Source organism: Artibeus jamaicensis, unplaced genomic scaffold (assembly GCF_021234435.1).
Source record: "Artibeus jamaicensis isolate MK-2021 breed Jamaican fruit bat unplaced genomic scaffold, CSHL_Jam_final scaffold_916, whole genome shotgun sequence".
In the NCBI taxonomy this organism is placed as follows: Eukaryota; Metazoa; Chordata; class Mammalia; order Chiroptera; family Phyllostomidae; genus Artibeus; species Artibeus jamaicensis.
This window is the reverse complement of record NW_026522059.1, coordinates 10,766,498-10,909,974: the sequence shown is the minus strand read 5'-3', so window position 1 is coordinate 10,909,974 and position 143,477 is coordinate 10,766,498. Positions and strand designations below refer to the sequence as shown.

The 143,477-nt window shown below is 46.4% G+C and overlaps 2 protein-coding genes across 2 annotated transcripts; both read right to left on the bottom strand.

Annotated features, from left to right (window-relative positions):
- Positions 1-55,749: 55,749 nt before the first annotated feature.
- KLHL38 (kelch like family member 38) lies at positions 55,750-63,805 on the bottom strand. Its single transcript, XM_037166410.2, has 4 exons — positions 63,581-63,805; positions 61,595-63,187; positions 57,633-57,738; positions 55,750-56,756 (listed from the first exon to the last, which is right to left on the bottom strand). Exons 2-4 carry the CDS (start codon positions 62,945-62,947, stop codon positions 56,467-56,469), a joined length of 1,749 nt encoding a protein of 582 aa, XP_037022305.2. The 5' UTR covers positions 62,948-63,187; positions 63,581-63,805; the 3' UTR covers positions 55,750-56,466.
- A 19,505-nt stretch (positions 63,806-83,310) lies between these two features.
- Positions 83,311-128,707, bottom strand: ANXA13 (annexin A13). Its single transcript, XM_037166718.2, has 12 exons — positions 128,665-128,707; positions 127,388-127,510; positions 109,246-109,321; positions 101,776-101,870; positions 99,753-99,923; positions 97,127-97,160; positions 96,943-97,022; positions 94,962-95,030; positions 94,451-94,552; positions 89,972-90,047; positions 86,424-86,536; positions 83,311-83,876 (listed from the first exon to the last, which is right to left on the bottom strand). The coding sequence occupies exons 1-12, from the start codon at positions 128,677-128,679 to the stop codon at positions 83,757-83,759; spliced, it is 1,074 nt and encodes a 357-aa protein (XP_037022613.2). The 5' UTR covers positions 128,680-128,707; the 3' UTR covers positions 83,311-83,756.
- Positions 128,708-143,477: the final 14,770 nt, after the last annotated feature.

The following is a 143,477-nucleotide window of genomic DNA, read 5'->3' as shown; positions in this document are numbered from 1 at the left end:
AGACCCAGGCTTAGAAAACTAGCTGGAACAAGGGAGGCAAGGTGGCTGCCAGGACTGAGGCTAGAGTCGTGTCTGAGGAGCAGACTAGTGAGGACCTGCTGACATCCCCCCACCCAGAGGACATCGCCACTGCTGCCTTCACTGTCCCTGGCTATTGGACATTGCTGCCCTGCTGCTGGCCTCGCGGGAATGTCCTTTCCATTGGCCCTAGTTCTCAGCATCACCAGCTTCTGATTGAAAGTTCACGGGACCCTCTGATTGGCTGTGAGTTGGCTGCGAGAGAAGGTGAGTGTCTGGCCTGTTAGACTTTTGTACCGGAGGTGGGCTCTGCATTACCCCAGCACTTGTGGCGGGGGAAATTCTCTAGACCAGGAAGATTTAGTGTCGGGTAGAAAAAAAATTTTTTTACTGTCTTGATAGGTGGGAAACCAGGTCTCCAAACTGAATACATTATGGTTGTTTGATAGCTTCTGAGAAAATGCCCAGTTCTCTGAACCTTTTGAGTCAGTGAAAGCCTTACTGTATTATTTTCCATCTACTCCCCACTCTCCAAATGTCAGGTGTCAAAACTATCAAAAGGTTACTATGTTCTGACAGGTCATTATGTACTCAAGAGGCCTATTAATTTCTTATCTATCCCCCACCTTTTATTTTAAAAGCAAATACTGCCAGAATACAGTGCCTTTTTAGATGTAAGCAGCGTTGAATGCCTTAAAAAACAATAAAAATAAAGTATGCAGAAAAACACGAGGGCTTCAGCCTCTGATCTTGCCATGGGAGTGTGATTGGGGAGCTTCTTTGTTGCTGTCAACCTTGCAAGGACTGGCCTGATGGCCGTACCCACCTCCCACCCTTTGTACTAAAGAGGAGTACATGGAGAAACAGGTGGCTTTTTTCTCAGCTGATGTCCCCAGGACGTTTCATGAGTGAACTCCCTCAACACAACCTCCAGGGAAAGCTGGTGCTCCTGGAAATAGAGATGTGGCTACGGCTGAGAGGCTTCATCCTGAGTGGATGAAGGTCCACCGTTGGTTAGATGGGTGTAAAGATGCACCCTCTCTCCTCTGCCCTTGGGCGCAGGGATGATTAACCTGCATAATTATTTAGAACCACTAAGGAGATGCCAACCTTCCTCATTTAAGTCAGGTTTGTTAGACTGTAGAGGAAGGCCATTCCAGAGAACAAGGCCATCTGTCTTCACCTTGCATATTCCAGCTGGAGGGTTCTCAGAGAAAGTGCAGTTCCACCTGGAACCATTTTACAGAAATAGGGGCCTCGAGAGGTCAAGAGCCTGCTCAAGGTTACATAGCTTAAAAGTGGCAGGGTCGAGGCAACACTTTGGTTCTCCATCTTTAAATCAGGGGTGATAGACATAGTAAAATATTCACCTGGGAATCACAAGCTTGTTCTGACATCAAATAAGAAAATATACGTGGGAGCACTATTATACAAATACCAGGTAAATTTAGCAGAGTGCTTAATCTCTGTGTGCTTCAATCTTATCACCTGTGAAATGGGAATAATATTATCAGTCTCCTGTCATCAAGTTGTGTGAGGATTAAGTTAAAACATGTAGAGATGCCTTGAGATGAAAATTGGCTCATTATGTTTGTTTATTGAATCTAACTCCCAAAGGAAACTTCAATTAGGTCCTGCTACTTGACTGATAAATTAAAAAGTTAATCAAGTGAGTAACTTACTCTTCTCTACATTTTCTTCTTGGAAATTTGTCCAAAAGCTAAGGTCCAGGAAGAGTAGGGACAGCTGTCTTGGACACTGAGGAACTTGGCTGTCATCTTTCTGAGGGTGTGGCGTCACTGTCCTGCAGGTGAACGCATTTTAAATCCTGGCTTTGTCAGTTGCTGGCTGGGTGCCCACAGAATGACCCCTCCCTTTCTTTGGGCATCCATTTCCTTAACTGTAGTTCTAGATGTTTCTGTAGAAGGTGCAGACATTGGCCCTGAATTCATTGATTTCCTAGAAGAAGGCAGTGTAAGTCAAGTCTGTGGATTCTTGAGCCAGAGTCCTAGGTTCAAGTGCAGTCTTCTGTGACTGGGCAAATTATTTAACCACTCTAAGCCTCAGTTTTCTGATCTGTAAAACGAGGACAATAACAGTGCTTCCTTCGAGAGTTGTTGTAAGGATTAAATTAGATAATATATGTCAGCCACTCAGCACAGAGTCTGGCACCCTGTAAGCTCCTACTGAAGTACTGGCTATAGATAACTGGAAGATGTTTTCTTCTAAAGCTAACCTCCCAGCATTGGCTTCTTTCCTCCTTGTTCTTAGTCTTTTCCTTTGAAGCCAGGTACACACGTTTGGCTAATGGAGAGTTCTGGTTGATTGAAGTCTGGTTAGTAAAAGTTGGCTCCTTACCTGTTTTGTGGTTTGTGTATGTTTATGACAGAGTTTGCAAGGAGCATGCTGGACGTCAGATGGCTCGTGTCTTGAGCAAGTTCATTCGGAGGGAAGAAATGGATGTGGATTCCCACACAGTGGCCACCACTCCGAATCCCTCATGGCAAGCTGGCCTCTGGGAGATTTGTGTTAGGCAACATCATACCAGAAAGAGAAGCAACTTCTTCAGAAAAAAAGTTATCTAGTATCATGTCTTGTCTGGGTGCATCAGGGAATATATTTTTCTTGGAGGTAAATAAAAAAGAAGCAACCACCCCGTTTACACAAAAGTAATAAGGAGTAATAAAATCTCCTGTGAACAGCCTCTTCTTGGTAATCTAGTCAGGGGAGGAACGATATTAGATGCATCTCATAAAAGCACAAAGAATGCGTGGAACTGGTTGTGGACTTACGACACATTTATGAGGCTGAATATTTGCTTTTTAAGAGCCTTCTTCCCATGGATTTGCAAGGAGAGGCAGCTCAGAGAATGTTTCTGCGTGGCCTCCCAGAAAGAGATGTAGGGGTGGGGAGGAGGCAGAGGGGTTACTCATCTGGTCATGGAGGAGCAGAGCAGGTGAACTTTCTCAGGAGTCTCAGCCCCGTTGCCCAGGAAGTCAGACGAAGGGCCTTGGTGTTAGGTCAGCATCTGGGCAAACGGTCTCTCTGGGAGAGAGGTCTTAGAAGGGTACTAGGCCATGGAGTCCCTGGTACGTTGGTGATGGAACCACTTGTCTTTTGTGGCTGTCAGTTTTCCTTCCTCAGCCCCTGGTCCACTCTGTAATCTCCCTGTCCCTTTCACCTTGTTGTCTGGTGACCTTTGCCCTTGCTGCTCATACAGTCCCTCTCTCAGGCCTACTTTCTCTTTCCCTTCCCATCCTCCCATTCACTGAGTCTATCACGCTGTCTCAGATCAACCAATTAGAGTACCTAACTGCCACTAATGCCCTGCTTGGAGCACCAACTCTGAGCTCCTCGCTTAGGTCCTTTACCACGGTGCGCTAAAACCTGTAGCCCCATTTTTCAGAGAACTGAAGCTCAGCTTGGTTGCTTGACTTGTCCAGAGATACGCTAGTTAGCGGCAGAGCCAGACTTGAATCTCAGGCTCAACGCTCTCTCTTCGAGATCTGAGCTCCTTCTGCAACCCCAGTGGTCTTCCAACTCTGTGTTGTTGTGGGACTCTTCTTACAACAGTCATATAAAAGACTGATGCCTGGTGAGCCATCCCGTGGGGAGCAGAGACGGGAGCTCTTGTCATGTGTCGCCAGCCTTTCATTCTGAGTTAACTGGTAGGTAGAATTTATGTATTAATTAGTTCAGTGGGATCGAGTCTGTTTTTTGTTTGTTTTTTTGAGCACATACCTTCTTGTATAAATGAGTCCCTGGCAACTAACTTCCCCTCTGTGGGTTTAGAAAGTGGGGATAATTAGGTTTAGAGGAGATAATGATGTGAATGTCTGATACCCGGGAGGCACTCTGTAACTTGCAGTAGTTACTCTGACTTCACACTTGATTTTATTCAAAATTCCAAGATGACAAGGATGAATTTCTCGTTTAATGAATGACCTAAGAGGGTGTCACTTTCTTCAAAGGCACCAGAATCCAGAAGGGTCTTATGGGCGTTCCAGCCCCGCACAGCAGAGAAGGCTCCAACCGCCTGGAAACTGTAAAGGGTGCTGGTAGGTGTCTAAGTCCGGAACAGACGCCCCCGGCGGCTCTTGTGATTCAGACATGCTGCTGGCAGGGGATTTTGAAATGGGACTTTACATTAGCAAAGCAGCTTCCCAGGTGCTTGGGTAACTTTGTAAAATTCTCTGCTTTAGTTGCGTTGTATGGCAACTCAGTGGGGCTCGGATTCTGACACCAGCCTGGACAGTGGATGACAAGGGAATATTTAATTATTTCCCCTAAATTTCTTTCTCAATGGCTGCACTCCCTGGAGGTAGCATTCCTGCTTCAGTTACATTTCAAGGAGTGTCTTTCACCTGGAACAGAGCCAAGAGCTGGGCTGGGGAGGTAGGGTGGGTTTCCCAGGGAAAAGCTGTTCTGGGTGTGGGGCTGGGGAGAGAGGAATAACTTCAGGCTCTTGCAGCTGCCACTCCAAGAAGGCTGTTCTTTTTCTCTCAGATCCTCTCTTCCTCCCACTGCCTTGAGTATCCCTGTGGATGTTCTGTAAGGGCCATGGAGGTCTCCAGTTACCTGCAGAGTATTTGCTAGAGCTCCCAACAGATACAAAAGGGAAAGAGATATTGAGTTGCCAGGAAGGGCCTCCAGTTACCCAGGGTGTTTTTCATGCAAAATAAGTGACTTGGGGAAATTGCATTTTCCTTTGGGCTGGGCTAGGGCAGGTGAGGCCAGGACATGTGGTCATCGATGGCGGGAGGTTCTCAGGGGTCCTGATCATTGACTTAGAGGCAGAGCATTTGCGTACTGATTTAGGAGACACTCAAGGGCTCTGAGAAGTTGTGACTTGCCCTGACAGGTATTTCTTGAGAATATTAGTCAAAGCACTTGGCTGCAAGCAAAAGAAACTTAAATTAGTTTAAAGAAAAATAAAACAGCGGAGGGAATTAGAAGCCCGGGGGCGGCTCTCTGGCTGTGGGCGTGGCCGGAGGTCTCCCAGGCCTCTGTCTGTTTCTCTGCACTTCACCGCCTTGCTCACCTTGGCACTGGCCATGACCCTAGGCAGGCTTGACTCAGTGGTGACCTCCCAGCTTATACTGTTCATAAGTCTGGTGATCCTAGAAATGAGGGAGACCATTATTCCCAGAATTCCAGCCCAGGAATGACAGGATTGACCTGGCTTGGGTGACATGACCATTTCCCAAAGCAATTGCTCTGTCCAGGAGAATCCAGATTGGCACCACCCAAAGCTGAGAGGATGAGGTTTGCCTGACTTGGACTGCACAGAAGGGTGGAGGATCCTTCAGGGATGCTGTGCAGACAAGAGGACTTCTCTCCACCATGAACACAGCATCACATCATGGTAGATCTGGGGGCCAAAACACCCACTCTCTGAGACTGTAGCCCCGTTGGGGGTGTGGCATGTGTCCCTGCCTTTTCTTTATGGCAATAGAATTTTTGCCATGATCACCTGTGGTAGGCCAAATAATGTCCCCCCAAAATGTCCACAACATAATTTCTAGAAGCTGTGAATTATGTTATGTTACATGACAAGGGGGAATTAAGGTTATGGATTAAATTAAAGATTCTAATCAGAAAGCCTTAAACTAAGGAGATTAGCCTGGATAGTCCAGGCAGGTCTAATGTAATCCTATGAGTCTTTAAATGGGGAAGAAGGTGGCAGAAGAGTCAGACCAGGGAGATGGCATTGGGAGCAAGTCTCACCTGGCCAGTGCTGACTTTGAAGATGGAAAGGACTCATGACTTCGGGAACGTGGGTGGGCTCTAGGAGCTGGAAAAGGCAGGACATGGATTCTCTCCTAGACCCAGCAGAAGAGAACCCGATCCTGCCAACATGTTGATGTTAGCCCAATGAGACCCATTTTATACATTAGAACTGTAAGGTAATAAATTAGTGATGTGCTAAATCATTAAGTTTGTGGTAATTTGTTTCAGCAGCAATAGGAAACTAATACATTACCCAGAATAAAAGGGACATTGTTCAGCCTTCTTGGCATCTAAGTGTGGCTGTGAGTTGTGGGTGTAGCTGGAGCACTTGTGTGGAGGCTCCTGGGAATCTCACGCAGCTGGCAGCACCTCACCCTGACCCCTTCTTCCTTCACCTCTCTTCCATCCTCCTGGCTGGCTGTGGATGCCAACTGGACTTTGAGGATGAAGCCACACCCTGCAGAAATGTAGGCATGAGCTGGAAGGAGCAGAGCCACAGTCCGGCCATGGGATTTCTGCTTCTACACTTTGACTTGAGTGAGAAACAAATTCATTATCTTGTTCAAGACATTGTTACACATTTTCAGAGCTCACAGCTAGAACCAATCCTAACTATTGGAGAAAGACGAGGCATTAACCTCGACCTTCAGGAGGTCCAAAGGACCCAGATTCCACACGGTGAGAGCATCCCAAGGGTGTCCCAGCAAGGATGCAGAGCTTCCGCCTGATCCCAAGTCTCCCCACCAAGCATCTTTTCCATCAGGTGCTGCAGCCTGGGCTTCACAGTCCTTACCTCCTCCTTGTCTCTTGCTTTAGCTGTTGGCATCTCTTTTTAGGCAGTAACCCTAACCAACCCTGATTCAGCTGTATGCTCTGGCTCTCTGAACCCTGCACCGTCTTGATGAGCACCCATGATCGTGTCTGGCCTCATGGAACTCACCCCTGCCCTGGCCGGCCTCCCTCTACCCCCACCCAGATAAAGGTAAATAAGAATGCAGAAGTTAATTAGCATTGAAGACCTTGTCTCTGGGTCTCTGAGTGTGACTTCAGAGAAAATCATAATTAAAAATAATTAGCATTTATTGAGCACTTACCCGGGGACAGAAAATTGATTATGTGCTTTATATTTTAACATCATTTTAATCCTCAGGACAATACTAGGTAGTAGGTACCAGTGTTATCTTATTTCACAGGGAAAGGAACTGAAGCTGTGCTAATGGAGAAATAATTTGAGGTCACTCATCTGCTAAGTGGCAGAAGCAGTGTGTAACCCAGGCAGTCTCATCTCAGTGCCTGTGCTGTGATACAGGGGTGCATGGCCTCCCAAGCCCAGCTACGGTCATCTCCCAATAGCACTCACACCAAAAAATGTTGAGAAGACCATGATGGTGGCTCAGGACACCACGCAGGGCCGTGGGGATGGTGCCCTGCACAGCTCAGGGGGTATCATTCATAGTGTCGTCAGTGTAACCCTGGAGTTGCACAGCGGACAATTTGCATGAATATATGTGGCCATCAGAGGCACCGGGGCTTGCCAAGCCGATAATGGGAAGTCACATGGAAATGCCAGGAACTCTGTTGGGGAGCTATTTAAAAACTTTGCCTGGGAGTTGGTGTTGAAGATCAGGAATCAGGAGAACAAGCCAAGGTAATGGGAGACAGGAATTCAGAGACTTTCGCTGGGGCCATGTGAGCAATTCTGCTGGATGGTTTCCTTCACGCCCAGACCTGCACTAGATGACTCTTCAAAAAAATAAGCGGGGGGAGGAGTTAGTTTTGTTGTATCACACAAATAATGCATGCTCACTGACGGGCGTTTGGGAAGTTTAGAAAAGTTTAAACAAGAAAATAGTGGTCACCCACTGTCCACAACCCAAAGGAAACCACTGCTAATATTTTATTGTATTTTCTTCAGACTCTCCTCCCTCTGTTTCTGGATGGATGATATATAGAGAAATAGGTAGATAGATATAGATAGAGAGCTCTGTCTCTCTCTCTCTCTTCCTGTCTCTCTCTATACATATGAGTTCTGTCTGGAAGATATCCAGCCATGTAATATGAAAAATAGAGACATTTATTGAAGAAGATACAAGAAATTGTACAAGAAATATTGCAACAATGATGCCTCAGTCCCCTTCAAAGTAGGCACCTTGGGACCTCACACAGTTCTCCCAATTGCTATCATCTGCCCTGTTGTATTTTCCTGAACCTCATTGATAGTGTGAAATCTCTTCCCTTTCAAAGGTCATTTTAGTTTTGGGAAAAGCCAGCAGTCACAGGGCACCAAATCTGGGCTGTAGAGGGCCTGAGTCACTGGGGTGACTTGAAGTTTTGCAAAAAACTTAGCACGAGATACAATGCATGAGCGGGCACATTGTTGTGATGAAGCTGCTGATCACCAGTTCCCCATAGCTGTGGCTTTCTGAGTCATCTGAATAGTTTCTGCAGAGGAATGATCAAGATTTACACAAAACTTGATGCAGATCTGTTGTTCTACTTGCTCAGTCATTTTGAGTGCAATGGACACACAGTACACATGCTCACTCAACAACGTCTACCGACCACCCCCACTGACTAGTACAGTGAAGTCATCAGTGTTTATCCATGCACATTCCCGTCCACTCTCCTTGGCTGCCAGGTTACATCGATGTTGTGCAAGCTATTCTCATTACATTAACAATGGCTGGACTTTTTCCAGACAGACCTCATATGTATATGTCATTCCTCATTGGGCTAACGCCGCTGTATATATTGGCTGATAGTATTTGTATAATTTTTACTCAGTCATCTAGAAATGGTCAGAGGGATTGGGCTGACTCTTGCTTGTTCTGGAGCATCTTTAAGGCCCTACCTGACTGATAACACAAGCTACTGAGCAGTTTTTTCAAGAACTACTGGGCCATAGAATAAAGGGGCTGTTAGTAGGATTGAAGGGAATAAATGGGAGTGGTCCTTGGGACAAAGACTGCATCACATTCAAACCTGTGGGTCTGGAGTGTGGAGGGGCCACTGGAACACATGAGCCTGTTTGCACCCCAGGGAGCTTGGTGACCTTCCAAATGATGACCTGGCCCTCCTGAAAAGAGACCTTGGAGGTGACCTGGTCCAGCATCCTTCCTCCTCTTCATCACTCTCCTGCTCCACCCCAACAGCATGCATACTTTTCCTGGACGAGGAAACCAAGATCTAGGGAGGTCACTTGACCTACCTGAGGTCACAGAACGAGGCAGTGGCATACAGGATCCCGAACCTGGGGCTCCTGACTTTTTCCAAGGGTCCGGCATGTCCGAAAATGTGTGCTGGGGAAGACCATGTACTCCAGAATAAGAAGTGTTCCATGGGCAAAGGAGCACTTCAGTCCAAGGCTTCACACTGTAGTCCCCTCTGAGATTTGCGAGTACCTTAGCTCACTAAAGACTCTAAGAAGGCCTGCAGCAAAGAAATCTATTGAACTTGGTTCAGTCCATTGCTTTTTGAACTTGTGTGGACGAGAAACTCTTTTCTCATTGATCATTTACTCATGTCTTGAGGAACATATTTAAGGAGAGAGGGGCTGTTTCACTCCCCACTCAGGTAAGAAAGGCTACCTGAGGACACAGGAAATGTCACCTGGAGTCAGAGCCCCAGGCCTTCCAGCCCTGGAAAGGGCAGTCTGATAGGGCCATCAGTAAAAGTATTGCAGGAGTGCGTGGCTGCACTCCCATGAGGCTGGACTGAGTGACTTTAAACTTTTGAAAAGTTCAAATAGTTTACCCTAAGTGAGTTCCATGGGAACAAGTTCCCGTGTGTCTTATCTTTTTCCTCAGTGCCTAGAACAACGCCTTGTATGTAGAACACAGCCTAGTATATAGTAGGTACTCAGTAAAGACTTGCTTGAATAAATGGAATTACATTTCTGATTACTTTTGAAGGTTGCAGAATTCCAAAGTCACTTCCTTGGAGTGACATTAAACCTTTGACTTTCCCCATCAAGGCTGGGACTTAGAACTCATGGCTCAGATTCAACAGATGTTTATTGACTTCTTAAAGTATGCGAACCCTTTACTTACGTGGGAGCATGCTAGACATGTTCCCATATGAGTAATCTCTTATTTAACATTTTCAGTGACGCTGAAAGGTACTGTAATCTCAATTTTCCAGGCGAGGAGGCTGAGGCTCGGAGGTGTTAGATGACTTCACCAAGATGACGTTAACCAGAGCTGAGATTTATGAGCCCGTGGCCAGAGCTCGGTGTTGTTTATTAATGGAATGATCAAAGCAGACTTGAGGTGAGTCAGGAAGAAGCAGGTTTCAGAGGAAGACTCCTCCAGCTTATAAAAGAAGGCATTTCCTCTTCCGAAAAGTTGTCTGCAGCAAGGCCTGGTCATTGTGGCTGTCCTGGGTGCTGAGTGGGCACCCAAGGCCACCTGTCATGTGTCTCTGTGGAAAATAATTCTGCCTAAGGCAGAGTAACTGTGAGACTTGAGAAACATGAATAGTTCCCAGCTGATAGAACAGCTGAAGCACTGAGCCTCCCCAGCCTTGGTTACAGCAACACAGTGCCCTACACAACACACCAGCGTGCCTTCCGTCGCCCTGTGCACGCAGCAGGTTGATATTCCTTTTCCCACCCAGGTCTTTGAATGCCCAGACATTGATCTTATCAGCACCAGAGCAACTTTTTCAGTTTTAAGAAATAAAGGAAGACAACCATTGTAACACCTGGTTGCCCTCTGAAAAAAGTGTCTGTTCAGAGAGCATAGAGTGGCTAATTAAGCTGGGTTCAAGAGAAAACATGTGGTTAGACTCGAGGATTGGTGGATGGAAGATTATGTCTCAGTGGATTCCCAGGATGTCAGGGCTGGGCTGGGCTTTGGAGATCATTTGTTCCTCACCTAACGGGGAAGAAACTGAGGCTCTGAGGTTGCCCAAGATCACGTAGATAGGGACAGGTAAAGGTAGACTTCAAATTCAAGTCTCTTGGTTATTGGTGTGGTGTTCTTTGTTCCCTGCTATCTTGAAAACAGCCTTCATTCCACCATTCATGCTATGTGACCTTATACTAGTATCTGACCTCTCTGTTCTTCGCTCACCTGTAAAATGCAGGCAAAACCACAGTTACCTACCTCATGGAATTATGGGAAGGAATGAATGAGATTTTGCGGATAAAGTGCTTTCCCAAGTGCCTGGCACATGTAACTCCTTGGTAAAGTAGAGATTTCAAAAATTCTTAAGTGATACAGCCATTATCCTCCTATAGTTTAGAACAACTTAATCTCTCTCATTGGGGGAGAGATTAGGAGAAGGAAGGGGCGTCTCTGCCTGCCTGCCCCTGATGCCTTGGGAGGTGGCAAAGACACATCGATGATGTTTATCAGGGCCTTTCCTGCACGTTAGTTTCCATGCTGTGCCAGACATACGGTGTCCTCGTAAAACACTGGATTTTTCTTGCCACTAAGAAAACTCACTGGATAAAGCCACTTACATTCAGTTAACCGTAATAGTGTTTTACCCTTTTCAGAATACTTAATGCATTATCAGGTAACCTTGCCAAGTGCATAGGAGACAGAAGTTGGACCTTGGAGCTGTCTTCCTGGGGCCCCTACAGTCAAAGGAGAGGAGATGGTTATGTGCTTGGCCCATATCCAGGCCCCAGCCTGCCCCTCCTCGATAAATGTGATAAATACGCCCTCACGTGGAGGCCTCCCTGTGGGGGAATCTGCTTCTCTGGTGATCAGTGAAGCTGAGCACTTTTTCGTATACCTGGTACCCATTTGCATGCCTTCCTTGGAGAAAGATCTATTTGGGTACTACAGTTCCTGTGTTCTCCAGGAGAAGCCTGCTTATGGATCACATTAAGTAGTGTTAATTAGATGGACTTGAATGAAGTGGATAAGCAACTCAAAAGAGTCCCTGCCTCACATTTGTAGATTGAAGATAATGCTGCAGGCCAGTGAGAGGGAATAGTATGTGACCAGCTGAGCTGTGACACCTCCTCCAATGAGTAAAGATGACGATGCCCTAGTTGACTCTGACGCCAGGTTGGACCCCGGATTTGGAGTGATCCAAAATATCAGCTGAAATAGGGACAAACCTCTGCTGTTGGTGACATACCTCACCCAATGTGTGTCTTGTGCTTCGAGGTATTTAACTAGTGATAGCATGCGGTCGTCAGCATTTTCAAACACATGCAGAACAGGAAATACAGTAACGACATCCCATGTGCCTACCACTCAGCTTCAACAGTTATCAGCATTTTGTCAAAACAAGACCTAAAAACTATTTTTTTTGTTGTTAACACCTCCAATTTTTTCTCTATTTGTCTGTTTTACAGTGTACGTGAAATTTACAGTATATAGGAGTATACAAATACACAATACATCAAATTACATAAATCAAAGGTGGGCATGTGAAGACCTGCCTCGGTCTCTTGTCTCGCCCTCCCTCATCCCCCTTTGCTCTCTCTCTGCCAGATCCTGGTGCCCGTTTACACAGCAGACTCTTATACAATGCACACACTGACTCACCTTTCCCCCTGCCCAGGGCCTTTGCACATTCTTTCTCTGCTTCCCATCTCAGCTCCAGTTCTACTCTCTTAGGAAGTCCTGCCCTTCCTTCCAGTCTAGGTCTGGTTTCCTGAAAGGGATCCATTCTCATGCAATTTAATTCTTTTCCTTCATTGCACTTGTCTCCATCTGTAATGTGTAACTATAAGCTCCTTTGACGGGAACTCATGTCTGTCTCTTTCTGTAGACTGAAATCTGCAATAAGGCTACCTGCCTAGTGTCTGATGCAGTGCCCAGCACTTAGTAGGCATTCAACAGGCTGTGGACTAAACGAAGGCTGTATTCTAGTGCAAGGTTAAAACAGCACAAGGGCGGGAGGTGAGCCCTGGAACTGAGTGGTAGATGAGTCATCATTGCATGAAAAGTTTGACCGTGAAAGAGATAAGAAACAACACAAGGCAACAAGGGTTCACAGACAGTGCGTGGTTAGTTGCCAAACAAGCACAATGGATGTCAAATGCATCAAGTTCAAAAAGAGAGCAGTCTCCGTGGGGTGGGGTGAAGTGGGTTGGGCTTGCTTCAGATGGTATTATCTTTTGAAATATAAAAGCCACATGTGAACTAACACATACTGACAGCCTGGAAGCTGAATTCCTTGTTTGTGATACTGAAAGTGTAATTTAATTTTGGTTTACAAGAGTCTCCAATTCGACCCTGAAGTCATAACAATAATGTCATCTTCCCGGATCATTCCAGCGTTGAACGAATCTGCCCTTTTCTCAGGCTCTGCATCCTGACGGCCTTGAAGATGGAGCTGTGGTTTATTAGCAACAAACTCTTTCCTTAGGTCTTGCAACAGTCCATCCCTGTTTGAATTTTGTCTGGGTTCTCACTTGATGTTTTGCATGGTTTTCTAATAAAGGGACTTGTTTTTATATGATTTGGTAAATAGAGGACTCTTGCTTTTAATTTAGAAGACTATAGACTAATTTTTGAAGCTCAGTTTGACATTCACATGACTGGAGCTTGTTTTTGCCCAAGAGAAGCTCTGTTTGCATCTGTTTTAGTTTCAACACACATTTGCTAATTTATTTTGCTGATTTCTTGTCTCCTGCTTTTAGAATGTGAGCTGCATGAGAGCAAGAGCCTTGCCTGTCCTGTCCTCACTGTAACCTCAGTTCCTAGGACCTGGCCTGGCACAGAGCAGGCACTTGGTAAACGTCTGCTGAGTGAATGCCTCCAGGGTAGAGCCCTTCAGGAGAGTGGACTTTGTGGTTGAGTTTGAAAACACACAGGCCAAAAGGCTCTGTACTGTTATTTCAGAATTGCTCAAGCTTGTGAGTAGCCTGAGGGGACAGGCCACTTTTTTCCCATCCCCTTATATCTTGTGACATTGCCTGGTACCATATATTTGTTACAGTAGATTGCTGAGAGGATATCAACTCACTGGCGCCAAAGAGAATTCTGGGTAGTTGGTGGAGCATGATAGTGGAGATAGTGGGGCAGGTGGTAGAAGATGGGCTTTAAAATGAGTGGACTTTGAGTGAAGTCCCAGCCTCCCTTCTCTCTTACTGCACAATGTTGAGTGAATCACTGGATTTCTCAGCCTCAGTTTACTCATCTGTATAATGGGGATATTAATAGCAGTCTTCCTTGTCCCCTGACCATTTTGAGGCACTCTGTCTGGGAAGGGCTCTATAAACAGTGAAATGCCTAGAGATCTGAGTCGTGGTGGCCTGTGGCCAAGACAATTCGAAATTCTGGAGATTCCCATAGGGCTGTTGGCAGTACCCTTGGCCTTTAGAACATTGGCTCAGAAGCTGGACCTGCTGGGTCCAGATTTCCAGGTCTTTTCCTCCAGAAGTTCCTGGTGTCATCACCAGTTTTTTCCTCCTGCTCTCTCCCCCGTGGCTTCTCCCCCGCCTGCCCCCCCACCTGCTGCCTCCCTCTGTGCTGGCTCACCCAGCTGTCTGGGTTGCCAGATGAAATGTAACTTGATAGCATGAGTTATCTAGGGTTACAGTCCAAACCCATCTCTGCATTTCGTCAGGGGAGGACGGAAAACAGGGACCAGGGCACAAGAGGCCACGGAGGACATTCTAGCCATGCTCTGCCTTCCCCTTCATGAAACGTGGCTTATAGTTTCCTGAAGAAAGTTCCCCAACCGGGGCCAGCCCTTTAGGTGGAGTAAGGAAGGAGCCTCCTATGGGATGTGATTGAGGAGGGTTGGAAGACCCCGCCCCAATCTCTCATACTGGCCTGAGATCCTGCCATTACCTTAGCTTTTTGTTTCTGAGCCAGCACACTCCCATCGAAGATCATAACCTGAGCGCTGGTCAGAGTCCTCGCAGACACCGCAGGCGCGGAGCACACAAGGGGCAGCCGCTGACGAAGGAGTCTCAGGGCTGAGGGGCGGGGGTGGGGCTGGGGACGCCTAGATGGGGAGCCGGCACAGGCCGCGGAGTTGCTTCCGCAGTGAGCTGTCACCAAGCTGTGCAGAGTGTGCTTGGCCTTTAAAATGTTAAGGCTCAAGGAACCAGTTAATTCACTAATTAGTACGACTAAAGTTAATGGGAGCTTGGTTCCGTTGGCTTAAACTTAAAGGCGTTCTCTATTTTGTCTAAATTAAAAGAGTGCTGTTGACTTTTCAGATTTTCAGGGTAACTGTGCAGTCCATGTACGAGGCACTTCCGCCATGATTCAGGAGCCCCAGACAGAAAGTGCCCAACTCCCCGGCAGATGCTCGAAACCCCGTTCCAGGTGAGGCTTCCGTTCACTGCACACAGCTGACCGAAAGGTGATCGGGTTTTCAGCTCTCCTGGAAATATCTGAATTATAGATTAAGCATCCTGACCGCAAAGATCTAAGGTGTTCCATATCAAAATATACACTGTTTCTCTAGAAAGACACACTGTGTCCCATACGCTACACTGAAAGAGTGTAATAATTAATCAAGCCCGTGGGCTCTGGAACCAGCCTGTCTGGGTGCAGATCGGTTGCCAATCGGTATAGTTCCTGCCACGTGGGGCTGTTGTGAGAATAAAGGGGTTAGTATTCGTGCATCAGTTGAGCAGTGCCAGGCAGGACGTTGGTGCATAGCAAGTGGGGTTGTTACATTGTTGTGTTATTATTATGATTTCCCATCTTGTCTGAATGTGACTATGACCCTTTGGGCAGACGCTTCTCTCACTCTGTACTCACCTTGAGACCAAGCTCAGCACTTGACTGGATCCCTCCTTCAAATCAAATTGAACTCCAAAAGTTTTGGTGATAAATGCACTTTTCAGAAGACTTCTTAGGGAAATCTGGATGATAAAATTGCATACCACATAGCAAAACTTTAAAAAAAAGATTTTATTTATTTATCTTTAGAGGTGAAGAGTAAGAGAGAGGGAGAGAAATATCAATGTATGGTTGCCTCTCCTGCGTCTCCTGCTGGAAGCTGGCCTGCAACCCAGGCATGTGCCCTGACTGGGAATCAAACCGTGATCCTTTGGTTCACAGGGCCACACTCAAGTCACTGAGCTACACCAGCCAGGGCTACCTAGCAAAATTTTAACCAAAAAATTCCCCTTTTAAGCATCTCCGTTCTTTCCCCAAAGTTCATTTTTTCAACATAAGCATCCTACCCCAATATTCTCCCACCCCTTTTGGTAGTTTCTCCTGCTATCCAAAGACATCTTCTTTGAGGCTCATCCTCCTTGGAAGACAGGAAAACTAGAGGACAAACCATCTTTCTCTTATCACCTTTAGAATGTTGATGAACAGAAAGTGCTGTTTCTTAATTTATGTCAAAGAATGTGACTGCTCCGTTCCCACAGTTCCTGGAAGACCCCGGCCTACAGGACTCATTTAGGTTATGTCCTGTGGCCAGGGGTGTCTTAGAGCTGATTCGCACTAGTTCACAACTGCCAATTGTGCACCTCTCTTCCCAGTTCCACTTTCAGTGATGTCGTATTGGTAACTTGAAATAGGCTGTGGTGGGAATATTTACACCACGGGAATGGGCAAGTGCAACAAACCAGGGCTTCTTTCTGAAAGTGGGTTGTAGAACATTTTCCAGCACACCACTGCTGCCAGCCACTGGTACCACACCTCTCTCTGGCTCTCCTGCACGACCTCAGGGGTGCCCTTGCTTGGCGTCATTTCTCCTAAATTCCTGCTATTCTGCAACTGAGTCTAGGTGGCTAAGGAGAATTGTTCTCCATTCTGTGAGCTCTACCCCTGGCCAGCTGTCTTCCTTCCTTCTCCTTCTTGGCCCTATCACTATTTGGTTTACCTGGAATCTGAGTTCTTCTTTCCTAGTTAATGAACCTAGATCACACCTTGGGCTGGTTCAGGTTCATTCTCTTTATGTATTTATTTTTTAGTCTAAACTCCCAGCATGCCACCTGGCAGAGGTCTCATTAATGCTGACACAGAGTGTGCAGGACTTGGTCACAGGAATGGGCTGGTCGATGCTGGTGGCCACTATGTGACTGGAGGAGTGAGACTCTGTGGCCATGGTTTCTGCGTCAGCTCTCACTGCAGGCCCAAGTCAGTGGTTGCCCACTGTGGCTGCACATTCAAATCACCTGAGGAGTGAACCCCCTCCCCGCCCCCCCCAGTGCCCAAGCATCACCCAAACCAATTAAATGAGTTGGACCTGGGTATTATCTTGCCTCTTTAAAAAAATGATTTTATTTAATTATTTTTAGAGAAGGGAAAGGGAGGGAAGGAAAGGGGAGAAACATCCATGTGAGAGAAAACAGCAATTGGGTGCCTTTTATACACATCTGAACCGCAGACCAAACTTGCGACCCAGGCGTGTACCCTGGCCAGGAATGGAACCTGCAACTTTTTGCTTTGTGGGATGATGCTGACTCACTGAGCTGCACTAGTCAGGGCTCATCTTCCCTCTGAAGCTGTAGCTGAGGTTGACTTGCATTCCCTTCCCTCCACCTGTGGAGGGCCCAGGATCTTCCCTGGTGACTGGTGATTTTCCATTTCTGTTCATGGCAATGCCACTTCTCTTCCAAAGCCCTGCCTCTGGTGTACCGGTTGGTTTAGGAATCCTCTTACCATCCCATGGGTGTCTCTCTGTCTCATGACTTCATCCCAATGTCAGTCTCTCAGGGAAGCCTTCCTTGCTTCTCTAGGCTAGGTCAGGTCTTCCTGATACACATATTTTTAAATCACTCTGAACTGTTCATAGCAGTGAAACCGGTTTGTTATTACATACTTAGTTCTGTTATTTGATTAATTAGATTGTATACTCTATGAGGGCAGAAATTTCATCTATTTTCTTCTGTCACTTAGACCAAGTGCTTAGACTCTCATGCTTGGCACGTAGTAGGTGCTCACCCGGTAACTGTTGACTGTTGAAGAGGTCCCTATGGGAAGGAAAATGACTAGGCCTCAGAAAGGGGCTGCAGCCAGGAAGGAGAAAACCAATCCAGATGTTTTAATCTAGTGTCTCTGGTTCCTTCTTCTTTCTCTGAAGACCAGCCTTCTGTGCTACCCAGTCTACTTAGTAGGTAAGAGAGGGTCATCATGAAGCTCCTTATTTTATATCACCTCCATTCAGGAGACCAGCTTAGACTTGAACTAGACTCTCTTAGTCCCAATTTCTACGTGAGAGAACATGATTGGCTCCAGTTGGCTCAGGTGCCCAGTACTGGTTCTGTCAAGACTGGTGAGGGGACAGGGTATGAGGTATGCCAGAAAGTGGTACACCCCCAAAGATATTTCCCATAGCCAATGCAGAGAATCACTGTTGAAAATGAAAGGTAACCTACAAATGGTAATAAATAACTGGGAAAAAGAGAGTGAAAAGACAGTTGGGCACAGGTAGCTGAGCCAAAGCAAGGAATCCCCACCAGTAAATAGGGAAATAGGTTGTTAGCTAGTCTCCCTGGATCAGATTTTTAGATCTAATCCCCAGGGCCTGGAAAGGATGGACATTCCCCAGACTGATTTCCTGGCTGCCTTTGGACCTCTCATGCCAATGGAGAAGAGAAATCAGATGGACTGGTGCCCAGTCTGCAGAGAGGAGCTGGCTGGCTCAGAAAGCGTTGGCATTATCCACATCTCATCTAACATCATGGAGTTGTTGACAATGAAGGAGGGTAGAAATTTCTGAAAGAGAGAATATGAGCCATAAGAGGCCTCAAGCTCTCAGGGTGAGTCCACTGTGGAGTAAGCATCCTAGGCAGTGAGCTTCCCTACCACACCATGGGCTCTGAGAGGGCAGGGCTCTGGTCCTGTTTGTGACTCTGTAAATGACAACTTAGCGAGTGACCCTCTGAGTTCATGGGACATAACAAAATATGACATAGTCTCCACCATCATGGACATAGTCAGTGGGAGAGACTAAAGCACAATACTGTCATCATAGGACAGTGTGGTTGGTGAATGCTCTCCACAGCATCAGGCCACAAGTGGGTACATCGATGGGGCACCAACCCATGAGTGTCAGAGCAGGCTTCCTGGAGGAGGTGATATCTAAGTTGGGGCACAATGAATAGGACTCAGACAGGTGAAAGAGGGTCATGGTGGGGGAGAGGAACAGGATTTCAGGCAGATGAATGGTACTTACAACAGCCTGCAGATGAGAAGAGCCTGATGTCATTCAGAAATGACAAGTTGTTCAAAAGTCTGGAGCCCTCACCAGCAAGCATGTCCTCCTGGGGTAGTAACATGCAGGTCGTTCTATTCTCTTATCATGTCATGGGTGGGACCTTGTGTTCCCCACAAATAGAAGCCATATTATAGGCTTTGACTTCAAAGAGAGGAGGGCGTGAGGGAGTCACGATATCTCAGTCAGCCTCTTTGGGCCGTGGTTGTGTCCTCTGTAAACTGGGACAAGAAATGCAACAGCAGTTTCCAATGGAATGGGTATCACCGCTTTTCTTGGGTTCCCGTGCAGTTCTGTGTCTGAGGCTGTACCACCAACATCCTTTGATTGAATTGCTCATTTGACCAGATCTGCTTTCCTGGGCTGCGCTCCATGTCCTACCCTGACACGTGCCTGGCCTGCTCAATCAGCATCCCTGGTGGTGATAACACTCCACCTCCTCCATCCCCACAACCTGCCCCACAGTACTTCTGATAGCTCTGAAAACCTAGGTGCACGGGAGCTTTATTTCTGTGGGTGTGGGGGATATTCCTGCCATGACACTGCTGTCCCCATGGATCACCAGGGCTGGTTGGCAGGCAGGTGTCCCTCCCTGTCCGACTGCTCTGTGCATGCCACCTTTCGAGCTGCAGACACACACACACACACAAAGCCAAGGTGTGAGAAGACAGCCTTCTTGGTGAGGGGAGGTGCGGTCTTCAGCCAAGGCTGCGTTTTCCACCAGATTTCGTTGCCTCCCTGGGTCCCAGTTTCTTTATCTCCTTATCAAACAGGGAGACCAGACAGATGTCCTTTGATTTGTTTTTCCACCTCCTGCCCAAGAGCTCAGGACAGGCTGGGCAGAGGCAGCCCAGATGTAAGAAGGGAGGTAATGGGTAGAATGAGCTGAGAGGGGCGCCATGTGCAGGCCAGGCTGGCAAATGCAAGCCACAGGGATCAGGATAAATGAAGGGAGTGGAGTGTGTCCTGGCTCCTCCTGGATGGGCATGAGCTCTCCAGTACCCCATGGTCTCCTTCACAGCCCACCGTGACTCCTGTGTTCCATCTGCTCTCTGTGGTTGGGGCTCTACAGTCAACTCTCCAGCTTTAATTTCCACCCCGATGCCCTTGACCATCCCTCTCTCATTTTCCCAATGACTTGACTCTGGGAACTTTTCCAATCCCTCTGAATCACAATGGCTGCCTACATTTGTTGAGTAACTTATATTTGTTGTGTCTGGTACTGGACTAAGATTTTCCGTACTTTATCTCACTGAGTTCTTGTGAAATACCCTGTGAAGTAGGTTCTGCCCACAGTTCTCCTCATCTCTACATGGCTGGTTGTTTCTATGATTCATGTATCAGCCCAGTCGTTTTTTCTTTTAATGTTTTACTACCCCTTACCCCCCTCACTTTCTGTTTTATTTTCTTTATGGCATTTGATGTGGAAATTATTCTACATATTTCTCTATTGCTTGTCTCTCCTCCCTTGGACATAAACTCCCCACGAGCATGACTGGGTTGTCCCTCCTGTCCTCCAGCACGAGAAGAGTACCTGGCATCTATTGCCGTGAGATGATATGAAAAGTAGGCATTGGGCTCTGCCCCCAGCTCCTGGTACAAAGCTCCTGCAGCCCCTGTAAATTCCTAAGTGATAAGAGCACTAGGAACATCTTTTGTTCTCATGAGGTGACTCTTGGTGGCCTCCCGTGTGAGGCTTGGTCACCAGAAAGACCAAGCTGTGATTAGGAGCTTGGAATTTTTCAGCTCCATCCCCCATCCTCCAGAGAGGGGACAGAGGCTGGAAATGGAATTAGTAAGCAACCTTGCCTTTGTGAGGAAGACTCGTAGAATGCCAACAGTACTGGGAGAATGACACCCCGACTCTGCAGGGCTACAAGCTCCCATGCCCTCTGACCTGACTCTGTGTGTTTCTTCATCTGGCTATTCATCCATAGCCTTTATCCTATGCTTCGTCCAAAGGCAACATAAGTTGTTGTTTCCCTGTGTTCCACGAGCTGTTCTAGCAAATAATCAGACCAGAGGGGGTGTCATGGGAGCCTCTCATTTGTGGCCAAGCCAGACTAAAGCTGTGGGTAACTTGGGACCTGCTACTTGCGATCGGTGTCCAAAGTGTGGGGGTGGGCAGCCTTGTGGGACTGAGCCCTCGGCTGTGGAATTTGATGCCAGCCCTCAGAATTGAGTTAAATTGTAGGACACACGGCTGATCCTCCGGATACCCTTCCTCCTGCTACATGACCGTCCTCATGGTGCTGTGACCTTGTCATGCCTGATTTCTCTTCCTGGGTGCCAGTGGGCTTGGGTACTTTCAGCTCTAGCACGTCCCCTCGTTGGTGCTGAGCCTATGTTTCTTAACACGGAACACGGTCTCCCAGAACTGTGCCTCTCAGCTCTCCCCGCCTCCCCTCCGTGGAAATATCCCCTGGCATGACTGGGCATTTTTTCCAGGGGCCTGGAAACGATGCAGGGGCTGACACACAGTTGTGTCCCCACAAACCTAACTCTCCAGCAGGCTTCAAGTTTGCCATCACTTTGGGTGTCCCCTCCTTAGATGTCGTGGTGCTGAGGACAAATAAGAGGACTGAGATTGGAGTCCCTAAAACATGTTCTGCAGGGAAGAAAAGGTAAGAGAATCCAGAGACCATTTCTCTGGGTCATTTTTAAATGAAAATGTAAAAATAAAAACATCTTGTGTTCCTAAGAACCATTTAAGGACATCAGAATCCCATATAGAACTGGGTAAGAAAGGCAACAGTGAAACATGGATTTCCACCCCAGTGCTGGCAAGAAACAAAGGAGAAGGGGTGTGTTTGGTTCTGTCGTGTCTCAGATTTTGTATTTACGGCATATAAATAAAGAAGGGATTGGAGAGATGGAAACCAGGAAAGAATTTAGGCTTCCAAAAGATACCAAAATGAGATTTATGAATTCGTGACTGTGGCCACCCCAGCCCCACTGGGTCCAGCGCTCTGACTTCAGAGGACTGACAAACAAAACTCAACATTTTTTGAGTGCCTCCCCTGCCGAGTTTTTTTTTTTTTAAATCTTATAACCCATAAGTCACTGTCCTCTGCAGAAGCCAGTCTTGATACATGGTTTAAAAAAGCCATTATCGAAATACACTTCTGTGTTTGAGATCCACCCCCACCTCCGCCCCTTTGAAACATGAAATCCCTTAAATAAAAGAAGATAAAATGCCAAGGATTCAGAAATAGAGCCTCCCACGCTACTCCCCCCTCCCCCTGATTTTCTGGCTAAGAGAAATTTCTCTTAAAAAATAAGTGTCAGGAGGCTATATTGCTTGAAACCAAAAGGAGCCACTCAGTCAGTTATCTTAACTGGAACCCTACCCTAGACGGACGGCGTCACTCGCTGGTTGATGCTGCAGGCACTTGGCTGGGGCAGAAGCTGTGAGCTACAGGCAGCCATGAAAGGGCTCTCCATAGCCACGGAAGGGAACAGAGTACATGCCAGGTGATTGGATAGATGCAGGAGGCACCCTAGGGAGACGTGATTTCCCAAAGAACTACTCTGAGCCTTTTGCCTGCTCATGGACATATTCTCTTCGAATGAGGAACAAGAAGAGCAGGAAGTTGTCTGTTCTTTCTATCTTGGAATGTGCCTGGGAGTGTGCGAAGCCACAGGATCAACTCGTGTGCTTTCCCAAAGTTTATTGGGGAAATTTATCTGCTTTTCGTGGTGTGTGTGTATGTATAATGTATTTATTCGTATGTGTATATATGAATAAATAAAACATAGAATAGAAGGCAAAATCACATGAACCTTTAAGGTGAAATACAACTTCACAGAAATAGTGTACTCGTGGGGGTGGGGGCGGCGGTGTTCAGGGCTCTGCCTCCCTCAGAGGCTGCCTCCTTCCATGGGTTTATGCTCCTCGGCTGTTCCAGGTCCTTAGCATGTTTCAGAAGCATTAAGGCAATGGACAGCGTTGGTGTCTCTGGGAAGAAGGAGAGCAATTAATCGGTGTGGGCCGGTGGGGAGAGAGGCGCCAGTGCCCAGCCAGTGCCCTGGCCAGGGACAGCATTTCCTAGAGGGAGGGAGGAGGCTCAGGCTATCCCAGGGTAAAGCCAGCAAATACTTAATCTTTTCTTTTTTTCGAAACAAACTGCCTTTGCTCTGACTTCCTGCTCTGCCACAACCTTTCATTATAATCTGGTTTTCCATGCTGTTTCCTGCAGTGAGAGCATCTGGCTTTCTTGGCAGTTATGTTTATCACTGTAGTGAATCAGTGCTTCTCTACTTGGGCCCATTCTGGCAGCTTCCCTACTGGGGACATGTGGTATTATGTGGAGACATTTCTGGTTGTCACAGCTGATGGTGGCATCTGGTGAGTGCAGGCCGGATGCTGCTGAAGCATCTCACATTGTCCCACCATACACAGCAAAGAATTATCTATCCCAAAATATTCATGGTGCTAACGTAGAGAAATCCTGCTGTAAATGACAAATTGATAGTTCTCCATTGGTCTCTTGCAAGTTTAAGTGGTTTGAATTTGCTGCCAAGAAACTAAGCCACCCTGAGTTATGATATACTGAATTTTTAGGATGGTAAGACACACTGGACCATAAGATGCACCTAGGTTTTAGAGGAGGAAAATAGGAAAACAAAATTTGAAGCAAAAAATGGGGTGAAATATTTAATAACATAAATAACATAGGCAGCCCCCCCCCCACAGTGAGCCAGGAAAGCTACATTTGGACTATAAATGCACCCCCTTTTCCTCCCAGATTTAGGGGGGTACATCTTATAGTCTGAAAAATACAGTAATCAAGTGTCTTCTTAGCCTGTCAGGCTGTAGACCAACACCTGGGCTTGGTCAAACTCACTGATTAGTGCTCTTTCTTCACTTAAAAATTCTTTCTCTCTGACTAGTGTGGCTCAGTTGGTTGGGCATCGTTGCTCGAAGCAAAAGGTCAGCAGTTGGATTCCTGGTCAGGGCACACACCTGGGTTGCAGGTTTGGTGTCTGGTCAGAGTGCATACAAGAGGTAACCGATCGATGTTTATCTTTCTGCCTCCCTTCTCTCTCTCTAAAAATAAATACAGAAAAAATTTTAAAAAGTTCTTTTGACTTTCTATTCTCATGAAAATATTTTTGTTTCACTTAAAAATTTTACTAAGTTGAATATGAATACATGTTGTAAAATTTTAGGTAACAAAAATTTGGTTAACCACTCTATCATACATTGGCATTCATACACAGATTTTTAAGAACATAAATAAGATTACATTCTGTGCTATGGTGATACTTGCATTCTTCACATACCATTATATCCATGGCAAAGAGATCTTTCTCATCCTTTAAAATTGTTGTACTTGATATGCCCTAGTACAGACACATTGTAGTTGATTTAACCACTTTTTATTGATGGGTATTTAGGTTGTTGACAAGTTTCTGCTGTAAACATCTCTGTGAACATTTTGTCTACATACCCTTGCGCAAGGAATCCTTGTCTATATATCCTTGTGGAGTTGCGGGTTGAAGGGTTTGCCTTTGAACTTTTTATAAACGCTTCCATTTGCCCTACCAAGAAGTTAAGCCAGTCTGTACTCCAACCTGCAGTGACTGAGGTGCCATTTTCCTTACATTCTCAACAACACAGGGTTTTCTCAGTCTTTAGAAATTTTGCCAATCTGATGAGGAAGAGATGGAAGCACCAGACTGCTGTTTCAGTGGTTAGTAGGGAGGTGTTTTCATGTGCCTCTTGTTTCAGAAGCATGTTCATGAGAAGGAATAGGACTCACTTGTTAGCTCAGACTTTCAGGGATCTATGCTCTGGGAAGATGAAAAACATCCTCTAGTTCCCTGGCTCCTGAGATAACCCAGCTCCAGCGAAGCAGAGGCTGGGAAAGGATTTCTCTTTTTATCTGGACCCTTGGGCTCTGCTTTGGCTTTGATCTGGCTGGAACAGGATGACGGATAGGGACAACCGAGTGGGGCGTCTTTTGGGTCCCAAACTCTGGACAAGCGAAAGTGACTTCCAACTCTCTGCCTTCTAGAACACCACTTCCCTACCCAAGGAAGAGCTCACACCTGCAATTTGGTTCTTTCTCCATTGTCTTGCATAATTGCCCTTTACTTCAGTTTTGCCTCTTATTGTATTTGTCTTGTGATTATAGTTAAGCCATTTACATTTGTGTCCTTCATCTTTATTAGAATCCCTTGGATTTATTCATCCTTGTATTTCAAGGCCAAGTGCCATGTCTTCTGGTACTTGTAGTTACTCCATAAATGTTAGTGGACAGTTTCTCTCTCCACCTATAACAGAAGGATCTTTGACTAGAAGTTCCCTGAGTCACTTTTTAAAAATCATACAGATCTTAAGAGACGGACAGCATTAGCTGTCTGAAAATATGTACCTAAATGAGTTTTACAAATACTCTCAAAGAGAAAATAGCTAAAAAATGGAGGTATATGTACATATATGCATATATTCATGTCTATGCATGTTGCCATGTAAACGTGTGTGCACGCACACCTGTATACACATAAATAGACAGACATATTTTTGGATACATACATTTCTACAATTTTTGGTTCTTTTATTTTTCTACTGTAGTAATACTACATATTCCTGACTTAAGATTTCAGATATTAGAGTAGGTATATGTAAAATCAAAAAGCTTTCTGCTCTCCTCTGACTCCACTACCCCGTTTCTGGAGGGGCACACTGCCCTCCCTTCTGATGTTAGTTTAAATGAATCAGTGTTCTGCTTACAACCATGAATCTGAATGCCATTGCATTTTCATTTTTTTTAAAATATATTTTATTGATTATGCCATTAGAGTTGTTCTATTTCCCCCCTTCATTCCCCTCCACCCTGCACACCCCCTCCTCCACCATTCCTCCCTTTTAGTTTATGACCACATGTCTCAAGTTCTTTAGATTCTTTTTTTTTATACAAAATTTTTTTAAATTTTTTTTATTTTTATTTTTTAAATTTATTTATTTTTTTGAATTGATTATGCTGTTACAGTTGTTCTATTCCCCCCTTCATTCCCCTCCACCCTGCCCCCCCAACCCCACCATTACCCCCCTTTAGTTTATGTCCATGTGTCTCAAGTCCTTTAGGTTCTATATTTCCCAAACTATTCTCGCCCCCCCCATCTATTTTCTATCTACTGTCTATGCTACTTGTTTTCTGTACCTTCTCCCCCCATCTCCTCCTCCCACTCCCCTGTTGCTAACCCTCCTTGAGATCTTCATTTCTATGTTTCCACTCCTGCTCTAGCTGTCCTTTTAGTTTGCTTTCGTTTTAGGTGTGGTTGTTAATAACTGTGAGTTTGTTGTCCTTTCACTGTTCATGTTTCTTTAACTTCTTTTTCTTCGATAAGTCCCTTTAACATTTCATATAATAAGGGCTTGGTGATGATGAACTCCTTGAATTTGGTCTTATCTGAGAAGCACCTTATCTGTCCTTCCGTTCTAAATGAAAGTTTTGCTGGGTAGAGCAATCTTGGTTGTAGGTCTTTAGATTTCATGACTTGGAATATTTCTTTCCAGCCTCTTCTTGCCTGTAAGGTCTCTTTTGAGAAATCTGCTGACAGCCTGATGGGGACTCCTTTGTAGGTGATTGTCCCCTTAGCTCCTGCTGCTTCCAGGATTCTTTCCTTCATTTTAATTTTGGCTAATGTAATTATGATATGCCTTGGTGTGTTTCTTCTTGAGTCCAACTTTTTTGGTACTCTCTGGGCTTCTTGGATTTCTTGGAAGTCTATTTCCTTTGCCAGATTGGGGAAATTTTCTTTTATTATTTGTTCAAATAGTTTTTCCACTGGTGGTTGTGACTTTCCCCCTTCTGGTACCCCTATAATTCGGATATTGGAGCATTTAAAGATGTCCTGGAGGTTCCTAAGACTCTCCTCATTTCTTTGAATTCTTGCTCCTTGACTCTTTTCTGTTTGTCCATTATTTGCTTTCTTCTGGTCCACTGCATTGATTTGAGTCCCAGTTTCCTTTTCATCTCTATGGGTTTCCTGTGGAATTCCATTCATTTCCCTTAATTTAGCCTTCATATGTTTCTCTAATTTGTGGCTATAATCCACCAGATCTATGAGGAAGGTGATGACCAGTGTTTTAAACTGTGTGTCTGAGAGTTTTGCTATTTCTTCGTCATTTAGATTTATCTCTGGGGCTTTGAGTTCTGCCTGCGACATTTTTGGTCTGTTCTGGCCCTTTAAGTGGGAAAAGCGGCGCCTTGGAGTCCCAGGTCGCTGGGTTGTGACGCTGTATGTGGGGGTGTGGTCAGAGCGGGGAAATGGCGCGCCGCCCCCTGGGCGGTCCAACCGCTCACTCCCTCACTCGCGCGCAACCAGGCAACCACAGTCAACTCGCTGCCACCGCCTCCCCACTGTGTCCTCTGTAGTCGCTCACCCGGTGGGCTGCTCGGTGGCTCACTAGGTCCAATCCTGGGTTTGGAACCCGCGCGACTGGATTCGCGCATCTGGATTCCGCGCCCGGTCCGACCGAGCCCTCCTTTGTAAGTCCTCACCCGATGCCGGTTTCGCCCCTTACCGATCGGGCTGAAGAATTTGTTGTTAGCGGACTTCCGAAAAGTTCAGTTTTCCGTGTTCTGGTTGTGTTTTCTGATGCTAATATTTAGTTGTCCCTAAACTTGGCTGTGTGAGGAGGCACGGCACATTCAGCTAAACCTCCATCTTGGCGGAAGTTCAAGTTCTTTAGATTCTATATTTCCCATACTATTCTTGCCCCCCATCTATTCTCTATCTACCATCTATGCTACTTATTTTCTGTACCTTCTCCCCCCTTCTCCTCCTCCCACTCCCCTGTTGCTAACCCTCCATGTGATCTTCATTTCTATGGTTCTGACCATGATCTAGCTGTCCTTTTAGTTTGCTTTCGTTTTAGGTGTGGTTGTTAATAACTGTGAGTTTGCTGTCCTTTCACTCTTCATCTTTTTTATCTTTTCCTTAGGTAAGTCCCTTTAACATTTCATATAATAAGGGCTTGGTGATGATGAACTCCTTGAACTTGACCTTATCTGAGAAGCACTTTATCTGCCCTTCCATTCTAAATGAAAGCTTTGCTGGATAGATCAATCTTGGATGTAGGTCTTTGGATTTCATGACTTGGAATACCTCTTTCCAGCCCCTTCTTGCCTGTAAGGTGTCTTTTGAGAAATCCGCTGACAGTCTGATGGGAACTCCTTTGTAGGTGACTGTCCCCTTATCTCTTGCTGCTTCTAGGATTCTCTCCTTCATTTTAATATTGGGTAATGTAATTATGATGTGCCTTGGTGTGTTCCTTCTTGGGTCCACCTTCTTTGGAACTCTCTGAGCTTCCTGGATTTCCTGGAAGTCTATTTCCTTTGCCAGGTTGGGGAAATTCTCCTTTATTATTTGTTCAAATAAGTTTTCCACTCGTGGCTGTTCCTCTTCCCCTTCTGGTACCCCTATAATTCGGATGTTGGACCGTTTAAAGATGTCCTGCAGGTTCCTAAGCCTCTCATCCTTTTTTTGAATTCTTGTTTCTTCATCCTTTTCTGTTTGGTCATTTTTTTCCCTCCTTCTGGTCCACTCCCTTGATTTGAGTCCCAGTTTCCTTTCCATTACTATTGGTTTCTTGTGCATTTCCTTTCATTTCAATTAGTTTAGCCTTCATATGTTCCTCTAATTTGTGACTAAAATCAGCCAGTTCTGTGAGGATCCTGATCACCAGTGTTTTGAACTGTGCATCTGAAAGTTTGGCTGTTTCTTCATTGCTTAGATTTATCGGCTCTGGAGCTCTGACTTGTTCTTGAGCCATTTTTGGTCTGTTTGTGCCTGTTAAGTATGAGGAGCAGAGCCTTAGGTGTTCATCAGGGTGGGGCCACCCAGGTCACTAGTTTGTGACAATGTATGCGGGGGCGGGGTCACAGAGGAACAATGGCGGTTCCCCCTACCGCTTCCCGCCCCTGGGGCCTGCGTGATCTGTCTCACTGCTCACTCCTTCACCAGTTTATTTGCACTCGAATGTATGACCATGGTCAGCCCTCAGCGGGCCCACTGCCTTGTGTCCTCAGTGGGTCCACCCGCTTCTCCACACCTGGGATTCACCCACAGCTGCTGGTGCACCTGGGTCACGCGCCCGGGTCAGTCTGGTGGATCTTTCCTGCCTGACCTCCCTCTGCTGTTGGCTCTGCCCCTCTTACCAGTTTGGCTGAAGGGTTCGTTGTTGTCAGACTTCCGTATAGTTCAATTTTCTGTGGCTTGGCTGCGTTTTTGTTGCTAAAACTTTGTTGTTTTTAAACTTGGTTGTGTGAGAAGGCAAGGTGCTTCCACCTACGCCTCCATCTTGGCGGAAGTCTCTCTTTGTTGTTCTGCACTTTCATTTTTTGATTGGTCAATTGGACGATACCTTTTGGCATCTTACCATGATAGCCGAGATTTTGCGCAGTTACATAACCTACTACAGCAGGTCCTCAAATAATGTTTTGTTCGATACCATTTCATTGTAACATTGATGAGATGCCTTGGGAACTTGGTTCCTGTTTGTATCATGCAGCCCGTGGTGAAGTTGGTTTTGTTGTGTGTCATTTTGCTTATAGTCTCAAAGCCTGTCAACAACCTTCCATGAGGACTCACTGTCCTTTTCTCTTTTCTTCCCTTCCTCATTTTTGTTTGTCCAGTCATTTCGCAGTGATCACTACCTTCACCACCTCCAGAAGCAGAAAGACAGCCTTCAGAAGCAAACCAGGCAAATTCCTGGTAGGCCAATTCAATAGGTGAAAATGTCCGTGGAGTCCCATTCCTCAAACCTGGGACACGCAAGAGGACTGACTGGTTTTTGTTTGACTTTTCTTTTCTCTTCTCTGGAAAATCATCTAATCCAAAATATCTTCTTCATCAGACTGTTGCCAACAAACCAAGTTCCAGCATTTAGGTATGCACGCTCTTGGCTTCATTAAAATAATTTCCCTTTATTAAAATATCATTAATTACTTGACCATCTGCCCAGCTCCCAGTGATGATGCCATGCTGCTTCTTCTAGGTAGGCTTTTTAAGATTTAAAAGCATTTTAAGAGAGGAGAATTTAAAATTTTAAAATATTTCTTAAAAAACTAACCAATAATCAAGGATCACATTGTAAAATGAGACAGATATTCAAGTTGGAAAACATAAAAATGAAATGGATAGATACATGAAGGTATAAGGTTTTAGAGCAATTATTTCTGAGTCACAAAACAGAGAGAATCTCAAAGTGCCGTGAGAGCGAGGTGGCATTTGTTGGGAGTGTTAAGAACCACCTCTCCTTTGGGGACACAGCTGGGCTATGAGCTAGAATCATACATGTAGCAAGGGAGTGCACAGGGAACTCTGACAGGGAGGGCCTGGGATCCAGCCCAGCTCTTCCACTATTCACTGTGTGATTTGGGGAAGGTTACTCAGTCTCTTTGTACCTCAGTTTCTTAGTGGGTTCTTGTGAATATTTAAAAGAAAGAATGAGTTTATCACAGCACTAACCACATAATGTGTCATTGTTTTTATGCATGTTGTTATTGTTCTCAGTACTCTTGAGGCAACTAACACCAATAGTCTGCTTCATGTACAATCCAGAGTAAGCTGAAGCAGACCCGAGGTTCAGGTGAACTTGGCTGTAAAATAGTTTAGTGACAAGGGTATTGAAATTACTTATGTGGGCTTTGTTCTACCATCTATTGTGTTCTTGCAGGAAGAAACGGAGATTAATAAAAAGGCTGCACTATTTATTGAGTAATGAGTAACTGTGTTTAGTTAGAAAATGTATTAATCAGTGTCAGGATGCACATACCTGTTTCTCTGTGTTAGATGTATAAGGCGCTGGAGCTATTCACAAACACACATGTAGCACTTCAGAGTTCAGACAGAGAGTCTAGATGGCATGAATGAGTCTTGATAAGTCATGGGTGATCATTTCAAACTTCTCAAGTGGTGGATGATCTCAACACATCTCACACATCCTCTTCATTAAATATGAATTATTTTGTATTATCCTTTGGGGACTAAGTGAGGAAATGGATGATGGGGTGAATCAATGAAATGGAGAACACAGGTTTTGAGGAGAAGACGACTTACGTGTTTGGTTTTATACACGCCGAGTCCAGGGTGGCCCAAGTGAAGCTGTCTGAAGGCTGGTGGATGCAGGTTCATTCACTGATTCAACAGATGTTTATTTATCACCAGTTATGTCCCATGGAGCTCACATTCCCAGGGAGCTCAGGTCAAGATCATAGGTGAGTGGAAGGGCTGGTGTTGGGGTTTGCGGTTCATCCATATGAGGGTGATAATTGGAGACTTGGGCACAGATTGGACAACCTGGAAGGGTGTAGACGAGAAGAGAAGAGAGCATTGGGCAGAACATGGGACACACAGGGCATAAGGAGGAAGAGACAGCAAAGGAGTATGAGAATGATCCGCCCTCTCCCCTCTGTGGCCTCCTCAGTCCGGAAAGCTGTGGCTGAGACCTGCTTGGAATGTGTTAAAGGAGAGGCACGAAAGGGTCCCTGGGTTTCCGGACAATAGCTGGTGTGGGACAAGCTCCTCCAAGTCGCCGTGGTCCTCTGATGAATTTCAGCAGCAGCCTGCTCCCACTCTCCTTCCTCCCTCCTTCATTTTTCCCCCACATTGTGCCTTGCAGAGATAGTCTCCTGTGTCTCCTGCAGCAGATGCTCTGCTCTGTAGCAGCACGTCCTCTATCACCAGTGAAAAATGCCCTGCTTCCTGCCTCTGGGATACCAGCCTCACAACATGGCAAGTAGCTGGGGAGGTCTGGACAGAAGATGGCAAAACTGGTGGAATGTGAAACTGTCTTCCTAACGTCCCATTTTGGATTTCCTCCTGGCGGCATTCATATCATTTTATCTCTCTCCATACCCCCACAGTACTTGTTGTACCAGCTCTGGAACTACTGGTATTTATTGCTGAGCCGAGGAGGCCCATTGCACAAGTCCTCCTGAAAGAGGACATTGTCCCGATCACTCTGGCATCTCTGCCCTGGGGAGCAGCAGGCTGAGGAGTAGGCCCAACTTTGCCTTCCTCTCTGCTACCATCTTAAAACTGGCAAGGAGTTTGGGGTTTGTGTTACTCAGGGTTCTCCAGAGAAACAGAACCAATAGGATCTGTGTGTGAAACACACACAGGTGCTTCACACACTGGTATGCACACACGTACTTCATATACTTTTTTTATTTTTTAAGGAATGGGCTCTGGCAATTATAAAAACTTGGTGAGTCAAAAACCTGCAGGGCGGGCCAGCAGGCTGGAGACCCAGGGAAGACGTGCAGTTTGAGTCCAAAAGCTGTCTTGATGGCAATTTCCTCTGGCTCAGGGGAGGTCAGTCTTTGTTTTATTCAAGCCTTCAACTGCTTCAGTGAGGCCCACCCACACAAAGAAGGGCAGTCCGCTTTACTCGGAGTCCCCAGAATCAGTGTTAATCTCATCCAGAAACACCCTCACAGAAACATTCAGAAGAGTGTTTGACCACATACCTGGGCGCCGTGGTGCAGCCAAGTGGACATAAAATTCACTGTCATGGGACTCACTGAATCCAACCCCCTCACTCGACAGATAGGGAAATGGGAGTCCAGGGAGGCTCAGTTGTGCAGCAGTTCAGTGTGGGGGTGCAGGGGGAGATGCGGGTCTTTGGGGTATCTCCCTATTGGGGCTGGCTTCAAATACGCGTATTCACATGTGTTTTATTTCCTTGAATTTTTCTGTGAATTGTGGTGGTCTGATGAAAATGTTCCTCCTACTTACTCATCCCTGGTTTGGGTGGGGGCGGGTATGTCTACCGCAGAGAAGGTCAAGTCCAGCCAAGTAAGATCTGTCTGTTCCTTTCTAAACTCACAAAGGGAAATGAAGAGCTAAGGACAATTATTTTGGGAGATCCATTCTTCAAGCCTATTTTACAAGAAAGAGACAGGTTTTTTTAAACTAAAAAAAGAAAAAAAGAATAAATGGGTCCCAGGTGTTTTCCACATTTTTGAAATTTGCCTGATAATTTCTGTGCCACTGACGTAGCTGCCTTGTCACCTCTGCTCTTGTTCCTGTCTCCTTACATTCAGAAGGCATCCGCGGTGGCCCTGCTTCTTTTCTTTGCTAATTGCCTGCCTGAAAATCCCTACCTATAATCCCCAGATCCCCAGCCCAGGGTGCATGACATTCTGTGGCTGTGTGACTACCAAGGCTTGGGCTCAATGAGGTTAGCTGATTGTTCTGGCCGAATGGATCAGCCAGCCCTTCAGCCATTTGGCCCTTATAGTTTATTGAGCCCGAGGCTCTGCAAGGTACTGTGGGGCCCTCACTGGGTCAGAAGGGATACTTGCTCCCAGAAACTCATAGTGCAATTAAGAAAACAGCTCATATGCAAGAGACTGTAATAACTCAAATGAGCTTGCTGGGAATGTGCTCTGGGGGCCTGTGTGTGTTAGAGTATGTGTGAGTATGAGTATGTGTGAGTATGTGTGTTTATATGTGTGTGATGGGGGAAATAAATTGGGAGAAGAGGGAACAGTAAGGGGATGGGGGGAGGGAAGTGATGCGGCTTCAGAACCTGGTTCAGGGGCTACGGGGCACTCAGGGTCCCGCCTGGCGGTGAGACAGGAGGATTCTATGTGGAGTGATATTCAGAGTCAGGCAGGCAGCACACTGGCCTCTCTGGGGGAGATTTCAAAGATACTAATGCTTGAGCCCTGCCTAAAGAGTCTCATTTAACTGGGCCAAGCTGCGGATAGGTGATAGATGAGTATCTTTTCAGACGCCTCCTTGTGATTCTAATGATGACCTGGACTGAGAACTGGACAAATGCATGCTTTTCCAGCCCCTCTTCCCCTGTCCTTCCTCCCCTGTCCCTCCTCCCCTGTTTTGAGTTCAAGCTGCAAATCTTTCAACAGACTGCCTGGTGCTGGGTCTCCTTGTTCTTTCTTTCGTGTGACTTGAGAGGTCAGATGACCACGTATATTCCTGCTAGGAGAGGCCACCACCTGTTGCTGTAAATCTGGGGTAGTTTCATCATCTCTTTGCCTCGTGTATTTTCAGTATCTTGTAACTACATCTGGACGGACGATTTGTGGTTTTCTGCTTTTGTGACAACTTGTGCGGTCACAAGGGCATGGGTACCATGGAGCTGATGGGAGCTTCGCCCTGAGAGTATAGGCTGGGTGAGTTTATTTACTCACCCATGCCCTTGGGTGCATGGGGAAACGATGGTGATGACCTTTGATTGTTATTGACCAGAGCAGGTTTTCACACGTCTCATCTTTCCATAAATTGTTGTTAGAGAAAGACTTCCAAATAAGTCACTCTTGTGAAGAGCAAGTGAATTCTAAGTGAACCACTTCAGGGACATTCCCCCTGCATGGGCGCGTTAGTGAGGTCTGAGGTTATGGTCAGAAATCTCCCCAAAGTAATTGGAAATATGCAAAACCCGGGAGGAAAGGGCTTTGTCGGATGTATGTTACAATGTATGAAGGCGGTGGTTCTCAATCTTGGCTGCACATTAGAAGCTTTTAGGGAGCTTAAAAGTCGAAATCAAAGAAAACAAGAAACCACCACTGCAGGCTACACCTCGGAACAATTGAATGAGAGACTCTGGGACATGAGACCCGACATCAGTATTTTTTTAAAGCGCCTCAGATGATTCCAATGTGCGGTTAAGGTTAAGTGAAAGGATAAAAGAGGCTTAATAAATAAGAAGGTGCCCCAATAAGTGGCAAGGAAGAAAGAAGAGTAAGAAGGCGAGGTTAAGGAGTAGTCATACAACAGCTTTGGAATGTAAAATGTCAGACCCAGCCAGTTCCAAGAAGTCAGCTCAGCCTGAAGAAACTGATGGCCAATCTCCAAACATCCCTGTGATCCCCAGTTCACGAGCCGTTTGCATCACGAGGCCCAGGGTACATGCGAGGGCTGAGAATGGGAGCGTCACCCCGCGTCCCCTGAGCCCCTTGGCCCAGGGAGGAAGGGAGAAGGGGCTTTCAGATCATTTTGATTCTGTATGTGTCTAGTCGTCCAAAAGGATAAGTGAGAAGAGGGTTAGGAAAGTGCTGGGGGTGGGGCGTGTGGGTCGCTCTTCAGTGGTCGGACGAGGGGGCCCTGCTCCTGCATTTGTGGTTCTTCAAGGGGAACCCACGTGGTGACACAGACAAGCCAGAGCCTACTCTCCGAGGTGTTCTGTGAACAGGTGTGGTCCAACCGGGCCGGATGTAGGTGCTTGGCTGGGAACACTTTTATAAACCCGTTTCATTTTGTGATAATCTCATACTTGCAGAAGGGTTACAATCATAGTACAAAGAACTAGATTCACTAGTGGTTAACTTGTGCCCACATTTGCTTTATCACCCCCTCCCTCTCTCTCCTTCTCTCTAGGTGTATACGTATTTTTTTGAACCACTGAAGTTCAGAAAACCCTGAACCTCTAAACACTTGAGTGTGTATTTCCTGTGGACAAGGTCATTCTCTCACTGAACTCCCAAACTGTGGAAATAAACGAAGACCCACCAAATGAGGAAAGCCACGGCTATATTCTGAGCTTGCTATAGCAAAGTAGCCGGCAACTACCACTTGACTCTGGCAGGGACTCAAAGTGAGGCAGAGGAGTGGGAAACCTTTACAGAGGAAGGAATGGAGGGCTTCGGTGTGCTCTGATTGGAGGCTGTTGACAGGAGGCAGCTGGAGGCGGGCTAACTAGAAGCGAGGGATCCATGTGAGTGGTTAGGGTTCTTGATGGACTTTTTCTGGTAGGTCCTAAGAAGGAAGCAGGGACAAAAATTAGGGAAGCTGTCAGTTAGTAATCAAGTCCTGGCTATTTGGGGGCCAATTTTTACAGAAGTTACTGTTTAACTTTCTGGATTGTCATTAAGACAGCAAGCTGGCTTCTGACAGGTCTGAGCGGCAGCAGGCAGGATACCTCGGCTGTTTATTGCAGATCGTAGGTTGTTCTTTTGGGTAGGTTGTGAGTCTAAGTTCTGTTTTTATATATAAACTGGCCATTGCCCATTCGTATATTCAGTCTCACAGTATAGTGATCAAATTTGGGTTAACTTTGGAGTAAAACACTGTTCTCTAACAAACATACTCTCCACATTCAAATTTTTCCAGTTGCCTCAATCATATCCTTTATGGCAATTCTCCCCCCTCCAACCTCCACTCCCAACCAGGTCCAAAATGAAATGGAGGATTATGCATTGCATTTAGAGGTCATGTCTCTTTAATGTCCTTTAATCTGCAATAGTTCCTCAGCCTTTTTTTTTCTTTCACAATTCTGACTTTTTGTTTGTAGCCACAGCCTCTCCAGGCCTCGCTTCTTGAATCTTGTTAGAAATATGTTGTCTTTCCCAGCTCAGCTTCCCTCTGCATTTTATATACATAGACACTGTTTTTTCCCCCCATTTCTTATCTTTCCTCTCTGCTTCCTCCTGACGCCAGTTTTCTGTCTCTGCAAAGATGCCAGAAACATTTTCCAGTCCCTGAGTGGAGAGGGTTAGGGCACAGTTTCTGCAGGATGGGGCACCATGGCAGCCGTTTGTCCTGGGACAGTTGAGATTGGCCCATGTTCTTTAAGAACATCAGGGACCCAGAGAAGGTTTTTTCTGGGGCCTGAGCAGCTTTGGGGAAGGCCTGTCCCTCTGAAAACATTCAGTCCTTAGGTGCTTCTGCCTGCTGTCAAAGAGCAATTTCTGGGTCTGTCAACAGCCTGGACTGTAGTTAAAATCTCTGTATCTTCATCCCTCTTAGTGCACCTGAGCAATGACAAGTTTTTATTTATAGGCGGGTGGACTAAAATAAGCTTGCTCTGTGCAGTGGTTTGGAGTCCAGCTGTCCAGCTTAAATCCTGTCCTTGCTCTCTAACCATGTGTCACTGGACAAACTGCTTAATCTCAGGTTCTTCAGCAGTGAAATGGGGCAATATTAGCTGTTTTATAGGCTCAGTGCAAGGATTAAATGTTATGATAAATAATGACATAATGCATAGTGGTTGGCAAATAATAAGCCCAATAATAAGCCCTCATTGACTATTAATCATTACATTGTTTAAGTGGAAATTCAACGCTTATTACTAAAACTCATTTTCGTGATCATTGTGAAAAGAGCGTGGGTTTTGGTGTCACCCACGTGTGGCTTTGAATCCTGGCTGCGCCCATCACAGCTGGATGATCGCTTCTCTGACCTCAAGGCCTCTTTTCTGTAGAATGGGTTGGATAATCTTGCTCTCTCTCTCATTTTTTTTTTTTTTTGCAAATGTATCTTGTCCAATATGGATGCTTCCTAAAGGCAATGACTACTTATTTTCTTCCTCTCTCCCCCTCCCCCTTCCTGGCTCCACACAAGATGGGTCTCACTTCTCAAACAGGGAAGAGAGCACCTCTACTTTGACCCACATCAGGGCAGTGATGGGACTCGGATTCCTTAGGATCGTCATTATTAGAGTTATTTAAAATTGAATATGCATCCATACAGATCTAAAAATCTCTCACCAGGACAGACTTGCTTTGCAGTTTTTTTCTAGGTTAGGCCAAGAAAAGCATGTGAACTAGGGAAAATTAGCGTTTAGTGGCTTGTCCATACTTCCCTTCCCCTTTGATGCCTGCAGTATTAGGTCCAGAGTCTTTTGCTTCCTGCTGGTCCATCAGGCTTCCCATCAGATTCCTCTCTTCCCCTAGGAAACCGCCTCTTCCAGGTCTTCCCCTTCTCATCACCGTGCTTGAATTGCCCACCCTCTGTGGCATCCTTCGGGGCCTATGGGGAAATGGGCAGGCTAAGCTTGTTGGCTCGTTGGAGCTAAGGGGTAGTGGGTAAGAGTTGATTAATATGTCTTCAGGGAATTTATTTTAAACAGAGGACTTCAATCTTGGAATGCTAGACATTTTAGAATGAAGAGAATTTCCAAAGTTTTTCTCCTCATTTTGCTGTTAAAGTGAAGCCCTAACAGTCTGCAGCAGGCCCTGAGTTAACCAGGTCTTCCAATTTCCAGTGCAGATTTCTTCCTGTGAAAACGCAGTCATTCTGGGAATCTGGGGTCCCAAGGGAGGCAAGCTGCGAAGATAGCTCTGGTCAGAAGGACTGATGCAGAGTCCCTTTCTCCATATGGGCCCTGGGCTGAGGGCTGTCATGTGCCCTGAGTGTCGGCCACCTTCCCAACTGTGCCAGTAATGGCTTGGGAAGATGAGTTTCAGATTTCCATTTTGTAAAATATAATTTTGGGGGTGGTTTTATTTCCCAGATTAAAAAAAAAACACCTTTTGTTAATTTGTCCAGGGAAGAATAAATAGATCCTGAGTTACAGGAAAAGGCAGTTTGTATTCCAAGTCCGGGCACATTCAATTACGTCCACATTAAGAATGTGCTCTCCTTAGTATTTGAGCTCTTCCCAAGAGACCCAAGCCAGCGCTGGGGACTGGCTGGGCCTCTAAGCCTGGAAAGATGGGGCTTTATACCCTCTAATTGAAAATTTACCTACTAGTTGCCCCGAGGGATTGTTTTTATGAGGTCCCTGTGAATGGCAAAACTGGACCATGAAAGATAATGATAAAATCATCACCTATTAGTGCTATGGAAGAATGAATCATCAGATTAGAGAGGGTCCAGAGAGAATGGAAATTGGGAAGGGTGTGTTCAGATGGAGGGGGTGGGTTGACCGAAGAAAGAGTGAAGAAAAAAGAGAGAGTGTTTTTCGAGCTTTCAGACACTTCCTGGGTAAGCCACTTCTGGGTGGGGAACAACTGAGGCACAGAAGGGCAACATGAAGACAGAGGGTAAAGTAAGGAGAGAGGTACTGCTAAAAACAGAGTCGGGAGAAGGTTGTTGAAATAAATTTCACCTACTCTCCAAGTTTGCTAGCCCTGTAAAATTGGAAAAGTCCTCTATGCCCTGGCTGGTGTGTCTCAGTGGGTTGAGCAATGACTGTGAACTATGAGGTCTCCAGTTTGATTCCCAGTCAGGGTGCATACCTGAGTTGCGGGCCAGATCCCCAAAGGCAACCAATTGATGTTTCTCTCCCTCTTTCTTCCTCCCATCCCCTCTCTCTAAAAAAATAAATAAAATCTTTTTTAAAAAGTCCTCTTTGAGCCCTATCAAATGCCTGCTTACAGAGTATTTGCCCCTTTGGACCGGCTGGGTGAAGAGGTGACTATTCTTCCAATTTAACTTACAGAGATGTTTTTCCATCTTTTTTTTTCTTGTTCCCAAATAAACCTTCAAACAGGAAAGAACACACAGACCTTGACCCGATTCATGTCTAACCTTGACCCGATTCATGTCTAACCAGAGCCGGACTGTGGGAGCCCAGTGTCTGTAAATCAGCTTTCTCATCGGAACTCCTTGAAGAAAACCTCCCCCAGGCAGCCACCTCTGCCAGGCCTCACGCACGCGGAGCAGCCCTTTAAAGGTCTGTCTGCAGATCATGGCCGTCCCCAGCTGGCCCGTCTGACGGAGAGAATCCTGTTGTCTGTGAGGGCGTCCAGGAGAATCCCCGAGGCAGCCGATGAGATGTGCCTGTTGGAGGAAAGAGATATATAACAAGGATTAAAACACATTTCACACTGTAGTTTAAAAAGGTCTCTAATCTTGAGATCTAGATACTTCAGGATGCTAAAATTAGGAAGATGGTTAAGTCTTCATGTTCATTTTAGAGGGAACTGCAGGTTAAAGAAGATTCAAGCACCCCCCCGCCCCCCTTCTCCCTCGCTGTTTTTTTTTTTTTAATTGACATGAGCTTTTCTTAACCTTAAGGTCCAACCAGATTTTAGGGTACGAATAGCTGACACTGGATTGTCAGGGCTTCATGTCAAGGACAGTTTGGGGACACAGGGTGCGGGTAAGTCCAAGTATATGTGTGTTTTGGTTCTCTAAGTTGTGCATCCAAATTGCAGTTTTGGTCTATGAAATCAGAATCACCTGGGATGCTTGCTCAGAATGTTTGGTTACAACATTCCCAGGCTCTCCTCAATCTGACTGGACCAGAAATTTGGGGGAAGGACGGTAGCCTAAAACCTTACATTTTATACAATTTCTCCATGTGATTTCTAACGCACACTAATGGTCACTTTAAGGAGACTTAGCTCCTAAAATTTCCAATACCTCTTTACCTCCAACCTAAATTTTAAATGCTAGAGAAAGACTGTGACTGGCTTCATGTTTTGACTCTCTGTTGCAAGTGACAAATTGGCTTAAAACTTGGTGACTTAAACAGTTTTATCTTATCTCACGATGTGTGCCTCAGGAACTGGGCCAGGGCTCAGCCGGGTAACTCATACAGCATCAGCTGGTGCTGCAGACATGGGGCTGAAGGACCCATGCGACTCTCAGGCTGTTCTTGGATGTGGGCTGGGTGCTCAGCCAGACCATCAGTGGGTAGTCCTCTGGTCCTCTCCATATCGGGGCCCCTTCCTGGTGCTGTGTGGCCTCCTCAGAGCATGGCAGCTGGGTTCTGAAAGCAAATGCTCAGAAGGTTCAGGTCGGAAGTTGCAAAGCTTCTTTTGATTTAGCCTCAGAAGTCAGACAACATCACTTCTGCGAATGCCGTTGGTCTAGAGAGTTACTAAAGACCAGCTCAGATTTAAGCACAGAAGAAATAAAATTCACCTCTTGATGTGAGGAGTGGCACATGCTTAGAGGGAAAAAGCAACCAGTGAGCTGCAGACTTCTCCTTGTGTCCTCACGCAGTGGGAGGGCCTAGGGAGCTCCCTGGGTCTCTTTGATAAGACTGTTCACTGAGAGCCCTCAGTACCTAATCACCTCCCAAAGGCCCACCCTCTAACGCCACCACATGGGAGTTAGGACTTCAACATATGGATTTAAAGGGGCTGGGTGGTGGCACAGACATTCAGACCATAACAGGATTATAATCCCTTTGTTCTGGGTTATTTTACTTGGCAAAATTAAAGGAGTCTTATTTCCACATTCCTCCCTTTTTAGACTTTTCTTCCAACCAAAGAGAACTCTTCTCCAACTTCTCCATGGTGGAGACTCCAATGATGCTGAATTTCTTGGGTAAAAACAAAGCAAAGGTCCTTTACTTAACCACTGACTAAGAATAGACTATGAAACAGGATAAGGGGCAGAGGACTTTTAACTTCAGAGCATGAATTCGGGATCATCAAATTAAACCCTGTAGCAGATATTTGTTGTTCTTTAGTTGTTCAGGATCCAGTTCTCCTTCTCTTGGTAATAACAATTTATTTACTTCTGGGTAATTACTTTTCCCATGCTAAGTGCTGTCTTGGTTGAATCAAGGTGCCTTGCCCTGCCCTTGCCAAGGCTAGACCTATGACCTAAGCTAGGGCTCTCTCACCCAAGGACCAAGGATGGACAGAATGTTGAACTGACTCATCCCAGTGATGGTGCCCTGCAGGACCCCCTGTCCCTTCCTGTTGTGTAAAGCTCCTGGGGTTCTCTGGTCTCTGCCCATTTCAAACTAGGTTTTTCAAACTTTATTTTAATTCTCTGAGCTACCTGGCATTCTTTCAGTACTTCTCTTTTAAATTAAAATTAGTCAAATTCTATTGCTTACAACCAAAGATGCTAAATGATGGAACTATATAGTAATAATGTAAAGAAATATTCCAAGAAATATAAATAAAAATATTTCTAGTTTATAAAATTAACAGAGATTTAAACAGTGATAACATTCATTGTATCAAGGATTTAGTGAGACAGACACCACATGAAATTTCACTGAGATTGTTAATTGATGTTTCCTTCCTGGAAATTATGTTTTGTAATATGTGTCCAGAGGATTTAAAAAGTTCACGTCTTTTGACCTAGCAGTTCTACTTCTAGGCATTTGTCCCAACAGAAGAACAGTTGAAGAAAGATTTATGTAGAAATTATCCATAGTAACAAGACTTATTCATAGTAACAAGCATTATTCATAAAAACGAGAAATTGGAAATTTATTTAAATATGGAATATATTAGGAGATCGGTCAGATAAATTACAGAGGTGGTGTCATGTCGTAGTTAAAAGCAGGGCTCTGAAGTAGGTCAGCCTGGCTTTATGTCCTAGTCTTTTTTTGACATTTTAAAAATATATTTTATTGATTATGCCATGACAGTTGTCCTATTTCCTCCCCTTTATTCCCCTCCACCCTGCACACCCCTCCCCCACCATTCCCCCCTTTAGTTTATGTCCATGTATCTCAAGTTCTTTATATTTTATATTTTCCATACTATTCTTGCCCTCCCCCCCTATTTTCTACCTACCATCTGTGCTACTTATTTTCTGTACCTTCTCCCCCCTTCTCCTCCTCCAACTCCCCTGTTGCTAACCCTCCATGTGATCTCCATTTCTATGGTTCCGCTCCTGATCTAGCTGTCCTCTTAGATTGCTTTTGTTTTAGGTGTGGTTATTAATAACTGTGAGTTTGCTGTCCTTTCACTGTTCATATTTTTTATCTTCTTTTTCTTTTTATGTCCTATTCTGCATCTAGTCAGCTATATAACCATGGACCAATTGCTCTGACTGTCATCAAAATATCAACAAAATGATCTTGTCCAATTGTGGGAGCCAGTCTTCCATGATGGCCCCCACTGGTACCTGCTTTCTGATATTCACCTGCTTGTATAGTTCCCTTCCACACTGGAGAGGCTGACCTAGGTAACCAGTAGAATATTGTGAAAATGATGGGATGTGACTTCTAAGTCTAGGTATAAACAGTACTTGGGCTTCCATATTGCTCTTTTTGGATTACCTGCTCTGGGGTTGCCATGTTGGTAGGGCACTCAAGTAGCCCTATGGGAATGTCCGTGTAATAGGGAACTGAGCAAGTATCTTGGGAGTGGATCCCTCAGCCTCAGTCAAACCTTCAGATAAAACACACTGAATAACTGCCTACACCTTGACCGTAACCTCATGAGTGACGATTAGCAGGAACCACTCACCTGAGCCACTCTCATATCTCTAACCCACAGAAACTGTGTGAAATAATGATCATTTGTTGTTGTTTCAGGCCACCGAGTTTTGGAGTAGTTTGTTATGCGACAGTAGAGAGCAGGGCATTTAACTTCTCCGCACTTCAGTTTATTCATTTGTTAAACTGGGACAATACTGCTTGCCTTAGATTTTGCATAGAGCAAGTAAAGCAGTTAAAGGTTCACAGGTCTACCATCCTTATATAAAATCCTTATATAAAATCTTAGAAGCGAGATGTGCTTTGGTTTTTCAAGTTTTCAGCTTTTATTAAAGTAATAAAATACAGTATATTCTGAAACATCCCATTGGGGTCTAATTCAGAAGCTCATTATTAAACGGTAATATTTCTTAATCAAAATGTATGAGTCTGCACCCCCAAGCAAGACTAATAAAGAGTAAAAATATTCTCATGTCAATTTTTGCTGTCAGGATTTGCTACCAAATGAATTGTTTGCAAATATGGTCATACCTCAGTGCTCATCAGCTGCAGAACTCATCAAACCCTATATTCATCACATTTTAACAAGAAAAAAAATGTTTTCGCACTCGCTGCTTTCTTGGGACTCATTGCATTTGATAGAACTTGTACAAATCACGATGCTGCCCAGCAGGAAAAAATGCTTCATTGTTGGGTACTCTTCAAGTTTCAGCACCAGTTCCAGAACGAATTGATGAATTAATGATGAGTATTGAGGTACCACTGTATACAAAAAGAAAAAAAAAACAAGCAAAAATCTTGATTTTAAGAGCTTTTTGGGTTTTTGGAATTGTAGTTGGAGATTGTGGATTTGCATGCTTTTTATCATTCCAGGTCTTTCCAAACGCTAACTCCCTATATTTTTTGCTTGGTCTCTGATTATCTTTTTCTATTTATTGAGATTGATGAGAAAGAAACCAACATGGCCTCCATCACTCTTTGGAAATGCAGGGAATGTTAGGTTGAAGAACTGGAAAAACCAGAGCTCCAACTAGAGGATCTCTCCCCTTATGAATTTAGTTCTCATTTCTGGGTCAGCACCTGATAGTCATGACCCTACAGGTGGCTAGTGAATCATCCAGCCATGGGATTTGCAGATGATTCAGCAAGATTGAAGCGGTGTCAGGAGTGCTTTTGGCTGAAGTTCTAGAAAGTACTGATTACACATCCAATTATGCAACTGGCCCAAGGCTTGTATTGTGATACAACCTGATTCTCACCCAAACTGAGCATGTGAGACAGGGCCCTCATCTGGTAGAGCATGATCTCCTGGTAGACCTGAGCCCTTGGAGCCCAGGGAGATTATTCCTGCCAAGATGGTTCTTTTTCCTCCCTTCAGAGAATGGGAGATGGAATGAGAGCCACGCCTGTTCTTATTTACCTTTTCAACATTCTCGTCTTCCTCAGAACCAAGGTCATAGATGATTTAGGGGAACCAGAAATGATTCCCATGTCATACCCTCCTGATGTGTATAAGGGGAGAACTTCTTTGGGCTGAGTCAATTCCTAATGTCCAACATTCAGTAACTGAAGCCTCATTCAAATGGAATAAGACTTTGTCCCCCATTTGTAGGCAGAGTAGTGTACTAGAACTAGAGATCGTGTGCTGGATTCAAGCCCCATTTCTGCTGATGGGGCCAAATTCATGAGTTTAGCCAAGTCACTTTATCTTTCTGAGATTAATTTTTATGAATCAAGTGGGGAAAAAAGAAAGGGGCTCCATTAGCTTTAATACTTCACAATGCCTTTCAGAAGGCTATCTATGAATTCTGTTCCTTTTATTCTGTATTCATCCAACAAATATTTTTTGAATACTTACTGTGCACACTATTGTTGGCATTGAAGATACACTGTCTCTGCTCTCAGTTTATATTCTACTGTGATAAGGCAGAAAACACATAAATCTTAAAAGAAGAAATGGGAGGTAATGATTAACTGCTACAAGGAATATAAGGGAAGATGGGGGGTGGGCTAGAGATTGAATGTAGGGATGGTGGAGTAACCATGACTACACCGGTTAGTAGCCAAAGAAAGATTCTTGGAGGGGGGTGAAATTCGAGAAGAAACCTGATAGTCATTCAGGATTTGTCAAATGTGTGAATGAACAAGAAGGAATTAGTTGTGGGGATATCTGGAAGAAGAACATTTTAGGTAGAGTAAACAGCAAACATAAAGATCCTGAGCTGGGATTGACCTTGACATACATCTAAAGACTGGAAAGATGGTATAGCTAAGACCTTGTGAATAGAGTGGGTGGTTAGAGAGAAAGTCAGAGGTAGCCAAGGCCTTGTAGGTCAGGGTATAGACTTGAGTTTTATTTTGAGTGCAAAGGGAAACCATTGGCAGAGTGAAATAATTTGACATATTTAAAATATCATTCTGCAATGTGATACTACTTCCCACTCATCAGAATGGCTAAAATGAAAAAGGCATACAGTACTCAAGTGTTTCTGAGATATGGAGCAACTGGAACTATGACAGGTTTGGAAAACTGATTCGTCATATCCATAAAACTGCACATCCCATGACTCAGCAATTTCATTCCTACTTATATATGGGACAGATATGTGTATATCTGTTCACCAAAAAATATGCATAAGAGCATTCATAATAGCCTTAAATGGACAACTACATAAACATTCATCAAGAGTAAAACAGATACGTGAACTGTGGTATAGTCATATAGTGGAATGCTAAAAGCAATAAGCATGAACAATGTGGGTGAATTTCACAGACTTAATATTGAGCAAAGGAAGTCATGCCAAAGAGATCAAACTATTCAATTCCATTTGTAGAACTTCCTACACAGGCACGACTAATCTGAAAGTCAGGATAGCAATTCTCTTTGGAGAATCTAATGGCTGGAAGGAGGTCTGAGGGGGGCCTTTTGGGGTACTATAATGTCCTGTTTCTTGATCTGGATTTTGGTGACATATGTGTGTTTCATGGCATTCTCTAATCATTCCCGTACTCTTGCTTCCCCAGACCCAATGGGCCTTGAGCCCGGAGAGATGGTGTGGAGAATGTGGGAGAATATGTATCCTCAGACACCATAAGCACTGCCTGCTTTCTCATTTACTATTGCAGTTTTCAGAAGGTGCTGGGCAGATGAGATTCATCCATTTTACAGGTAAGGACATTGTTGCTTAGTGACCTGCCCTAGGTGGCCCGCCTAGTACAAGGAGAGCTGAAGCTCAAATCTGGGTTCTTGGAGTCTTCCCAGGAGACCCACCGCTCCTTCCATTTCCAAGTGTTGCCTCTCCGGGTTGGACCAGCTGGTCTCTCAGGGCTCCTTGTAGCTCCGTGACTGAGAAATGTTACATTTGCATTTGGGAATTTGCATCTTGAAACTAGTCTGAGAAAGTACCCTGTTTCAGTATTATCTTTATTTATGGAGCCTTGTATCAAGTTATGTGTTTTTTTTAAAGCAATGTTTTTGATTGAGGGGATAAAATGTTATATAAGTAAAAAAAAAAAAAAAGAGGTTGGAAGCCCATTGCACTCTGGGAGAAGAAATAGTGGTTTTCACTGTCAGACTGCTTGGCCCCGCTGCATGGGCATGTGGAATTGCGTGTGACACATTTTTGCCTTAACCTTACAATTTCATGAATGTTCAATCACCAAATAATGAAATAAATGATCATTCTAGTTGAAAAGAAGGAGGCACTTTTGAGGGCAAAAATATTTCCTTGGAAACTGTGAGAAACTAAGGCCTTAACCACATTCACTGGGACTGAGCCCTTAAAGGAAAAGAGTCCTGTGCCTTTGGCACAGAAGAGCAGGTCACTGTGTCCTCATAGGATGAGGAACTCGTGGCCAAGTGTCTGAGATCTGTTTAGTTTGTGCTTCCATATATCTACATCTATAGCTAGTAGTTAAGCAGTGTTTTTTTTCAATTCATTAGTTTTAGAAGAGGAAGGAGAGAGAGGGAGAGGAAGAAACATTGATTTGCAGCTCTACTTATTTATGCATTAATTGGTTGATTCTTCTATGTGCTCTGACGGGGGATTGAACCCTCAATCTTGGCGTATCAGGAAGACACTCTTAGCAACTGAGCTACTCCACCAGGGCCTAAACACTTTTTTTAATAGGCAAATAAAAGACTTGTCATGTAGGCCCGTTGAAGAGAACAGGGAGTGTGGGGCAGCGAGGAAACAGTGCCCCCTGAGTGCCTACTGGGGCCCCCACACCATCCTGTTCATTGCCTGAGCAGGTGGAGGCAGCTTGTTCTTGTGAAGGCAAAGGATCTCGTGGCTGTGGAAGGGGAGCTTGAGTTCTCTGAGTGGAGAAACCCCTGAAGGGATTTGAGCAAGGAAGAGATCTGGCCAGATTTATCTTTTGGAAAGATAAATGCTTCTATGGCTTTCTCGCTTCTGCTGGAGTTGTTCTCCAATCCTGACTTCCCATGGCAGGGGGACAGGGATTCAGAACTGGGGAGCATGGGGCCAGGGGGACTAGTTAGCGGCCCAGAGATCATTGTGCTTTCCCATCCAGTCCACCCATGAAGCCTCACTGTCTCCCCCTTCCATGATTCCTGCTATTGTGGTCATTTAGGTCATTGTTAATTTAAATTTGAAATGTCATTCCCATGTCAAATGTCATTATACATTTTACTTCTGCATCTGTTATTACCCACACTATTCATGCTTACTATTTCTGCTTTAGACATTTACATTGTCTTAAGTGATTCTTCCTCATCAAGCCCTCCGAAGGAGGGGCACAGCATAATTCCTAAAATATAATTTGGAGAATGATGTCCTTGCGCTGTTGAGTGGCTTGCCTAGGGATTTCTTTCATATTGGAAGAGGGGGACAGTGACTTTTCAGGATTCTGTGGTCTCATCATCACCTCTAGTGAGAAGATGGGCATAGGGACAAGCGCCCATCATCCTCCCTGCTGGACACAGAGAGACTAAGACCTGTGAACTGGGGATTTTCTCCACCGTGGATGCCTGGAGTGAGAGCCAGGGGGGAGACAAGGAGTTAACATGGTCCCTACCTGCCCAGTCAAGGAGCTGAGCAGTAAAGGAGCCAGCGCAAAGTAGCAAACACTTGGACACCTTCATCCCACCTAACATTTTTATTTCATGGGTGGGCAGATCAAGGTCCAGAGAAGGGAAGTAAATTATAAAAATAATTGGTACAAATTGTTGCATGCTGGCTGCTTTGTGCATGTTCCCTCTTTCAATCCTTGTGGCTGTCCTATGAGGGACCGTATCAGTTTCCTGGGGCTGCTGCAACAAAGGACCATGAACTTGGTGGCCTAAAACAAGAGGTTTGTTCTGTCACAGTTCTGGAGGCCAGAAGTCCAAATCAAGGTGTTGGCAGGGCTGCCCTCTGCCCGGCGGCTCTAGGTGAGAGGTGAGAGCGCTCCCTGGCCTCTCCCACGACTGCAGGCCTTCCGTGGGGCCTAACCCCCACTCTGTCTTCATCCACTCATGGCTTTCTCCTCTGTGTCTCCAACCATCTCAGCCTTTTAAGGACAGTTGTCATTGGATTTAGGGTCCATCTTTAGATCTGTTACACAACTACATTTGCAAAGACTCTTTTCCCAAATGAGGTTATATCTTCTGGGGGCCTATGATTCACCCTACTGCAGGGTGGTATCATCATCATCTTCATTTTACCAAAGAAGACACTGATGCACATAGAAGTTAAGAGACCTTCTCGAGGCCACACAGCCAACATGCGGGCCTTTACGGGCCTGTACTGTTATTTAATAACAGTAATGGTAGTAATGGCTAACCCACAGAGAGCACACACTTAGGTGAATTCTGTTCATCCTCTCAACAACTCTCTGAGGAGGAAGGTGTTATCATAATCCCCATTTCACAGATGAGCAACCAAAGGGTCTGTTAACTTTCCCAGGGCCACACAGCCAGTAAAGAGCAGAGCCGGCATATTGGCCCAGTCTGTTCCTCCTCCACTCAGGTGCTGCCTTACAGCTTCCTCCTCAGACGTGAAAGGTCATCATCACACAGACCACGGTCAGAGATGTGTTCACTGGTGGCCAGGGAGTTCTAAATGGGGCTCTGAAAGATAGGCACCGAAGACCAAGCAGGGGAGACAGACCGTAGGCAAGGATGCCGAGGATGCAGATCTGCGGGCCTCGTGTTGTGCTAACCCCCAGGACAAGGAGCATCCTCTGTTCTCGGGAAGACTCTCTGCCTGTCGTGAAGCTTTCGCCTCCTGGCTGACGGCTGTATGATGAGTTCCCTTCCTTCTGCTTTGTGCTTCTCCGCTGGCGGCACAGGCATCTTCTGGGTCAACCAGGCTTGTAACTGCTCTCTCTCTTCCTTACTCCACACTTTCCCCCATTTCTATGTCCCTGTTAGTGATCACTTGCCTGCGGATTCTGCCACCTCATTTCATGTGTCTTCTCCTCCCTCTACTGCTCACTGTTACATTAGTGGCTGTAGCTCATCACCCCTCATGGGTTCCAGAATAACCTCCCATCTAAACTCTCTGGACTTCTCCATTCTTCCACTGGCTGCCGGCAGAGTGACGCTCCTGGAGCCCTCACCTGATAAAGACACAGGCCCTCCCTACGGCCAGTTAACCCCTTCCTCATACTGCAACCCTCTGCCCCCACTTGCCGTTCTGAAAACTTACCTTCTCTCTCCTTAAGTCTTAAATGCCTGGACTGTTATTCACTCCTTCACTCAGTCATTCAACAGTCTTTGTTGATTGCCTTCTCTGTGTCAGGAACCAGGGAAACAGATGTGAACAAGGCATTCATGTTCTCTGTCCCTGTGGACCTTCTATTCCAAGGGGGGAGGCAGCAACTGATTAAACTTAGGAAAGCCAATAAAACAATAAATAATTATGGTAAAAGGTATGAAGATAAGCAAGGTGTGAGGGAATGATGCAGTAAGTGGGGTGAGAGCTACTTTAGATGGGCTTGTCAGGATGGGTGCTGGAAGGCTCTCGTGATAACTGAGCTAGGTAATGTAGGGACAGTGCTTAACAAATGGTCAATAGATATCAGCCATCATTACTCACCGACTCATTCATTCAGCAGACATTTTTTGGAGGCTCCGTGTCACACCCATATGCAGAGACACCGGTGATGTCTGTCTTGAGTGGAGAGTTATCTGGACTCCCTTAAACCCATTAGCATTCTTACTTTTGTCCTTCAGATAAGTAAGCCAAATGAATCTATACCCAAAGTGGGGATTAATTCTGTTTTCGTCTCCAATGCTCCACAAAAGGTAAGTGTCTCCGAGGCTCTGCTAATGAATTCTGTTATTCTCTTTTTGGCCTTATCTTGAGCACAGATGTCTCCACATCGCTTCCCGTCCAGCCCCTTTCAGGAGGTTTTGATTTTGTGGTCGCCCTGACGTGGCCTCTTGTCTCTGAATGTGGTTGGAGTTGACAGGCCTTTTGTGGAAACCGCAAAGACCGCCTGTGATTTTGAGTAGGACATACCTCTGTGCCCCCGCCTTCCTAATTTGCAGACAACTTGGATTTTGAATCGCTGAGTCCTCAAAGCACCATTTTATGGCCCATTGGCTTGTTATAGGAGCATTACTGGGACATTCTGAATTGCAGGTCCTGGAATCCTAATTAAATCCGACAAGTGAAATGAAGAGCAAAAGAGACTTGTGGATATCTTTAGGGAAACAAAAACCAAATTCCCCACAAGAAGGGAATGACGCGGCATTTGAACGGCTGCCTAAAATTCCTATAAGATTGCGTGAGAGCTGACATTTCAGAAACCAGACCCTTCCCCCAGCACGCTCAGCACTGGCTTCAGCTTTGAGGTGCAGCTTCTCCTGACGTCACCCCAAAGGCTTATGTTGTCAACACTGAGAACAGGATACTTTGGGTGATGTTGTGCTAACCGATTAGTTCGCCCGGATAATTTCTTATGCCTCACCCAAGGCTTCATCTCATGGACCCCAATTCCTTCTTGAAAGGCGTTTGGCAAATGTTGCTTATCTTGGACTTTCGGGAAGTGGCTCAGAAGCTGTGTCTTGTGTACATTGTCCTTGGAGTTTATTTAAAAATTGCTAGTCTTCTTAAATGGTCTTGTTCAGTTCAACACACATTTGCTGAGCATCTTCTCAGTGCCGGGACCCATCATGCTCCAGCAGTGAGAGACATGGTCCCTTCCCACAGGCTGCTCCTGATGACAAGGGGGGGATGAGGGTGAGTCAGTGTCATGGTGGCTCAGCCTGAGGCAGAGTGGGATGAGGATGCATCAAGGATGCCTTCCTGGAAGAGATGGTATCTTTAGTGGGATAAATAGTGCCTCTCTCCAAATTCATGTCTACCCTGAACCTCAGGAGGTGACCATATTTAGAAACAGGGTCTTTGCAGATGTGGTGAGGTCAGGACCAAGATGAGACGGTAGTGGATCAGGATCAGCCCTGAGCCCAATCACAGATAGCAAAGGGCACACAGAGAAGGCTGGTGATGATGGAGGCAGAGATCTGAGTGATGCAGTGAGGAACCAAGGATGGCAGTGTGTTCCAGGAGCTGCCAGGAGCTGGAAGAGACAAGGAGGGACCCTCCCTTAGAACCCTCAGAGGGAGCAGGACCTGCTGACACCCCGATGCTGGACTTCCAGCCTCCAGGACTGTGAGAGAGCACACTGCTGGTCTGAAGCCACCCAGTGTGTGGGTAGTTTGTCGTGGCCACCTTGGTGGCCGATGCAGTGTCTCAGTATCTGAGCTGAGTCCCGAGGGACAGCAGCCAGTCTTGCTGTTTGCTTTCCCATCCCCTTTCCCTGTGTGAACCACACTGTGCTCCCAGATGGGGACACTCCATCAGTCTGCGAGGTCGGTGACAGCAGGCGCGCTAGGCACCTCCTTGTTCACTCCATGGCCCCCACACTTACCTCTATGCCTGGCACATGGGGACTTCTGGTCAGTATTTGTTGAATGCGCACATAACAGTGAATGAATGAATGAATGAATGAATGAATGAATGAGGAAAGAGCCGTGTGATCAGAGGTGGACCAGTTAGCAAGTCATAGGAAAAGGAGCCTTCCCAGGCGGGAAGCCATGGCAGCTGAAGTGGAGGGCTGTCCCAGGCTGTCCCTGGCTGTCTGGGCTGATTGCTTTCCCCTGGTAAATGAGGGGATTTGGGGCAGTTGTCCACCGGGGATGTGCAGACTAGCCGGCAATAAAGGCAGGTAGGGGGAGAAGGCACGTTGCCGGACCCACTGCCCACCCACTGTCAGACGTGGGTCCTGGGGCCCTCTGTTGTTCACCGGAGCGTGGGTGCAGAAGAGGCGGAGACAGGGTTGCAAGAAAATGACTGCCTGCGGAGGAGACTGGAGACTCCAGGCCAGGGAGCTCCCCTTCGGAGCCACCCCTGATCATGAGGAGAAGCAGGAAGGGTCTGACCCAGGTGGGGCCAGGATGCCGGCAGCTCTGTCCTGCCAGGGCCCTGCTGCGCTGCCAGAGGATGTGCCCATGGTCATCGAATGGCCTGCTGGCGGGACTTCCTCCACGACACCCGCCGGGAGTCAGGCCTGGGGTGGGGGAGGTTTCCGGGGCCTCACTTCCGACTGTCCCTGCTGCAGCGTCTCCCATCTGTCGCTGTGTCCTCTGCCCGGGCTCTTGTCCCACCCCCTGGTTTGTGCTGGGACAGTGTGTTCGATGTTTCCATTAGTGCGGTCAGCCCTTGCTCCACTTCGGTCTTTTTCCCGTTCCCTTTTCGCCTGTTGCATTGATCAGTCAGGCGAGTTGACATTTTTTAGCTTAAAATGTTTCAGTTTAACTGCTGTGAGCCAAATATATTTTGACCTCAGCTCTGTACTGTGACTCTACTCAGCCAGCGAGACCAAGACGCCCGGCGCCAAAGCCCTCTCTTTCTCTTTTTGGCCTGAGTCTTCCTCGGAAGATTAGAGGGATGGCTTGTGACTGAGGGTTGTTTTGCAACCAGTTCAGATATAGGTTTGGCCAGTGGGATGCCCAGGTGTGAGAATGAACCTGCCACTGTGGCATCTTATCTGGTTCCTGAAGCTGGCCAGCCACGCGTGTCTGAACGTGTTTGTCCCTGATGCCATCTTTCTGTATAAAACCCAGCGGGCAGTTTACATAGTTGTTCTGTGCCCCGGGGAGACTTGGATGAGCTCCAGATAGCAGCTGATTAACTGCTGGACTGAGACAGGGGGAGAAGAAAGTCAGGGTCTTAGCGAGTCTCCGATGCAAGGACTGTTGCAGGCCCCACAAGGAGTCCAATGACAGCAAGACCCCCACCTTTAATGCCAGGCAAACAGGCTCCTTTAGACAAAGCCCTTCACCCTCTATGCTTGACCCCGGCAGGCCACGCCTCTTCTTCCCCCACCCAGACTCACCGTCAAGTTCAGGGTGGGAAAGGAGGGTGAAGAGAGAAGGACAGAATCGTCCCTCAGCAGAGGGTCCGGGCTGCTGTAGCTGGTACCTGTACTTAAGACCCTCTTTGCTTGAGTGGAGACCCCAGAAAACATGTAGCTCCAGCCTCTACATCCATCGACTAATTCTTTAATCCATTCTTCATGTATTCACTGAAAACATATATTTATATGACTGACCCTGAGCCCGGCCCTGGGAATGCAGAGGACGGGGCAGGTTATGGGTCCAGCAGGGAGACAGTAGTTAGGAATCGGATAAGGGTCTCGAAGAGAAAAACCCTGAAATATAGGGGACAAACGGGGACATTTAACGGGAGAGCTGACCCAGGCTGAGGTGGGGGTGTGCATGGAAAGCCTCCTTGATGCAGTGACATTTAATCTGGTGTGTGAGGCATGAACTGAAATCGCACCGTGCGGAGAGGTGAGAGAGGTGTGCATTAGGCAGAGGCAACTGCAGGTGCTGAGGCCCTGAGACAGGGAGAGGAGGGGAAATCCTGAAGGGCGGGTGGAGCAGAGACAACTGTGTGCGTGGGGGGAGGAGTGGCAAAAGATGAGGCCACAGAGAGGCAGGCGAGAGAGAATGATGCAGGACCTTAGAAGGTCCTGGAGGGCAAATAAAGGATGGAGGGCTTTATGCAAAGGTATCCAGGAAGCTACAGAGTCATTTTCAGCAGGTGACCCGTGAGGAGGCTGGTCAACAGGTGGGGGGGCTGCACTCGGACAGAGTGGCAGCAGCGGTGGAGGGACTGGAGGTGTTTGCGGATGACTTCAGGACACGGGACCTGCTGATGGGTCAGATAAAGGCCCCAAGGAAAGGCAGCGCTAAGCAGAGGCCTGAGGGAGGCAAGGGAGTGAACCACATGGGGCCGGTGTCTGGGGAAAGCGTTTTCAGCTGCACAGCAGGAGTGAGACAGAGTGGAGACCTGCACGCGCGCAGTGTGTGGGCCTGGCGGCCAGAGTGGCTGACACCAGGCAGGTAGTGGGAGGGCGGTGATGTCCTGGGAGATGAGACCGGGAGATGCTGCAAACAGAGAGGTGGCTGGGCCGGGCTGGGGAACAATCCTGCAAGTCCCTGAAGGTCACCCAAGAAAGCTGGGATGACTTCAGAAGATTTTAAACAGGAAAGTGACCTATTCTGACTTACTTTGATGTTTATAGAAGATCACATGGGCTGCTGGGTTGAAAGGAGATTCGGGGGGCAAAGATGGAAGCAAAGAGACCAGTGACGAAACGATTGCAATAGCTTGGGTGAGAATAAATGGCAGCTCAGACTTCACTGAGGCTGTGGGTGGTGAGACACAGCCGGGCTCTGGATACACTCGGAGCAGATGGAGTGGAGTGTGAGAGAGAAGCATCGAGAGAAGTATCCAGGCCTTTGAGACTGGGAGGGCGGGAGAAAGGGGTTGCCCTGTTCCAGGAAGGGGGAGCCTATAGGAAGGACTGGTGTGGAGAAGAGGGAGTGATCTTGACCATAATTAGTTTGCAATTTCTAGTTAACATCCACGTGGAGGTGGAAGTGGAGAGTGAGCAGGGGCGTCTGGCAGGAGAGAAAATTGAAGTCAGCAGCGTGTGGGTGGTGTTCGAAATGTGGTCTGGCCAAGTTCACTCGCCTAGGAGTGAGAGTAGACTGAGAGAAGGCTGGAGAGCAGCACCACCTGTGAGTCAGGGAAGTGGGGGGATGGGAGTGAACTGCAGGGTGCGGAGCAGGTGGTGTCCTGGAGGCGGAGTGAGGAAGGTATTTGAGGATGGAGAGGTCAGCTGGGCCATGTGCTGCTGACTGCTTGGTCCAATGAGAAATGAAAACGGACTGCAGGTTTAGGCCCTGTAGGGGTCACTGGTTACCTTTACAAGGACACTCTCGGACAGGTGGGACTAAGCCCCTGGAGAGAGAGGTTCAAAGAGGACAGGTGGGAGTGGGGGGTCGGCAGACAGCTAAGGGGACAGCGTCCAGGCCGAGGAGGAGGGGCCGACGATCTGCGCAGTGTGTCTGCACCACAGCCACGTGGTGTGAGGACCAGAACAGACCTTCAGACTCTAGCAGGAGAAGCTCAAGTGCAAAAATACACACTAGGAAGAAAGGAAAAGTCCAGAACATGGGCCTGTGAGCTGGACAGGAGGAAGAGTTCAGCTTGGGGGCACTCTGGGCAGCCAGAGTCAGGGCAGCAAGACTCATTCCAGATGCTTCCACTGGAGGGGAGAGGACTTGGCCTGCGCCGCTGGCTGGGACGGGGCTGGCCGTGTCAGATTGGGAATGGGACCAGCCCCTGAGGGCCTTCAATGCGCACGGTTGAGAAGTGCAGTGCGGTGGTCCTGACTGCCCATTACAGTGATCCAAACCCCCCAGCCCTGGGCCCTGCCTGCGAGAATACCCATCTGTCCACCTCCAGTGGGGGCCGGTCCCCATTTTCAAGCATCTTCCCCTGTGATTGTGATGCACCACCAGCTTCAGCTTATTCCTGAGCTTGGGACCAAGCCAGGGTGGCAGGCACTTTGAGATAAAGAGGGCCGCAGGGTAAGCCAGCCCCAGCACTGGGAGGGCAATAATTGCTGTAATCTGTGAAGGAATTTGTTGGCTTTCCTTAGAAGAGCAATTCTCATAACATTTACCAAAATGAAAATCCTGATTAATTCTGCAGGTTTATAGCTCCCCAGAGGCTGGAGGAAAAAAACATCACTTGGCAACAGAAGCAAACTTTATTCTGGCAGCACAGACAATGCTGCAAACACTGGATCGTGAGTTCTCGTACTTTCTGGAATTCCAATGCGCTGCATCCCTGGGATCAGGGAAACACTACCATGGCCAGCTGCTCACGCTGCCGCCTGGACCAGGTGCTCCCAGACTCCTGGGTCTCTCAGCCTTCTGGTTCCTGGTTTCCGGGGTACTCTGGGCAGCTGTGGCTATGGTCAGGCCAGCGTGGCTTCCTTTGAGGAGCCACCACTGTGCACTTTAGGGAGGGTGTCAACGAGAATCACTGCTTGCAGGGTCTCCCAGGAAACAGTGATCAGCTTAAGACACTGGCATGGGTTCAAAAGGGGCTGATCAGCACTGGTAGTTTTTTTAGGGTTATTGTGTGGCAATGATAAAGCTTCACCTGAAGATGCAAAGCTAGAAAATGTGAGTCTGGATTTATCAGTTGTCACTGTCCTCAGGGACACTGTGTGGATAAAGATGCTTGTTTGTAGGATAAAGCCAGAGAGAGAGAGAGACAGACAGACAAAGTGTGTGAGTTTTGCCAACAATATGCCTGGTTCCAGGCCCCCAGACTCTGGAACTTTCCATCCCGTGAGCTCTCCCCGCACCCTTTTAGGGTTAAGCTTTTTGGTTGTTGAGTGCTCTCTTGTAACAAGAGCATCTCAGCTAAGACAGGTGATGTCTGAGTTTCTTGTCGACCTCATCGTAAGGTGGAAGTGTAGGGAATGCACTGGAGAGCAAGGCAGGCATGGTCGAAGAGCTTGTGAGGCAGCTGTCCCTGGGATGTCCAGGTGTCTGTCTCGGGGTCGTAGCAGTCAAAGGAGGCCGAGTCCTCGATGCTGCAGTCTGTGGTCAGCCGCCGCCCGCCCGTCACGTAGAGCTTCTTCCCCATCACCGCGGCCCCGTGGTGCATCCTCCGGTCTTTCATGTCGGCACACTTGACGAATTTGTTGGACTGAGGGTCATAAGCTAGAATTCTCCTTGTGTAACCTGAAAGCCAAGTGGGGTATCAGCACGGTCAACTGTCCTCACTGGGAGCAGAAGTAAACAGTCTGGGAATGTGCCTGATTTCTGCCATCACCTAACACTGAAGCTGGAATCTGAACGAAAGCGTGGAATGTGTTGGTACCTGTCCGAGGGCTAGTGTGTGGCAGAGCTGGGGTTCCGCCCCTGCATGCTAAACCCCACGTTAACACTGCACGTGAGTCAGCTTTCAGTTGGAAGCAGCCTCCCACTCACGGTGCTCTCTCAGCCTCACAGCCTCCTCTGTCTCTCCCACGTGCCCATCCAAGAGCTACAAGGATCTAAAGAAGGAACCTTTGGAAAACTCAAGAGTGGTCCTCTCAACAGCCCTATCAGGTGGGTCCTCTGAGGACCCCCATTTTAGAGATGAGCAAACTGAGGCACAGCTAGAGTAATAACTTGCCAAAGAGTTTATGGCCAGTGAGTGGCAGGGTCAAGGTGCAAACCCAGACCTATCTGACCCCCAAACCCATCCTCCCAACTATGACGTTAAACTGTGATTACAGAGAGCGATCCATTAGTAGCTAATGTTAACAAGAGCAAATTTTTTTTTGAGAATTTGCCGTGTGTCTGGGATCATGCTAAATGCTTTCAATACACGAGCATGTTTTATTTCCACAACAACTCTGTGAAATACGTAGTTTTTCATTCCTGTTTATAGAAAAAGACCGGGAGAAACTTCTGGATGAGAAAAGAGCTTTGTCAAGTTGTCCACACTCCCGTTAGCCAAGGGAGGTGACTTTACAAAGACCGGCTCATACAACAACGCCTCTCTATTATGTCCCTTTTTCCATGGGAGATGCCAGGTTTGTGCCAGCCAGGCGACCCCTCGTTCAGACTCACCTCCCACGATGACAATCCGCTCCCCAAGCACCACGGCGGGGGCACACACGTTCTTGATCATTCTTGTCTCCATTTTGAACCACGTGTTTCTGGCAATGTGATAGACCTGAGAGAGGAATAGAATCATGGCCCCGTATCTTAAAGTGATCTATATTTTAAAAGGTAGAAGTAGTACTTAAGGGGGTAAAATAGTGATTTTTTTCTTTTCACCCTTTCTCCCAATATTTAGAATGTAGATATATTACTATCAATAAACAAAAATATTCAAATAAATAGAGAGAAGACTATTATAAGAAATTGGTTTTTATGGGACCCCCATGAGGTCAGTGGCTGTGTTTCTATAGGATGGACCCAGAGTTACTCACTGTAGCATGTATTTGCCCACCTTGCTTAGAACAACGTTTTCTTTTAAAGAGAAATGGAGTAACTTGGATATTTGTGAAAAACAATGATTTTTCAATTATTTTTATTTCTGGCTCATGCTTAAACTTCTAAATGTTCCAAGTATATCTGAGAGCTCTTAGAGCCAAGAATAAATTTGGGGCTAAGTGCGGAAGGCTCTTGAACAGCTCATGCCTGAAAGTCATTAGAACCACGGGGAAAAAAAGAAGCACAAGAAAAGGACCAGGGAGCAAAGGGGCAGGGCTGGCCGCCACACCGAAGCAGAGCCGCAAACCACGAACGTTTCCCAGAGCCTGTTCTCCAGTTCATTCTCACCTTTGAAAGTTTAGCTATCAAACGCCAGTTAGTTCATTATTGGAAAAAATTAGCACAAGAGATATAGGATGGACTTCATATAAGAAAAGAAGGAACAAAAACATCCATTTACTGAGGAAAATGGCACAGTATTCTACACTGGACATTCTTTTTATTATAGGATACAGTTGCTGTCATACTAAGGGCCTATTTTTAAAATTATTTTTTACCAGGTTGGGTCTTCACACCCTTCCAGTGAGGCAGGCACCGTTATTTACCCCCATTTTTCAGATTAGACGCTGAGGCTCAGAGAGGTTAAGTGTCGTGCCCAGAGTCACACAACTGGAGCAGGTGGGCCAGCCGGTCTGGCCAAGCCCGGTATCCATGTTCCTAACTTCCACAGTCAGGGCCCTGCCGAGGCCACATAGGGGTGGCCTTTCTTTTTCCCTTTTTTTCTTTTTTAGCCAAAACTAATGACAACTGCTGGGAAGCAAGCTCTCAAATGCTCCTGGTGTGGCCTTTGAGACTGGAGAGCTCCATCATCACGTTAAGCCGGTGAGGCATGTGGAAGGTCAGGTGCCAGGGACAGGGACGGTCACAGTGGCTGTGAAGCCACATGGTTCTATCTGAAAATAGGTGACACTGTGCAAAGTGGGATCCTTGGAGCAAAAGCAAACATGGGTTGCATTTTATTTGAGTAATTACCTCCTGGTCTTCTATTCTCTGTCTGACTTGTGTATGTTTCCAAAAATAGATTAAACATTTGCCCACAATCTTCATAATACCTCAGAGAGGCCAGGACAAGGACATCAGCGGAATGTTCCGGACCAGGGGAGGAAATGATACTTTGTTATGGTAAAGGATTCCCTGAATGCCATCCAGGAAGAGAGTTAGAAAGAAGGCCCAGTAGAAGGGCCCGCGCAGCCGCAGGATTCACCGGGAACCCACTGCAGCGCCGTTCTTAGAGGAGGGCGTGGTGGTGAACCAGCTGAGGAAGCAACCCCTGAAACTGTGCGTGGAAATCCAGCCTGCTCCATCTCCACCCAGAATCCCCAAGAATTCCTCTAAAACTCCATCTACATCAGTAAAATTTCCAGTTCAAAACCAATGCTAAATACATAAGAAAAGCTTCCAGATGAATACTTTACCCCTTTCTCCTTCTCATCTGTGCAAGAGGATCCCCCACATGCTAGTGGTTTTGCAAGGGTCATATTTGATTATACTCTGAATTTCTTGAAATGCCAACTTAAAAGCCCCTTCGAACTTTGTGTTTATTTTGAGGAAGTCGATAATTTTGCAATGTGAAATCATCAGCATATGTGTTGACTTCATTTTGAAAAAAATAGTTTTAAAAAAGAGGGAAGGGCTGTAGTTGGACATAGGAGCTTTTCATTATGTCTGTGTCGTGTGGCCAAGCTTGGAGAGGGGCTGACTGTGTCTCTCTTGGCTCAAGTGAGTGAGTGGGGTCTGGAAGAGACTCAGAATCTGTCTAGATGGTCAGGGAGGAGCCAAGGATGTGGGCTGGAGAAGTAAAGGCCAGAAAAGAAACAAAAAGAGAGTTCAGTTGGAGTCTGTTACTTTTCTCCATCTCCACTGGCATCCACTTAGCTCAGGCCACCATGATCCCTCGCCTGGGGAAGAGTCCCCAACTCTCTTCCCTTTGTGCACTCAGGCCTTCTCCAATCACTTCTTCCCAAGGAACCCAGAGGGAACTTCTGAAAATGCAAATTTGATGACTTCATCCACCCTGCTACCCTCAGGCTAAAACCCCAGTTCCTTGACAAGGCTAGGAAAGCCCTGCCAGACCAGCATGCTCTCCACAAACACCCATTGCCCAAGAATGTTCCCGAACTTCTGTAGGAGGGGCTCAGAGGCAGTGGTCTGAGAAAAGGGGGTGACTTAGAGAGGGGTCTTATGGTGATTATGTAGGGACTAACCCCAACCCAGCTCCATAGTGCACGCTTCCTTTCTCCTCTCGTTCTGTGTGGTGGTGACATGGTCATGCTTCAAGTTCCTCCAGGCAGTGGGCTGTGCCTCCTTTCTGCTTCAGGACCCTTGTGCCAGCTGCTGCCTTACTCAGGAACACCACCTGCTCTCAGGAGACATCTGTCTCCTGCTGCAGATGGTAGATTCCTCTGCTCAGAGCAGCTTCCCGCTCATCCCTGTGCATGCCATGCCCCTCATCCTCTTTGACTCATTACCCTCCCCTCCCTGCTCTCTTCTCCTGCTGCTCTGCTGAAGTCAGCGTAAACCAACCTCACAGAGGGAGTTCCCCCTGAAGTCCCCTGGTCCTGTGCTCCTAAAGCACCCTTCTAGTCAGCATCTGAGTTGCAAAAATCTCAGAGCTCCCGGAGGGTACGTGCAGTCTACTGTCCACGCCTGTGTCCTCGGGCCTTCACTGTGGGGGGCCTCAAGGCCACTCTCCTATGTGAACAAGCAAAGCACTGGGGCCTCCTTGATTGTCTTTCAAGGTCAGCTCATTATTCCAGTTTTGCCTATCGTTAGGTGAATTGCAGACATTGCTAGAACTTGCATAATGCTGGGAAACCCTTAATATTCTGAAATTTTGGTCTTTTTAATTACACTTCTCAGAGAGCTTGTGAGTGAAGCTAGCTTTTACCTATGACTTAATGCAGGGGTTCCCTAACATGGCCACACCTTGGAATCTCCTGGAGACTTTTATAAATGTCAGGACCCCACACAAAGAGATTTTGATCCAGCAGATCTGAGGCCATGTTCCAGGAGATTTGGTAAGAGACTATGGACCAATGCTTGGGAATCTTCTTTAAAGCCTTACCAATTTGGTTGAAATCACCCACCAGATTCCTGTAGGACTTTACTATCTGACATTCAATGTGTTCTAGCTTGAACTTTTGATACACTATTTTTTTCTCAAATAAAGATACTCTTTGTGGACAGGGATTGTATCTGATGTACCTTTGTATATATTAATCTTACACAAAAGAATTCATAAATGGATAAAATCTTGTTGAAATTAAACTTCCTCCCTCCCTTCCTTCCTCTTTCTTCTTCTTTTTCCCCTGCAGATGACAAGGGTGCGTGTATATATTATATGTACATGTGTATATACATGAGCACACATGCACACATATGTTTGTGCAGAGATAGGTGTATGTGTACATGCATGTGAACATGTGTGCAGTGTGTGCGTGCATGTGTTCGTGGGCATGTGTTGTGTGTGTTTGTGTGCATGTGTGTGGGCGCACACTCCTGCACTTACATGATGAGAAGGACCAGCCCTTTACCTGGATAAGGCGCACAGGGTTCTGCATGATGTCCTCTCCCCCAAAGAGGTAGAGTCTTTGGTCTTTCACAGCGACTGCAGGGTGCAGAACCCCCACCGGCATGCTGGCCATACTCTCCCAGACGTTGCAGACACTGTCATATCTCTCCATGGAGCTCATGACCTCCTGCCCTGCTCCAATCCCCCCGATGGAGAAGATGAAGTTCTTATGGGTAGTGCTTCTGTGGGAGTAGCGGGCTGCCAGCATGGGCTGTCCCAGCCTCCACTGATTGAGTTTCAGGGAGAAGACGTAGACATGGTGACTAGGGACACTTGTCTCTGTGCTGACCGCCATGCCTCCCAGCACGTAGACGCTGCGGTGCAAGGCGACAGCTGAGGCCTTGTAGAGCCGAGTGGGGAGCTTGGCAAGGCTCTGCCATTGGCCAGTCTGTCTGTTGTAGAGCAGAACGTCCCTGGTGGTCTGCTGGTTGTCCTTCCGTCCACCCAAGAGGATGAGGAAATCTTGGTAAGAGTTTCTTGGGGGGACGTGCCATGGAGGTTGGAGGTCTGGGACACTGGGGGTGCCATACAAAGAAAACAGGTGCCTCTTGGCCGTCTCCAAGATGATCTGGCATGAGGGCGAGGACTGAAGGAGGGCGTCGTTGGCGATGAAGTGGTGGAAGAAGGCCGGGTGGATGTACGGGAGCCTGACCAGCTTGAACAGTTCCTGTACATACCGCTTCCGGGCCTGGAGGTCATGCTTGACCCAAACCATGAAGGCCTCAAACACCTTCTCCTCCTCCCCGCAGAGCCCGTCATCCCCCAGGTAGTCTCTCAATTCCAAGGCGCACAGCTCCTTCAGGTCAGCTGACATGGCCACCTCTGGAAAACATGTCAGGGCCACCTCCCTGGCCGTTTTCCTGAGGGTCTCACAACTGAAGATGTCCGAGAGTCTGATCATGCCCAGGCAGTTGCTGGGGGTCAGCTGGCTCTGCAGGTAGGAGGAGCAGGCCTCGAACAGCTTGGGGTACTGCAGCATGGAGGCAGCTTCCATGAGGGGCAGGACGTTCTCCGTGGCGATGCGCACCTCCCCGGTGTACACATACAGGACCAGCTGGTCCAGCGTCGTGCAGTTGATGCCCTTCAGCTGGACTTTGGCCTCTTCGCTCTCCCGGAAGTTGCTGCAGAACATGGCCCTGAAATAAGGGCTGCTGGAGGCCAGCACGTTTCGGTGGCAGGGAACCTCCCAGGCCTCGACACAGAGGATCACATCCGTCAGGATTCCGTTTTGTCTTAAGCCATTGAGCTGCCTCAACAAGTCCGAGGAGAAGTCGTGGTCTTTGAAGAGCAGCCCGTCTGGAGACTCCTCGTCCATCCTGCAAAGAGCGGGAGAAGTCCCAAGAGGAGGCACGTGCTGGAGGGTTTGGCCTCAGTGGCTCCGAGACTTAGAGCATCTCTGTCCACTCCCGGGATGGATGCGTGTGGGTGGCACCAAGTATATCGCTCAGCAAAGGCTGGGAAGACAGGCCACCCACCCTCCAGGCCTCACAGCCGACACCTCTTTTTGGTTCTGGTTACTCTGAAAGGTAGCAGGCAAATAACATCCTCATATAATCTGGGAAAACAAACAAAAAAAAATTAGAGATTGTTGGAAGTTACTGATTGTCAGGAGCTGAAATGTTAGCCCGAAGCAAAATGACAGTCCACACATTTGACCAGCAGAAGTCTTGCAAGCGTTTCTCCAGATTCGCAGCCTAGCTGTTATTTCGTAAATTCATCGCAGCATCTTCTGGGTGTTAGTCATTCCCTAAGGTTGCCACTCTGGGGGTGTGGCCCCCGGTGACTAGACAGAAACAAGGGACAAAAATGGACCATTGCAGTTTTTTAAAAACATGACTTCACAAATTCTTTTGGGTTTTGTTTTAGAGATGGGATAAACAGAAAGCAGGGTTTATTGCATGGCACCGGCAGTCCACCTGCAGGAGAATGAAACATTAGGGACATTTACCTTGTCTTGCTGCAGGGATATCCACCGATGCCTGGTCCAGCTGGCCCCTCCGGAGTTTTCACCTCTGGCTCCAAGTGAAATCATAAACCCAGGCCTTTCCTTCAGCTGGCAAATGCTTTGTCCTGGGGGAGTTCTGGGTTTGTTTATGCTAAAGGCACTTTCACAGTTTTCTAGAGCTTTGTGAAAGAGCTGCTGGGCAGGGAGACAGTGTATACATTCCAGGGCTAAGAATAGTTGCATATGTACTTTCCACTGTTATGACATGTGACTTTCCAGTTGCCTTTTGCAGCAACCCCAGGGCCGGCGGGGCCGGCGCATGCCCACATGCTTTGTTTCCTTGGCAAGCGTTTACCTCGGCATAAATAGATCTGAAGGAACGGCTTCTCTTAAGAGAAGACTTTGCTGCCCACTTGGAAGCATCCAGAGTCCCTTGTCCTAAAAGTGCCTGGGAATTCTAGACGTCTGTAAACAGGTTGCTGTGACCTGGGGATATTCACTGGCGATAGTTCTGGGTGGTCACAAGGGAAGCTGGAATGTGGGCTCAGGGGTGCAGTGTAATGGGTCTCTCATGCCACCTGCCTGGCAGAACCATGAGAGGGGTGATTTCCTCCCCCAGGCTCTGAGATGAGAGAGTCTACAACACAGTTGTTTTTAATATACGTGAAGCATCCCAGAGTTTCCGGACTCGGAACGGCCTAACCTTTGTCAGCTCTTACGACAGAGGCCTCAGTTCTAAAGTGGTGAGGGCTGGGGCGCTCCTCTGCCTCATAACTCCCTATCACAGACCCTTGCTGATCCCTCTTCAGTTAGATTTTTTATTTGTCTGGCTTGCTTTTCTGTTTGACTTTCCTCCTATCAGACAGGCTTGAGCTGGAGGCAGGAGACAAGGCTTCTTGCTCCAGGGTGTTCCAAAAATTGAGAGAAAGAGGGAGGGAGAGAAGAATGGAGGGAGAGAGGGAAGACAAGCAGAGGGAGACAGAGAGGCGTGGGAGGATAGAGAGAGAAAATGGGGAGTAGGAGGGGGAGGAAAAAGAAGAAGGAAGGGGGGAGCAAAAGAGGAGAATGGTGGTAATGATGAAGTGGGTGTGAACCTCCAGATGTAAGAATCACAGCCAGGATGGAAGGCTATAGAACCACAAGGATGGGTAAAAGGGACCCCAGGTCTGTCCTGCCCTGTCCCCAGGGAGGCCTGATTTGAAGGTACCAGCAGTGAGTGGCCGGGGAGCTTGGCTTTCTCTCCTTCTCTGTCTCGCTTGGACTATTGCAACACCTTCCCATCCCATTCCCCCCACTTGTGCCCAGTCTTTTTCCTCCAGTTCACCTACTCTGTCACCACCAGTGTGGCCCTGGGGAAGGCAAATCAGAATCTGCCATCCCCTACATCGTGCCCTTGAATGGCTCCCCATGTCTGCAGGATGAAGTCCAGACTGTAGCAGGAATCAGATTGGTCTTGATACTGCCTACTTTTGTTTTTATTCCCGCTCCATCAGACAACCTGCAGAGCCTTGTACGTGTCTGTTCCTAGCTGGGAAGGCTGGGCTGGGCTGGCCTGCAGGGTATCCCAGGGTAGGATGGAGGGAGGAGTGCCTCTCATTCACAGATGCATGGATCATGCCCCGAGGTCGGACAGATGTATCCACAACATGTCACTGGGGCCAGGAGCCTATGGGTCAGAATTAGGAGCAGAAAACCTGAGCTACAGGGGTCAGAGACCCATGCAGATACAAGCAAGATATTGGAGAGAGGAGCTGTTGGTGCAGCTATCAGAGCTGGTGACTCTTCCTGCATTTCTGAGCCATGCTGGCCATAGAGCCAATGAGTAGCCAGATTCCTTAAAGGGCCCGAGGCCCTTCTATTTTCTGCTTCTGTGCCTTTGCATGTTTTTTTCTTTTTGTCGTCTAAAGAGATGCATTGAAATGAAAGCATTTTCATTGCTGAACTCCTCTTCACCCTTTAAAACTTAGTTCATGTCTCAGCTTCTCTGAAAGTCTTCCTTGACCCGATCGGATAATTGGTTTCTGACTCCTCTGTATTGTTTCCATTCCCCCCCCCCCCATTTCTAATATGACATGCCTCGGACCTCACTGCATTTGTATTTGCCTATCTGCATCTCTCTTACTGGAATGGAAGTGTCTGGACAGCGAGAACCTTGCCTTCATTTCTCTCTATCCTGAGTGCCCAGACGCCGTCTGGCACACAGTGGGTGAGTTACAGACAGTCCCTGAAGGGGCTGGAACAGAATGGAGATCCAGGAAAGGGAGGCAGCTCTGTGGGCAAACTTCATGCCCCACCTGCTATACAGGTGTAGCAGAGCTGCCGTGCACAGCCTGGTGCTCGTCCCTCAGATGACAATGTGACCGGTACTCTGGAGTGGCCCTGGTCGTCCCTCATTTTAGTCAAATCCAACAAAGCAATGAAGTGAAAAGAAAACCATTGCTTTATACCACACAGCAAAAGTTAAGTTCAAGGTTGGAAATGAAACTGAGGTCCAACTCTTAAGCTAGGGCTTTAGTCATTGGCCTTGGCCTTGGAGTCAGCACAAGGGAAAGATAACGTCCTTGTTGTTCTGAAATGCCTGTGTTATTTCTCTCCCAGCTGATGAGCAAGCCCAGGGGTTTGCTGTGAGGGCAGTAAGTAGGGATTTCTGGGGTTCCCACTGCAGGGGAATTTCGGATCTTTTTCTCTGGGCCCTAACTGCTTAGACCTCCTGGAATCCAGCCCTGCCAGGCGTTCCAGTGAGCCCGGGGTGTGGCGTCAGTGCCTGACCAGCTCTAATAAATCCGCTGGGTTTCAAAGTTTAGAAAAAGCAGGCCCCATTTTGTTGGCCTGGCCTGCTAGGAGAATTCTGGCTCCATGTTAAATGTCAGGAAAAGACAGAGTCGTGGTGTTTACTTCATAGCACCCCACTTGCAACCCCAAGCCCAATCCACAGCATGTCTCTACCACCCACGCGCAGCCCCAAGCAGCCTACTTTCAATGCATGTGTCTCAGAGAGTAGTGTGCTGTTTGTCTTCACTTTTTGTCCTTCTTTGGAGTTTCGGGTCTGAATGTGTGGGAACCTAAAATAAAAGCGGACATTGAGCCCCTTGCCCTACTTTTGGTGAAAGTTGGTATCATAACAAGTTAAGACTCAGGCTTTGAGCACACAAAGGGAGAATCTTGCCATTTCCTCTCAGGATCTTGTGTGGTTTTGGGCAAGGAACTTATATTCTTCCAGCCTCAGTTTCTCCATCTGTTCAATGGTAATAACAGTCCTCGTCACAGAGAAACAAGGTGTGGGAAGCATCCAGTAAAGTGCCTGGCATAGTCTAGGTTCACTGTGGTAACTTATGGGTAGTGTTTATTATATTATTACTCTGAAAATAATTTCGTTAGATTCCAATAGTTCAGCATCTGATTTGGTCTTCTGCTCATGCTAGCTGTTTCCTGTGTCTTAATCAATCGCTTTGTTCCTTATTATCTACCCGGCCTCCAGGAATCTTGGATCCAATATGGGCTCTGCCATGAACTGGCTGTGTCTTTGCACAAGTCGATAAATCTCCCTGCACTTCCTTTCTTGTGTGGCTGTGAAAGATTGGGCCAGGTGACATCTGAGCCCACCCACTGTAGGTCACGCTGTAGTTTGTGTCCTGAGGTGACCAGAAGGGACTGCCAGAGGCTGACTCTTGAAGAGGGGGCCTCCCCAGAGCCTGTGCCTAGATTCTGTCCTGCCTGGCTGAGCTGGGCCTGGATCCCTGGGGAAGGGCGGGCTGGTTCAGCACAGCAGCAGGTCTGACAACTGCGGCAAAGAAGCCACCAACATGCTCCACCACGCATGTCCACGTCCAGTCCTCCCAACAGCCTTCGGGGCAAGGTGTAACTTTCCCTCTAACCAGTGAGCCATAGCTGTCGGTTCTGAGGAGCTGCGTTTCAAGAATGAGCAGACCTGCACTTAAAGGCCATGCGATAGCTCCTTGGAGACTGGATAAATGGCTATTCTTTGTTGTCCTCCGACTGTCTCCTGTCCCACAGTCAGAAGGTGAAGAAGAAAAAGGAGGATCAGACAAATAAGGCTTCAGCAGACCAGATCCTTAAAAGCTGTGGGAAGGAAATTGCCACTTGCTATGTGATTGCAAAACTTGTCTCAGTATGTGAATTCCTGCCCATCCAAGTCCGTATCTTTTGGCTGGGTGTGTTTTTTCACCAGCATGTGCAAAGCTGGACAAGGACTTTGTACTCCAGACAGTGGCCCAGAGGCCCCCTGTTCCTTGACTCTGGTCTTGCCGTGACAACTGTGCTCTGAGAACTGAAAGCCTAGCTCTGCTTTTACTTGGCCAGTAGTGCAAATGAGGCATTCTCGGCTCCTCCTTCACCCTGCCCACCGACCAGAAACTGTCTTTATATTCCCCCCCCTCCCCGGGGAGGGCAAGGGAGAAAAGGCCAGCAGAGGTAACAGCAGGCTTGTTCGTGGATTGTTGGTGTACAAGCTGGTGGTCAGGCCTCCCTTCTCCCCACAAACTATATTCTGACCTGATACATCACTTATGCCACAGATCAGCTTTCTGGACTCTAAATTAAATTGGGAAGAAAGAAATAATATGGTCCAAGATGACTTCTTGCTCTCTCGTTTTAGTGCTGTGAGTCACCAAGAATAATACACTGCCTCGGCCTCTCTGCTCCCCAGGGCGGGCACTTCTGATGGTGAGAGAGGCTTTTAGGCTGGAATATCACTCCCCCCAGGACACGGAGGCATGATTTGGCAATTTTCTGCTGGGGTGTAGCAGGCGGATGCCCTATAAAAGACATCTGTTGAGAGGGTGAACTTTACTTCTTTAGAAGTAGCATTGATTAGAATCCCTTGGGGAAATGTGATTTGAGCAAGGTAAGAGTCTAACTAACCAAGGGTCCGTCCATCTCTCCATCCACCCGTCCACTCATTGAGTAAGACAGTGTCCCTTGCCCTTGTGGAGCTTACAGTCTGGTAGGGAAGACAGACAAATAAATAATTTAAGTGTCTTAAGCGTTAGGAAGGGAAACGTTTCTCTCACCCCTTCTCCTTCCCAACTCACCCCTGTCCCACCATAAATTCTAGGTCCTCATAGAAGAATTGTGCACATACATCTTTGAAAAGCTCTCACGTCAGGCTGAATTTTAGTCATGTGTTTCACCTCTCTCTCATATTGTAGCTCCTTGAGGGCAGGAATGAGTCTATATTCCTGCCCCATATTAGGAAAGACAGAGAATGGAATTCACTGACAGAGATGGACACTGGACGCCATTCACTTACTTTTGCCCTTTTCAGACTATTTGTGTTTTTAGCAGTGGCTTTTGTTTAAGTTTTTTAAAGTTTATTTATTTTTAAAATATTTTATCTATTTATTTTTTAGGGAGGAGGAAGGAGAAAGCGAGGGAAACATCAATGTGTGGTTGCCTTTCACATGCCCTCTAGTGGGGACCTGGCCCACAACCCAGGCATGTGCCCTGACTGGGAATCCAACCAACAGCCCTTTGGTCACAGGCCAGTGCTCAATCCACTGAGCCACACCAGCCAGGGCTCTTTTAAGTTTTTATTAAATGTTTTTACCTGTTTTTTAATGACTAAAAATAAAAGTAAAAAAAACAAACAAACTAGTTTTCAACCTCCTGCTGGGTAGGAAAAAGAATTGAAACACTTTTTACTTCTTTCTCCCTGGTTTTTGTGAAGATAACCTGGAATTTAAGTCCCAGTTTGTTGACATCAAATCACTTTATACACTATATCTCATCTTTTAAGGATGACTTTTTGCGTTTGCTATTTGCTTTTGAAACATAATTACAGCTAGTATTTAAACTTAGCTCCATACTTGGCTGATTTACATTTTCACTGCCAGTTCTTTTGTGCCACAATTTTCTCATTCTTAAGTGCTTAACTTGGACTCATTTTTTGATTAACTGAAGTTCATTGACTCATACACAATTGTTTTTAGGGAGAATTGGGGAGAGGTGCACTTTTCTAAATCATTCCTTACCCAAGATTCTCTTTGTATTTCCTGCCATTCTACAAACAACAGACTTGGCTGGGTATGATAGTTGAGGGTCAATTTTCTTCTTATAAACTTCCAGTTATAAATAAGCTAAGGGATTGTGATGCAGTATGGTAACTATAGTTAATAATACCATATTGTATAGTTGAAAGTTGCTAAAAGAATAGGTCTTAAAAGTTCTTGACTCAAGAAAAAATCTTATAACTATGCATGATGATGGCTATCAACTACACTTATTCTGGAGACTACTTAACAATATACACAAATATCAAATCATGTGGTATATCTGAAACTAATATAGAGTTATATGTCAATTATATCTCAATGAAAATAATAAATACATTTTTTCCTTTAAAAGTTTCTGAAGACCACCCATGTTATTCTGGAAAAACTACAGTGCTGCAGAGAAGTTTGAGTATTAACTAATTTACATCTTTTAAAATTATTTGTCTTTATTGTTTTAATTAGAAACCATTGCCAGGATATGTCCAGGTACCTGCTCTTATTTGAAAAATAAATTTTACCTATAAAACATGGCTGTTGATTTCCATACTTTGGCCTTTACTCAGCCTAGAAACATTTCTGCAATTATATCTTTGATTATTACTTAAATTGTAGGGGGTTTTTTCATGAGAAAAACCTATATATTTTTAAAGCTTGGCCTGCTCATATAAATCATTATCTCTTCTTAAATATTTGCTTGCTTGTCCTTTTCTCTTGCATTGTAGAACTTAGCATTTACATCATTGGTGTAGTTTTTCATAGGGTTAGGTTTCCTCTTTGCTGCTCCCAATGCAGATTTGAAATATATTATTGCATTTTTATTCCTTGGAAATAACTGCACAGCTCACCTAACTGTCTTTGTGGCTCAGTTTGATGTCTATTTCTGCTGATTTTACAGAAGTATTGTCATTTTTTTTGTACTATCCATGCTAAAATTTTTTAAAATTTTTCTTCTGGACATACTCTCAAGTCTTTAGAATAGCCTTCTCTTTTTGTCCTGCAGTATTTTTCCATAGTCTGCCTCTTTTCTTTATTTATTCATCTTCATGTAAAAAGACTCATGCAGACCCAGTCATGGCCCACCAACAGACTATATAGCTCGCCTTTGGAACCACAAACTACCCCTTTGGGTGCTACTTGAATATCCTTCTTGCATCTACAGTTAAAGGGATGGCTAATTGCTTTTCCCACTTCCTAGCTCCATTCCCAGGGGGTCCTGTGGCATCCATGAAATTTGGCCTTGCAGGATTGAGGTATGATCGTCGTCTATCTCCAAGGCAGAAAAACTGTAACTGCAACTGTCCAACAAATGCCCATAACAGGCTCTTTCCCACAGCTTTCAAAACTTATTTATGATGGCTCTGCTTCACCCTCGGGATCCACAGTGACTCTGGCAGGGACACTCCTCACCATCGTCCACATTTTTCTGTTGCTTGCTTTAGAGTTGTGGTCTCAAAAAGGATATGGTAAGATTTTATGGCATGCATATGTGTATATAAAACTGTACTCTGGCTGCCTCAAAAGATATCACTCATGTAGTAGAGGAACACTGGCCATTTTTAAGATTGGCCTGCAATCCGTATCTTTAGGTGAAGGAGTGTAGAAGAAATGAACTCTCTTCTTACTGACTTTCTAAGAACTGGATCTCCTCTCTTCCATAAGGTAAAGCATGAATAAGTCACTCACTATTTCTCTCAAACCAATTACATCTGCTTCTGATACTGGGTTGATTCTGATACTGGGTTATAACCTTATACTCCTAATTTTCTGAGGTATGGTGAGTGTTCACTGTTCTTTGTAAATCACTTTTGGGTCTAGGGGGAGAAGTAAATGCTCCTGGAGAGATGCTAGTTTATATTAGCTTCACACATTGTTCTTGAAGTTCAGTCCTCAAACTTGCCAGGAATTCAGGAGCCTCTGGGGAAAGGCTCCCCTTGCCATCTCTTTATTTCGTCTACACCTGAATAGTCAAAAGGTAGGGAAAAAGAGTGGGCCAAGACAAACATGGTTGACTCGGTAATCCCCATTCCTAGGAAAGCTTGCCCAAATCTCCAGGGCCTTGGGTAAGGAAGTAGTAAGTATCCTTTTGTGTTTTCCATTCTGAAGGGCAGGCCAGCACAGGCCATGGCATTCCAGACATGAGCTGGAGGCTGGGGAGTCTGCTATTCAAACTCTTTGGAACATCTAGTGCATTGTCAGTTGCCCAAAGGCATTGCACAATATTGGTAGTAATTATAGCAATCAGAAATCTGCCTTTCCCCCCAGGAGATGCGCACTTTATTCCTATTGTCATCCCCAGAATTTATTCCTATTGTCATCTCGAGAATTTTCTTCGATGCACGTGCCAGAAGGGGAACCGTATTTGTGGCTCCCGGGGTAGAACATCACACAGCGGAGCTGGGGGAGTGGCAAATGGGCAACATGACTGAGATTCCCTCTTGTTATCAAATGTTCCTTCAGAAATGGTTGAGTGACAGCAGTGATAAGGGTGATCTTGTCTGATGTGACCGAGCCGTCGGGGCCTGCCAACTCATTATGCCACTCCTACACAAAATTATTGAGCACCTTCTGCACAGCTGCTGTCCCCTGCTCACAGAATGTATTTGGAGAGACACAAAGGTCTCATTTCTGCCAGAGCTCACACTAGCTCTCTCCTCTGCCTATACAGTACCCTCTCCTCTATTTAGAGGTGATAATGAATTAGATAACACGAACGCAGGACAGAAGGGGAAAAGATTGTCCCAGAAGTTGTTATTGCAATTAGAATTATCCTTAGAAAGAATGTTCCATTCCTGAAATTAATTTGTCACAGAATCTCTTTGGGGTCTGAGGAGGGGCACCTTGGACGGGTAAATGGAGCAACACCAAACCTGGGGTAGCATATTCAATTAAGGTGGCGCTTTTCTTAGAACATCGTTTCAGGGATAGTGGGGGGTTGCTGGGCAGGGAGGAGGCCAGACTTGGGGTTACCGCCGAATGAGTAGAGGAAAGGGTGTCGAAGACAAGCCGGCTTGCTTCACAGAGATGCCCGCGGTTGTCCGAGAACCTTTGAAAAACATTTCTGTCCAGTGCATCACACAGGCGGCTCAGATGTTCTGATTTAGGCGGAACAGACCTTTCCCACTGGACATTTTCCCATGAACTTTCTTCATGTGGTCTCTCCCTAGGCTTTGCTCCCCCCCCTCCCCCGTTTTCCCCCACTATCTCCCCATCTCATTTTCTCCTCTCGCTCAGCCAACTCATGTCTGTTTACAAAACCATTATCCTGTTATCTCTTCTATTATCACATCTCATGAGGCACTGTTCTGGACTTAACTGGTTTTCTGGACTTAACTGATTCCAGCCTTCCCCCCTTCTTTTCCTGGGGCCAAGGAGAGAGCAGAGGGCCTCACATACTGAGGAGGAGCCATGTTTTCCCAGGTAAATTTGCTAAGTGAAACCGTGAGTCAGGAGTCCAGAGTGGCCATTTTTCTAATCTATGAGGGCCCAGAACTGTCCATTTCCAACTGTTCCATACAGAAAGAAAAGCAGCCTTGGAACGGACCTACCACCGCCACTTAAAGGTCAGGTAGCCCTGAGCACTTTCCCCTCAGAGTGCTGTTAAATCCTCATGACAACCCTGTGAGGCAGGTTTCATTCAGCTAGGGGTTTTGGTATAAATATGTCTCAAATATTACACAAGACATATCTATGCTAAAATAGTTCTTAACATCTGAAATTTATTTATTTATTTATTTTTTATCAATGTATGGTTGCCTTTCATGCATCCCCTGATGAGAACTGGCCTGCAGGGAACCAACCTGCAACCCAGGCATGTGCCCTGACTGGGAATCAAACCACGATTGCCTGGTTTGCAGGCCCGTGCTCAATCCACTGAGCTACACCAGCCAGGGTTCAACATCTGAATTTAAATGTAAGTGTGTATCCTGTATTTTTATTTGCGGAACCTGATAACCCTCCATCAGGCCCATACTACTCATGCTCAATGCACTTGATAACTGTTAGCTTCTTGCTCCTGTCCTCCTCTGTCAAGACCATTCAGGCAGTCAAAAGAGAGGAGAGAAAGAGAGAGAGGGAGGAAGGAAAGAAGGAAGGAAGGAAGGAAGGAAGGAAGGAACGAAGGAACGAAGGAACGAAGGAACGAAGGAACGAAGGAACGAAGGAAAGGAGGGAGGAAGGAAACCTAATTTAAGATAAATGAATGTTCTCTGGCCTCCCGCCCATTGGCCATTTCATTAGACCTTCTCACCTAACGCCAGGAGCTCCCTGGCAGGACTTACATTCATCCAACGGCACAACAAAGAGCTGAGACTTTGGCTGAATCTCAGCCAGAATTTTGACCCTTCCAAAAGGGACGGAAGGGACAACACAGAGAGCCCAGAGGCCTTGGCATCCTCAGCCATCATTACCGGCTCTGGGTTTGGCACTGAATCTATGAGCCAGGTCATCTCTGTTGGTTCTTTTATGAATTTTAGTTCCTTCGTTGAAAAGTCGAGAGTGGGTATGCTGACCTCCATCCTTCATTCTTCATGGGCTGTGCCGTGCAGTGTGGTACCTCCTCCACTACCAGACAGACCTGGGTTTAAAGTAAGCTCTGCCGCTTACCAGCTGTGTGACGTGGGCAGGGTACTTCATCTCTCTGTGCCTCGGTTTCCTCATCTATGCAATGGAGAGAATGCTAGTGCACAATAGAGTGAAGGCTGTGTGGTTTTGAGGTGAGGCTCACTCATTAATTCTTTCATTGAAACAAGCATTTAATTGGCAACCTAGTCAGCTCCTATAAACAGCTCTTGTCAAGGACTGAATAAATGCCTAGCCCTGTTGTAGGAGCAAATGGGGCAGCAAAGAAGCAGAAAACCCAGTCTATGCCCGAAGGGCCAATGACTGATATCCCAGGGGAGGAGACCGCTTGTACCAGGTGAAACAACAAGACGATAGAATTAGTGGTGTGATGAGTCAGTGCAGATTCAGGCATGGTTCAAAGAAGGAATGAATAGTAACCATCATGTCATGTGCTTTTATACCCACTGCAGTTTACTAAGGGCATCCTCAGACTTTGGAGATGAAGTATAGAGTGGTCAGAATGAGGAGGGGCTGGACATGGGAAGCTTCTTGGGGGAGGGGATTCTTGGCAAAGTGATAGACTTGGGTTGGAGGATGGCACCACTCATGGGACAAACCCAAAGTGCAAAAGTGGGGCAGCTGGTGACACCAGCAGAATAGCAGAGGAGGTAAGTCAGGCTACCAGGAGACCGAGGCTGGGCCTTTACACTTGCTGTTCCTTCTGCTGCAATGCTGTTCCCTCCAATATTTATGTGGCTAGCTTCTCAGGGTTCAGAACTCAGCTCAGACATTATTTCATTAAACATACCTTTCTTGACCGCCAAAAGTATCTTGCATCCCCCTACCTGTCTCTCTATGTCATATCACTTTTATCTTTTATTACTCTTAAAAATTGCTCTATTTGTAATGTTTCATTGTTTATTCTCTATCTCCTTTAACAGAATGACAGCCTCATGAGAACAGGAACATTGGGCCCATAGTAGGTGCTCAGTAAATATTTGTTGAAGGGATGTATGAGTGGTTAGATAGGGCCTCAGATGCTAGTGTAAAGAATTAGGATTTTATTAAAAATTAAGAGGGCTGCAATAAAAGCTATGTAGAGGTATACTGTATGTCCCTAGAAGGACCCTTTTGTGGCAAAAGTCAGGGACTGGCCCTTCTTCCTCTTCGCTTAAACAAGTGTGGAGGTAATGGGAGGTGCTGGGCATATTGCTGAGTGACAGTGGAGCCCGGGTTTTGTAGCCTCCTTGACCTGCAGCTGTGTTAGGGCCGTGGCTCTCACCCTGGCTTTGCAGTCAAGTCCCTGGGGAAAATGGGAAGTTTCCTAATTCCCCGGCCACACTCCAGTCTAAGTCCAGTAAAATCCCAATCTCCGGGCAGATTCTGTGAGCAGTGCAGCCAAGGTGGGGACCTTTGCACCAGTCACCGCTGACATCTCTCATGGCCACCAGGCTCAATTCACTGGCCTAGCTTACTCACAGCCAAGGCAAAGTAGACACCAATAGCTCTTCTCTTGATCTGCCTCACACCCTGCTTGGCATCTTCCATGTGACGTGTAAATAATATCGACCACAGTAAGCCGCTCGAGGTCCACAGCATCGCTGAGGACACCGTAAACAGAAGCTGGGCATAGCCGCCAGCTAAGTTCTCAGGTACATTTCTATATTTGATAAGCTGTTGGGAATTAGCTGTACACTTCCCTCCCCTGGGGAGGACCCGTTCTGGCCAGGCCTTGCATGCCATTCAGACGAAATATTATTTTGGGGGCTGGCAGCCCCGAGCTGGTTTCTGTGCCGCTGGCCCCATCAGTTGGCTCAGCTCCAGCCTCCACTTTACTGCCTCCGTGGCTGCCGCATCCCCCAGCTTCTGTTTGCCGTGTCCTCGGTGATGCTGTGAACCTCGAGCGGCTTACTGTGGTCGATTTTACTTACACGTCACACGGAAGATGCCAGGCTGACGTCGCCAACAAATCTCATGTCCCTTCTCCCCAGCTGGCACAGGAGGAGGAGGCTGCAGAAGGCAGGTGCCCTTCCCTCTTGGAAAGGGCTGTGGAAACTCCTTCACTCTTGATCTTGCTTTTGAATTCTTGGAACTTGCATCTGAACCGTTTTTTTTCTAAGTGGCATCCTTTCTCCCCACCCTGTGTATGCCAGTTGTCTATGTTACTCTTCTTGGGCTGCATGTGCGATGTGACCTCTGATGAAGCCAAACATCTGGGCCATGACCCATAGGCCTGTTTCTTTTTTTTTTTCTCTCTTTTGACAAATTTTTGGACTCTGTGTCCTAGTGTTTTATTTAGAATTTTTGCATCTCTTCATCAGTGAGATTTATCTATTGTTTTAATTTTCTTTTATATCCTTATCAGATTTGAGAATTAAAATTATTATTTTTTACTTTTTTAAAATTTTTATTTAGTTATTTTTCAAGTACAGTTTTTTTTTCTATTTCTTCCATCCCAGCACCGCCCCCCCCCCCCCCCCCCCCCCCATCCTGGTCTGTTTCTAATTAGACTAATTGGAATAGAATTAGTGGAGCTGCAGAAAGACCTGCTGCTCCCATCTGGGTTCTCAAAGCCAAACAAAAGAGGCCACCAATCAGTAATTGAGGTGACAAATGCCCCGGAGCAATTCAAGACCTATTTTGCTCATTAGCCAAATCTCTACTTGCCCCCTTGCTGTCTTCCCCGCCCCCAGCATTTCCTTCAGAACGTGATTTTCACAAATCACGTCCATGTGTCTCGTTTTGGAAACCGTGAGTAATGGTTGTAAACGGAGCATTGGATCTCCCTGATCTTTCAGTGCCCTGAGGGCAAATCATCTGATTAGACCTCCATTTAACAAATATGTTGAGTGAGTCATTTGTAAACAAATCTTTAGTTAGCACCTACTATGTGTCCATCACTGTTCTAGTCAGAGGGGTACCGGGGGATGGAAGACAATAGGTAAGCAGAACAAATAGAGGAATAATTAAGGATGAGTTGATGCGAGATGCTGATACTTGCTGTGAAGGCAGCACGATGACTGAGAAGGGGGTGGAGGGAAAGACTATTTCTTACCCAGTGGTCTAGCAAGGCAAGGTGGTCAGAGCTGGAGAGAATTGCTGTGTGGATGGGGGCTCGGAGGCCGAGTAAGAGGTCCTTGGTCTCAGGGAGCTCCCAGTCTACTTGGGGAGATGAATAAGGTGAACAATGGAAAATAGTATATTAAGGCCTATGATGGAATCGTGTAAAAGACAGAGCACAGAGGAAGTGACTCATTACATGGAGGTGGGGACAGGCAAGGTGAGACGGCGATGCTGACAGCCACTGTGGAGACAATCCAGGATGATGCTGAAGGGAGAGTCTGGGTGTGTTCTGAGGCCCGTGATGGGGATGAGACTTGATATGGTAGCCAGCATCAGCTTCTGGAGGAGGTGACATGTGCTCTCAGATGGGCTCCTGGGGTGCTCTGTGAGGAGGGGAGCTCCAGGCAGAGGGAACTGCAGGTGCAGAAGTTCTGAGGCAGAAATAGGGGTGACAAGTTTGAGGAACAGAAGGAAGCCATATTTGCTCAGTGCCTGGTAAGTGAGGGGTTGTGGGGGTTCCAGAAGGAGCCAGAGATGCAGGAACTGGGAAAGCAGGAAACCCAGATATGAAGCCATTGCAGGGATCCAGGCTGGTAAGGATGGAGGTTTGACTTGGGGTGATAGCTACGGAGGTGGTGAAACATGGAAAACTGAAGGTATTTGGAGCAATGGGACCGATAGGACTTCTGATACTTAGCCCTGGAGGATTGAGGCATGGCAGGAGTCAACAATGACTTTGATTTGAGCAGCTGGGTGGATTGAGAGTGTTAGTGAGATGGGGAAGACAGAGGAAGGAACCAGTTTGGTGGGTAAAATCAAGAGTTTTCTCTGAAACGAGAGGCTAATTGGATATCCCAGTGAAGAGCAAGCAGCAGCCCTCATAAAGGCTCAAGGTATGAGTGGAAAACCCTTCCAGGCCCTAGGATGCTGCTCGGATGCCAGCTGTGGGGCAGGAAACGGCCTGGAGGGGGGATGTGTGTGCAGGTGGGAGACCATCCTGGTCTGTCGGGTCAGTCCAGGTGGGGAAGGGCAGGCGGAGGGCGGGAGGCATGAGTCCACGTGACATCTATCTGCACCTTAATTTGCCTCCTTATGCAATAGACTGCCTCATGATTCCATTCCAGGGTTGACTGCCCCAGCACAGATGGGTGACTTAGCTAGACAACAACACAGCTGTTGTGTGGGGAGCGCTTGGCATGGGTCCATCTGTCTGCTCAGGGTTTCCATTACTTTATCTCATTAATCAGCACCAAGAGGCTATAGGGTACAACTCCTGCACTTACACATAAATGTAGTTGGTGCTGCTGCTGTTTTGATAAAAATAACACTAAATAGGTGGCCTCTGAAAGCATCTCCTGTTCTCAGGCAGAGTTGCCCTGCTTGTCCTGGAGGTGGTATTGTCCTCATCTGTGAAGGCTCCTTTTGCTTTTGGTCCTTAAGTAGGGAAGCTTCTGAACTGTTATCACCCCATTTTACATGATGAGGAAGCTGACTCTTAGGAGAGCAAGGTGGTTTCTCAAAGGGACACAGCCTGTGAATGGAGCCCCCAGGAGCCTCTTCCTGCTCTTTCTCCTTCCTCAGCCCCTGCTCTCAATCACTGCTCTTAGTCATCTCCTGGCTTAGGTGTCAGGAGATGCAGTAGGTGGTGACGGTGCCTCTGAGGTCTTTGACTGGAAGACAAGCCCGTGATCATCACAGACAAATTAATGTTTCAGAAGGAAGAGAAGCTGTGTATTCAGTGGAAGCCTGTTATCTGACACACTGAGAAGGGCAATCAGCCATGTGTATTTAAGCTGAGAGCAGAGCATCATTATAATGAAACACATAATTTTATCATTTAATTTTTCATATGAAACATTCAAAATTATGTTGATTTGCTGAGAACTTTTCTCTGCAAGTGAGCCGCCAATGGGCACTTACTGTTGGCATTTTTTCTTTAAAAAATTTTTTTTCAGGGCATTCAATTTAGCTTTTTATAAACACAAGAACTCTTTCTTTTTGCACTTGAACAGTTAATTAGCTTGTTTACTATTTAATTAAGTTATGTAATTACAACAGTGAATACAATATGTATAAGCAGATTTGAGAATAAATGAAATGCACTCTTGCAAAATGCATGAACCACCAGGAGAGAGAAGGCTTCCTACCCAGTCCCACACTAGCCTCCAGCCTTCAGAGCCTCTAGGACATCTACCGACAGGCTCTGTAGAGAGGATAGGGCATGCTGGTTAGTCTGGCAAGTGGGTTAAGGGAGATTCAGTTAACAGCGGTCCTACCAACAGAAATGCATACATAGTACATATCTGTTCGTGCCATACACTTGAAGTGAATGAAATACTTATGTGAAAATGGTTTTGCTTTTCTGATCCTTTCTTGTTCTGGCTCAACCTTTTTCAAAGACTCATTCTGACTTGAATTTGTTCAGCAGGATATTTTTAAAAAATTAATACTGGGATCGGGTTCAGACTTTGATCAATTAGTGTGTACCTTTTGGTTCAGTCATATTATCCAGGTCCACATTACTCACAGTGAGAAATGATTCAATACCCAAGCCTTTTTCCTTCTAAAGTCTAAAAATTCCTCAGGCCTCTTTTGTCCTGAGATATCATTGTTCTGAGAAGTCCTAAAATGACAGTCGTTGGCAACCAAAAATCATTAACAGGGAGAGGCTGACATGCAAACCCACTGTCTTGATTCTGACACTGAGGCTGGTCTTTCTCTCCACTTTGCTTCCGTGGCTAAGTGTTGGCTGAACATATTTTAAGCTCATTGAAAATTGGTTACCTTAGGAACAGAAGACACCGGAATTTCTGGTTTAGTCCCAAAGAAGCCATGGAGCATCATTCTCTTGGAAACCTAAGAACAATCCCTTGGGTACCAGGGGTGGAGGAGCACTCAGCTATGGCCTGCTCTTTGTCCCTAGACCCAGCACAAACTCTGCCATTTCCAAGTGGAAGTATCACCCGGGGTGCACGCAGGGTGATGTGTATGGTTTGCTTTGATTCTTCCCATGGCTCCTTTTCCTAGGAGTGCCCCTTCCACTATCATGTCTCCTTGTGCCGTTTTTAAGAAGTCAAAGTCAAAAATCCCCATTTAGTATGAACCAGGTGGTATTAGATGAAAGTTGAAGACATCATTTGAATTCAGATATCACTTAACACAGAGTAAGATGGGTCTAAGTCTATATCTACATCTAAACCTATATCTAGGTCCTCTGTCTACATATACATATACATATAGACATATGTGATACGTGGCTTAGTATACAGACTTATATTTCCTAGTTCTGTCCACTGAGTGTGCCTAGAAGCAATGATACCCCAGTAGCAATGAGTACTCCCAGTATCTGGATCTTGGTTTCTAATACCATCGTCTAATCAAAGGAACCAGGATACCTTGGACAAATGGAAGGTTGCAGGACTTGGGAAAAGAATATGCAAGATGGGCCTGGAATATCCTATAGTTACAGAAATTAAAGGAGTGCTCAAAAGCCAAGTGGAGGGGTGTGTCAAAGGGACGCTGGAGCCAACTGTAAGAGCTCCCAATAGACAAAGCTGGAACAATTTGAGCAACAAAATAAATAATATGGTATTGGATTATAACCCAAAGTACACAACAAATTGTTCATAAATCTATACAGATGTAAATAAAGTACTAAATAGGAAAACCATGGGTGAATAGGCAAACCTCCTATACAGGAGAATCCCAAATAATTTATGTAAAATTCTCCACTCAGGGAAGTAGACTGTAAGTCCCCAACCCTGAAGTGTGGGCATCAGACAGTGACTTCCTTTTCATGAGTACCGTGGAGACAGGTACCTGCCAAACACTGCCTGAGCCAGGTGATCCATGTCAGCAGTGACAGGTGGTGTTGACAGCATGATAGGATGTGATAGAAATGGCCCTTCTCCTCTCTGATCTTCCTCCTCAACCCCCCAAATGCCAGTCTGACCCTGAGAATAATGGCAGGCAGACCCAAACTGAAGGACATTCTGTAAAACAGCTGCTCAGGTAGACAAAAACAGAGGGAAGTCAAAGGAACTGTCATCATCTAGAGGAGCTTAAAGAGAGGTAACAACTAAATGTCATGTGATACTCTCACAAGAACCTGGAGCTGGAAAACACCACTAAATAAAAACTCAGGAAATGTGAATAAACTATGGGCTTTTCTTGATTATAATCTACCAACATTAGTTCATGAGTTGTAACAAATGTACCATCTCAGTGATTGTGACTTGGGAAACTGAGCAGGGTATATGGGAGCTCTCTATGATATAATTACAACTTTTCTGTAAATCTAAAATTCACAGAAATAAGAATAAAAAAATAAAAAGAATATTTTGAACCCCCCCCCACCCCCGGCCACTTCTTTTCTTTCTCCTGACCCTGTGTCTCCCAATGTTCTGGCCTGTACCGTGTGCCCCGGTCATGCGGGAAACGACAGCAGCACAACAGGCCACGCCAGCCCTTGCTGGTCGATGTGGAGAGCTGAACACCATTTCTGAGCGCCCTTATTTCTTGGCTCATCTAGTTTTGGGGAGCATATCTGAGGCATTTTTATTGGCTGTAGTGTGGCCTGAGACATCGTTTGCTTGCAGCCCCAGGGTGTCCTGAACATTGATCTCCTGCTGTTGGGCAAGCAAGACCCCACACTGCGGGGTCAGAGACGCACTACTCAGTGTATCGAGGACACAAATGGGAACATAATGCCTTAATTTGTTAATCACTATGTTACGGTGACTAGAAAACACACCATGACTTGTATTCTTACACTGAGCATTTGGTCTATTTGCTGTACAGTGACTACACAAGCAAAATGCTTTCCCAAGGCCGAGATGTTCCTCACTTAAACATCTCCAAGGACCGCCATTGCCCAAAGGGCCAGGCCCACGCTTAGCAGGCAAAACCATTGCTAACGTGGTTCATACAGACCCTTTGGCAGCTACATCGCCTGCCTCCCTGACCCTCCTTCCTTTCACCACATCCATGCCCCAGGAGAATGGGCATTGTTGCTTTCTGAACATATCGCATCTCCTAATGCTTCTGAACCTCTGTCCATGCCCTTCTTCCCTTATTTCTCTGGAGATGTTCTGTACATTCTTGGAAACCCCACACAAATGTAGCTCTTTGAAGTGGTCCCCATTTAAACTGGGCTGAGCTGCCTGTTCCCTCTTCTTGCTCATGGATAGAGTGTTTTACATGCCGGTATTCATGTACTTAACAGCATTCTGTTGCAGGGAGGCATCTGTCTGTTACTGGCCTGGGAATGAACTGCACAAGGCATAGCCAGTATTCTACTTATCTTTGTATCCCCAAAGCCCAGCACAGTGATTGGCAGAGAGTAGGGAACTCAGCAGGTGAAGGAGTATACACTGGTTCCCATGTGCTTTGTTTTATTTTTCCAAGAAAGGCAATTAGTCGTATGATTTCTGGAGTCAACAAGCCCTGAAATCTATTACTTGCAGATGAATTTAGCCAGGTTACTTAATGTCTCAGTTTCCTCAGCTGATAAATGGGAGTGATATTAACTTCATAGGGCTGCTAGGGAGATTAAATAGGAAAGTGTGCTATTAGCAGTGCCAGACACAAATAATCATCCAATGAGTGATAGCTATAATTACTGGACCAAAGTGTCCATGTCGGCTCGACAGAACCCTCTGTGTCTGGCAACATATGGCTATGAGACAAACGTCTTGGAACAGAGATGCTATTGGTGTGGAACAAATCCATTTAAGAGTCAGCCCATTGACCTTGATCCTGTTGGCACTGTGCCCAGACTAATTGTATTTGAAGATCAGATGGAAGACTCAAGTGGGTCAAATGTCTATAGAAGCAAGACAAACCATGTAAACCAGGTAACCGATTAGCGGATTTACCTCTAGTTACATTTCTCATAGGTGAGTCCATTGTTTCCTTGCTACTGGTTTTGACGACTGTCCTTGGTGATTACTAATAAATGTAACTGTTTGCATTTCCCAAATATGTTTGAATTTCACAAGTCATATATTTCTAGGACAAGAGCCAAAACAAATCAGCCCAGTCTTTGGAAAAACAGCTGATGGAGGCATAACCCACCACTTTAATTAACATTGAGGCTTTGAAATTGCACACACAGAAGGAAAATGAATGAATTGGTTAATTTTGTCTTCCCTGTACATTAACCATTTAATATTTACCCAGAACACACAGTCCCTTGTGTGAGATATATTATTCTAAATGTTTTATTACAAATGGATAGTTTTTCCCCCCATCAACTGCTGATTTCAGTTGTGGTTATAAAACATTCGGTTACCACACTATAAAGAAAAGCAAAGAGGCAGCCCAGACACCCACTAGGCCGGCGTGCAAGGGTGACCTTCCCAAGTATGTTGAAGCCTCTGTCTTTGACTTAAACAGCCTGGCCTGGCTGCACTGCTGAAGCTGCCAAGAAACTAAACCAGGACTCTTGAAAGTTTTTCAGGCTGGAGCTGTGTTTGCAAATCGGGTTTGGAATGGGCTCTCGACAAAGATGGTTCCTCCCCGCGCTCCTACTGCTCCAGCTTGGCTCAGCGCAAGAGGGCTACCAGCAGTTTCTGGAAGTCCCCCGAGGTGTCCGAGCGAACCATGTCGGAGAGGGACTTATGATACTTCTCTCGGAACTTGGCTTTTATCCCCCGAAGGTCCACCTGTAGAGGAGATCACAACAGCAGTGGAGACGACCGTGTCTACAGCATGTTCACCATACACACAGGCAGGCACTCTGCTAAGCATGTCATTCTCATTTGCTCATTGATGCCTGAAAACAACCATTCGAGGTAGGAGCTCTTATTCTCCCACTGGTGTGGAGGAGAGGAGCAAAGCTGAGTTCAGCTCCCCATAGGTTGCAGCGATGTCTCTCTCTCTCTCTTTCTGTGTCTGTGTGTGTGTGTGTACATTCCAAGAAAACTTGACAGATGCCGAAACTTGGATTTCACATGATGTTTATGTGTTGAAAAATATTTCAGCTCCTACTGCAGCTGAAATTACTTTCCTTTGGAATTTTAAACAGTCATTTAAAAAATGAATCATTCTTAGGTAGCAGGACTGGACAAAACACAGACATTTGAAATGAAGCCTCTTCTTTTCCTTGTACCCTGATCAGTGTGTGAGAGCCAGGCAACAAAAGCCAAATCAATACCAATTTGTAGGTCTTTTTCTGAATCCGATTTATTGAAAGCTTGGAAAACCAAGGTGTTAGAAGTGGTGAGAGGACTGAGAATAAAAATAAATGAAAGGATTGTTCTGTTCTAAAGACTCCTGCCACTTAGTGTGGGAGAGAACACTAGCCAGAGAAAAGATGAACTTCTAGATGCAACATAGCAAGTCTCATAAAAGAAGCCCAGCATTGTCTTTAGGCAGGAATTTTGTTGTTTCTTTCCTTGTTTTTTTTTTTTTTTAACAATTTAAACTCTATCTTGCTTTCTAGACAGACCTACAAACCATCATTCAAGTTCTGGTTCTTTTTACCCCTGTCCCAGTTAGCTGAACGGCAGAGAAAGATGAGAACAGGAGAAGGTGGGCGAGTGAGGAATTGTCCCAAGTGGGTGCGGAGCGGGAGAGAGATGGGAGCAGGCAGGTGGTGCCTGTGTCTCTGCTCCCCTGGCTTGTGCCCTGTTTGGCTGGGGGTGGGGCAGAAAGGGGGAGGTCAATGTGGGGAGCACACTGTGGCTCTGATCTTACATTGCAATGCTTTGGCGGATTAGGGGTTCTGGCTAACAGTATCTGGTTGGGCTTGAAGCATTCTGAGGGGCTGGTCCCTGTACGGACATGACTCAGGACACATGGTCAGTACTGAGGTGGGCAGAGCGTTTTGGAGTGAACGCTCCATGGCCCACATTGGAGTGAACTCAGAACCCTGAGGAGCCCTCCAACCAGTCTGTTCCCCTGGGGTCTTTTGGAAGCCCCACCCTGCTCCTTTGACTTCAGAACTTAGGTTGGGGGGGGTTGAGTTGCTAAGAGACACAGAAGAAGACGGAGACCTGGAGAGGTAAAGGAAAGAGAGATTTGGAGCCACGAAAGAGAGACGAGGACTGCAGAAGGATGACGGGGAGACCAGAGAAGAGGTTGAGGGGAGAGAGGGGCATAGACTTTGAGAGAGAAAAACACGAATAGTGGACGAGGAGGAGGAGAAAGGGGGGAGGAGAAATTCCAGGAACAGAAATAAAAACTAAAGAACATTCTTGTTGCTAAGTTATATTTAAAAACAACAATGTTAGTTAGATGGTTAAATATTATTTGTCAAAAGCCGCGGTCCAGAATTTGGGCTGGTAGCTTTCTCCCTCCGTTGAACCATTTTTCGAGTGGAGATGTCTGTGGTTTTTAAGTGCTCGGTTGCGCATCATTCTCCCAGGCTTCTCCCGCTGCAGCTGAAACTCCGCTCTCCCCACCCCCCTTCTTCTCATCTCTTCTATGTGTGGCTCTAAATTCCAAAGCAATTGCTGCGAATCTTCATTGCTACTCCCAAGTTTTGGGCTATTCACTCCCCTGCCCCTTTCTTACACTCATGCATTCTCAAAGGGAGATAATATCATTCCTAATAGGACAAAACATTGGTTCTTACAGGGTGAAAAAAATCCTCAATCTTTTTACATAAAGGTAGCTATAAATGGAACATAAACAAATACACAGCATGTTTGTGGTGTTAACATTTCTTGACAGGGAAGGGGGTGGCAATTAAGGAAAAAATGGGTCCAAAAAGGCTGCTTAGTGGGTGATTAATCATTTTTTAAAGGTTGAGAAGTATTTTCTTATACTGATGCGTTTCTTGTGCACAGCTGTGCTTCTGCACAGTTAAATAAAGGCCTGGCTCGGAAATCATTTACTCACTGTTCCTGCCGCTGGGTAACCTAGTCCAGCGCTGAGTGTCAGTGTCTCAGTTTTGTCTTCTGTAAAATGAAGCTGAGCCCAGCTGCACCACCCAGAAAGGGCCTGGGAGGTCCCCCTGCAAACCCCCCAGGAGCTTTCTGGAGCCACAGGTGACAAAAATAGAAGCAGGTATCATTATTGTAGTTTTATAAAGAGAAGCAGGTTGAAGCAAAGCACAAAGGGTCTTTCACAAAGTCTGGGAAGGCAGAGAATGTCTTTGTTTTACTTTTTCTATAAATAGGTCCTCAGTGAAAACTATTTGCTGATTGCAACCATGGTGGCAAAAAGCGAAGTCGCAGCCTGCCACTTGGGAGTCGAGTGTGCCTTACCTGAGCCCTGGTCACGAAGATGTGAATTAGTGTCTCCTCATCGGTCCCCGCACCCTTCATGGCCTTGTACAGACGCTCGGCAAAATAGCCCTCCTGGTCCCGGGCACACCTCACTGGGCCAAGGAGGGAAAAGAGAAGGTGAGACAGTCACGGTTTTGGAATAACATGGAGACCCTGGAAGGAACAGAGATGGCCCAGAGTGTCATCTGGCTACCTTCAGAGGTGACTGGTTAGTGAGGCAGATGTTCGAAAGGAGTGAACCTACTTCCATGTAATGGGATATGGAAGATTCCCCAGGTCAGGGCACCCGGAATCTTCAACCAGAACTGAGTCAAAACCCCTCCTGACAAGTAAGAACCCCTACTGTTCCCCCATGACTCTTGGGAGGTGGAGGAACGCTTGACCATCGTCAGGCTCTCCCCACCAAGCTTATGCTTCTGGCTGCAGAAGCAGCTTTTCTTATCCAGATGAAATCCCTGATGCTGGAGTCGGGTCGGAGAGGAAACAGATGGGCCGGCGTCCTTGCTGTGAGCAAACCTCATGGTCTCGGAGGCTCCCTCGGTTGGCCTGCGGCCTGCTTTCCCACGCTGAGCCACCGTCCTTCCCTTCGCTTTTCCTCACTGGGTTGGTTTTGTGAGTTTCACCTCTGGATCTTTTCCAAGTTCCCCACTGACCTCTTAGTTTGCAATTTGGGATGCGGGCTTGAGGAAAGGCTCCATCCCACCCACAGGTCACCTCCTGCGAGGCGGCTACTTGCCCTTCCCTGGCCCTCCCCTGCCCGCAGCTTTGACCTAATCCACAAGGCGAGGCAGCACGATCCTGGCTCCCTGACCAGGAGAGGCAGTGCATCTCTGGGGGGTCAGTCGTTGTCGTCCCCCCACTTCCAGGCTCATATGAGTCCATACTGACTAACAAACGCTTCAGGGGAAACAGTTTACTCTCTAGGTTGTTAACATTTGCCTGTGATGCTTCACATTTTCGATATTAGTGATTAATAACAAGTGATAAGTTCAGTATAAGCATGTAAGGTACAGTCTTAATATGTCCTTAGTGGAAACTGCTGTTTTCTAGGTAGTTGCTCGTATGATGGATGCCTACTGAGGAAGGCAGGGGAATAAGATTAGGGAGGCAGAGTCTAAGTTGGGGGTCTTCTTTTGTAGGACATGTGTCAGCCACCAGAGCGTCCACGGAACAGAAAAGCCCAGACCCGGGTGTCTGACCCTTCTGGCCCGAGGGCAACCCAAGAGCTGTGGGATTGGTGGTGGTGGGCAGGGAACCTGTCAATTTGAGGACTAGTACATTTGGGACTCACTGTGATCCCTAGACCTTCTGAGTGGGTGGCCTCACCGTGTTTTCCTGGGGACCCTCTCCTGTGCAGAACTAACCGATGCTGAGAGGCCTGTCTGCCTAACATCAGTGCGCTCCACACCTATGTGGATCTCTTCTCGCCTGGCATTGCCCCTCCCCAGAGTTTTGGGAGGAAATCCTCAGCTTTCCTTCGTGTGCAGTCTATGCCTGGCGGACAACCTCTGTCCTTAGCAGCGGCAGATGTCCCTCAGACGTTTGCACGGGGCTTGCTAGGGAAGATACGGGAGTGGAGGTGGTGAGTGAAAGGCCGGGCTGTGGACTGCGCTGCTGTCTCCTGCTCCCCCTCACTCCAGAGCAGGGGTTCTCAAACCCCGGTGAACTTGAGACCACCCTTGGGGATCCTGTCAAAGTGCAGCTTCCTGCCTCCACTCCTGGAGGTTCTTGGGGGGCAACCTGCAGTAGGGCTCAGGAAACTGTATTTCACACACCTCCCCACAGGCCGTTCTGATGCAGGGGGCCCAGGGGGACCCCACTTTGAGACGTGGTATTCCAGAGGTTGCAAGTGGTTGCAGTCATTTGGTCTGCTAGCCCCTCCTCCTTGACTTTAGCTGTAAACTGGAACCTTTCTGAGTTCGGTGGGAGTACAGGGCTCGGGGGCTGTCTAGAAAATGTGGCCATGAAGTCATGGCTACTGTCTGTGTGGTTCCTTCCCAAAGTCTTTTCCAGCCGCTTCGTGGTTGGCTGCCCCCAGAGTGCCGCTAAGTCCTGCATTCCATGGCCCCCAACTTCAGGCGCCGAGCCTCCCCTTCCTCCCGACCCTCCTTGCTCCGGCTGTTTTTGTTTTTATCATCACCGTGGCCCACTCTGGTAATCGCGTGTATCTGCCGTGGTCTTTAAGCCTCTTAAGAGCAGGAACTGGGCCTGTTGACCTCTGATCCCCACACCCAGTGTGACCCCTGGCCCGGGCACGTACTAAGTAAATGTTAAGGAATTGGATGGTTGTATTTCCATTGATATTAAGAAAGATTTCATTACCAGTAATAATTAATACTAATATAGATTAACATTACTGTTTTCACTGGACTCTGGTGTTCTGACTCCCTTGCTGTAAGCACAGGGAGGGTTTGGAGCTACCCAGCTGGGCCAGGAGCAGATCTCTCCCTTTACCTGAGACACTCATTCTTTACTCCCTGAGGGCTGTTGACTCTGTGTCTTCACTCTGTGGGTCAGGAGTTTTAGGCCTCTGTCCATCACAATAGAAGTCCTGCTAATTTGAATGCAAAATGAGGGTGGGTTTTTTTTTAAAAACTCAATTGCTGACATTGTTCAAAAAAGAAAAAAAAAAAGGAAAGAAAAAGAGAAGGCTTGGCAGTTAGAGCACATTTTTTAACTTCCAGGGCTGCTTTTTGGTTCTTCCTCTCCTTCTGGGGATGCACCTCCGTGTTTTGTGCCATTTGGGACAGTGCCACGGACAATGCCTTCATTCCAGGGCTTGCAAAAATGAAAAAGGAGCCTGCCGGACACAGCCCCGTGCCCACCTATCTCTCTGCTATTTCCTGCCCCTGGGCTACAGCTGGAGAGAAGGTCCTGGTGCTTGCTTGGCACAGCCAGGGGCTGGTCTCCCTCCCATCGCTTTCTAAACAGACCTCATTCATTCCAAATGTTGAAGGGAACCAAGTGGAAAAAGATACCCTCGAGCCATCAGGCCTGTGCAGACACTTGTTCACGAGTCCAGAGCCTGGGTACTCTGGAGTGTCAGATGAGCTACATATGCTCCCTGAGCCCGGACAGGCTGTTGACAAGTGCTCTCAGGGACCCGCAGTCTCAGTGGGTCTACAGTGAATGCCAAGGTGTGTACCCCAGATGACCTCTTGAGGACAAAGTCCAAGTGTTGCCTGCTGGCGCTCACAACTGAGTTTCATCCCAGGAATTGTCCTCCAAGGAGGGAGCAGCCTTACCCAAGGTTGCAAATGCCCCTGGGTTGCAACCAGCCGGCTGCTTGACGTGGGGTGCAAAGACCTGGCCCCCCTGCGCACTTTGGGCATCAGGCTTCAGGACTCCTTGGGGAGCAGCAAAGCCCCAGTTGCAACTGCATCGCATTCATCCTGTCCCTTGCCCCACGCTGCTGGGTGTGTTGTTCCCGGAACTATTCTGTGAAAGCTTCCTGCACACAGACCTCCGTCTCTGTCTCCAGGCAGCCCAACCTGAGCCAGGCCCCCCCCCCCCCAGCTCTGCCTTACCGAGAGTTAGGTAGGCCTCCTGCAGGTCTCCCGACGTTTCTGCTTCAATGGCCTCTTCGATGTCTCTACCGATGAGCTGGAGAGACAAAGTCCGGCCGTTAGTCCAGGTTTTGCTTTCGGTGCACTTGGGGTTCTTCCCCCACAAAAAGCACTAAACTTGTCCTGGCTGGTGTGGCTCGGTGGATTGGGTGTCATCCTGCAAAGTGAATGTTGTGGGTTCGATCCCCAGTCAGGGCACATGCCTGGGTTGCAGGTTTAGTCCCCGTAGGGGCGCATATAAGAGGCGATTGATCGATGTTTCTCTCTCACATCGATGTTTCTTTCCCTCCTTTTCTCCCTCCCTTCCCTGTGCTCTAAAAATAAATATGTAAATCTTTTTTTTTAAAGCACTAAACTCTCCCAGATTTGGTCATGCAGCCTCAAGGGACTCCTGTCTGGCCTCCTAGCTTACTGAAGGGCTGAAGGTGGTTGCCCCCCACCCCCATTTGAGTGGGGGCTCTCACAGCTAAGGAGTTAGTCCAGATGTGACCCCTAACGGACTTGAACTCAGTCACAACCACACTCTGAGCCTTAGTTTCTTCCTCTGTAAAGTCAGGGAATGGAAGAACAATGAACATATGCTGTAGCAATAATTCTTTATGTTTATATATAATACCAAGTGTCCTATATGTTTTAAAAATTCTCTGTCTAATTTTCTAGGAGGCTATGGTTACAGTCACCTTACTTAGACCTTCCTTGTCATTTTTGTCCCAGAACTGGGGACTGTGTCTCCTACAGTTTGGGGGAAATAAGTACAGGCTGTGAAGTTCATGGCAAGAACTTGGTCTAATGTTTCTCATGGAGTGGGGCTGCACGGGCTGGAAGCGGGGGGTGCTGACCACATCAGAATGCCACTTGCCTTCATTCTGGGGTGATTCCAAACGATCCTGTGTCCACCACCAGCTCGCATATCGCTCTGCACAGCATTACACGTTAGGTTTCTTTCCAAATATTTACAGAATTTGAAGTTCAAAGTAAAGTATGACTATGCTCAGCACAAGTACTGCCTGGGCCATACTCAGAAGTGGCAAATAGAGAGAGAGGAGAACTTTTTGTCAGGTTTGGGAGATGTGTCTAAGCATTAGAAATGCCAAGACATCTTTCTTAGAAATTGTCTTTAGAGGATATGACACAACTGTGATTCTATAAATGACTGGGGCCCTCGAGGACACGCCAGTGGAGGTTATGTAGTTTCTTCTGAAAGCAAAAGTAAACAAGATATTTTTTGCCGTGCAAGCACAATAGATGGGGTGGGGGCAGAGGGCCCCGATCTCATGAAGCCCCGTTGCTCTTTGTCATCACGGTTGCACATCTAGGGGTCTGGTGTGAGTATTGGATTAGAAGCAGACTAGGTTGGGGGGCTTCAGTCCTATGCTTTCCTTAGCTGTTCCCGGCCTCTTGGGGGTTTGATGTGGGAGCCGGTATTTCAGAAGGGACTGGTTTCACTTTCCCATAAACAGGGTCCTGGTTCTGTAGACTGAAATTGCATTTCAAGAGAACATTGCATTCATGCAGGTTTGTGTTTACTAAAAAAAAAAATCCTTACATTAAAACACTGTCTGTTTCTATTGTTAAGACTGGGCCAGACAGTGCTTTGCAATTTTCTGTAGCAGTTTAGCCTACACAACAGATAAAAGCAGAAAAGCAGAGCTGTTCTGGAGCGGCAGCAGATGGGTTCCTTATGCCAGCCCAGGCAGCAATGCCAGGTTTCCGCCCTGTCGGGGCCTCTTCCTTGCACAACTCCAGGGGGCACTGTTCACACAATACAGTGAGAAGCCACTGCTCTCTCTTCTCTATCTACCTCCTGCCCCACCCCCTCCAGGTAGCTACTAAGGCACCTCCAGGGGCTCCAGGGAACACAAATGAAAATCAGTTAATTTTTTTCCAAGAAATTGTGTTCCTCCTTTGCAAATGGCACCTTTTTCACTTCCTGGAACAATGAAATCTTAGGAGGCTCTTGGCCACACCCAGGCTTTCTGATCTCGGTACAAAAAACGCAGCGTTAGGGTGAATTTCAAACAAGCCTCAAAGGCTTCTAGTTAACTAGGTAGGGAGAGTATTAGAAAAATAGGGGATTAAAACTATTTCCCCCCAATTAACAGTGTGCCCACAGCAGAACCCTATACACTGACTTCGGCTACAGCAGTCAAAGGGCTGAAGAGTCTGGAACAGGCTTAGGAGCACTTGAAGGGGAGCAAAGCAACAGGGGGGGCGCAGTGGGGAGGCATGAGCCTGGGCTGTGGGTATGTGCACCTGCAGTTTATAACAAGCCCTGTTTGGGGAGCTTAGTTTGGTTTTATAGCTATGTACCTTTCCTATTGGGTAGACTTAGGGGCATGATGCCGCTGAGTTGGGGAATCTCTGTGGCTTGGGCTAGGATTTCTGAGAGCATCAGTACTTAAGACGAAGTCTTAGAGGGCAGACAAAGGGCAAAAGCCCAAATTTTTGTGCTGGAAATTATGATTCACCTGTATCTAGGCCACATCGTGTGCTCCAGGGATCGGACACAAGCACCCACTGCACGCCAGAGACTAAGTTCATTCGTTGAGCTACTTCTGTTCATTCGTTTAATGGTGACTAACCCAGTGAAGTGGGAACTGTTATCCCTATTTTATGGCAGGGGAAACTGAGGCAGAGAACCCTTAATAACTTGCTCAAGGTCATACAGCTAGTAGCATAGAGCAGACTTCTTAGCCTACACAACATCTTAGCCTTCAACCTGCATCTGGAAACTTGGTAAAGCACAGACCATCGGTCCCCAAGCCCAGAGAATCTGACTCAGTAGGTCCAAAGTGGAGACTGAGGATTCTTGTTTTCAGCAAGTCCTCAAGTGATTTTGATGCTGCTGTTTCAGGATTAATTTCGAGGACGATGGGTCCTGGGGGTGCCCAATCTGCAGCCCAACACAAAATCCTAAGTTTACTTAAAATCTTTGTTTTTGCTCATCAGCTTTCATCAGTGTTTGTCTATTACTGTGCGGCTCAAGACAGCTCTTCTTCCTCCAGTGTGGCCCAAAGACGCCAAAAGGTTGGACACCCCTGGCTCAGGTAGTCAGTCACTCCCACGTACCCACACACACATGCTCACATGTGGGTTTTTAGAGCCAGCAGGGACAGCCATCCTCAGAACCTCCACCCGCAGGCCCTAGAAGGTCTAGGTCATGGCGAAGTTTTCCAGCTCTGTCTGCACAGCTCCAGGCACCGAGGCCCGGGCAGTGCAGGGTCACCTGCCTTTGATCAGGACTCTGGGCACGATTTGAAAGCAGAGGGCCTTCGAGGCTTCTATATACAGTGATGATAACATTCCAAAGCTTTATTGTCTTTTCATCTGCTGGCAACACATAGGAAACACTATTTTGAGTGAGGAGCGGCCAACTCCAGCCGAGGTAGGAGCTCAGGCGGGGGAATCTTGGAGTTCTCATCCACTCTCTGCTACCGACTTGCTGTGTGGTCCTGATAAGTTACAGATGGCGCCTCACTCACAACAGACGTTCTTTGTCCAGCAGTTGTGGGTGACAATGGCCGCCCAGCCTGCATTATAGTGACGGCATTGTTGTGAAGTTGAAATGAGATACGGAGCACAGAAGGGCTTTGAATGTTAAAGGCCCTCTACACCTATAAAACAGAGACCCACAAAATAAAAAAAATAAAAAATCTGATACTCCCTGAAAGGCTACTTGTACTGAAAGGCTGATTTTCAGAGAAGGACTCACCATTACGTGCCTTGAAATAGCTGACTCACCTTGTCGGCTTAAAGTTATCATTCGATTTTTTAAAATGAGAGTATAAGAGTAATTTATACGCTTCTTTTCAGAAGCGTGTCTCCGAGGCGTAGCACGTCCATCTGGGGAATGGTGGGCACTGTAAATTAGAGTGATGACCACAGCAAACGTTCGTGTGCCCACCATGTGCTGGGAACTGTCCTGAGCCTTTCAGTTTGTCTTATTTAGCTGCTAAAATTGCCCTCTGAAGGTGTAATGGTGGAGATCATGACTCCCGTTTCACCGAAGAGAATGGAGAGGTTAGGTCACTGGCCAGGGGCAGCACTGGGATTCGATTCGAGGGCTTTGCTCCTGAACTTGACACCTGTCTGCTTTCCTAGCCTCTGTTACAACAAAACAGTGTTTCCCAGCCTTGACACTGCACTTGCAGCTGAATGATTCTTTGTTGTGGGGACTCTCCTGTGTATTGTAAGATGTTTAGCAGCATCCTGGCCTTGACCCACTAGGTGCCAGTAGCACACAGTGTGACAACCCCAAATGTTTCCAGACATTATCAAATATGCCTTGGGGGGCTAATGGCCCCTGATTGAGAACCACGGTTGTAAAATAACACCCCCTTCCCCACCACCAGTTCCATATCCCAGATGGTGGCTTCTTTTGGAAATAACTTTGGACTCAGTTCCGGCGCGAACGCCTTGCCCTGGTACTTGATTACTCACAATTTGATAGGCTTCAAAGGTGGCTCGTAACTGCTTGTAGCTCCTGTTGGCCAGGACTTCGTCGAAGGCAAGTTCATCAGTGCCCCAGCGGCCTTCCCCTGCCTTGCGGGTCAAATACAAACATTTTGTAAAAGCCATTTGTAAGAAGACTGAATAAACAGTGATGGGACCAGGCCTCATGTGCAGGAAATTATAAAATATACATGGAACAGAAGCTATATTGATTGACTGAACACTTTTAAACTTCTAACCCATGAGTCCACTTCACATACTGATCTATATATTATTCATGCCCTTCCTAAGTACAAGCTTGATCTGAGGTGGGTGACCCCAGAGTATAAAATAATTCTTTCGGGTTCATGAAAAGAGTATACATATGAGAAATATTGTGAAGACCATACACGTTTCCTGAGTAAGTCCCATTTGCATGCACTAAAGACACACTTGTTGAAAGCACCGCTAATAAATATTTACAAAGATGTCGTGGGGACTGGCACGTCGGCACACTTACATCATACAGCTCTTTGGCATCCCGACCCGCCAGATCTTTGTCCACATTATCTCCTTCATCACGATTAGCCTAGAAAAAGTGACACATTGTTATGAACTTGAGTTCCTGCCTGACCACAGAAAACAAAAAGAAGGGAAGTGCTGGAAAGCCGAGTGATTTCAGAAGGGTGGCGGGAGGACGACCGGCCTGGCAAAGCGCTGCTCTTTGCTGCCATCTCTTGGGCACAGCTGGTAAACAGAGCAGTTCCTGGACAACATTTTTTCTTTTCTGTAGACAATCAGGTTATTCCCCCAAACCACTGACCTCTTAAACGGGCTGAAAGCAGCCTCACAATGGCCCCTAGAGACAGCCCAGTGGAAAGCTAATAATCTTTCTTCCAAAATATCAAATTTCAGCTCTTAGGGTCCCAGTCCTGAACAACCTTGAATGTTGGTCCCCAAAGGTCTTGAAGTCTAACCTAAACCCTTTGTGGCAGGGAGACTTCTGAGATGTCCCCAGTGGCCCACACCCTGGGACAGTCACTTTTTCTTGAGTGTGGGTGAGACATGTGACCATCATGAGATGTCACTCCTGTGATTACGTTGTGTTGACAGGCAAAGGGGGTGTTTGCAGATGTGATTAAGACCCTCGATCAGTTGACTTCATCGAAATGGATATTATCCTGGAGGGTCCGACCCAGTCAGGTGAGGTTATCCTGGAGGGTCTGACCCAGGCAGGTGAGGTTATCCTAAAGGGTCTGACCCAGGCAGGTGAGGTTATCCTGGAGGGTCTGACCCAGGCAGGTGAGGTTATCCTGGAGGGTCTGACCCAGGCAGGTGAGGTTATCCTGGAGGGTCTGACCCAGGCAGGTGAGGTTATCCTGGAGGGTCTGACCCAGGCAGGTGAGGTTATCCTAAAGGGTCTGACCCAGTCATGTTCTTATTGGTCAGAGATGGAAGACATCAGAGAGATGAACTCCTGCTGACCTGGAAGAAATCAACTTATACTTTGAACTGTCTATGGGGCATATGGCGGGGACTGCAGATAGTCTCCAGGAGTTGATAGGGGTCTCTGGTTGACAGCTAGCAAGAAAACAGGGACAGCAGTCCTAATAGCCACAAGGAACTAAAACCTGCCAACCACCAGTGAGCTTGAAAGAGGACCCAGGTCCTCAGATGAAATGGTGGCCCTGGCTGACGACTTGATTCCAGCTGGTGAGATTCCCAAGCAAAGGACTCAGCCAACCTGTGACCGACTCCTGGCCAATAGAAACTGTGAGATCCTAGATCCGTGTTGTTTGAGTTGCTAAGTTTGTGGCAATTTGTTGTACCGTGGGAGGACCCACATACTTCCTGCTACATCGAAGGCTGCTCTGTGTTTTCTGCCGTCAGTCCATTCACACTGAGGGGCAAGGAACAGAAGAAATGCACAGAGCTAATAAGACAGATGTGCCAGCGAGAAGCACAGATGCTGTGCGGCCGGAGGCCCAGGAGCTGTGTCCTTGCAGGGCCCATTCTGAAAGCCTCACTTTCCTGGCCAAGCTCCCTGCAGTGGTTCTTACAGGCTGAGACTTGGGGTGGACCCTGGAAGTGATTGCGGAGTTGTGTCGGGAAAAGGGCCCTGCCTGGGGTCAGAGGGTCTGGTTCTGGATCTGGCTCCCGGGCTGTGTCTCACCATGTGCAAACCCGGGCAGGTTACCCATCCTCCCCAGGCTGGCGTTTCCTCCTTGGCAAAATGAGGCGGGGATGCCCAAGGAGGTAACTCATTAACAAAAAGGGATTGTAACCTGCACATGACTGGACAAGTTATTACTGTGGGAGAAATCCCAAATGAGTAATTTCACAATAGCTGATTTGACAGAGCCTGGGTTGGTGATCCCTGGGTAACATTTTTAATCAGAAAAGGAAATGTTTGTCATGGCCATGGCCTTTCTCATCATGGCACCATGCTGCTGAGGGCTGTCCCCAAGGTCATAAAGCCCATGAGACCTCTTCTCTCTTACCTGCAGCAGGGACACCAGAATTTTTTTTAGGTTTCCACTCGTATCATCTTTGACATCTGATTCCAGGCTCCGATCAAATACTTTCAAAGGAGAAACAAGGAGGGGAGAAAGCAGAGCGTTAGTCTCACAGAGGCGTTTTGAAAGGGACTTTCTTTATCTGAAGTCAGAACAAAAGGTTACTTACATCTTTGGTAGGCCTCTTTAATGGCGATGATTTCCTAGAAAAGGAAATAAAATCCACAGGCCAAGGTGGGTTAATCCATAAGATATAGAGAGACACACAAACAACCGCATCAGGGGCCTGTCTCTGGACACAGGACGCTTCCAAAGAGGGCCATCCCACGGGTTGGGGTGCGGGCCTGGAGCGGGCCCAAGAGGTGTGAGGGGCCCCTTCCGTGCGAATATCTCAAACCACACAGGTGAGGCGTGTGGACCTCTCCTTCGTTACAGATGCAGATGTGACCGCTAACACCCTCTTTCATGTTACACCCCCGCCGCCTTTTACTGCCAACCTCTACTGGGTGGCCAGTGGTAGAAGTTCAGTGCATATCCTTGCAAATATCTCTCTTTGTATTTGTACCCGTGTATGTGCTACTGAAAATACATGCAATCATTCTGTGTATGTGTTTAAAAAGAGGACTACTGAACACATTGGGCTTTGACTTATGTTTTCAGTCCATAGTACATCTCGGAGATCCAGCTATGCTTATACATAGTTAGTTACCTAGTGCTTAAATTAGATACAAAATGTTCCATTCTACAATGAAGCACAGTTTTTAGCCAGCCTCCAATTGATGGGCACTTAAGTTGTTTCTAATTTTTCTCTACGTCAAACAAGGCTTGATTCAGTAAACAATGTGTCGCATGCATGTCCTGGTAACAATCTCTCTGTATTTCAGTGACTGGTGTCCCAGGCGGTCCTTCCTCAGGAGCTGCCTCAGTTTACACTGGAGCAGCGGTGTGTTACAGCAGGTGTTGCCCCTAAGTATTACCTGCAGGCTGTTTAAAATGGAAGTCAGCATGCAGCCTGGGGAAGGTGGGACAATAGAAGTGAGAATCCTGTGCTTTGGTAGGTGGGAGGAAGGGTTTGTGGGGGGAGCACCGGGTGACCACCTGTGTCTAAGCAGCTCTTTCCCCTTTCTCCTCCTTCCAACCCACTACCAAGATCTGCCTGAACCCAGGCCTGTGTTCTCTCTGATTTTCCTCTTTCTATGTCAGATCTACTTGATTGAACATAAAGGGCTTTGCTTGCTATTTGAGACAAGGGTCTGAAAGAAACCACAGTGAAACAGCATAAGGTCAAGCAGGATTTAAAAAATAATGATTAAATGAACCTTCTTGCCAAGGCAGGCTGCTGACCGCCCTAATCTTGGACGCCTCTTCTCAGGGACCATGGTGCTTCTGGGAAGGGTGGGACATTGAGTGGGGAAAATTGTGTGACTAGAGGACTGAACAGATGCCACTGCCTTTCACTAACTCTCCTCTAAGACACAATCCTAAATGGCAACTCCCAGAGATGGAGGGTTTTACTGTCTTATCGGGGGTGAAGGAGTGCAGGCAGGCGGTGGACAGATACAGCCTGGAGCATAGTGGTGTTTCTGGAAATTCGGTTGGATAGACAGGCTGAGCAGAAGCAACCAGCCCAGGGTCGTCGGCACGAAAGGCTTCACTAGCGGTTCAGGGGCCAAGCACTGCTGCTTCCTGCTCCAGCCTCTCCTTTGGTTTCCTACCTGGAGGCCTCAAGTGTGTTGGGGTTTCCTGGCATTTTTCTGGCTGGGCCTCCCACATTCTACTGTGATAGGTGGTTGTGGAAAAGGGAGGGGGTCCCCAGATAATGATTCGTAGACTCTCTTTACTCTTGATGAATTTTTTGGCCCTTGTGGCTTCTGGAACCAAAGACGGGTGGGCTTCCACTGGGGCCTTTGCAAATGCACGCTCTCTTTAGTGACTGAAATGTGGCCTGTGCCCCGGGACCAGGGAAAAGGTCTGCAGACAGAAGGACACAGAAACCTCCGGGCACTGCCTGCCCAATGTCAAAGTAAGAAAATCCGTCTCTGCTTCTACGTCCGTTTATACAAAGTGGTTGAAACTGTCAGGCTTTCGCAGACATGGGTCAGAGTACATTCTAATAATGAACATTCAGTTTGCATACTGATCATACTGGCAGCCACAGGGTCCCCCTGACCACCCACCTTCCTGCCTCTTTACAGTCTTTTTTAAAATTTTTTTTTAGATTTTATTTATTTATCTTTAGAGGGGAAGGGAAGGAGAGAGGGGGAGAAATATCAATGTATGGTTGCCTCTCGTGCGTCCCCTGCTGGGAACTGGCCTGCAACCCAGGCATGTGCCCTGACTGGGATTTGAACCATGATGCTCTGACTCACAGGCCCATGCTCAATCCACTGAGCTACACCAGCCAGGGCCTCTTTACAGTCTTTTTGGTACTCCACGCTAGAGGAGAACCATGGATGAGGGGCTACCCACACATGCTCCGATGGCTTATCACAGTAGAATCTTGTCTGCTGCATATAAAACAGCATCCATTTAGAAAAACAAAGGCTGCATTGGCACAGCTCTTCTGGAAGGATCTATTATGTCAAGCCAGTGGCAGTAACCCCAAGACTGACATCCAGAGGATGGGAAGGGGCTTCTGCCCTGTATGGGCCAAAGTGGCCACATTTCTGCCCAGATGCTTGCTCACCCCCTGGGAGGAATATGGGGTGTAGTTTCCCTTCTGGCTGCTGCAGCCACTCTGAGGGGGGTGTGGACGCTCCGTTGGGGCGGAGTCTGGGGGCTTGGCTGGGACTGACCTGATTGGTTCTCGTGCACAGGATCTCGATGAGCACCGCCTCATCCGTGCCCAGACCCTTCATGGCTTTCTGCAGCTGCCGGGCATCGTACTCGCTGGGGCGGTCCAGAAGGGCCAAGGCCGCCTTCCTGAAATTCCCGCTCAGCTCACTCTTGAGCACCTCCTCCAGGTCCTGTAGGAAGACATCGAAAGCCCTGACTGGGAATGGCTCGGGAGGAGAGGGGCAGGTGTCCTCTGTGCCCACTGCGTGGCCTCAGGGTTGACAAGACCCTGCCATGGGCACGAATGTGTACGCAAAGGAAAAGTAATACACTATTATTAAGGTTCACTACTGTCCACTGTTTTGGGCATCCTCGGAGGTCTTGGAACCTGTCTTCTCTGGCCAAGGGGGTCCCACTCCATGTAAAATTGCAGAGAAAAGAAATCCAGCTGCCTACTCTTACAAGCCACAGGCACAAAAACAAATCCTGTGTGTTTACATTCTGTTTGAACACAGAAGCTGGCTCAGGATACTTCGGCTCTAATCCTGGATTTTCTGCAAACCAGCTGTGTCACCTGGGGATGGGTATTCTCTCTGGAGCTCAGTCGGCCTGGGGACTTCGACTTCTTCCTCTCTAATGTCTTCTAGCGTCACGCTGTTGTGACTCCAGATCACCTGTCTGGCAGCCTTTTCTGTCTGGAACAGCGAGAACTGGAAAGCGAGCACTTGATTGGCAGGTGTGGGCATCGCGAAGCTTTGGGCTGGGCGCGCCTGCTTTACCTGTAACACGCCCCAGGCCCGCACTTCGCACTTCGAACCCATTGGTTCCTGTTTCCAGCGCAATGGAAGAAGCCCGCGTCTGACTGTCCGCATTGCTGCAAACAGGGCTGCCGCAGTTGGTTCGGCGACGCTGGCACGATTGCGGGTCAACGCCATCCGATGCGTTACACACAGCCGCACTGAGGACTCATTTATTTCCTTCAGGGTCCTCGGGGAATGACGCTGTCAAGCCCGATGGCGAAGGGAGAAGCAGAAAGACCACGGAAGCACCGCCGTCTGGCCCACGCGGTGTGTAAATAGCTCGTCTTGGGGCTGTGGGTTCTCCGAGAGGGAGCACCGGCCCTGGCGTTCCAGAGCCCTGGTTCTCTTCCTTCCCTGTGTGCCATTTTGCATAAGCCATGTAAACGGGTGAGCTCCACTCTTCCTCTGGGTGAAACGGAAACATTTGGACTTCGCATAGCTCCCCTTAGGGGTCTGTGCTGGCTGGATCCTGCCGGTAACTTAAAATCATCACTCATTCCCTACCTGAGGGTTCCGAGGCCTGAAGAGAGCATTGCCTGCCCAATGTCAAAGTAAGAAAATCTGTCTCTGCCTCTACGTCCGTTTATACAGAGTGGTTGAAACTGTCAGGCTTTCACAGACATGGGTCAGAGTACATTCTAATAATGAACATTCAGTGTGCATACTGATCATTCTAGTGACAATAAGAAAAGGTTAAATTATGTTCATTATATAGTAACAACAAAACAAAGCCTGATGCATACTTAAAGATTTGTATACAGAACATCAACAAAAAATGAAGGGAAAAAAATAAAGTAATAAGGTAATGCTTAATGAAATAAAGTTTTTTTTAGTTTCCTGTAATCCTCATTTATGAAGGATGTTATCATTCTTGAAGAAAGCTGAGAGAAATGAAGAATTCTTATATAAAGACCCGCTTGTGAAAACTGATTTTCAAATCACTAGCCTGTCAGTTAATATGTGGAATTAGTCCAAGAGAGCAGGGGAGAAATGACAGAGGGATTAATATAAAAATGAAGCCAACTTAAAAAATAAGTTAACGAATACTGATTTTACAGGCTATTGAGTTACTAAGGCAGTTTCAGTTTTCTAAAGTCAAACTTTTCCATAGTTATTTCAGTTTTTCTTCTCGGGTTAACTCAGAAGGCTGCACAGCCGCTCCCCAGTGCCTGGGGCACAGGGAAGAAGCAGAGCCTGTCAAGGCCAAGGCCGCATGCGTGCACGTGAGGACACTTGGAATCACCTTGTCATACGTTGTCTTGTATTTTTGCTTTATTTGTTGCCTCTCATTCGATGTCCTACTTGACAAGACGTCAATGATGGTCGCTTCGTCAGTCCCTAAAGGGCAGGAGAAAGAAACAAAGCAAGAGTGAACAAGAAACAAGACGGAGACTTATTTTTGTCGAGTCTGAGGAAGCAGCGTGGCTGTCAGAGGCTGCGGTGGGACCTCAGTGGACCCTTTAGCTTTAATGTTTGGTGGGGAACTGTATTTGTTTCACTCACTGGAGAAATATCCATGGAAGCCTTACCCTGCCAGCCATCGTGGTGGTAAGGGGAAGAAGTATGGCCTATTGCTTCATTCTAATCCTAGGTATATACTCAAGAGAAATGAAGACAAATGTCCCCACAAAACGTGTACCTGAATGTTCATTGCAGCATCATTCACAGTAGCCCAAAGGTGGGAACAACCTGAATGTCTATCAGTGGACAAATGGATAAACAAAATATGGTATACTGATATGACGGAATATTATTTGGCCAGAAAAAAGGATGAAGTACCAGTACCTGCTACAATATGAATGAACCTTGAAAACATGCTCAGTGAAGGAAGCCAGTTGTAGGAGACGGTGTGGTAAAAGCTTCCATTCATATGAAAGTCCAGAATAGGAAGATCTATAGAAATAGCATGTAGGCTTGTGGCTGAGGTGGGGAGAGTAGGGGACCGGGAGCTAAAGAGTGGGAAGTTTCTTTCCGAGGTGGTGAAAATAATCTAAATTGACCATGGCGACAGACTGTTCACTTAGTCGTAAGGATTAGTTCCACCTTTACACTTCTGGGAAGATTCAGCTGTTTGATTTCAGCTAGGACACAGAACCTTCTAGGATGAGCTCACTTGTAAAAATAGTTGGGGTTAATTGCCTGCCTCATTCTGGTTCGGTTCCAACACTGTTATTTATGTTTCTCTTATTTCCTCCTACAGTGTCACCTACGTAATGTATATCCGGTTACTTCCTCTGTGACATTATTTTGCTTTAACTTCTGAGTGCCAGAAATCTCACCTCAAAAGGGATTTCCTTTTCTTGTAAAAACCCTTTGAATCTGCCCCTTTTTTTCCATGTGCAGGGGTCTTGCCCAGGTCTGGGGCCCCTGTGTCTCAGGCTTGGACCCTTAGTGTTGTCATCCCTGGAAGGAGCATTCCTGCCTCCCAGGTGGCCCATTCCCGTATCGTGGCAAACAGGAATTGGGCCCATCCCTGGCTTCCTCTCTTCCCTCACCCCACATCCAGTTAGTTACCACCAAGACCTCACTACTTCACCTCTCAGGCCCACCCATTTCTCTCCATTTTCACCTCTGCTACACTGCTCAGCAGAACTGATGATCTCCACGTGGGTGTCCTGCCTTACGCTCACACTTCTGATCCTAGTTCACAGTTCCCAGAATGACCTTTCGGATGAGCAGACCAGGCTGCTTACTCCTCTGTGTCAAGCCATTCAGAAGAGGCCCTTTTACCCACTTACCCACTCCCAGGCTTCCATTCCATCAATTCTATAAATCACTTGTAGCTCCCAGAACACTTTCTTTTTTAAAAAAATTTATTTATTTACTTATTGTTAGAGAGAGGGGAAGGAGGGAAGAGAGATATCCATCAGAACATCCATTGGTTGCCTCGTGCACGCCCAGAGTTGGGGACCTGGCCTGCAACCCAGCCATGTGCCCTGATGGGGAATCAAACTGGCTCCCTTTCTGTTTGCTGGACGATGCCCAATCCACTGAGCCACATTAGTCAGGGCTAGAATACTTCCCTTCTCGCCTCTGAGTCTCTGCATGGGCCGTTTCCCTCTACCTGGAACATCTTTACCTTTGACCATGAATCATGGTCACTCCTACTCTTCCCTTGGCACTCTGCTTACTGGCTCACGTGGCCCGCTCTCCTTCTCTGTCCCGTCTCTGCCATGCCACACCGCAGGCTCCATGGGAGCAGGGGCTCTGCTCACTGCCACATTCCCAGAGAAGGCTCTCAGTATTCATCAGATGACTTGCTGAATGAATCAATGTTCAAGGGCATGCATATATAACTGAATGAATGAATGGGGAAGTTTGCACTGCTTTGTGATTGAACCTTGTCTCTGCATGGGTGTAGGCTGCATGTGCTACTCAGGTGGGCTGTGTGTCACATGGACCAATAGGAAACCCTCTATCCTGATGCCATAGTCAACCCATATCTGGATAGTTCAGGAAAATTGAGTTAAAATGTGAAAGTAATGCCTTTTAGACATTCCTTCCTGGAATGCTTTAAAAAGAGAGACCAGAGAGCATGGCAGACCTTGGGTGGCTCAGCAACAGCCTGGAGGCGTGGGGGGGCGTGGGGAGGCATGGGGGGGCATGGAAATGACTCAATTTCTCTGATGTCCTCGGAGTCTGGGTCTCAGGTTCATCCTGGGAGCGATTCCCACTACCCGACCAGGAAGCGATTTACTGAGCGGTGACCTCATCTTACATTTCACAATATGTGTGTCAGATAAGCAGTCTGGGCTGCCCAACAATTTCCTGTAAACACTTACAATGATTTGAGGCACCAGGGCCAGTCCCCAGCGGTTCTGGGAAAGACTTTTTAAAACATGAGACACGAAGGAACCTCAGCCTTGACTGTGCATCGGACACTGTCGAGTAGTTACACAGCAGAGGTCAGGACGGGGTGATCGTCAGCCTCACGGGGCTGGAGGGCCTCTGGCTTTTGCTTTCCCAGCAATTTTCTGGGAAGATACCAAGCCGAGGTTCAGCTGGATAAAGGTCCCTGGGTTTGAAGTGCCCTCCACTTCACACCAGAGGCCCACGTGCGGGAGGAGTGATCCCTGCAGTGAACCAGGGGCAGGGGCTCAGCTTTCTGCAGACGCCAAATGCCCACCACAGCCTTCCTTGTTGAACCTGGGGGCTGCAGCCCCATCTTTGGTGCCTGAGGGCCAGTCTCTCCTGTTAGTATCACTGGGCTTTCCAGTCCTGCAGTTTCTCCTTTGGAAATGGAGATGCAGGGAAGATAGATGGAGTAATGAATGGAGGAGAATTTTGCCTGCCTGGGTGGGTCATTGTTTTCCACTTGCTCACTGCATGAGGTTCCTGAGGCTGTATTAATTTCCACACACTCAGGTTCTTAAAACAACAGCCATTCAGTCCCTCACAATTCTGGAGGCTGGCAGTCAGAAATCCTGGTGGCGACAGGACCACACTCCCTCCAGAGGCTCTGGAGGCTGCTGACAATCCTCAGTGGTCCTTGGTTTGTGTCTGTATCACTTCAGTTGTTACCATGGGCAGTTAACTAGTTATTAATAAAGGAAGGAGAGCAAATGGAGTTAGATATTGAGCTTAATAACCTGGGGAGCATATGCCTGTTTGCTTCACTAGGAAGCTACAGCTCCACACCCCAGGGGATCATAGCCTTGCTCTGCCAAGGGGAATAAAGCTCCTCCCCTTCCCACCCTGGTACCAGATTTTGGGGTGTTTACTGAGCTTTAATATGAAGCAGAAACTCTAGACACTGGGGGAGGTAGGCACATGCACAGTAGAAGTCAAACGGCACAGGGGGAGGTGCTTGACCATAGAGGCCTGTCAGTCTAGCCTGGAAAACAATGAATTGGCCGGGGAATGGACCCATTAAAAACCCCATGAAAGCTTGGGAAGCTGGTTGGTTCTTTCGAAAAAGCACCAGGTACTTCCTAAACCCAAGCTAATATAATCTCAGAGGGGAAAAGGAGCGCTCTTTCTCTCTCTCTCTCTCTCTCTCTCTCTCTCTCTCTCTCTCTCTCAGGAATCCTCATTCACCTGTGCACTTGTGCGGGGTGCACCATTATGTGGGTCTAGCAGCTAACAGGCCTGCAGCACACAGCATGGACTCTAAGGACTAAGCTTTAATATGAAGCAGAAACTCTGGACACTGGCCTTTGCTTTGGCCTTGCTGAAGCTGAGGTTGGACTTCTTCTGTGGTGGGATGGAGAAAGATGGGAAATTGGAAACCCAGGGGCAGCCTTCCACACAAATAAACCGTCTTGCCACATACAGTCTGCTGTGCATGGGTCCTTGGGATGCCTTCCTCGTGATCCTGTGGCAGAGCCCGATTTCCACCAACAACACAATCTGGGCCTGTCTTCCCATGACCTTCTTCTTGTGTATCTTCTCTTCTGTCTCTTTTAAGGACATTTATCAAAGGGTCTAGGGTCCACCCACGTAATCCAGGGTGATCTCATCTCAAAATCCTTAGTTACATCTGAAAGAACCCTTTTCCCAAATAAGGCCATGGTGCAGGTTCCAGGGGGATATACATACATATTATATATATATATATATATATATATATATATATATATATATATATATATGGACTTGGAGTGTGGCTGGAGTTGCAACATTCTGAGCCATTCAACCTGGTACGCTCTCAACAATAGAGAATAAAGACCAGTCAGGGGTGGGCTTATTCACTGCTCATACTCATCCAATTTGGCTTTGTGTGCATTTCGGATCTGAGCATATTGTTCAAAAGGAGATGAATAGGTAGTGAGGGCCAGTGAGGTGCTGGGGGCCCTGTGCTGCCTGCTTTATCCTCAGAACCTCCCTGTGAAGAACTTAGTGGAAACAGACAATCGCAGAAACCACTCAGAACCACCCAGTCGGAACCTGCATATTGACAATGGCTCAGATGCACTGTTAAGGTTTGAGAAGGGACTAGATCACCTCGGAGGGGGCTTTTCTGCATTTCCTGTGAGAGAGGATGACAAACATCCTCTTACATTTCAGAGGGGATATGGGTGATGGGGTCTATACAACTCTCCTACTGTTGAAGCATTCACTTCAGAAGGGCCCTGCTGGGATGAGGGCAGCAGAGGGACCCAGAGGAAGGCCTCACACGAGCATCGAGCATCAGCATCGGTGGGAGGGTAGAGGGCTGGGGGTGGGGGGGTGAGGAGCAGTTAACCAAGATCCAGACCAACTACCACTTCGGAAAGGGAAGGAGAGACATCAAAGAAACAAGAAGAAAATCTCTAAGTTTCATGTTGCTATTTGGAAAAATCCAATATTATTTTGTGGTATAGCATTCTTATCATTTTGGATAACGTAGATGGGTGAGTGGGTAGAAAGTACGCATCATCTTTTGGATGCACGGAGCCTCTAGACCCACTCTGCTCAATGCACCGTGTGCGTGTAGCTGTTGGGGACTTGGAGTGTGGCTGGAGTTGCAACGTTCTGTAAGTGTAGAACACATATCATATTTTGGAGACGTGAAAACCAAAGGGATGTCAAATATTTCATTAATAATTTTATATTGATTGTTGAAATGAGATTTTTCATATAGTGTCAAGTTAACTAAAGTATATATTCAAATTAATTTCACCTGAATTTCTTTTTCTTTTAAAATTTGGTGCCTCAAAATTTTTAAATGAACCACATAGCTCACTTTGTTGTTGGTGGACACGTGGCCTTGGACATTTGAATCCAGATCAGCAGGGATGGTATATCAAGGAGATGGGTACATAGTCTTGCTGACAAATTTTGCCAATGATACGATTTTGCTTCAGCTTGCACTTCTTGGCGGAGGATGGAATGCTAGACCTTCAACCAAATAATAGCTTGCCAGGGTCGCCCCAGTTTCTGATCACCCACACTCATGCCATAACTCCTTGGCCTTGGGCAAGATCTTTAACCTCCAGGTCTCGGCATTCTCACCTGTTACGTCATTACATTACACCTTTACAGGACTGTTGGGAGGGTTATACAAGATGAGGTGCATGCAGTACCCAGCATGGCACTTGGCACAGAGAAGGTGACCAACAACAGTGACTAGCACAAGAGTGGTCTCACCTTGTGGCCACATCTAAAAGTGGGGAGAGAACACTGCATGACTTTGCTATTCAGTAGGTGCCCCACCTGTGATTACTGAACTAAACTCATGGTGGGCTGAGAATGTGCGAGTTTATCTTTAACCTAAGAGCTGTCATATTCCCACACCCATTTTCATTCTTAGTTCCAACCCACATCCAGGTGTTAGGACCTTACTCAGGAGGCAGCAGGGAGGCACCTGTGAGCCTGGCTGAGCCCCTCTGCAGAACTCAGAACTGGAAACATCCTGACCCTCCCAGGCAAACACATCTCATCCCAGGCAAACATGTCTCCGACAGTTGTCACTCAAACACAAGATCAGCCATGTCTGGATGTAAGCAAGGGGCAACAACTCTGCACCAAGCTTTTCTCTGATGCCCCCAAACCAACAGCCTAATTGTCATCCCTCATTTCCAGTATGCTCCACCCCCCCCAGTCTCTCTGTGATTTATTTAAGGAGACTTACTATGTAGAAATCCCTTCTACCACTTCCCGTCCACATCTTCTCCAACCCCAACTCCCTTGGGACTTCTCCCACATTTCTTGGGGCTAGGCAGACGATTCTATATTTAGGTGGTGCCTTACATTGGCCAAAATACGTCTTCCTGGAACTGCCACCGTGGACCTCAGTTTTTTTCCTCCGAAGTCACACAAAGGATTTATGACCATATTAATTCTTCCATAATACCCATTCCTAGAAAAGCAAATCTGCACTAATTTACTTCTAAGTGAAAAATCTAGTACTTGTTCTCACAAAACATTATGCCAAGTGAAAGAAGCCAGACACAAAAAGTCATATATTGTATGATTCCATTTACACAAAATGTCCAGACAAGGCAAATCCACAGACACCGAAAGTGGGTGAGCAATGGCCTGAGTCTGAAGAGAGAGGGGACTTGGGCGTGGCTGCCAATGGATGTGGAGTTTTTTCAGGTGGTGATGAGAAGGTTTTGGGATTAGTAATGATGGTTACACATAGCTGTGAATATACTAGAATCCAGGCTTCTGGGATGAGAACCTTATTTCATTAGTGATCTCCTTGGGTCCCAGAGTCTTTATGACTTCATTCCTAGATGCTTTCTCCCAAATCCCACCTGGTTACGGGGGTTACCTTACTCTTGTCTTGATCTGTTGCTTAGTCTCCTACCCTTGGCCATGCCCTTACTTTTAGGCCTAGATATAAAGGACTTCTCCAGTTTTGACACTTGATTCTCGACCTTGTCCACAGCTTTATGTTCGTGTGATCTACTTGTAGATGCAGTTCCCAGATCCTGAATCCAGCCGTCATCAGACCTGCTTCCCACCACCTCCCATTAAAGGGCTCAGAGCAGTTTAGATGACATTAGGCTTCCGCGAACTATACCTCTCATGAAGTCTCTTCCACCTCCAGGTCAAATTAAATGTCGTACTATCTAATTTCTATTATGTCAAATCCTGAAAAGCAGTAGGATCTGATTATAGCTTTGGAATCTTTTATAAAGAGACCCTTGGAAGTAGTCCACCTGCCTTAGCCTGGAAAACACAAGTTAACTGGGAAGTCCTTTTCCTAAGACCACGGGAAAGTTGGACAGGCAATCAAATTTAATCAACTTCAAAAGTAAATTAGCAAACAAAATATCTTTCCTACCCATTCCTTTGCAGGCTTTGTTCAGCTTTTTGACATCTCCATCCACATCAAAGGGCCGATGCTCTCTGGCGTTGGCCTGCGGAAGATAATTGAACAGGTGAGTGGATCACAGTAGGCCAAAGTTGGTAGCTAACTGGAGGACAAAGCAGATATCCAAATGTGGGACCAGCTGCCCCTTCACACATGGATACATGTGGAAATCAGCTGGGGACATGCTGGCCCCAGAGAGATGGCTGGTACTCCTTGGAGCCAGCTGGCCTTGGGTGACCACGGAGAACGGCCCCTTTGTTCTCCAAGACAATCAGCCTGGCCAGCTCTGGGATGAGTGCTTTTCATAGGAGCCCTGCCTTTGTGTGGCTGTCTCTGTCACAGAGTGGCACAGTGGGCCAGTGTCCTCCAACGGTGCTTCTCCCTTTTGCTATGAGACGCGGGTGTGTCTAGGGAATAGGCATGGCCGGCCAGAAGCTGAGGGATCTTATTACAGATCCCTTTGGTCACCCGGGCTAAAGCTTTGCCATTCACACAATGAGGGACATAATATTTAGTTTGCCAGAAATACCACAAAGACCAGCAATAGCACCGTTATTGGCTTTTACTTCTCCTTGGAGGACGAGAGTTCTGTTTATACACTAAGCTAATGTTTGTCACTCTTCAGTAATTGGCATGGTGTGTGCACTGATTTGTCCACAGCTACTTAAGTCTGTCTCATTATTTGCTTATTAGTTTTATTTCAACTGGCTTACTTTGTTTCTACTTAAAGATATTTTTGAATGGAAGCCTTCCATTAGCACTAAAATGGAAAACCAGTACAGGTTGCCTAAACAAAAGAAAAACATGAAAATAATTGCATCACTATAAAACATTTAAAGAGGTGAAGTTAATTGCAGTTGTGCAACTAGCGGCTTCGAGCACACCCTGTGCTCTCTCAGGGCTGTGTCTTTTGGACAGGGACTCTCTTGGATGACGTATGTCACCTATTTCCCACCCTTCCGTGAAGGACAGTTAACTGCTCTGTCTACACCACCGATCCCCCTCTCCCTCCTTGATTTCCTTTGGCTCCTACTGGGGTGAATTGTACACCACGTAAGGCACGGTGGACCCGTTACATTTATCTGTCTGGTATCTACATTTCACGTGGGTCTCATTCGTGAGGCTTGAGCCCCATCGTCCTGCCCCTGGGTGGCACAAGCCCTGTCATTCCAGCAATTGTGACTGGTTCAGGAGTGGGGATGTAATCCAGGCAGGATCAAGTCGAGTTTTTTCCTTGATTGTTGATCTATGAATATTGAGAGATACGTCTGTCCCCACTGGGTCTGCTAAATGAGAGAGTTGGGTCTTGGGCTGTTGGCAGTCATGCATAAAAATATGGAGGGACAGAGGGGAGGGAGGGATGGAGGGAGAGAGGGAGGGAGAGATTGTGTAACATTGTATCAGTCCTCAGATATGGCATTGTCTACATACCCTGGCACTTCCCAGTCTCATTAACCAACAAACCGTCACTTTCCCTTAAGTCAGCGATTTCCAGCCTTTGTCATCTCATGGCACACATAAACTAATTACTAAAATTCTGCAGCTCACAAAAAATTTTTTTTTGCTAATCTGACAACAAAATAAGTATAATTTTGACTCATTCACAGTGGATGGCTATTGTCGTGTTGGCAGTTGCCGTTTTTTAACTTGCCAGTCCAGGCAGAAAGAGATCGGTGCCTTTGACTGGCCAGGTGTGGCATGTTCTAAAACTTCTCGCGGCGTGCCAGTTGAAAATCGCCATCATCTGTTAACAGGAGTTGGGTTTCCAGCCTTGCAGCTGAATGTGTCCCGATGAATGTCCAGGGACTGGGGGAGCCCTGACTTCTAGGCGCTGGTTAATGCAGAATCAAGTAATCCCAGAGCCGCAGGATCTTCGGGGCCACCCATCGCCCACTGCCGTTTGGACTGTAAGTGCTTGGCTCGTCTTGAAGAATCTGTTGGCACAACATGTTAGGAGGGGCCCTTCCATTTGCTGAGCCCCTGCCATGGGCCAGACAATTTCTTCATTTACAGGCCTTTTTTCATTAGTATCAGGGAAGTGATTAGGAATCTGCTTTACAGATAAGGAGAGCCGAGTTCAGACAGGTAGGGAATTTGTCTGAGGTCTCTCGGGGTGCAGGGCAGCTCCCCGCTCCATGTGCCTCCTGAAGCCCGCCCTCTCGGGCCCAGTGCGTCCCCCTGCCTCACAGGCTATGATGGGGGCCCCCGTGTTCGGCAGAAGAGTGACACTTCCCACTTTCCTTTCCAGAACTTTCGTGGGTATAATATAAGAAAACCATCTGGTGCTTCCGAAGACCGGTGGGCAGGACCCGTGGCGTAACTCGTGAGGCCCAGTGCAAAATAGAAACATAGGGCTCCTCGTTCGGAAGTGATTGAGGGTTTTGAGACGGTGACATCGGAGCACTGAAGTGAGGTGCGAGGCCCTTCTGAGTGTGGGCCCTGTGTGACTGCGGAGGCTTCAGGTGTGTGAAGCCCGCCCTACTTTTTAATCCAGGCCTGGGGTGGGTGGGCCTCTGAGTGTGGGGGTGCGGGAAGTCATCTTGGAGGGGTAGACAGTGCCCTTGCTTGTATTGTGGAGAGTTCAGGGAGTGAGGTGGGATTGAACCAGGACAGCAGACATCTCTTATTCACAGGCTGGTTCATAAACGGTTCGGGGTGTCTTTTCAGCCTCACCAGTGCAGAGAATTATCATCTGTCCCACCTCACAGCTGACAAGTCGAAGCAGAGACGCAGGGTTCTGTGACTGGCTGTGAGGTTGCGCCCTGCCGAGGGCCCCTGCCGAGGGAGGGGCGCAGGGGCTGGAGTCTGGCTGGGGTTCCACTTGCCGGGCCCTTGTGTTGGCAGCACAGCTTCTTGCTCACGGGGACACTTTTTCCTCATTTGCACAAAGATACTGCCAGGGCTTGCAGATGCCCTGTGGAAACTTGTTTCAGGTCACCTGACCAGGGCTGGAACCAGGATGCTCTGACTCAGACAGGTGTGAAATGACTTTCCTGCCTCTAATCCCTCAGTGCTCCTAAACTGGCTCCAGGGTTACAGGAGCAGAGGGAGCGGTCTGAATGCACCCAGTTCATTTATCCAGGGCCGAAAGATAAGCAAGTGCCCTTTGGTCCAACATAATAGTGCCCTCTGCGGGCTGCTGTTAGGAATAGAGATGATGCTGGGACTTAATTTCCTTCTTTTTTGCTTAACAAATAATGTGGCCTAAGAGTCTATACCAGACATGTGACCATCAGCAGGGTCGAGCCACCATTCCCCCGGCTCCTTCCAGGAACCACCATTAGCCATGTCGATTATCTTTCCTGATGCGAAGAGAATCTGGTTTTGTTCCTTGTAACAGCAGGATACTCCATGTCAGTGTGAAGGAATCATGTGATGTGACTTTTTTTAAAGGGGAAAAGAAAGCACTCTGTTTGGAATTTTCCCCTCTGCGTGGCCGGGCCTGCCCCCACAATGGGCATATTCATCAGGGATGGCCAGTGTTGATCAGTGGCGTGTCCTCGGCTTGTTCCAATGAGCTGGGGAACCAGCTTCTTCGGAGTCTATGCAGAGCAAACATTACACGTCCATTGTTCATTGTCAGGGGCCAGCAGCTGACTTCGGGGCCTTGGGCCTGTCTGCCAATCAGATTTTGCTTTTGAAGCTCAAGGCCACGGAGCAGAATTTCCACATAGAGCAGGTCTGCAGGAATGTGAGTCAGGCACAAAATGGGGGTGCAGGGGGCCCCCACGTTTGTGAGGGTTTAGGCAAATACACAGATATTTCACTTGCTTTCAACTACAAGGCATAATAGATTTGTTTGTTTTTTAAATAGCATTTGCCCTGATACTCAGGAGACACGTAAAAAAAGACAAGATGTTAGATGTTAATAAAAATGATTACAGAAGTTTGGGCTTTCAGCCCACGTGAATCCAAGTTTAAAAGTGCTTCTGCCCCCGAGGAGCCATGTGAACTTGACCCATTAAACTTTAGCCACCATTTCCTTCTCTATAAAGTAGGGCAGTGTCTGCCTTGTAAAATTTGAGGCTTCCACAGCATAGCACTGCCAATGCTGGAAGCTAGAGGGGCCCTGGGGATGCTAGCCCTTCCTCTGCTTCCTGGGCCTTCTCTTGTTTTTCGTCTTGTAGTGATATTTAGATTTCGATTCTGCACATTTTGATTTACCAGGTGGCCACTGAGGACATAACAGTCAAGTTTAAGGACATGGATTTCTAGTCATACTGGATTTGAAACTCAGTGTGTCTGCATATTACCCAGTGACCTTGGGCAAGTTTGGGAACACCTCTGTGCTGTGGTCTTCTTATGGTAAAATAGGAATGGCAAAAGTGCCACCTTGCATGTCTTTTGCGAGGATTCAAAAGAAGTCATTTGTGCAAAGCATCTAAAATGAAGCCTAGCAGAAAGCATCTGCTTAATAAATGTAAACCATTATTTGCTGAAGGCAGATCGCCCTTGAACTTGCCAGAATATTTTAGACCCTTTCCTGCTTGAGGGGATTTCATCATGTCAACGGCACTCTGAAGATCAGTTCGCCATCAGTCACCTGCTGTTCAGATTTAGAGTTCCTGGCGTAGATTTCACACAGGGCAGTTAAATGGTTACAAATCTGGGCTGTGCAGTCCTGGGGACTTGGGATGACACCCTGACTCCACACTTTGTTAATCAGTCTCATTTGACAAGGGCACTCATTCACACCCCGTGGACAGTGAGCTTCAGCCCTGATGAAGTCTGGCCACTGTGCCAGTGTGTCGGGGACAGAACCGAATACTGTTCCCTCCACAGAGGCCTGCCTGGTGCCTGCATGAGCTGGCGATGGTCAGTCTTGGTTTTTCTTCCTTCTAGCACGTCTACATATCACTTCTCTGTGTGTCCATGTTCCTGCCTCTCAAACAAGGAAATGAACGATTCCTTTCTCTGGAGGAAGGAGGTATGGAAAATAAATGGGGACTCTGTGAGCCTCGGAAGCAGTGTCACTGGGTGGAGAGAATACTGCGAACCCTGCCCTGGGAGATGACCCAGGGTGTGCCATCCTCAGCACACTGACTGCCCCAGGGCAAGGTCTACTTCTGTTCCAGTTCTGCAGCCCCAGCCACAAGGGCAGAGTGCAAAACAGACAGGACCCAGGGCTTCTGTGTCAGCACAGTTTAAGGAAGGTTTAACTCTTGTGATCGAAAGGGAGCATTTAAAGGAAGCCTTCCTCCAGCTCGCAGCAAACTGTGGGGACGGAGTTTGTGAAAAAGTCAGCTGAGGGATATGGTTTGCAAACTAGTTGCTCTGTGTGTGTTCCATAGTAAGCGGGATTTTCTAGGACCCAGCCTTCAGTACACTCATATTCAGATACCGTCCTGCTTGTCAGTCCTGGTGACCTGATCTTCTATTTGGGCAGTGTCAAAAGTGGAAAATAAGAATATACTGTCTCTTCAGGGACATGTGAATTAATTAAAAAGCAATAGATGGTAGGTCCCTTCCTCTCTTCCTGGTCCCTCCTTCCCCTCCCTAGTTACTCCCCCTCCCCTCCCCTCAGCAAGTATTAAAGATTTATTGTGTGGAATGTACACTACCCCAGGCCCAGGGGACTCAATGATCTATGAAACTCAGTCCTTGTCCCCAGGGAAATAAACATGGAAATAAATAAATGACTGTTGCATTATGGTATGGTAAACAGTTGGGTTCAAATAGCTGAGAAGAGAAAAGGGGATTTTTACAGAGAAGTTGGCATTCATGCTGGTTCTTGAAAGATTCGTAAGGGTTAGGCAAGGGGGGCAAATGAGGAAGAGTAGTGGTGGGATCGGGGAGGACATTCCAGGGAGAGACTGTGACCTATCACTGTGCCACTGCAGAGCAAATACAATTGATCTAAACATGACCTAATGACCTGGCGGGGACTTGGAAGTCAGACCTACTGTGTTCAGTTACACTTTGCCTGTCACTGGTTGTGTGATCGTGGGTGAGCCAACCCATCTCTCTGTCTTTAAAGTGGAGATGTACCTACTCACAGGGTGGTGTGAGGTTTGGATGCAGTCGTGTCTGGGACACTGTGGCGCGTGCCAGGTTGCAGCGAGCACTAGGCTTGTGGCACGTAGGAGGTGGGCTGCTGGGTGACACAGCACACGAGGGTCATTTGGAAACTCTGAGGTACATCGAGCTGTGATGGGAGTGGCATTTTGATTGTTTGCTTGTTCCAGCGCAGTTGCCCAGAAGCCCTGGCCCGCTGCAGCTCACTCAGTAAATATTTGGAAGTGGTTGCTTGGTGTCTGACCTCTGAGACAGGAGGGCTCTGAGGAAGTGCTGGGGAGGGGAGGGTGGAGGACGCATCACACATTGATCTAAAGAGGAGTGCTATTCAAGGTGACGTGAAACCAGGAGGCGGCTAGGGAGATTACAAATGAGGGCCAGGATTGACCCCAGGCGATGGCCAGGCGTATGCAGGAACGAAATGGGAAGGGGGTGAGGGTTGTGCTGGAGAGAGCCCTGGACCCCCTGAACGCTGCTTAGTGTAAGCGCAGTGGCCATTACCACTGCTAGTTCATGGGACCTTGAGCCAATGTGTTGACAATTCAGGCTGAACTTGGATTGTGTTGCTTTTAAGTTCATTATAGAGTTGGGGAAACTGAGGTCCAGTTTGGGAAGGAGATTGCCTTGTGGTCATATAGGTACCCCCATCCTGAGAAATCCACCCTTGAGCCCAGCATGCTGCTGTTTCTCTCCTACTTTCTAAGGCTCTGCTTTACCATTTGAAAGGTGGTAATAATAGTACCTTCTTATGGTGGGTTGCAAATATTTGTATCAAAAGTGCTTGGCAGGATGCTTGTGGCGGGCGCTCTGTGTTATTTTTATGCCTTCTTTCCATCTTGCCCTGATTTTCACAGAGTATTAAATGGGCTCTTCACATGGTGCTTTGTGTGGCGCCTTTAAACTGATGATATAATTTGGTCCAAAATTAGAAACCATTTTGTACTTTTCAATAAGCAGTAGCAAGAGCTAAGAGTGTAAGAGAAATTTGTGGGAGAAACACATAAAATTGAGAAGGATGGCAGAAGACAAAGCACTATGTGCCAGGCACTGGTCCAAGCAATTTGCATGTAATAACTCATTTGCTCCTCACAACAACCACACGAGGCACGTGTTAGTGCCTCTAATTTTGCAGATGAGAAAACCAAGCCACAAAGAGGTTAATAACTTGCCCCAAGTCACACAGCTAGTAAGTGATAGAATTCATACCAACACAATCTGGATCCAGAAACTCTACTATTAACTTATTCACTAATTTTTTGTCCCTATAAAAAATGTAATTTAATGGCAGAAAAGCTCAGTCCAACTCTTAGAATGCTGCTCTTTTCCCGAAACACTGGTTGAGACCTGCTATTTGATGACCACGGGAGCCATGGGCCACTTGCATAGTTTGTGGGATTGTAACTGTTTCTGACAGTGAGACAACAGGAAGTGAAATAAAAACGAAGGCCAGTGACCACTATTGGCAAATCAAAAAGCCAGCTTCTCCCGCGGGCGAAGTGTGTGTGGGAGAGGCGTGATCGTCAGCTCTGCTCCCAACATTTCTCTGAAATCAAACACAGTCACGTATTCTGTGTCTCATCTGTAAACTGGGACTAACTCCTGCCCTACTCAGCAGAGCCTGGGGAAGGTGGAATGAGACAAGATGACGTTTTCCACAACAGATAAAAAGCTGTGGTATACGATAGAGCACATATGTAATTCTGGATCCAGGTTGTGTAGGTTTGGATTTTATCACTTTCACTTGAAGTTTGAGAAACAGGGAATGCACCCAACCCCTTTATTTTACAGATAAACTGAGGCCTGGTGGTTAAGCCATCTTCCCAGGGTCCCCTACTTGCTTGTCAAGAAACCTAAACTCCTCTCTCTCAGGGTAATTTATTTAAGCCTCTAACCAATCATTTATTTGTACTTTGAAACCAATTGGTTATGAATGCAAAGTATTGTGCTGTTAAAGTTCACAGATTCAGAACCAGAGAATATTCTGGTGACATTTACACAGATGTGTTTAGCAGACATTGATGGGCAATTTGAAATGGAACAGGGGGCCCTTCACATCTTTAAACATGAATCTCGGGTGATGAATGGGATATTGTTTTATTAAGTTGACAGTTTCTTAGGCACAGTTTCATTGGGACAATAAATCTGATAAAGTCTTGTTTTGGGGGGGCTTTCAAACAAAATGTACTTAAACATTTGTCAGAGAAAAAGTAAAACCACTAAGTAGAAAAATATATGGTTATATACTCTGCTGGATATATTTGAGCACAGGTTCAATCTTAGAAGAATATTTGGTATTTCACCATGTAGTTATTGCTCCATTTTAACTGGGATTCTGCAGGGTCACAAAGACTAATGGCAAAGTTGATTCCTCCATTCTTAGATCCTCTTCCCACTTGGACGCCATTTAGAAATCTATTAATCGAGGATATAGACCAGCTAGCTAGGAAAGCATGTCAGGACCCCTGAGCTCTGCTTAACCTTACATGGGTGCTGAGAACACATGGAGCTGTTTGTTGCTATTGATCCATCTTTACAGAGATGCAATTTTAAATGTCATGTATAAACTAAGTACATATTGGCTGTTGGTCTAAATGGGTAGGACTATCCACATCATTTGGCAGATAAAGTGGACAATTTTTAAAAAATCTATATGATTTACTTACATATGTTGACCATGTGTTATAAAAATTGAGTGAAACTTTCTAGATCAAAAAATGACTCCTCCTAAGTTTGGGATTATTTATATGTTGGCATATTAAAAACACATGTTAAATGAAGATTGGCATAGTTAGGTCATTTCCAGAAAAAACAGTTTGCTTAGCTTTGCTCTGGGTTATACATGTCAATGGGATATTGACCAATCAGAGGTGACTGTGGGGTTGAGACTCAATCATAAGAAGATCTGACCTTCTGGCCCTTGAAGGCCATGGGGTCGTAGGCACCCTCACTGCTGAAGGCACTGACGTTATACTCAGAAGTGCAGGATGGGTCTCTCCGGCGCTGAGCTCCGGTCTGGGGAGACTGAATGGGGTAGCCCTTTGGGAGCTATGCCCAACTGTAATGGAGGTGAGCAAACTCACCCAGGATCATTTCGGACCCTGTCTTTCCAGGTGAGTGCTGCTTCTCCAGGTGGGAAAACCAGCAGCTCAGCAGCCTCATGACTGGGCGTCTCTGCAGAAAAGCCCTTCGCAGTCTGCTCATCAGAAGTTACTAACACACTAACAGCCTTGTGGGGGAAACCACTTGCCTCTCAGTTTCTGTTGTCATCAACAGGGGACAGGGGTCAACCTTAAGGGCGAGTTAGCTTTCATCTTGTGTGAGGGAGTGTCTGGGGCAGAGGGGCAGAAATGTGCGGTTGCTGGTGGGAATTCAGCCAGACCAAGACATTATGGGGACACCGACCCATAGCCTTGCTTTTCCATCTGAGGTCTGTGATTTTCAGCCAACCAGGAGCAGTTTTGCCTCCCTGATGACATTTGGCAATGTCTATACATTTTTGGTTGTCACAAATAGGGGTATCTAGTCACTGAGGCTGGGGATTCTGCTAAATGTCCTATAAGGCACAGGACAGCCCCTCACAATAAAGAATTATCTGGCCCCAATTGTCAATACTGCCAAGATCTAATGTGTGAAGGGTGTATGGCCCTGGTCTAATGACTGTAACAATTTTGTCAACACAAAATTGTTGACAAACAATTCTCTGTTGAGAAGGCTGAGCTTCTCCCAATAAATGGCTCATAAGTACTGATTAAAGTAAGATCCCCCGTCACAAAGAGCAAATTACTGTGGTTACCTCAAAAAGGAAGATTAGAAGTGGGCCATGGTGTCTTTTTTCTTTAATTTTTTTTTTTTTGCAAAGTGACCCAGATGAGAAATCTGAAGGACGAGTACAGAGAGGAAGTGGGTAGGAGGAAGAGTTTGAGTTCAAGTTCGTTCAAAGGGAGAAGCCTGTCACCACCCCTGCTCTCTGTCTGCATCTCAACTGCAGGCATCACAGCCTCAACCAGCAGCCTCAGCTGACTCATTCATAAGGAGCCCTTTGGTACCATGTTGAGCTGGAGTACTCTGAGTTCCTTCCAGAGGCAGAATAACACGCATTGTTTGGAAACAAGAGTTTGTGTCCTGGGGAGAATGACTGTCTGCTTTGAGGTTGTCCACGGATCTTTTGGGGAGTTAGAGACCGCTGAAGAGTGTTACACCTCCAGCTCTCCAATTACTGATGTATTGCATTTACAGATGGGAGCCTGGAGGATAATGTGGTACTGGGCAGATGATGGCTAGTGCTCAACCATGAAAGAAATCATGCCTTCAAGACTTATGAAAGACAAAGTACCTTTCTTTCTCATTAGAAAAGAATTATCCATATCCTTCTCCTATTGCCAAAGGCTACCTTTTCCCCCCCAATTCAATGAAGATATAAACTTGGGATTCATTAGTTGCAGGAAAAAAAAAAGAAGCTAGTGTACTCTGGAATCTTTAAGAGTCAAGGATAAGTGGGCAGATGGAATTGAAAAGAGAAAATGTTGGAGGCTGACTGGGCCATTGCAGCATGGAATGGTGCTGCGTGGGAGGGCGCAACCAATAATGAGAACAAGTTCTGATTTGCTGAAAAGGGAACAAGGTGAAATAGCTAAATTTGCTTTGAGCAAATTCCTGAATCAATCAGAATCAAAACAATGGATGTTACTATTTCCCCTGGGAAGGGAGTCTGAATGTGCATTGGATCCAAGCCTATTCATTATTTCTTTAAAATTCTAAAACATTTTTAGTTTTCTTTTCATTCCCACCACAACCATCTAAACCCTCGTCACTGGAAGGGTGGATGAGTTTACTGTCTTTCTATCTGATCTTCAACTCTCCATTCTCTTTCTATTTTGGTCCACTTATTAGTAGCAGCAGCATTAGTACTAATATTGATAAAAACAATACTTGTAAGAAAACAATAATGATAAATCAGTATCTCCCAACCCCACGGATGAGTAACCCTGGCCACAGTGGTAGTGAGGAGCAGCTACATGACCCAAGCCAATGATCATTTTTTTCCCCTAACATTTTTATGTATAGATGTTTAGAGAATAAAACTCTTTTCCTTGAGGTTGTTAACCTGGATCTATGTGAGGGCTTGGAATCCTCGTGGAGCCTGCACTGTCTCTGGAGCCTCTCAGCAACTCCTTTTGCCTCCCATGCGATTGAAAAGGAAAGCTCATTTCCATGAGAGAGAATGAGGGCAACACACACATGCACACTCACATACACACACAGAGAAAGGGAGGATGGGCATGAGAGCGAGCAGCCCTGGGTATGAGTCATGATTCATGATTATCCTTTTCCCTTTTCCCCTTCCCAGGGATCGGTCTAGGGATGGGCTTTTGACCTGTTTCTGGCTGATAAGATAGAAAGAAATGTCTGCTTGGGCTTTCCATAAAGATTTTCCTCACTGCAGGGGTGTGGTACAGGAAGAGAAAGGCACTTTTTTCTCTATCCCCTTCCTTCTTGCTTGTGACCCTATCACGGGAGATCATTAACCTGAGCCCACGACCATCATCTTGCACCCACGAAGGGAGGTGTTGCCAGCCTGTTGGAGGTGGCAGAATGGAAAGGCAGACAGGGTCCTTAATGAGCTGCTGAACTGGAATCCTTTCCTTTCAGACTTCCTCTTAGGGTTGATAACTAAATGTTTTTGTTATTTAAGCCACTGCTGCTCTGATAGTCTGTCTGCTACTTGTAGTCAAACACGTATCATTTTAAAAACAACTGAAGTCATACCTTCCAAACTACCTCAAGCCTTGATTTCTCTTTTTTCTTAAAAATATACTTTATTGATTATGCTATTTCAATTGTCTCAATTTTTCCCTTTTTCCTCCCTCTGCTTGGTAACCCCCTTCCCCACAGCAGTCCCCCACTTAGTTCATGTCCATGAGTTATGAATAAGTTCTTTGGCTTCTCCATTTCCTATGCTGTTCTTAACATCACCCTAGTTTCTACTTACCAAGTATGCTTCTTAATCCCTGCATCTTTTCCGTCATTCTCTCCTTTCCCCTTCCCAGCTGATAACCCTCCAAATGATCTCCATATTCATGATTCTGTCCCTGTTCTGGTTGTTTGTTTAGTTTGGGGGTTGTTTTAGATTCACTTGTTGATAGTTATGAATTTGTTGCCGTTTTAATGTCCATAGTTTTGATCTTCTTTTTTAAAATAAATCCCTTTAACATTTCACGTAATAATAGCTTGGTGATGATGAACTACTTAAGCTCTGCATTGTCTTGGAAGCACTTTATCTGCCCTTCAATTCTAAATGATAGCTTTGCTGGATAGAGTAATCCAGGTTGTAGGTTTTTGCTTTTCATCACTTTGAATACTTCTTTCCAGTCCCTTCTTGCCTGCAAAGGTTCTTTTGGGAAATCAGCTGATAGTCTTATGGGAATTTCTTTGTAGGTAATCCTCTGCTTTTTTCTTGCTGTTTTTAAGATTCTCTCTTTATCTTTAACCTTTGGCATTTTAATGATGATGTGACTTGGTGTGGTCCTCTTTGGGTCAAACTTGTTTAGGACTATCTTTACTTCCTGGACTTGTATGTCTATTTCCTTCACCAAATTAGGGAGGTTTTTTTTCATTATTTTTCAAATAAGTTTTCAATTTCTTGTTCTTCCTCTTCTCCTTCTGGCATCCCTATGATTCTGATGTTGGTATGTTTGGACATGTTCCAGAGGGTCCTTATACTATCCTCATTTTTTATGAATTTTTTTTCTTCTTGCTCTTTCAATTGAATGCTTATTTTTTCCTTATGTTCCAAATTGTTGGTTTGAATCCTGGCTTCATTCCCTCCACTGTCTGTTCCCTGCAAATTTTTCTTTATTTCACTTATTGTAACCCTCATTTCTTCCTGCGTCTTTTTCATATTGTTGCCATATTTAGTGAGTTCTTTGGGCATCTTGATCACCAGTGTTTTGAATTCTGCATCTGGTGGGATGGTTATCTCTGCTTTGTTTAGTTCTTTTTCTTGGACTTTGTTCTCTTCTTTCATTTGGGCCATATATTTCTTTGTCTCCTCATTTTGGCAGCCTCCAAGTGTTTGTTTCTGTGTATTAGGTAGAACTGCTTTGACTCCCTGTCTTAGTAGCATTGCCTGTGGTTGAAAAGGCCCCTGTAAGTTGTGTAGGGCAGAGCCTTAGGTAATCGCCAGGGTTGGGAGGGTACAACCTGCTTTACCACTTTGTGTCTCTGTGTTGGGGGAGGGTTTGGAGAGGGGACAATGCTGCTACCTGGCTTCTGGAGGTTTGCCCGGTACTTGCCCTGATTCCAGTCACTTCTCTTACTTCCAGTTGTGACTGGCACCCTTCCAGCTATTGCCCTGGTGCTGAATCCTAGAATGTGCCTTTTGTACATTCTAAGTCCATGTTAGCCTTTTAATCAGAGTCTCCCGAAAATCCAGCAGTTTCTTCTGCTGCCCCAAACTCCACTGGTTTTTACAGCCAGAGGTTATGGAGGTTTATCTTCCTGACACTGGAACCCTGGGCTATGTGGTCTGGCCAGGGCCTACGATTACTTGCTCCCAAGGTATCGCTTCCTATTTTTATCCATCACTGTCTCTGCATCTCTGCCCCTCCTACTGGATGAATGTGGCTCCTTTAAATCCTCAGTTCTCAGACTTCCATACAGCTCAATTTCCTGAAGGTTCTGGTTGGTTTTTGTTTTGAGATCTAGTTGTAATTCTTTCTGTGGTTGCATAAGGAGGCAAAGCGTGTTTACCTACGCCTCCATCTTGACTGGGAGTCTCTCTCTTGAGTTTCAAATACAGCTATCTGCTAGGGTTTATATCCAGCTATATCACAGATACCTCAAACTCAGCAGATCCCCAAACCAAATCCATTCTCTACTTTGCTTTATCCCTAGGATGTGTCACCATCTACCGGGTGTACAAGCCAGGTACCTAGGAGTTAGTCTATTCTTCCTTGTCCCTCACCTCCCCTATCTAATCAGTCAGCAAGTTATGTTGACTTAACCATTCAATCTGTCTTCTTCTCCAATTCCATTGTCATTATTTTAGTTGGAGACAGAGGTTCATCATTGTTTTCCAGGACCACTGCTTTCCAAGTGCTTTACTTGCCTTTGCTTGTGTTTCTCTCTAAACCTTTCTCCACCAGCTTCCAACACGGTCCATCCAAAGTGTGGCTCTGACCCTGTCATTCCTGTGTCTGAGCTCCACTGAGGCTTCCCAATTGCCTCAGGCAGTGGTTCTCAAAGTGTGGTCCCCTTGTTTCTCCTGCACAGAATCACTCCCTCCACCGTCTGATTTCCAATTTTTTTCACCATGGACACATTTCTGTTAGCATACGCATCGCACAGCATTATAATTATTTATTTGTTTGCCTCCCTTTCTAGATCATGAGCCCATTTTCAGGGTATGAGCTGTGGGCTTTTCTTATTCTTCTGTGCACCTACAGAGCCTCAAACAGTGCTTAGTTCCTAGTAGTTTCTCTAAAAGAAGATGTAGAATTGACTGAAAAAATGGAGAGTAGTTTCCTTCCTCTATACTAGCAGAGAGACTCCTCTTGCTGGCTTTCTCTGCCCTAGGGTGGGGTGGGATAGGGGATGGAGCAGAATGGGGCAGTTCATCAAATGCTTGTTGAACATTTGCTATGTGCCAGGCATTGTGCTGGTAACGGGTATGCAAAGATGAAAAGGACACAGTCTCACCCGCAGAGAGCTATCAATCCAGTGCAGGGAGGGTGTATAAACAGTTCTAAAACCATGTGGGAGAAGAAGGATGGCTTTATATACAGAGTATTATGGAAGCATTAAGAAAGAACATCTCATCCAGCTTGGGGGAAAGGGAGGAAGCTAGGGATGAGGTAGAGAGGAGGTGACGAGGTGAAGACCCACTTCAATAGTTTCAGAAATCCCAACAGTTTAGCTTCTGATTAGTATAATATGAGCCTGTAATGAGCCCAAGGCATCGTGTGAAGAACTTGTGCCTAAATCCAAATCTATTCTTCACCTCCTACGTGTACAACCTTGGACCAATGACATAACTTCTCTTTTCCTCACTTTCCACATATTTAAAAGGTGAAAAATAATAGCATTCTCCTCTGTTGGGAGAACTAACTGCATGTGTAGAGCACTCAGTAGAACGAAAGGCTCAGATATCAAGGACCAGGGCCAACGCCCTCAGAACAGCTCACGGCCCAGTAAGCACTTGACAAGTTTCCGTCATCATCATCATCATGTCATTTCAGAAGGCCCTTTTAAACCTCTAGTGATGCCCTCGTCGCTAGGATTTGGGGCTCCTGTTGCTGTGTGGCAGAGCAGACATGCCCGCGTGCCCTGCGGTGCCTCCATTCCATCCCCTCCACTGAGGGGCCCAAGGATGCGATGGCTTGAGAGTTCTTGTGTCAGGTTTGCAGTTTGCGTGCTCTTCCTTGTCTGTGTACTTGTCCTGGAAGCCTTTTGCCACCTCTTTAAATGACTGCATTTTATCTACTGTAGACAAGAAACCCCAAAGTCTCGACTGTGGATTGTGTCTCAAATACAGCTTGCCTTTGAACGGGAAACCTGTACTTAAATAAAGGTGTGATTTACTGCATGCTCTGTCTGACGTCGAGGGTATTTTGACTCACGGTGAGGATCTGAAGGGCTAACTTTCTGGCATAAAACATTTACTGCCTCGCCTAGGCTGGCTTCTGCTTGGGGTTCACTGTGCTTCTTTGGCTTTTTTTTAAAAAATCACATTTTAATGCACATTCTTGGTCAAAACCAAACTCACTTTTATCTCAAATTCCCAGTCACATTGTTACCTGCCTCCACAGCCTCCCTTCTTTTTTGGGAATCTGGACCTATTCCCCTCTTGTCCTGTGGCTCCCAGGTGTCCCTGTCCACCCTCATGTGAGCTTGCTTGTTATTCACTGGCAACTGTTCTCCCTCTTAGATAATGTTTATATTGGCTAAATATTGGCACAAGGAAGTCATAAACGTCGCATGTTTACAAACACCAGGGCAGGTTGCTGAGCAGATGTCCTCACCTCTACAGGGGGGCTTTTATTTTCGGCCAGTTGTAGCAGCACCTGCTCTCCTGGGCACCGTGCTGGTCTGTTCTTGTAAAGGCAGTGGTACGCACCAGGTCAGTGTTTCTCGAACTCTGCTGTGCGTTAGCATCGCCTAGGCAGCATTTACAGGCCCCAGTGCCCAGGCCAACCTCCACACCAATTCATTCAGAGGCTCTGGCAGCTCAGGCATCAGTGGTTTCTAGATCTCCCCGGTGTGCAGCCAAGTTTGAGGACTTGCTCCCCAGTTCAGCACTTCTCAGACTGTAATGTGTATGAGAATCGCTAGAGGATCTTGTTTAAGATGCAGATTCTGATTCAGGAGGCCTGGGTGGGCCTGAGACTCTGCATTTCCAACAAACTCCCATGCAACCATGTGGATACCAATACGTGTCTGGGATCCACACTTCGAGTAGCAAAGCTCTGGTCCTGTCTAGTGGCTGTTCATCAGCCTCGAAAATAATTTTCCAGAAATCCTCAGTCCCCTTCTGTCAGTGATTTCCCCATATATAAATAGCCCCATCACATCTTACTTTCTCTATTACTCTATACCCTATACCCTATACCCTATAGCCACTCTCTGCAAAGTCATCTCATTCAATCTCAATACTCTCTTTTCCTCTAGATACTGAGTTTCCTGAAAACACCTCACAGGGTAGCTAGGGAGAGGCATCTGGCTAGACCTAAGCAGGTTTGTCTATGGATCTTACTTTTCCGTCTACGGGCAGAGTTCACGGAGCACAGGGACCCGCCCTCCAGGCTCCGCAGGCTCTGTGGACGTTGTGTGGTTTAGCCAATGACAACATCCCCGAATCTTATTACTGCTCCAAATAGGTTAGTTGCAAACACTAGGTCTTTAGTTTAAAAAAAAATCATTAATGATGATAAAAGGATTGGGGAAAAGCACAAAGCAAAAAAAAGTAATTTTCAGTTTTCAGAATTGGCTAGGATTCCATGTTTTAGGACCATGGAGAACGTTGTCTCCTGCCCCAGACGCTGTTGGCATCAGAGGGATGTCTGTCAGACGGTCATGTGTGAACCCTGATCTGTGGACATATTCCTGGGGACTCAGAGCTTTCCTGGTGGGCCTTTTAGTGCTGATAACTTAAAAACGGACAGAGCACATTCCATCATCTGGGCGACCAACCGCGACTAAGGCTCCTGACTTCAGCGCCTGCATTTGTGTGTCTGCTCATGACTGTGCAGATGCCAGACAGCCACACTTTCCTTGTTGCAGGCCGATGGTAACAGAGCAAAACACAGAGGAAGGTTTGGTGTAGAAAACACGCATTTTAGCTAAGAGGAGGCCCAATTGTATCACGGGAGTCTTATAAACAAAAAATAAACAAGAAATCAACAAGAAATGAAGTTTCTCAGTAGTTTGGGTAGAGAAACGCGGTAGGAGAAGTCAGGAGTCACACACCACATCCTATTTCAGACACGCTGCCGGTCAGAAGCCCGGCACGGCACATCGTCCGTGACACTGAACCAGCAACACACATTAGCATGTCATCGACTCATGCTTTACTAGTATGTAAATTTTTTCTTTTTTTATTTATTTTTTTAAATTTGTTTTGGTTGTATAGTTGCTTCAAAATGACAAGCATTGTTTTCAGTTTATACATATTCGAGGTACTTTCTAATGCAAATGATGTAAGTCATTACTAGAACAAATTTTTTTTTGTCCTGTCAAATGGTCTTGCCTTTGCTTATTCAGAAACACAGTCTTAGAACATATTCATTCCTTAGGCACATGTTCAGTTTCATTAGTTTTTTTCAAAAACTGTCATGGTGGCCACTTGTGGCCTCATGCTCTCCCGTTTTAGCCATTGTTAAGGGGACACTGTTAGAAACATAAGCTCAGCTCTTAAATTGCGTTTTTATATGAGCTGCAAATGCCCTAGCAAACATTTTCCCAGGGAAATTTTTTTGATACCTGCTGATGACATTCTCAGACTGGAGGCGTGTGTCCCCTACGACAGGTCATTGGTGAGTGATACCGGACCCATAAGAAAGCCCCGTCCTACCCAGGATTTGGAGGGAAAAACAGTGCTTACCGGCTGCTGGGCCTCCGGCTGTCCACTCCGTACTGGGTGGTTGAGAGGGCGCACGACTGTCGAGGGCACGGGGTCCCCTTTGGGCAACTGTTGGCTGCCTTCTGAGAGAGAGTATGAATGACTCTGAGGAATCAAAAGAGAAACACATGAAAAGGCTGGACAAGTCACAAGAGCCAGCTGCCCCGTGGGGTCGACTGTCAAGGGATGGAGTGTCCTCCTAAAGTGCTCATGCAGGGGCAGGTCATGGCCCCTGAGGTCCTCTGCACCTCTCACCAGTATTTTAAGAGTAGGTTTCATTTTCTCTGGAAGATATTCTGACTGCAGGCTGATAGCCTTGGCTAGTACGTAATGTTGTTTACAGATGATTTAAAAATAACACCTCTCTGAAGAAGGTATTTGCAGGTTTGCAACCATCCGAGTGCAAGTTTAATTCATAGCCAAGGAAAAAAACCCATAAAGTGAGAGTATACAGAAAATTTTGGAGCTTTATTCTCTTGCTCCTCATGTTCTCACAGTAAATCATTCTTGCCGTGGGAAGCTATAGTAGGTGCCACAAAGCCTTATTAAAGTTCTTGTTGCAATGGCTTTAGCTATTCATTTTTTAAGATCTTACTCTGACCTGCCTTGTGCATTGTTGGTTCCAAATGGTAGTGGTTTTGGCAGTGTTTAGTTATTAATGGTTTAGATGAGTTATTCACATGAGCCTAGGCATTTTAGAAGAAAAGTAAAATATTGAGTCCATTCCATGGATATTTGCAAATACCTGGATGTTTGATGCTGTTTAGAAGTCATACTGGAATATTTTCACCTTTCAGTCCAAGTACTATGGCCTTGTTGGAGTATATTTTTACCTTGATCTGTTCATATTTGCAACAAGAACCTGTCTTCCCTGCAAAACTCTGATTGTCATGGCCTATGAACTTCGGTGCAACTTTGCTGCCAACTAATAGCTATAGTCATTCATTCCACAAATGCATATTAACCATTTTGTGCTCTGCAAGGCACTGTGTATTACCTTGTTGTAAACACTTGTCTAAAAGAATCTTAATCTTAGTCATAAACTTAATCTCCCTCCTGAGAGATTTTGGACTAATGATGAGAAACACATTCCAAATGTATTTCAAAAGCATGCTATGCTATTGTGAAAACCAGTAATAAGGATTAATCACAATCATAAAGTATAAAAGCATCAACCATGATTTAACAGTTTAAATTTCTACACATGCTATAACCAAAATTAAAACTTTGTTCAATCCCCAAAGGCAACAAGTACTTACGTGACAATTGCCCATTTTTGTCTTTCTGAGATAGTTGTTAAGAGAAGAGATCAGCTCTCCTAAAGGCCAAGTTTATAATGGTTTTCCCAGGACATAATATCTCTCGAGTTTAATAAGTAACTTTTGGCATTGAATAGGAACACATTGTTGGGGATGGGTAAGGCGTGGCCAAGGCTGCAAATAAGCTTACCTGGTCCAAGCTGCCTCAGCACGCCATCTTTTTAAAATGAAATATTTATTAATCGGTCAAATGTAGCCTTTTTAAGTTGAATAACTTATACAACTAAAGGGCTAAACATAGCTCCCTTCTGGATTATTGAAAAAGTCATTATTATTTTATTTTATGTGTTCATTTAAAATTTCATACCTTAACCAAACAAGACTGGAAAATCTTTCTATTTGACTAACATCACTATTCTTGGCACAGAAAATCTTTCTGAGGGCTACACTGAGTTATGGTAACATCATTTTATCATATAACTAGTTTTGAAATTAAAAAGTAATATGCATAGTTAGCAAAAAACTTTTTTCTTGATGGTATGAAAAGGTATCATGAAAAGTAAGCCTGCTGACCTCCCAGTCCCTTCCCAGCGGTTTCTTATGAACCCTTCCAGAAATGGTATGTATACCCCGTTATGTCTCTCTGTTTATCTGTCTGTCTGTCTCCGGACTGCTTTATTCCCCCTTTCAACAAATGAGTTTGCACAAGGCATTGTGTTCCATACCTTGTATGCTTCACATACTAAGGAGATACATGTTATCGGCATATGTTCCCCCCAGTGTGGCGGTTCATTATGGGTGTGAACCAAACCTTATTTCATCTGTCCACTGTCCAAGATCATTTCGGTTGTTTTGGTCTTCTGCATAAATCTTTGCCTACGTATCCATGTTTATCTGTAGAATAAAATCTTAGGTTGCATTTGCCGGCCGAAGAGCATTTGCATTTAAAGTTACCATAAACGTCGCCCCGCTGTTCTTCACACAGACATAGAAATGCTGAACCTCTCTCGAAGGCCAGCAGACCAGTGAGGCTGACTTTGAAGGCAAATGCATGCCACCCACCCCATGATGGTATGTCCGGGCTCACTCTTCCACATACCGGCCAACACTAAACATTAATGCTTTTTACTTATGCCGATTTCAAAGATGAAGAATGATTATCTCACTGTTTAATGTACACTTCCTGGATATTGCTTCCTGGATATTCTTAAAATGATATATCCTATTTCTTAAAAGCCCTTCATATGGATTTTTCTGTGGTCTACATATGTCCTTGATTTTTATTTTGAGTTACTAGTCTTTTCATTATTTACTTATAGCAACACTTGGTTTACAATAAAATCTAGGCTTTTGTCAAGTGTAATGCTCATTTTTCCCCAATTTGTTGCTGGTCTTTGGTCTCTCAGTATGTTTAGAGTGTGCATGTGTGTGAAGGAAGTATTGGCATCTATGTATTTAAAAATATCCATCTTTTCTTCTTTGGCTTGCCCAGAAAAACATCTCTGCATTAAGATGATTACAACTTCTTGTACATTTGCTTCATGTTCTTTTAATAACTTCATTTTGTTAAGGCTTACATCTTTGATCCATTTGAATTGATTTTGATATAGAGTAAGGAAGGAATAGAGAGTCAGCTTTCATTTCGGTTATTCAATCGATCCTAGGTAGTTAATGAATAATTCATCTTTCCTCTCCTGGTCTAAGATGTCATCTTTAGTGTACGCCAAAATTTTCATATGATACAGTGCTAAAATTCTGAGTGTATATATCCATTTTTTTGTTCTTTAACCACTATTTTTTGAAAGCCTTGGGTGTGCTGACTGCTGGGACTATAAGAGTGGACAAGATGAACATGAACTTGCTCTTCCTAGAACGTGCAGTCAAGTGGAGAGGCTGTTCAAGAGACAGACCAACCGAGATTGTTGTAGGTCTGTGGAGACACTAAATAGCATGCTGTGATAAAGGTGTGTGTGTGTGTGTGTGTGTGTGTGTGTGTGTGTGTGTGTGTATGTAGTTTTCTTTAGAGTAGCTCCGTAAAGTTTTCTTTAGCTCCGTGCTCCGCAAGGAGCTACCATTTAAGCTGTGGACAAAAGCATTAAAAGGAGCCCATCACTGGAAAAGAGAAAAGCATTCAGATCAGATGTCCTTAGTTTGGGCTAAGGTCAGGAGTAGCAAAGAGCTTTGCAAATCAGAAGAAATGAAAGATGGTGAGAGAGACTGGAGTCTCTGTGTGCCAGGCAGGGAGGTGGTGCTGGGAAAACAGGGTGCACGAGATAAAACTCTCCTCCAGCAACTGAGTTCCAACTCACACTTTGACCCTCCACTGTGACGTGTCTTGAGTGTCTAATTTGTGCTCTACAGTCACTGCCTCCTTTTCTCAGCCTGAGACCTCTCAAGGCCAAGTCTTCCTTGCCCCACCTCTGTGAATCAACCTCTGTGTCACTGACCCTCCTAGAACCCTAGATGGGTGACGTCTCTCTCCCTTCCTCTCCTGCTACCCCACCTACCTAAGTCCCGCCCATTGTTGAAGCTCAAAGTCCAGGCAGAACCAGGCAATCAGATGTGCAGTGTTCAATGTGGAGACCAGCTCTGTTCCCCGAGCTGCGTTCCTGAGCACAGGAAATGCCTGAGGAAGAAGCGTGGGTAGTTTATGACTCCAGGGAGGTGAAAGGCACGGAACTTAGGGGCCGAGTAGAAAGCTGACACACTACAAATTTTTTTTCTAGATCATCACCTCTTGATTGTTTAAATTTGCCCACAGTCAAGTTCAGATTTAATGCAAACACAACTCTTCCGAATATCATCTCCTTTTCTCCTCCCCAGTTGGATGGGTGTGTGGTGAGGTGGCCAGGGTGGCTCTGAACTGCAGCAGGGGGAGGAGGGCACCTCTGAGGAATTCCTGGGAGGGTGTCAGGGCTGGAGGCCCACTGGGAAGACACGACGGGGAAGAGAAGGCACAGAAGACATTGCGGGGGCGGGGGAAGGGAGATTAGGGCTTTTTGTATTATTATTATAAATATTTGGTGATTCTACATTATTGCAGGTGCTGTGTAGTATCTTTACTCGACTGGGCCTATTTATCGCACCTCTTGGGTTTTGGTGGTCCTCAAAGTGGGCATGGCAGCCGAAGTTCTCATTTCTCCTCTGCCCCGTGAGTCTCATGAGTCTCGGTAGCAGGTCATCAATCAGTCTTGCCGAAAAGAGTCTTTCCTTCCCTACCGCCCACTGAGACTGTTTCTAACACTTCTTCAAAATGTTACTTACACATCTGTTAGGAGTTAAGCTGTATTTCTTTCCCTCCCCCAACCCAAAAGACACATTGGGGTCATAACCCTCAGAACCTGTGAATGTGACTTTATGTGGAAATAGTGTCTTTGTGGATGTAATTGATTTAAGAAGAGGTCATTAGGGTGGGCCAGAAACCATTGTAACTGGTGTCTTTATAAGATGAGGAGCTGTGCCCTGGGAAGACACAAGCAGGGGAAGGCCAAATCATGACCCACGCAGAGATGGGGGCCTTAGCTGCAGCCAAGGAGCGCCAAGGACTGATGGCCACCACCAGACACCAGGAAGAGGCGGGGTGCAGGGGAGGGGGAGAATCTCCACTACAGGTTCCAGAGGGAGCAGGGCCCTGCCTGCACCTTGATCTTGGACTTCCAGCCTCCAGAAGAACTGTGAGATGATACATTTCTATTGTTTGAAGCCACTCAGTTTGTGATACTTTGTTATAGCATTCCTAGGAAACTATTACAACATCCGAAAAAGCTCCCCAAAACAAAACAAAACATCATCAGTTGCCATGATTCTCACAGCAAGTTCCATTAGGCTTTGTAATTTCTACTTAATAAACTTTTTTGTTTAGAAACAACTTTGGGAAAGATTTTATATTATATGATAACAAGACCACATTGTTTCAGATTACTTTGTAGCCATAATCACTCAAAATAACAAAAGCACATAGACTCTGATTTTCTAAATATAATAATGAATTGGAACACTTGCCTAATGGCTATTTCTGCAGGGAGAATTAATAGTATTTTATTTATTTAGTGTGACTGAGATAGAGTCCAAAAGTTATAGTTGATTTTCAACTGATATTTTTCTCTACATAAACAAAAGCAAAGATGTGAGTATTTTGTTGTGCCTGTGTACAGTTCTTCTCCCCCCTCCATGTTTGTTAATAAACTCCCAAGTGTAGATACAGGCCCATTGCTTGGCAACCCCCCACAGAGTCCGCATGTAATGGCTACTTAATAAAAACTGTTGCTTGGCCAAGACAAAAAAACTGACATCTGCAGGAAATGATTATAGTCGCTGAAACAACCATAGCCTATATTCCTATACTTCCCCAAATAGTAAAAACCACGAAAGTAACACATTTCATGTTGCAAACACAAAAACAATTTGCAAAAAAACCTCATAGAACAAGAAGGCTTCTTCACTCAGTGATTGGTGAACAAGTGCATGTTACACATCTGAGACATGCCCTGCTACAGGGCAGATGAAGAATCTGGGACACAGCTCCCTCCTCTGCCGAGGGGCTTCTGCTCTGGCTGGGGCAATAAAAGAGATGTGTGAGGAAAATGCCTGGATTGAATGGAGCATTTGTGGCAGAAAAACCATAGCCTTGGGCGAGCAAAGACCTGGGTTTTCGGCTGGTGTCTGGTACAACTGAAGAGTGTGATCATATCGGAGTCACACTGTCCTTGGTTCCCGGGTTTCTACCACATACATTTAAGAGCTGGATTTCATTTCTGCATTTACCTCCAGACCTAAAGTCCTGTGAACAATTTGGATTTGGATTTTTGAACAATTTGGAGGACACATTGAGACTCAGTTGCAGGTGACTCAAACCCAGATTCAACAACCCAAGCAAACAAGGAAGTCAGTGGCTCACATGACTGGAAAAGGTAGTCAGCTTTGGCAGAACTGCACCTAGCCACTTGGAGTATCTCCCTGGGGTTCACCGTCTCTCTCCATTTCTCAGTCCTGCTTTCCCTTAAAGGGGTCCCCCTTCTCTAAGGCAGGGTGGCTGCCTACCAATCCACATTGTCATCCTCACAATTCCAAAGCTAGGGAGAAGAAAATGAGAGCCCTAAGTTTGCCCTCAGTTTGGATGTATGTCCTGGTCTGATTCTCTGGCCCAAATTGAGACCCATGCTCATCTCTGAGCAGGTCACGATAGCTGGGGAGAGGCTATAAGGACTGGATTCTATGTCACCTCTAGAGCTGGGAGAGGAGCCAACCCCACCCATTCAATGTCTGCACTTGAAAAGTGGCAAAAGGGAAATGATCAAAAAGAATCCAACGTTTCAAGTGGGAGTGAGTGGGACTTGGGCTGATGTCTTCAGCAATGGGGCCATCAAGGAAGGAGCTACTCTAGGAAGGAGAGAGGGGACTTGAGGTGCCAGAAGACTTCCAAAGAGAAGAAATCAGAGGGCAGGAGGAAAAGGAACTGGACTTAGTTCTTTAGTTGGGAAGTCATGGATAGAGCCAGACCGGAGAACCATCCACACAGGGGTGTTCCAGTTTTTAGATGTGCGGAGGCAGAGCGTGCAGACAAGAATCAAAGACCAAGGACAGAGCTTGGGAGATCTATTTGGAGGGGGGTGAGGAGAGAGAGGCCATCAAAGAGGCCAGATGGTTCATCAGAGAAAGTGATAAAGACAAGATGACACTAATGAGAAGCATGTGCCATGGTGATACAGGCTGCCTCCCCCAGGTCAGCCCTCACCCACTTTATTACTTTGCTTTGTTTCAAGGGATACGAGAAACTGCGATGGTGGAGAAAGGTTTGGACTCAAGGAGACCCAAGACCAACAGTCTGCATGCCAAGCGGAGTGGGAGGTATACTCTCAGCACAATGTGATTGGCGTTATTTCCAGCCCACCCTGCAGCTGGCACCCCTCTCCCCACTGTGAGAACCAGGGAGACAGGGTGATAGACATGAAAGTACCAGGGAGACGTGGGTGTTCTCCAGTGGTGTTTTTCCACTTACTCGTCACACGATCACTGTGTTATCTTGGGAGAGTGGCTGGGCCTCCTACTCATCTCCGAAACAAGGAAGTAGTTACACTAATTACACAGTACACTGTACCTTCCTAAGATTCCTTACAGTTCTAAAATCTCCTGAGCCTAGGACACTTCTTTCCACACTATTCTTCTCTTACTAGAAATAACTTTTCCAGTTTCTGCTGATACGTGGGAGTAAACTCCTGGGAGAAATGTTAGATTAAGTTCTTAGTGTTAATAGAGGTAATTTAATGCATTTAGAGTTTGGTATTTATAGGACAGATAAGAAAAAACCCCGCTAGATGAAAGCCTTCCCACCACCAGTGTATAAGATTCCTTTTTATTCTGGTCTTTCTCCCCAAACTGAGCCTCATCCCAAATCTCCTTAGGCCTAAAGGGAACACCGTTTTTCATTGGTTTCCCTGTTTACATGTTCTCACCCCAGGACAGGGCTTCCCAAGGACAGCGACTGTCTCCTCTTCACCTTTCTATATCCATTGGCTTGGATGGCATTTGTCACATGGAAATAATGGCAGCTGCCTTACAACAGGTATTTGTCGAGTGAGTGACTGAGGGTGATGAATTCCCTAGAAAGCTGTCTCCCATTGGCCAGAGTTTGTTACGAAGAACTGCAAGGGACATAGAAATTTCTTTCTTTTTTTGACCTTACATCCCATGATTATTCTGTAGAAACCAATTTGTTTTTTTAATATATTTTATTGATTATGCCATTACAGCTGTTCTATTCCCCCCTTCATTCCCCTCCACCGTGCACACCCCATCCTCCACCATTCCCCCCCTTTAGTTTATGACCACGTGTCTTAAGTTCTTTAGATTCTATATTTCCCATACTATTCTTGCCCTCCCCCTATTTATTTTTTATCTACCGTCTATGCTACTTATTTTCTGTACCTTCTCCCCTCTTCTCCTTCTCCCACTCCCCTGTTGCTAACCCTCCATGTGATCTTCATTTCTATGGTTCACTCCTGATCTAGCTGTCCTCTTAATTTGCTTTTGTTTTAGGTGTGGTTGTTAATAACTGTGCGTTTGCTGTCCTTTCACTGTTTATATTTGTTATCTTCTTTTTCTTAGATAAGTCCCTTTAACATTTTATATAATAACAACTTGGTGATGATGAACTCCTTGAATTTGATCTTATCTGAGAAGCACTTTATCTGCCCTTCCATTCTAAATGAAAGCTTTGCTGGATAGAGCAATCTTGGTTGGAGGTCTTTAGATTTCATGACTTGGAATACTTCTTTCCAGCCCCTTCTTGCCTGTAAGGTGTCTTTTGAGAAATCCACTGAGAGTCTAATGGGAACTCCTTTGTAGGTGACTGTCCCCTTATCTCTTGCTGCCTCTACAATTCTCTCCTTCATTTTAATGTTGGCTAATGTAATTATGATGTGCCTTAGTGTGTTCCTTCTTGGGTCCAACTTCTTTGGGACTCTCTGAGCTTCCTGGATTTCCTGGAAGTCTATTTCCTTTGCCAGATTAGGGAAATTCTCCTTTATTATTTGTTCAAATAAGTTTTCCACTCATGGCTATTCCTCTTCCCCTTCTGGTACCCCTATAATTCAGATGTTGGAATGTTTAAAGATGTCCTGGAGGTTCCTAAGCTTCTCCTCATTTTTTTGAATTCTTGTTTCTTCATCCTTTTCTGTTTGGTCATTTTTTTCCTCTTTCTGGTCCACTCCTTTGATTTGAGTCCCAGTTTCCTTTCCATTACTATTGGTTTCCTGTGCATTTCCCTTCATTTCAATTAGTTTAGCCTTCATATGTTCCTCTAATTTGTGACTAAAATCAACCAGTTCTGTGAGGATCCTGATCACCAGAGTTTTGAACTGTGCATCTGAAAGTTTGGCTATTTCTTAATTGCTTAGATTTATTGGCTCTGGGGCTCTGAGTTGTTCTTGAGCCATGTTTTGGTCTGTTTGTGCCTGTTAAGTATGAGGAGCAGAGCCTTATATGTTCACCAGGGTGGGGCCACCCAGGTCGCTGGTTTGTGACGTTATGTGGGGGTGGGATCAGAGAGGGACAATGGTGGTTCCCTCTGTCGCTTCCTGCCGCCGTGGCCTGCGCGGTCCATCTCACTGCTTGCTCCTTCACTAGTTTATCTGCGCGTGGAAGTGTGACCACGGTCAGCCCTCAGTGAGTCCACCACCTTGTGCCCTCAGTGGGTCCGCCCGCTGCTACTCCACACCTGGGATCCGCCCATGGCTGCCTGCGCGCCTGGGTGCTGGGCTCGGATCAGTCCGGGGGATCTTTCCTGCCCGACCCCGCTCTGCTGCTGGCTCTGCCCCTTACCAGTTTGGCTGAAGGGTTCGTTGTTGTCAGACTTCCATATAGTTCAGTTTTCTGTGATTTGGCTGCATTTTTGTTGCTAAAACTTTATTGTTTTTAAACTTGGTTGTGCGAGAAGGCACAGTGGGTCTACTTACGCCTCCATCTTGGTGGAAGTCCCGGGACATACAAATTTCTTGAACAGTAGTTTAATTCATGCAAAAATTCTTTAATGAGTGGGTAATTTGGCTGGAAAAAGTGTGTGTGTGTGTGTGACGTACACATGTTTTTCTCACTTTGAACCAGTGCAGGTTAGAAGGACTGGGATTGCCACTTACACACCCAGAGACGAATCAATCTGTGTGTGGTCCTGTGATTCTTAAATGGGTTCCCGTTAGCCTTGTTTTAAAGGAGATTGATTCCTCAGTGGATGTGCACTGTCATCCGCTAAGCACATAATCACTTAGACAGTTGACTGAGTGTCCACTGTGTGCCAGGCTCTCTGCTTAGTTGCAGGGCCAAGTCTGAGCCTGTGGGGGCACACGTTGTACTGGGGGCAACGTAAAGGTGCAAAGACATGACACATAATCGCTGATTTTGAAAAGGGCAAGGCTGTGACGCAATCAACAGGGGGCTGAGAAGGTGAGTGACTGGGGAGGTCAGCTGCAGGGGCAGGAAGGAGGAGGCTGGGGGCTGAGACCTGAAGAAGAGACTCAGCCTTTGAAGAGCTGGGGGAGGGAACACAGGCCAGAAGACGGAGGCCCCGAGGTCAAAGGGCTTTGTGCATTTGACAACAGAAAAGGCGTCAGCCCGAAAGCTGGAGCGGGGAGAGTGGAGAGAAGACGGGAGCCATCAGTAGGGCTTTTCAGGCTATGGCGAGGGGTTCAAGTTCATTTGTAGAGAATTGTGAAATCACTAAGGAACTTTAGGCAGGAGAGCTGCACCATTGGCTTCAGTGTTTAGAAGATCGCCCCAGGTGTGTGTGCCTGATGGACTTTACGGCAGCAGGACAGGAGGAAAGGCACAGGTAAGGAGGCTTCTGTGGTGGAGCAGGGGAGAGACACAGGTGGCTCGGGCGCAGACGTGGCCTTTAGAGGTGGGCACCGATTTGGGAGCGGAGCCAAGGGGACAGGCAGATGGATGGGATGTGGGAACAGAGGACAAAGGGAAATTAAGGATGTCTCTCCCAGACTTTAGGCTCCAAGCCCCTGAAGAGAAGATGGCTGCACTAGCTGAGGTGAGGAAGTCTGGGCCAAGGTCATGGAGAAGGGAACCCAGATATTTGGCTTTGAGTCCTGTTAAGCGGGAGATGTTTATCAGATGGCCAGGTGGTGCTGTCCCAGGGGCACGGGGGTATGAAGGATGCCTGGTAAGAGGTAGCTCTGGGAGTCGTCAGCCTAGTTATAAGTCAGGCAGATGGAGAGCGTGAAGATAGAGGAGATGAGAGAGAGAAGAGGGGGCTCAGGGCCGAGCCTCAGGGCACCAGCTTTTACCTTCAAGGCAGAGGAAGCGGGAGACAGCAAGGAGGCAGAGAAGGAGCAGTGAGCAGTAACTGAGAGAGGCGGGAAGAATGCCTCATCTAGAAAGGCCGGACAGTGTTTCAGGAAGGTGAGCAGTTAGCTATGCTGAACAGCATCTCCGAGGTGAGCAAAGTGTCTGAAGGGTATTTTTGTTTGTAAAAATTTACCTTATAGGTTTTTAGGAATGTACATGTCACATGAATGAAGCAGTATTTTCTCAGGCAGTTTATTTCTTTATTTATAAAGATTTTTAAATTTATTTTTAGAGCAAGGGGAAGAGAGAGAGAAAGAGAGAAAGAGAAACATCAATGTGTGGTTGCCTCCCACTGGGGACCTGGCCTGCAACCCAGGCAGGTGCCCTTACCAGGAACTGAACCAGCGACCCTTTCATTCACAGCCCGCGCTCAATCCACTGAGTCGCACCAGCCAGGACAATTTTTTTCATTACTAATTAATAATAAATGTTTATTAAATTCAATTATTTTTAATTAGTCTACTTAACTGAATGTGTGTAAAGAGATGTGATTATAATCAGAGTCAGGTTGATCAGGATAAAGTCGAGCGGGTGGCTGCTCACGATGGCACTTCAGGGACATGCAGGCAGTGCCCCGTCCTGCTTCTCCGCACGTAGCCGGGGACCGGGAGCTGTCCCTTCCCCTCTGTGGGCTTCCATTTCTGTAACTCCAAAGCATGGGGTTGGACCAGGGCCTGTGGAGTTGCTTCTGTCCCAAGGCTACTTTGATACTAAGATTCTAACCAGGACCATTTATCCAGCCCTTTTTAATTAAATTTATTAACATGAATTAAAAAAAAACATTTTTGCATTTCTAGAAATTTGCCTCGGGTTAGCATTGCCAGTGTTAATGTGCAAAAAGAATATTTTTGTTTCTGACTTTTCATTTCATGATTCTGGGAGAAGCAAGGATGCAAGATCCTCATTTTCAGACTCTGGTTACTTTTATGACATCTGGAAGCCCGTTCTGTGCTATCAATTTTACTTTACAAGGGCACACTGTGACTAAACTAAGGTCCCTAGAATGCGTTCTTTCCCTTGTGAGCTCCCCGCAACCCCCACATTTTGGGTCCGTGTTACTGGCTGACTTCAAGCCCTGAACTTTCTATAAAGGAGAGAGAGGCACATGTTGAAAGGTCTTTGTTTGGAGGCCCTTTGCTCTCCCAAGGACCAGCATGTGTGGGCTCCACTCAGGAGGCTGATAAGCTTTGTTTGATGATCTTCATATGGCAAAAGCTAGCCCGAGGAACGCTGTTCCGTAAGAACCTTTTTCAGCCTGCATGTTGGATCCCATGAGTATTCTCAAACTCTCCTTAAAGGCTGTAGAAAATTGTAATATAAGTCATGCACAGTGATGATAGCAGATAAATCATTAATAGAGCAGGAAGCTAATGAATCACCTGTTGACCAATATGCCACAGGAAATGACAAAAGGTAATGCGAAGGTCACACATTCACTTTTTCACAGATCACTAAGTCTTCCCAACCTTTCCTGAGAGTTAAGATCACTTTTAGAGAGGGAATTCTGAAAGGAACCCATGCAATCAGGCATTACCAGGAATTGAGTTAGTAATTTAGATACACTGACACTTTATTTTTCATAGTTTATTTTTTTAAATCCTATTTCGGTCCCACGCTTACGTTTCTCAGCCCCCTGAGAAGAGCGAGTTCAACGTTTTGCAGTTTTTTGGGGGGTACAGGTTAAGTGGCTAGAACGACTTAAAGCCTGGATGCTATGCACCTGAAGATGCTCAGCAGGTGGTTGAGAAAACAAACACAGACAAAAAGTAATTCTGTGCTAAGGAGATGCACAAAATAAACAACAATAAGAATCGCAAAAGGTACTTTTTCCCCAGTAGCAAACATAAAACTCCCATACGAATGGGGTCTCCTTTTCTATATAAAAATGTTCATTTATTGTTAATTTAGGTCATCAAGGGAATTCTGGGGATGTAGGGGAATCCTACTGGAAGTGAGTGTTTAAAACTAATTAGCACAATAAAGACCATTAAAAGGAACATTTTTATTTGGTTGAAAAGATACACAAAAACCTTCTTGTAGAAAAATCAGCTGCACGGCATAGACATGTGAGCATGGCTGACCATCAACAACAGTAAAACACTGGGGGCCTAATTATAGGTATTTTATACACGGCAGAATTTTTAATTAGGTAGAATTTCATCTGGAGCACCCAACCAAGATTTTGTCTTGTGGTACCGAAGAGAATCTAAGTGCCTGAGAGGCCAGAGGCAGGTGGGAAAGGGAGGAAGCCAGAAATCAGTGTACCTTGGGCTGGTGAGTGTGTTAGTTAATTTTATGTGTCAACTTGACTGGGCTTAGGGATGCCCAGAAGCCGGTAAACATTATTTCTGGGTGTGTCTGTGAGGTAGTTTCCAGAAGAGATTAGCATTTGATCGGTACACATGATTGAAGAGAGGGCAGGTCCTCACTGATGGGGGAGGGGCAGCATCCAATCTGTTGAGGGTCTGAATAGAGCAAAGGAGGAGAAGGAAGGGCCATTCTGGCTCTCTCTTCTTGAGCTGGGATGTCCACCTCCCACTCTTGGATGTTGGAGTTCTGGTTCGCAGGCCTTCAGACGTGGAGTGAATCGTACCACCAGCTTTCCTGGTTCTCTGGCTTGCAGAGGGCAGGTTGGGGGACATCATGGCCTCCAGACCCTGTGACCGAATTCCTATAATGTAAACCTACACATGCGTCGGTTCTTTCTCCAGAGAACCCTAATACATAGTTTTGTTAAAGCTGCAGGAATGAGTTGAAAGATGGGTTTGCCATTTCAAGTTTATCATAACCCACCTCTGTGCTTCATTCCACTTGAGAACCGTAGATGTTTTATAAAGTCTGCTGAACTAAACCAAACTCACCTACACCCTACTATGTGCTGAGCACCACGGAAACTCTCAAGATGGAAGTGGTGACAGTGTCATTGGTGTCATCGATGGTGTCATTGCCCAGAAGTCAGGCCCACATGCTCTCGTGCATGGCGGAAGGTGGAGGGGCCTGTGGTCAGGCCTGTGTGTGCCTGGACACCCATCCTGGTACTGGGGGTCACTCTCCCATGGCTCCGATTTTCAGAGGGACATTGGGGACAGGAAGGGGTGACAGAGCCCTCACTCCTCCTACCTGCACAGAACTGGTCTAGCAGCAGCAGTTCCACGCTGCCTCTTAAGCCATGTCACACAGGACCAAGCCGCGGGAAGCTGTGGCTGCTCAGGAACACGGCGTCTTTTATTGGCTTTTTACCCTTTCCTGAATCACATTGTTTCCCCCTCACTCTTGCTGCCCAGAGATTGTACTCCCTGAGAAAGCGTTAGCATGCAAGCTTTACCCAACTGTTTTCTAGAGAATTGGGGCTAAGAAATTGTTTTTTTTTAATGTTTGGGTGCCGTGTGGTACCTTAACTCAAGGTGGATGAGTGGGAAGAGGGAGAGGAAACCATGAAGGGCTTCCAGAAGGAGGTGACCCTTGAATAGGGTTTAGAAGGAACAGTAGTTGGGCAAAAGGGCAGGAGCGTCAATAAAGGAAGATGGAACAACATGAGCAGAAGTAGAGAGACATGAAACCTAATCAGGGAATCAGGCCTCTGGTCGGAAGGCTAGTAGGAAATGCGGAAGTCTTACTAATATTTCAGTTATTATTACTTAAAAAGGTTGAAATTACTAATGATATTATTACTTAGTATTCTTAGTTAGTTGAATATTAGTAAGAAGGCTGCTATAACTTTTCTGTCAATTAAACCTTCTGCCGGGGAGTGCATAGGAGGTGTGAGAGTGTAGGAGCACCCTGCCGTGGCCACACAGGTGGCCCAGGGGCTGAAGACACCTGTCCATCAATGTTGCTCCGCACAGTAGAGTTTCATTTGTTTGAGTCGGTTATGCATCAGTTTCACGTAAAACTTGGAATTCCTGTTTCCCTTGAAAAATCAGAATTGGTAGTACAGGGCTTACGGACTGCCCCCCCTGCCCCGCAGCCCCCAGTGAAAACAAATGGTGGCCATGGGGCACATTTTAGATGAAGGGTGAGTGCTCACGTTCCACGGGCACCACTACCCACAGACCTGGGTTGAGTTACTCATTTACATGACTTGCCTAGTCCCTCTAGCATTTGAGTTGGCAATTGTGGGGATTTACTTGGTCAAGGGCAATCTTGGGCCAGTGAGAAAATCTCTGCCCCCTCAGCCTCCCAAGGCTGGATGTCTCTGTGGCCACAGGAGCTCCTCTTGTGGAGACTGAGATGATGGACATACTGCTTACATCTTTTGGTCGCCAGCTCCTGAGTCAGGCTCAGGCACGAGCATGTCTGATTGGTGAAGTCAAGGTCGCATACTCATGGCTTAGCTGCAAAGGCAGCTGGGAAAGAGTGTATTTGGCATTTATAGCTTCTTTGATTGGATAGGAACTCTGCCTCCAGCAGGATTAATACAATGTTTAGATGTTGAGTAGCCAAGTGAATGACAAAAATCCACTAGAAAGGGGGTGGCTATCTCACTGTGGTACGTCTACCAATGAGATACATGATTCCAAACAATTTTGCTTTTATGGCATTACATCATTTTATGCATATTAGAAAAATACCAATAAGGCATCAAATCTGGAAAGGAAAACCCTGTCCAGTGTGGCTGAATTGGTTGGAGCATCAACCCATAAACCAAAAGGTTGTGGGTTCAATTCCTGGTCAGGGCACACGCCTGAGTTGCAGGTCCATTGCTTGGGTTGTGGGTTTGTTTCTCAGTCAGGGAAACAAACATATGAGAGGCAACTGATCGAAGTTTCTCACTCACATTGATGTTTCTCCCCCACCCTTCTCCTCTCTCTAAAATCAACAGGCCTGTCCTTGGATAAGGATTAAAAAAATCTATGGACACAAAAAATTTATAAAGAGTGCGAAGTATGATAATTTTAAGAAAAATCTTTAGTAAATAGTAGTTTAGGTGATACTTGGAAATAAAACTGTTATTTAAATTCCTG

Bases quoted from the DNA above. Each gene is read 5' to 3' on its own strand.
- KLHL38 (XM_037166410.2), bottom strand. From the start codon at position 62,947: ATGGACGAGGAGTCTCCAGACGGGCTGCTCTTCAAAGACCACGACTTC. The intron at 57,739-61,594 runs GTAAAGGGCTGG...TTCCTCTCTCAG, and splicing joins ACCCTGTGCGCCTTATCCAG to GTCTATCACATTGCCAGAAA. The intron at 56,757-57,632 runs GTGAGTCTGAAC...CTTGGCTTTCAG, and splicing joins GCGGATTGTCATCGTGGGAG to GTTACACAAGGAGAATTCTA.
- ANXA13 (XM_037166718.2), bottom strand. The intron at 101,871-109,245 runs GTAGGAAAGATA...CCTGCCCTTTAG, and splicing joins CAAAGCCTGCAAAGGAATGG to GGACTGACGAAGCGACCATC. The intron at 97,161-99,752 runs GTCAGTCCCAGC...TTCCTTTTCTAG, and splicing joins TGTGCACGAGAACCAATCAG to GAAATCATCGCCATTAAAGA.